This window comes from Gymnoscopelus microlampas, assembly GCF_963454915.1.
Source record: "Gymnoscopelus microlampas genome assembly, chromosome: 16".
In the NCBI taxonomy this organism is placed as follows: Eukaryota; Metazoa; Chordata; class Actinopteri; order Myctophiformes; family Myctophidae; genus Gymnoscopelus; species Gymnoscopelus microlampas.
In genome coordinates, this window is record NC_139953.1 from 29,864,486 (window position 1) to 30,008,664 (window position 144,179).

The 144,179-nt window shown below is 42.9% G+C and overlaps 3 protein-coding genes and 1 long non-coding RNA gene across 6 annotated transcripts; 2 read left to right on the top strand and 2 right to left on the bottom strand.

Moving 5' to 3' along the window:
* Positions 1-15,008: 15,008 nt before the first annotated feature.
* Positions 15,009-15,449, bottom strand: LOC311062607. The gene is made up of 3 exons (XR_014602517.1): positions 15,396-15,449; positions 15,137-15,184; positions 15,009-15,048 (listed from the first exon to the last, which is right to left on the bottom strand). It is a non-coding gene; the product is annotated as an uncharacterized lncRNA (long non-coding RNA).
* A 58,273-nt stretch (positions 15,450-73,722) lies between these two features.
* On the top strand, positions 73,723-112,648 carry dcbld1 (discoidin, CUB and LCCL domain containing 1). Of its 2 annotated transcripts, XM_084082447.1 has the most exons (16): positions 73,723-73,929; positions 82,715-82,933; positions 86,397-86,537; positions 87,158-87,209; positions 87,830-87,902; positions 93,384-93,517; positions 97,832-97,872; positions 101,352-101,591; positions 104,950-105,062; positions 105,583-105,730; positions 106,204-106,305; positions 107,747-107,848; positions 107,965-108,049; positions 108,176-108,222; positions 108,608-108,727; positions 109,023-112,648. In XM_084082447.1, exons 1-16 carry the CDS (start codon positions 73,857-73,859, stop codon positions 109,607-109,609), a joined length of 2,277 nt encoding a protein of 758 aa, XP_083938573.1. In that variant the 5' UTR covers positions 73,723-73,856; the 3' UTR covers positions 109,610-112,648. The 2 variants fall into 2 exon arrangements, with proteins under 2 accessions (XP_083938573.1, XP_083938574.1); XM_084082448.1 differs by lacking the exon at positions 107,747-107,848.
* Positions 112,649-121,570: 8,922 nt separating this feature from the next.
* gopc (golgi-associated PDZ and coiled-coil motif containing) lies at positions 121,571-137,337 on the bottom strand. Of its 2 annotated transcripts, XM_084082435.1 has the most exons (9): positions 136,664-137,337; positions 133,050-133,217; positions 131,836-131,859; positions 130,778-130,953; positions 129,759-129,924; positions 128,605-128,700; positions 127,680-127,844; positions 126,766-126,940; positions 121,571-125,629 (listed from the first exon to the last, which is right to left on the bottom strand). In XM_084082435.1, the coding sequence occupies exons 1-9, from the start codon at positions 136,952-136,954 to the stop codon at positions 125,511-125,513; spliced, it is 1,380 nt and encodes a 459-aa protein (XP_083938561.1). In that variant the 5' UTR covers positions 136,955-137,337; the 3' UTR covers positions 121,571-125,510. The 2 variants fall into 2 exon arrangements, with proteins under 2 accessions (XP_083938561.1, XP_083938562.1); XM_084082436.1 differs by lacking the exon at positions 131,836-131,859.
* A 1,389-nt stretch (positions 137,338-138,726) lies between these two features.
* On the top strand, positions 138,727-141,510 carry LOC311062938 (nephrocan-like; the record flags this gene model as incomplete). The annotated part of the gene is made up of 5 exons (XM_084082157.1): positions 138,727-138,730; positions 139,434-139,503; positions 139,691-139,781; positions 139,886-140,610; positions 141,072-141,510. 5 exons carry the CDS (start codon positions 138,727-138,729, stop codon positions 141,508-141,510), a joined length of 1,329 nt encoding a protein of 442 aa, XP_083938283.1.
* Positions 141,511-144,179: the final 2,669 nt, after the last annotated feature.

Below are 144,179 nucleotides of genomic sequence, written 5' to 3' on the forward strand. Positions count from 1 at the left end.
ATGTACTTGAGTAAAAGTACAAAAGTATTGGTATCAAAACATACTTAAAGCAGTGGTTCTCAAACTTTTTCATGTCAAGGACCCCCAAATTAACACTTTTTAGCCCACGGACCCCCATTTGAAAATATATGCCAGGGACACCTATAAGAGAAGATTTTTACAGCTCTAGCAGTGATTCTCAACCATTTTAATTTCAAGGACCCCCAGTTTGACATGCATTAGCCTACGGACCCCCATTTAATGGCATTTCTATCTCTGTTACCCCGATTCATATTGTAAAATCAATGTTAATTTAACTCTGAGAGCGTACAAATGGAACCAAATGGGCGCGGGTCCATTTGGTTCCATTTGAAGGCTCTCAGAGTTAGAGACCCATAAAGGTCCACTTTGTTTCATTCTTGCCCCTCATATTTACAAGAATGGACGGTTGAAGCACTTTTAGCTGCTTACACTTTATCAGACTTTCACATAGAACGTAGCATAACATTAACCGTCTGCCTCAGTCAGCCTGGCTGCTCTGGTGTGTGTTCCCCTCAACCGAGTCCGTGTGGAAACACATAACAACTATTGTAACACACTTGGTCCCTCACTATCAATCATTTAGCTGGGGACCCCCTGGAACTCCCTCAAGGACCCCTGGGGGTCCCCGGACCCCACTTTGAGAACCAATGACTTAAAGTATGAAAAGAAGAATGTACTCATTATGCAGAATGTCTCGTTTCACAAGTTTTCAATTGTATAAAATGTATAAAAATCTTTGGAAAATAGCCGAAATGTATATACTGTAGGGTTGAAGTGGGTAATCAAAATCTATCTAAGTAACTAGTAACTAAAGTTTTCAAATAAATGTAGTTGAGTAAAAGTATAATATGTTCCTCTGAGATGTAATGGAGTAGAAGTACAAGTACTGAAAATTGGAAATTGTCACGGTCCGCTCCTCGGGCCGTGGACTTTCATGTTATTATTTAGACTGCCATTGCCCTTATATGGTCGTGGACACTTTAGGCCTGTTCTATAGGCCTGTCACGGTCCGCTCCTCAGGCCGCGCACTCTGACTTTATTATTTAGACCTTCCTGCCCTTATAAGGTCTTGGACTTATTAGGCCTTTGTTCTGTTCTGCATGTAGTCTTGTTATTCTGTTACTCTGTTGTTGTTGCCCTGCTGATGTGCTGTACCTTATTTTGTAGTATTGTTTCCTGTTGTGCCTAGTTACTGTTACCTGTCTTGTCTCACCTCCCTGTTGATTAGTCATGTTCTCCTCCTGTGTCCTCTTAGTCCCTCAGCCAATCCCAGTGTTGATTGTCTGTTCAGTTCACCTGTGTCTTATTATTTCCCTGTCTATTTAAGCCCTGTGTTTGCACCTTGTCCTTGCTTGTTCATTGTATTATGTTGCGTGCTGTTACATCCTGAGTTCAGTCCCTTTCCTGTATTAATACCTTTTGAGTTATTAAACCCGTTAAACCGACCAGTTCTGCCTCTGTCTCTCCTGCACTTGGGTCCTACAATCCCGCCCTGACTCAGACCGTGACAGAATGAACAAGCCATTTGGACCCAGCGGAGAGAGGTTTTTTCAGTTGTTAGTATCATGCCAATCTGAAGCCAGCCGAGTAGACCAACTGCCATGGCAGACAATCCATGGTCTGCCTCTGCTTCTCTTCGATCCTGCACCTCTGTTGACCCTGCGTTCCCTGAGCCAGCCTTTGTTGAGACGACTTCATTGGTTTGTTGGGTCTCCTTTGGTAATAGTCAGGGGGAACCGGGCGAGGGGGCGTCTTCGTCATCATGGCTTCCCACACCGCCAGCTGCCGAGCTTCCAGGAGCCACCGCTTCCCAGCTCGCCGCTGCCCAGCATCCAGGAGCCTCCGCTGCCCAGCAACCAGGAGCCTCCGCTGCTCAGCACTCCGCTGCCCAGCATCCAGGAGCCTCCGCTGCCCAGCATCCAGGAGCCTCCGCTGCCCAGCTTTCCGCTGCCCAGCATTCCGTCGTGGTCCTCCGGTTCTTCGCCTGCTGTCCGGGCCTCCCCATCCGCTGTCGGCTGGACCCCGGCGGCTGTCCTGGCCTCGAACCGTTCTTCTCCGTCCCTGCCTGCTTGTGCCCTCTGCGCCGGTGTGCGCAGAGCCCTGGCAGTGTCCCGTCCCTACCCGGCTCCTCGCCTGCCGTCCGGGCCTCCCCGGCCGCCTTCCGGCTGGTTCCCGGCGGCCGTCCTGCCTCGAGCTCCTCTTCTCTACCCCGGTTCCTCGCCTGCCATCCGGATTTCCCCTGCCGCTGTCCGCCCGGACCCGGGTGGCCGTCCCGGCCTCGACCCTCGCCTCTTCTTCCTGCCCTGCCTGCGCCCTCTGCACCGAAGCCCTCAGCGCAGAGCCCTGGCAGCGCTTCCCCCCCCCCTGCCTGCGCCCTCTGCACCGAAGCCCTCAGCGCAGAGCCCTGGCAGCGCTCCCGACCCCCCCCCCCCCTGCCTGCGCCCTCTGCACCGAAGCCCTCAGCGCAGAGCCCTGGCAGCGCCCCCCCCCCCCCCTCTGCCGCTTGCGCCGGTGTGCGCTAGAGCCCTGGCGGTGGTCCTGCCCCCCCCGTTCCTGTCCTGGGACGCCTGGAAGTCGTCCCGTGGAGGGGAGGTACTGTCACGGTCCGCTCCTCGGGCCGTGGACTTTCATGTTATTATTTAGACTGCCATTGCCCTTATATGGTCATGGACACTTTAGGCCTGTTCTATAGGCCTGTCACGGTCCGCTCCTCAGGCCGCGCACTCTGACTTTATTATTTAGACCTTCCTGCCCTTATAAGGTCTTGGACTTATTAGGCCTTTGTTCTGTTCTGCATGTAGTCTTGTTATTCTGTTACTCTGTTGTTGTTGCCCTGCTGATGTGCTGTACCTTATTTTGTAGTATTGTTTCCTGTTGTGCCTAGTTACTGTTACCTGTCTTGTCTCACCTCCCTGTTGATTAGTCATGTTCTCCTCCTGTGTCCTCTTAGTCCCTCAGCCAATCCCAGTGTTGATTGTCTGTTCAGTTCACCTGTGTCTTATTATTTCCCTGTCTATTTAAGCCCTGTGTTTGCACCTTGTCCTTGCTTGTTCATTGTATTATGTTGCGTGCTGTTACATCCTGAGTTCAGTCCCTTTCCTGTATTAATACCTTTTGAGTTATTAAACCCGTTAAACCGACCAGTTCTGCCTCTGTCTCTCCTGCACTTGGGTCCTACAATCCCGCCCTGACTCAGACCGTGACAGGAAATACTCCAGTAAAGTAAAAAATACCTCAAAATTCTACTTAAAGGTGTAGTGAAATGAAAAATATGTTTTTCACACTTTTAGAGCATATCCGTGGTCATCATATGGGCATACCTAACAATAGATGCCAAAAAAAATGAAAAAAAATCATTTTTGTGTATTTTTACATCTAAAGTCCCTAAAAAGCCAATCTTAATTACTTCCTGTAAACGAAAACGTGCTGCGTGATGACATAACTCGACCTTCGTGAATATAAATGAATCTTGATTACATGCACCTGTTTGATTCCCATAGCTGCACGTTCTTAAAACACAGCTGATTTTAATTACAGAGATACTCCGTTTTGAATCTCATTGAAGATGAGTGTATTACTCATTTTAAACTTCATCTGCACACTAAAATATGTATCTGAAAACATTATAGGTTAGAAATAAGCCAGGTAGTAGCAAACGCGCTTCACTGGCCGTCTCTCTCTCACTTGTAAACAAACACTAGCCGTGTTGCCCACGGCTGAAGTGATTGAGATCCAACGTCCCATAGCCTGAAGGGATGGGACCTTCTGATTGGTTTAGAGTCGTTGAGCCGACGTTTCGGGCTGAACCTTCAAAATAAAATGCCCGAAAATGTCACTTCAGTGCGTCTTTAAGTACAGTACTTTAGTAAATGTACTTAGTTACTTTACACCACTGAAGACCGGAAACGCATCTGTTTCATTTTCAAACTTCTTTGGCTATTCAAAAAATAACAGATCTACTAGAGCTTGTAGATATGCTATTTTTTTTTGAAAAATCATCAAAATGTGTGGAAATCTTAGAATATATATATTTGTAAGTGAACATTTGTACAATGTTTTGTTCCAGGGACCGCCCCAAAAGCAAAGATTTGAGTTATAAATGTTCACCTTTATTTTTTCCAGATAGATTAGATTGTGTCCAGGTAGCTCAGTCGGTAGAGCTCTCGGTTCGATCCCGGGCACCCTCAACTCAGCGCATGAGTAGCACGTCTTGGGTGCGATAAGTTGTGCGGTAAGTACTGGGAGCTGAGGTTACACGGCTGATGCCGACAATAAGCCACCTACCGACCTACTTACATTAACATACATGAATATAGCCATATAATATCAAACAGGGGTTTATCACTGCAATTTCAATTCATGTATTTTAGTTCTCATCCTTATTTATTAGAATCTAGAGCAATAAATGAATGGTATGCCATTTGGTAATGTTCCATTACTTTTTAAACGTATACAGTGAATACTAAACTGATGCTTAACTTAAAAAAATATATATATCGCGAATCAAATCACAAACTCGGTCAGAAAAATCACAATTAGATTTTTTCTAAAATCGTTCAGCCCTACTATACACTAGTGATGGGTGGGTCAGGTTTTCTTTCATAACCCGCCCGCCTGCCCAACCCGCCCAGCAAAAAATATATAAATCAACAACCAGGCCACTCCTGCAAAAACAAAAGTAGCCTACCGACCGGCTTTTCAATACGAGAGAGAGAGAGAGAGAGAGAGAGAGAGAGAGAGAGAGAGAGAGAGAGAGAGAGAGAGAGAGAGAGAGAGAGAGAGAGAGAGAGAGAGAGAGAGAGAGAGAGAGAGAGAGAGAGAGAGAGAGAGAGAGAGACTTTGGCTATTCAAAAATAGCAGAATGTTTACGATTTTTATTTAAATTGTGAACATTTGTGCAAACCTTGGAATATATATATTTTTTAAGACAACATTTTTAACTAATTTAACTAATATTTGCCTCTGGGGGTCCCTGGAACAAAATATTTGAGATGGGGCTCCACGTCCAAATACATATCATTTTGGGGGACCTTGACATGAAAAGGTTTGAGAACCACTGATCTAACATTTTTTCATGTCAAATGAAATCAGGGAATCATGGGTGGCATATCTTGGGGTGGGGGGGGGGGTGGCATATCAACAATTGGGAAAGGAAAAACATACTCTGGTGAGACAACATGAAACATAAATTACAACCTAGAAGGAAACAGATATCACGTTATATTACAACCTAGAAGCAAACAGATATCACGTTATATTACAACCTAGAAGCAAACAGATATCATGTTATATTACAACATAGAAGCAAACAGATATCAGATAGATACCTGTGTGTTCCAGAATGACCCACAATGTTGCAATCTGGTCCGTGCTGATGGAACTTCCTCTCTCTCCCAGATGTCTCAAAATAGAGGGTATAGCGATCCAAAGCTTGTCTCATCATCAGCTCTCAGTGCTTCTGCCGGAATGTTGTGCTGCAGCTGCAGCCTTCCCATTTCTCAGTAGTTTAAAGGCCTTGTGGAGCTCCTCCTTGGAAGGGACATCACAGGCTATCTGCAGGTCACTTTAAGCTGGCTGGATGTCCGCTGGATTGAGTGGAGCTGGTCTGTTCAACAGCTCATCAAAATGCTCCACCCATTTAAGTCTCTGTCCTTTTGCATCTGGAATTTTCTTCCCTTCTTTATCCTTCACTGGTCTCTCAGGTTTACTGAACTTTCCAGACAGCTTCGTAATAGTGTCATACATACTTCATGTTCCCATGCTGTGCTGCTCCCACTGCCAGAGCCATCCAGAGCCTCTATATAGCTCATCTTATCTGCCCTTATACTTCTCCTGACTGTTCTGTTTGCTTCCGAGTACTCTACTTAGGCTTTTGCTTTTCCGGCCTGTGTGTGACTGTTGTTCCTAGCTGCCTTCCTCTGTTTCCTCTCCTCTAGCCTTTTCAGGGTCTCTGCTGTCATCCATTCCTTGTGGCTATACTTTGTCACAGCCCCTGTAGCCTGGCCTACCAGGGCCTGTGTTGTGTCTTGTGTACTCTTGTCTGTGTCCGTCACAGGGCCTGTAGGTTGGGGAATTGGGGTGCAATCAGGTGCATTGGGAACAGTGATCAGGTGCTCCCAATGCACCTGATTGCACCCCACTTCCCCAACCTACAGGCCCTGTGGGGGACATAGACAAGAGTACACAAGACACAACACACAACACAGGCCCTGCATGGTAGGCCAGGCTACAGGGGCTGTGACAAAGCATAGCCACAAGGAATGGATGACAGCAGAGACCCTGAAAAGGCTAGAGGAGAGGAATCAGAGGAAGGCAGCTAGGAATAACAGTCACACACGGGCCAAAAAAGCAAAAGCCCAAGTAGAGTACTCGGAAGCATACAGAGCAGTCAGGAGAAGTATAAGGGCAGATAAGAGGAGCTATATAGAGGCGCTGGATGGCTCTGGCAGTGGGAGCAGCACAGCATGGGAACATGAAGACCCTGTATGACATATTAGGAAGCTATCTGTGTCCAAGGTGTCCACTGGATGCCATTTCTTTTGAGATGTAGTTGTCTTCATGACCTAGTCAATGGCCAGCAGGAACAGAACACGTGACAATAGGCAGCCTTGCCTAACTCCTGTCCTCACATGGAGGCCATTGGCGAGTTGCTGTCCGTGTACCACCTTGCAGGTCATTCCTTCATAGGAGTTCCTGATGATGTCTGTGATCTTCTCAGGTACCCCTACTGAGTGCCTCAGTAGTTTTCAGATGGTCTGCATATCCACACTGCCAAACGCCTTTTCATATAAAATTAAATATATAATAAAATTGACATAGGTGAGTTCCACTCCAACGACTGTTCCAGAATGACCCACAACGTTGCAATCTGGTCTGTGCAGGATCTATTCTTAAGGAAACCAGCTTGATGGCCTTGAGGTGTGGGTCAACAGCATCTTTCAACCCAAATAAAAGCAATCTGTTGAAGGTCTTCCCTGCTATAGACAGCAGTGTTATTTCCCTGTAGTTGAAACAGGAAAATAGATCTCTCCACCTTCTCTAGTGCTTCACCTTCTTGTGTGATGGGGTAACGCTGTCTGTGTTTATTTCGAGGACCTTGCTCTTTCCTCTGTGAATGGTGAGGCCAAGGCGTGTTGAGATGGCTGAGACTATGTTTGTCTTCTCCTGCATTTGATGTTGGGTGTGGGAAATAAGGGCCAGGTCATCAGCGAAGTCATGGTCATCTAACTGTGTTCCCTTCTTTATCCTTCACTGGTCTCTCAGGTTTACTGAACTTTCCAGACAGCTTAATAGTGTCATACATACTTCATGTTCCCATGCTTTGCTGCTCCCACTGCCAGAGCCATCCAGAGCCTCTATGTAGCTCCTCTTATCTGCCCTTATACTTCTCCTGACTGTTCTGTTTGCTTCCGAGTACTCTACTTGGGCTTTTGCTTTTCCGGCCCGTGTGTGACTGTTGTTCCTAGCTGCCTTCCTCTGTTTCCTCTCCTCTAGCCTTTTCAGGGTCTCTGCTATCATCCATTCCTTGTGGCTATACTTTGTCACAGCCCCTGTAGCCTGGCCTACCAGGGCCTGTGTTGTGTCTTGTGTACTCTTGTCTGTGTCCGTCACAGGGCCTGTAGGTTGGGGAATTGGGGTGCAATCAGGTGCATTGGGAACAGTGGCCAGGTGCTCCCAATGCACCTGATTGCACCCCAATTCCCCAACCTACAGGCCCTGTGGGGGACACAGACAAGAGTACACAAGACACAACACACAACACAGGCCCTGCATGGTAGGCCAGGCTACAGGGGCTGTGACAAAGCATAGCCACAAGGAATGGATGACAGCAGAGACCCTGAAAAGGATAGAGGAGAGGAAACAGAGGAAGGCAGCTAGGAATAACAGTCACACACGGGCCAGAAAAGCAAAAGCCCAAGTAGAGTACTCGGAAGCAAACAGAACAGTCAGGAGAAGTATAAGGGCAGATAAGAGGAGCTATATAGAGGCGCTGGATGGCTCTGGCAGTGGGAGCAACACAACATGGGAACATGAAGACCCTGTGTGACACTATTAAGAAGCTATCTGTGTCCAAGGTGTCCACTGGATGCCATTTCTTTTGAGATGTCTTCATGACCCAGTCAATGGCCAGCAGGAACAGAAAACGTGACAATAGGCAGCCTTGCCTCACTCCTGTCCTCACATGGAGGGCATTGGCGAGTTGCTGCCCCTGTACCACCCTGCAGGTCATCCCTTCATAGCAGTTCCTGATGATGTCAGTGATCTTCTCAGGCACCCCTACTGAGTGTCTCAGTAGTTTTCAGATGGTCTGCCTATCCACACTGTCAAACGCCTTTTCATATAAAATTAAATATAATAAAATTGACATAGGTGAGTTCCACTCCAACGACTGTTCCAGAATGACACACAACGTTGCAATCTGGTCTGTGCAGGATCTATTCTTAAGGAAACCAGCTTGATGGCCTTGAGGTGTGGGTCAACAGCATCTTTCAACCCAAATAAAAGCAATCTGTTGAAGGTCTTCCCTGGTATAGACAGCAGTGTTATTCCCCTGTAGTTGAAATAGGAAGCTAGATCTCCTTTCTTTGGGAGCTTGATGAGGCAACCCTCCTTCCACTCTGATGGAACTTCCTCTCTCTCCCAGATGTCTCAAAATAGAGGGTATAGCGTTCCAAAGCTTGTCTCATCATCAGCTCTCAGTGCTTCTGCCGGAATGTTGTCTGGCCCTGCAGCCTTCCCATTTCTCAGTGGTTTAATGGCCTTGTGGAGCTCCTCCTTGGAAGGGACATCACAGGCAATCTGCAGGTCACTTTAAGCTGGCTGGATGTCCGCTGGATTCTTTCTTTCTTTTTCCTTTATTTATTCAGGGAAACCCATTGAGAGCAAGCTCTCTTTTTCAAGGACGCCCTGATAACAAACATTTGAATCACATTACAATGTCACAACTAATTTAACAATAAAGCAAAAAAGAAAAGAAGAAGCATAAAACAACATTAAAATAATCGCAAAAGGCGGTGAATCAGACAATACAGTGAGGACATGGATAACAACACAGAGATTTAAAAATCAGATGCAAATAAACAGTTTTACATGAAACAGGTGCAGTCACTATGTAGTGTGTCCTCAAGAAGCACCCTGAATATCTCTATTGAGACCAATCGCACCAGTTTCAGAGTGGAGTGGAGCTGGTCTGTTCAAGTGGAGTGGAGCTGGTCTGTTGATTGAGTGGAGCTGGTCTGTTCAACAGCTCCTCAAAATGCATCTAAGTCTCTGTCCTTCCGCATCTGGAATTTTGAGAATTGGGGTGCACCTGATTGCACCTGGCGGGTGACCAGGAGATGGTGGTACGAAGCAACATCTGCTCCTCTTCTGACGGGCACATCTTGAAGAGATCTTCTGAACCTTTTTCCAATGCACACATGGTCGATTAGTTTAGGTGTCATCAGGTCTGGTGATACCCAGGTTGCCTTGTGTATCCTTCTGTGATGGAGGAAACTCCCGCCGATGACAAGGTTGCTTGTGGCACACAGGTTGATGAATCCCATTTTCATTAATTTCCCCCGAGCTTGCAGCTCCATTATCTCCTCATAACCCCGGTTGTCGCTGCCGATCTTTTCTTTGAAGTCGCCCATGGTGATGATTATGTTTCGCCTTGGCCTGGATGATTGACAGCAGTCTGTGGTAGAACTCCTCATTGACATCCTCATTGCTCTCATTTGTTGGGGCATAGCACTGGATGTAGTTGTCATCATGTGGTGTGTCTTGGGCAATTAAACCTGGTGGTGCCCACCCCTCTCCAGGTTGGAGGCAGTTTAACGTCGTACCCAGGACGTAATCATGGACCCAGTCACTCATCATCACACTTCCGAAAAAAGGCAATCTCCAACTGTGCCAAAACTACCGTACCATCAGTCTTATTAGCCATCCCAGCAAAGTTCTACTGAAAATAATACTAAATAGGTTAAAACCTCAAGCTGAACTGATAGCTGAAGAACAGGCTGGATTTAGGGCAGGGCGGAGCACCACAGAACAAATATTCAACTTAAGAATCCTCCCGAGCCTATGGAATGGAAATCCACGCTGAAAAAAAAAATGATGACCAACAACAACAATGGCATCTGCTCAGACATCAAAGTCAATGGACAGGCACTGGACACGGTGTCTAGCTTCAAATACCTCGGAGCAATCCTGTCCGATGAAGGATCCAAACGGGAAGTCCTTGCCAGAATTGCCCAAACAACATTGTTACATTACAGTCATTTAGCAGACACTTTTATCCAAAGCGACTTACAATAAGTGCATTCAACAGGTAGGCAAGAAACTACTAATCAACAGAAGTCTTCAGTGCATTCTCTTCTAAAACAAGCAACTAAGAGTATACCTAGCGCTAAGGTAAACGTGCAATATATCAGCTACCTACTTTCTTAAACGGATGAGACAAATAGGAAAATCAAATGAGCAAGAGCTAAAACAAATAAGTGTATCGAATAAACAAGATCCAATAAAACAATAGAACAAGAGCTCGTACAACTAGTTAGCAACAAGTAGGCAAGGCGAAGATAATCTCTCATTGGCTTCAGCACCTGGTCCATACGACCACACTGGAACAGTGTTCGGACGTTTCAGGTGCCTACTCTGGTGTTGGCCTTGGTGTTGAAGATCGGGGTCAAGAAAGATAGAAAAGAAAAATGCTCATTAGATTGTTCATAAAATAATAGGATCATAAGTAGCACATTCTGATTTTGGATTGTATAGTTACCTTGCCATGATGTAACTCCAACGGTGGGAGAGCAATCAAAAATAGTTGCTCCATTGGTTAGAAACACACAAACACAAAATAACAGCCACAACACTACCAACATAGTCATACTACAACCTGAAAAGAACTACTTTGTAGATTCAACCTGTAAACAATAACTACACCAACCAACATAGTCATAGATTCAACGTTGGCGTTCCGATTCCACAACCTGACAAAAAAAGGCTGCATAGCAACATCTTTAACCACATCAGCACACATACGACACAATTACACATACGCCACCAGCAGCGTCCAACAGCATACGCCACATCCAACAAACTGCAGCATGAGCTGCAGCATCCAGCAAAGGTAAAGGAAAAATGTTTGCTACTTTGAGGTGTCTTCAGAGGAAACGCCCGGCGGACGGATGTCTTTGGCGGAGACCACCAGTGGAGACCGCCGTGAGGTGACCAGAATACTGATCACTCAGCGATCAACCACAGTGGAGGTCCACCGAAGACCAGGGTCAACAGCGCGGACGAATCCCCCCCATGCGGGCGAATCCATGGATAGAGCGAGATCTCCATCTCAGCACAGTCTGTGTCTCCACTCTGAGAAAGAAAGAAACAAAGAAACAAATATTAATTCAAGTGACCGAGAGCCAGATATACGTGTAGTGTATACACAGCCTAATGCAGGTGTCTTCAACGTTTTCAGGCCAAGGACCCCCTAGCTGAGAGAGAGATGAAGCAGGGACCCCCTCTATATCGTATAAAATTGTGTTTCAGATTCAACATTTTTTGTTTACGTGGTCTGCTCTTTTTTCCCTCTACAATTATACCTCTTTGCCAAAAATAGCCGATCTACAAGCTTGTGCGAGCTTGTAGATCTGCTATTTTTGGCCAAAGTTCTCCTCAGAAAAGGGATCCTAGGGTTCAAGTGTTGTGAGCTTGTAGATCTGCTGACATTTGTTCAGTCAAACTGAACAAATGTCAAACTAAAAAGCAAAATTCAAATATGATTATGTTGGGGGGGTCCCCCGTTCAAATATTATTTTGGGGGTCCCCAGTTCAAATGTTATTATTTGGGGGGGTCCCCAGTTCAAATATGATTATTTGGGGGGGTCCCCAGTTCAAATGTGATTATTTGGGGGGTCCCCAGTTCAAATGTGATTATTTGGGGGGTCCCCAGTTCAAATATGATTATTTTGGGGGGTCCCCAGTTCAAATATGATTTTGGGGGGTCCCCAGTTCAAATATGATTATTTTGGGGGGGTCCCAAATAACAGAACATAATAACATTATATTAAACTATTATCATAGGTATCCCACTGAGCATTTTTCGGTCTAATAGACGCATAAAACACGTCTAAATGGCCCCTATACGGCTAGGCTAAAACAGGTTTATAATTGGTCTACTGGTGAAAGTTTTTTAGCGGTATAGGTTTAGCCTAGCCGTTTAAAAGACGTCTATTCAACGTCTATATATATACCTCTAGACGTCTAAATAACAGCTAATATACGTCTAAAGCTATATTTAGACGTTTGTTAAACGTTTATTTTTATATCAAATGTATACCCCATAGACGTTATTTAGACGTCATTTAAACGTCTATTTAATTATAAGGATATGAATACTTATAATTAAATCCAGACGTTTAAATAAGATCTAAACTTAATAGCATTAGATAGACTACCTTTACAAGACATATATTCATTTAAAAGCCTCAATATTTAATGCAGATCCAGCTTCTCTATTTAAAAAAAAACAAATTTAACCTGTTATCCTTACCTTGATAAATGTGGTAATGTAGTCCCAGGATGTTCTGACAATGTATTTACATTGTTATCTTTATGGATATTTTAAACAGCTTTGAGTGTAACACTAATGTCATTTGTACTGTACAACAGGATATAAATAAATGTATTTATGTTAAGATTTGACTATCCCTCAACTACATTTCAATCACAACATGTTTCAACAATTTTTCAAAATTGAACTTTTTTATTCCTTAACTTATTTTTATACTCATATTGAGTGAAACAATGGAGGTGCAGGTAAGAGTCAAGAACCAAACCAAATATAACAATTTGTTGAACTTTACTATACTTTGCTATAGACAAGCACACACACATATATATTTAACTATCATACACATGATCCCTCCCCACACACTCAGTTTATTACACACACTCTGCATCTGCGTAAATAGCAGGCAAGCAGCAGCCAGCTTCCCAAATGCACTTTGCCCAAAACTGTGAAAACATGCTGTGCTCTGAAATTGAATTAGAACTGCCTTAAGTTTTAGATAGGATTTAGAAACACGGCGGTATGTGCGTCTTCTGGGAGCTAAAGCAAACATAACTTGTAAGTTAATGCCTTTGAACACTGCATCCAGGGACAAATCAAAGGCATTCTTCTTCTCACCATACCAATACTCATGAAATATATCTCCACATTCCACTTTGAAAGGTTAGGCCTACAGTATATCTTTGTCCTGAAAGAGGTATTTTTAGAGCCTGTTAAAAATCCTTGTGATATTATCACTATCAATCCTCACAGGTTGATCAATTCTTGAAAGTGGCCAAAGAGCACAGAGATTGTGAAACAAAGCAAAAACTGCATTTCAAAGCAGTGACCTGGCTTAAAAATCTTGAAAATGATTGACCAGGAGAATAAAAGTGTGACAGCAACATTATGAAATGGCTTGCAGCAACAAAGAAACACACAAGGCTAGGAACATGCATGCATGCATGCATGACACACACACACACACACACACACACACACACACACACACACACACACACACACACACACACACACACACACACACACACACACACACACACACGCAGGATTATGGTGGTATGGTGCAGACTTCAAATTTTCAAGGGGTGAGTAATCGATAGTCATTTTGGGGTCCTTGGGGTCCTTGTCCTTGGCCTCTTGTACCCCCCCCCCCCCGCCACTTCGAGCTGGCGCCTGCTTGAAGTGGTCGGCTATTGAGGCGCTGACCTGGGCCTCCGTTGTCTCTGCAAAATTCTGCCGAACAGCTTCTGCAATCAAAACAATGACAAATATCTACTCTCAGACTTGACAGTAGCCATTACAGAGATTGCCACATATAGTCCAGACAAATTGTCATTTGTTAATGTATGTCATCATGTCAGTCACACATTTATAACATGAAGAAGCATCAACAAAGAACTAGCACAGACAATTGTTCTATTTACCCTGGATGAGGGAAAAGAAGTTTGTACTCTTTGAACGCCCTCTTTTTTTGCTGCCCACCACCGGACATATTGTATTTCCGCATCAGGCCATTGGTGAAAAGTCTGAAACAGATTTTTTTTAAAGCAGATACATTCTCAACAGCATGCGCTAGCAGCTTGTAATGAAGACAATGTATATGGAACAGCAATAATACACTGACTACCACATTGGAACCCCCCCCCCACATTATATTTCTTTTTCTACAGTGTCATGTTATTAAACTTCAATTTGTATTCATACCTGTCCAGGATCTTTCTTGTACATGCCCTCACGTCGTACCCCCCAATGTGGGACAGCTTTGAAATCTGTATGATATTACAAATTATCAACATTGATGTAATCGTTTTGAATTCAAATTATTTAAAGCATATCCTTTTTTGTATTTACCATTGAACGTCGGAATCGTTGCTTCTCCAGCTCCTTAGACATGAGGTTGAACTCCTCCTCGTCGTCTATTGGCAACGCTCCACCCTCATCATCACTTTCTCCCCGATTGTTGAGTGTCCTCAATTCATCGAGGATCTCCAACAGCGTCTCCACAACGACCTTCTGAAACTCTGAGTAAAAAAACAAAATATTAACCTAAACACTTGCCTTAACAGATATGACCACTTTATTTCAAATTATTTTAAAACCTTAAAATACTTCCATTCTTACTTTTCTCGGGCATAGGGTAGTCGTACACCTTCTTCTTTGCTGTTAAATTATAGAATGAAACAATAAATGTTGTATTAAAGGTTGAGAGTCTGGTGTGGCTGGCTATGTGATGCTGCTTTACTTTTGGCTTGTCAATACATAAAATTAATTGTAATCCTGGGACTTTTTGGCCCTCTACTTCCAACACGCTTTCCTGATGGTGAAAGACAAGCCAATTACATTTCATACTTGCGACATCACTATTTAAGATTACTGCTATAGTCAATCTGTACATTGTGGGGTCTGGCCATTTCTGAAGACTGACGGTCTATTTGGTGGGCTAGGAGTCTCTGTTGAGAGAGGGCTAGGAGTCTCTGTTGGGGGAGGGGGTAAAGGAAGTAACTCATCTTACAAAGTCACCAGTTACACTGTATATCACTGTGAAACTAAATACTTTTTTACCTTGTTGAGTCCTTTGCCTTGGACTCCTTCGACTTGGAGTGCGATGCCCTGTTGAGGGCAAAACAAATCAAATTGCACATCTTAATCACACCATCGTCATCACTGTTACAGCAAATACAAATCTATCTTTGATAGTCCTGTTTCTTTGATTGAAACTATAGCCACGGTCCACTGGGGTGGAAAACAATTAAATTATACATCCAAATTAAATCTTTGCTATGCCATCTCAAAATCTGTCAGCCTTGCCATCTACACTTACAGTTTGATCTCTGTGAGAGAACATCCCTGGCTAGTCTAGTAAGCCGGATGTTGCTGTCATCTGCAAAAAAAAAAATGTTTTAATGTTACAGCTTTCACATACAGATCTATTATATAATCAAATAAAATGTAAAACATTTTTCTCTGTACTGCGAATATCATCTGTTGATGACGAAAACTTCAGTCGCCGACTGCACAATCACCCTTGTGATCACCTCTGTACTCAGAACACCTACCTTGTGGGGTTCCAGCTCTTCCACCTCCACGTTTAACTATTAATTTAGCAATTACATTTCTTATTAACAGTCACCATTGTGATCTCTGCTATAATCAATAGAATTTACCTTGTGGGGTCCTGGCTCGAGTCAGTACTGGACTGCGTCTAACTGTTGTGGGGGGGGGGGGCATACAGTAGTATTGAATAAAATACACTGTATTAGTTCAATGGATTTAGATCCATGTTGTGTTTCTAACCCATGCAGTCAGTCAGTCAGTCAGTCAGTCTGCCCTGCACAGTCTGATAGAAAGCACAAAGCCTTAATAACAGAAACAGTCTGCCTCATCCAGGCAGTTGGCCAGTAGTCACTTTGAGTGGCAGTTGGGACAAACGCAGTCAGTGGGGCAAACGCAGTCCGCACCAAAAAGATTTACGATTCTGTCCCTATCGGTACATAACTCGGACGGCGCTGATTCGACTAGCAGCCCATCGGCTGGTCGTCGCGGGCACTCGCGCCTGGAGGCGCTCGGGCGCGACGCCTCAGCCTCAAGGTCTGCTGAGTCGGCGCGCCTCCGTCATGGTCCAAAACTATACTTTATCGGCTTTATAGTTATAAATTATAGAGTAAATACATCTTTAAATGGAATTAAGAAATAGTTTTAATCCGAGGGTATGCGGTTACCCTAACTCAGAGATTAGACGACTCTACCCTGCACAGTCTGAGAGAAATCACAAAACCTTAATAACAGAAATAGTCTAGGTAAGCTTAATTAATTGCAAAACATGACACCCCTTATTCAAAACAGATGGCGAATGCATTCTTCTCTTTATAGTAGTAGGGGCTGTTAGTGACACGATACTTCACTTTGTGATACAAGCGCCAAATTTTCCACAAAGTTTCTTCTGGACCTACTTGTTCACAAAAGCCTGTTAGCCACCCAAAAAAAAACAATATGGCTTCCATTTTCCAAAATGGCTGCCGGCGAAAGACATGCTATGTGGTTTTTGACCTGGATTGTGATTGGATAATCCAATTTTGATTATTTTGGCATCAGAACATAGTTTTGACTCCCCCCCACCCCCTCCCCACGTTAGCCATGCAAAAAATATATATATGACTGCCATTTTCCAAAATGGCTGCCGGCGAAAGACATTTTATGTGTTTTTTTTACCTGTATTGTGATTGGATAATCCAAATGTTTTCTGAGGGTGTACTGTAAAAAGGTTGCGCAGAATGCGCACCATTGAGCTAAGGGACTAACGGGACACAGGTGGAGAAATAAAACTAATCACAAGGTAATGAGACAAGACAGGAAACGTTACAACAAAATAAAACGAACACAACAGTAAAGTAAAAACTAAGTAACCACTTAAAACAGAACAAACAAACACATTACAAAACAGTACTGTACTGTTATTGTACAGCACTGTACTTTACTCTACTGTACTGTTTTGCTATTGTACAGCACAGTACTATACTGTTTTGCTATTGTACAGCACAGCACAGTGCTGTACTGTATTGTTATTGAACAGCACTGTACTGTACTGTATTGTATTGTTGTTGGTTACCAGTTCACGATTTAGTGAAGAATCTAGGCCCTGAAAAATCCATTGGCATCCTTTCTTTCACACTTTCACTGGATGTGATGTCGTGTCAACCTTTCGTGGGAAAAGGCAAAAAGACAGAAACCCGGTAAGTGTGGCCTGAAGTGTCTCATGTCTTCCAGAAGCTCAGTCAATACCCACCAGTAACAGTGCATGACAAGAACAGCACTGGTGATGGGGTTGATGATGCAATATTTTACCTGTTTGCATGGAAGCAGAGGTCCTATGATGCCATTCCACCTACAAGGGCATCTCTTGCACATCATGTGAAGCATGCCACTTATCAAGTTGCCCCTGTCTGAAGCCAGGTAACTGTATGTCAAATGTCATACAGAGAGCCCTGCCAGCTGGGGATGGCGAGCAGAAGATGACATTTGGCAAGTAGCGTGGATAACACTCTACAATTGCCCAGATTTGTGAACAACTGACAAAAGCCGGTGCAAGACTGAACGTCGTGGTAGATGCAAGTGCTACCGCTTTGGCGTTCAGTGCACACAGCTGAGTGCCTGCAAATGTGACGATTAGAACAATTTGTGATCCAGACACTGGGGGGGGGGGGACTCATATGTTGATACCAAAATAATCAAAATCCAATCACAATCCAGGTCAAAATACACATAAAATGTCTTTCCCCAGCAGCCATTTTGGAAAGTGGCAGCCATATTGTTTTTTTTTTGCGTGGCTAACGGGGGGAGGGGGCGGGGGGCAGTCAAAACTATATTCTGATGCCAAAATAATCAAAATTGGATAATCCAATCACAATCCAGGTCAAAATACACATAAAATGCCTTTTGCCTGAAGCCATTTTGGAAAATGGCAGCCATATTGTTTTTTTTTGCGTGGCTAACGGGCTTTTCTGCCAAAGTAGGTCCTAGGCATTGTTCATGCTAAATTTGGCGCTTGTATCACAAAGTGAACTATTGTAACATAAAAATGGACTTAGCGGCCCGCACTATAGGGCCTATACACAGGTAATAAAATTACCTGTGAGACCTTTATGAATTGAACCTCACAGTCAGCAATCAGTCAGTCAGTCAGTCAGTGTTGCCTGGTTTCAGACGAATCTGCCATTGCAAAAATAAATGATCTACGCAGTGATATTAGTTCTGGCCATGCCAGGCTAAGTGAGTGAGTCTGTTAGTTAGTTAATGAATTAGTGAGTTAGTCAGTATGTTTGTTAGTTAGTGAGTTAGTCAGTATGTTTATTAGTTAGTTAGTAAGTCTGTTTGTTAATTAGTAAATTAGTTAGTTAGTCAATATGTTAGTAAGTTTGTCAGTTTGTTAGTTAGTAAATTAGTTAGTTAGTCAATATGTTAGTAAGTTTGTCAGTTTGTTAGTTAGTTTTGGGAACAACATTAGTACCTCTAAAGCAGTGTTTCCAAAACTGGGGTTTGGGACAGTGGTGTGTTCTAAGTTTTTTCGGAGGGTATACGATACGATGCGCGTGGTCGTGGTATACTCGCACGTTTTCAATTAAATGGTTATTAGACTGTATGCGCTTTTCCCCCAAAAAAACTGGACTGTATACGGCATATACAACGTGTAACGGTAGAACACACTACTGGTTTGGGACCCCCAGGGGGTCCCCAGATGATTAGCTTAATGGGCAACATTGTTTACTCACTCAGTAAACAAACCAACATACAGTATAAGCGCATACAGGGTATCTGCACATTTATAATGTTACAATTTAATGACTTTAAAGACCTTCTTAAAACCAAATTGATAAATATTACGTAAGAAAGAGGCAAACATTGTGAAAATAGTCGATCTACAAGCTCACAACGCCTCACACTGAGAGGCGTTGTGAGCTTGTAGATCGGCTATTTTCACAATGTTTATCCATGGAACCGAGTCAAACTAAATGTAATGCCTACATCTCCAAGTCCAAGTGCTGGTCAGGGTGGGGGGTCCCCAGTTCAGATGTGATTATTTTGGGGGGTACCTGTAAATGACTACACTTACAAATACACTTTTAACCTAAATGTAACCATCAGGACACCTCAGGGACTTGAACCCCGTCCTAGTGAACCAGGAGTGCCATACCAGTGTCTTTTACCTCTTTGACTCATTTAAAGGCAGTGGCGGGAACATTACTCAATTTCTTTACTTAAGTAAAAGTATCAATACTGCAATGTAGAAGTACTCTGTTGAAAGTAAAAGTCCGGAATTCAAAATGTACTAAAGTGCCAAAAGTAGAAAGTACTCATTATGCAGATCCCATTTCACAAAGTTTTCGAATGTATAAAATGCATAAAAATCTTTTTTGAAAATAGCAGATCTACAAGCTCACAATGCGTCGCATCGCGACGTCCATATACATTATTATCACAATATACTAAAGGTCATTTGTACAACGTTTTTCCGATGTACGGCACTCAGCTTTTGGAAGCGAGTTTAAATCAGTGGTTCTGGGACTTTTTCGTGCCAAGGATCCCCAAATTGATACATATATATATATATATATATATATATTTGGCCACTGACCCCCCCCCCCCCCCCCCATCTGAAAATGTTTTTAAAATCTAAAATCAAAATGACACAGATCCTTTCCCGGTTTTAATGGGTTAAATGGCCTGTCTTGGTTTAAAGCCCACTCACCACGACAAGGTGCAGGCCGAGAGTGGGGACACCCCCACCTCCCCCCTCTGTGGGGGGGGGGGGTGGGGATTGGGGGGTTGGGGGTGGGATTGCAAACAGACGTACACGGACGCCACATACATTACAAACAGACGTATTACATATATTACAATATATTACAAACAGAAGTAAATATATATTACATATATTACAATATAATACAAACAGAAGTAAATATATATTACATATATTACAATATAATACAAACAGAAGTAAATACATATTACATATTACAATATATTACAAACATAAGTGAGAATCAGGCTTCTTCTTCTTTCGTTTATCATCATTAGATGTCCAGCTCAATAACGTGCAGCCACGCCCTCATCTCGGGTCCCACATCAAAGCGGCCGGCCTACGATGGTGGTCTGTACAGGACACAGAGGTGATTATGTGATCGGCAGATCGGCAGGGTTCTGGATACAGGGTTGCAGGCTCTGGATACATTTCAGACTTAGACGGACGTCACATTTATTACAAACAGACGTAAACAGATATTACATATATTACAATATATTACAAACAGAAGTAAATAGATATTACATATATTACAATATATAACGAACAAAAATAAATCATTATTACACTTATTACAATATATTACAAGGAGAAGTGAGACTCAGGCTTCTTCTTCTTTCGTTTATCATCATTAGATGTCCAGCTCAAGGTCGTGCAGCCACGCCCTCATCTCGGGTCCCACATCAAAGAGGCCGGCCTCCGATTGTGGTCTGTACAGGACTAAGAGGTGATTATGTGATCGGCAGATCGGCAGGGTTCTGGATACAGGGCTGCAGGCTCTGGATACAAAGTTATGGATACAGGGTTCTGGATACGGGGCTGCAGAGGACATTGCAGAGAACAATCAGTCATCCATCCCGTCTGTCGAAGTGTCCTATCCATCCATCCACCCCGTCGGTCGAAGTGTCCTATCCATCCATCCCGTCTGTCGAAGTGTCCTATCCATCCATCCATCCTCCGTCGGTCTAAGTGTCCTATCCATCCATCCATCCCCTCTGTCGAAGTGTCCTATCCATCCATCCATCCCGTCTGTCGAAGTGTCCTGTCCATCCATCCATCCCGTCTGTCGAAGTGTCCTATCCATCCATCCACCCCGTCGGTCGAAGTGTCCTATCCATCCATCCCGTCTGTCGAAGTGTCCTATCCATCCTCCGTCGGTCGAAGTGTCCTATCCATCCATCCACCCCGTCGGTCGAAGTGTCCTATCCATCCATCCACCCCGTCGGTCGAAGTGTCCTATCCATCCATCCCGTCGGTCGAAGTGTCCTATCCATCCATCCCGTCGGTCGAAGTGTCCTATCCATCCATCCCGTCTGTCGAAGTGTCCTATCCATCCATCCCGTCTGTCGAAGTGTCCTATCCATCCATCCACCCCGCCTGTCGAAGTGTCCTATCCATCCATCCCGTCTGTCGAAGTGTCCTATCCATCCATCCACCCCGTTGGTCGAAGTGTCCTATCCATCCATCCACCCCGTCTGTCGAAGTGTCCTATCCATCCATCCATCCCGTCTGTCGAAGTGTCCTATCCATCCATCCACCCCGTCGGTCGAAGTGTCCTATCCATCAATCCATCCCGTCGGTCGAAGTGTCCTATCCGTCCATCCACCCCGTTTGTCGAAGTGTCCTATCCATCCATCCATCCCGTCTGTCGAAGTGTCCTATCCATCCATCCACCCCGTCGGTCGAAGTGTCCTATCCATCAATCCATCCCGTCGGTCGAAGTGTCCTATCCATCCATCCATCCCGTCTGTCGAAGTGTCCTATCCATCCATCCACCCCGTCTGTCGAAGTGTCCTATCCATCCATCCATCCCGTCTGTCGAAGTGTCCTATCCATCCATCCATCCTGTCTGTCGAAGTGTCCTATCCATCCCGTTTGTCGAAGTGTCCTATCCATCCATCCATCCCGTCTGTCGAAGTGTCCTATCCATCCATCCATCCCGTCGGTCGAAGTGTCCTATCCATCCATCCATCCCGTTTGTCGAAGTGTCCTATCCATCCATCCATCCCGTCGGTCGAAATGTCCTATCCATCCATCCACCCCGTCGGTCGAAGTGTCCTATCCATCCATCCATCCCGTCGGTCGAAGTGTCCTATCCATCAATCCTGTCTGTCGAAGTGTCCTATCCATCCCGTTTGTCGAAGTGTCCTATCCATCCATCCATCCCGTCTGTCGAAGTGTCCTATCCATCCATCCATCCCGTCTGTCGAAGTGTCCTATCCATCCATCCTGTCTGTCGAAGTGTCCTATCCATCCCGTTTGTCGAAGTGTCCTATCCATCCATCCATCCCGTCTGTCGAAGTGTCCTATCCATCCATCCATCCCGTCGGTCGAAGTGTCCTATCCATCCATCCATCCCGTTTGTCGAAGTGTCCTATCCATCCATCCATCCCGTCGGTCGAAGTGTCCTATCCATCCATCCATCCCGTCGGTCGAAGTGTCCTATCCATCCATCCATCCCGTTTGTCGAAGTGTCCTATCCATCCATCCATCCCGTCGGTCGAAGTGTCCTATCCATCCATCCACCCCGTCGGTCGAAGTGTCCTATCCATCCATCCATCCCGTCGGTCGAAGTGTCCTATCCATCAATCCTGTCTGTCGAAGTGTCCTATCCATCCCGTTTGTCGAAGTGTCCTATCCATCCATCCATCCCGTCTGTCGAAGTGTCCTATCCATCCATCCATCCCGTCTGTCGAAATGTCCTATCCATCCATCCTGTCTGTCGAAGTGTCCTATCCATCCCGTTTGTCGAAGTGTCCTATCCATCCATCCATCCCGTCTGTCGAAGTGTCCTATCCATCCATCCATCCCGTCGGTCGAAGTGTCCTATCCATCCATCCATCCCGTTTGTCGAAGTGTCCTATCCATCCATCCATCCCGTCGGTCGAAGTGTCCTATCCATCAATCCTGTCTGTCGAAGTGTCCTATCCATCCCGTTTGTCGAAGTGTCCTATCCATCCATCCATCCCGTCTGTCGAAGTGTCCTATCCATCCATCCATCCCGTCTGTCGAAGTGTCCTATCCATCCATCCTGTCTGTCGAAGTGTCCTATCCATCCCGTTTGTCGAAGTGTCCTATCCATCCATCCATCCCGTCTGTCGAAGTGTCCTATCCATCCATCCATCCCGTCGGTCGAAGTGTCCTATCCATCCATCCATCCCGTTTGTCGAAGTGTCCTATCCATCCATCCATCCCGTCGGTCGAAGTGTCCTATCCATCCATCCACCCCGTCTGTCGAAGTGTCCTATCCATCCATCCACCCCGTGGGTCGAAGTGTCCTATCCATCCATCCACCCCGTCTGCCGAAGTGTCCTATCCATCCATCCATCCCATCTGTCGAAGTGTCCTATCCATCCATCCTGTCTGTCGAAGTGTCCTATCCATCCATCCCGTCTGTCGAAGTGTCCTATCCATCCATCCATCCCGTCGGTCGAAGTGTCCTATCCATCCATCCCGTCGGTCGAAGTGTCCTATCCATCCATCCACCCCGTCTGTCGAAGTGTCCTATCCATCCATCCACCCCGTCTGTCGAAGTGTCCTATCCATCCATCTACCCCGTCTGTCGAAGTGTCCTATCCATCCATCCACCCCGTCTGTCGAAGTGTCCTATCCATCCATCCATCCCGTCGGTCGAAGTGTCCTATCCATCCATCCATCCCGTCTATGTAAGTGTCCTATCCATCCATCCCGTCGGTCGAAGTGTCCTATCCATCCATCCCGTCGGTCGAAGTGTCCTATCCATCCATCCATCCCATCTATGTAAGTGTCCTATCCATCCATCCATCCCGTCGGTCGAAGTGTCCTATCCATCCATCCATCCCGTCTATGTAAGTGTCCTATCCATCCATCCATCCCGTCGGTCGAAGTGTCTTATCCATCCATCCACCCCGTCGGTCGAAGTGTCCTATCCATCCATCCATCCCGTCGGTCGAAGTGTCCTATCCATCCATCCATCCCGTCGGTCGAAGTATCCTATCCATCCATCCTTCCCGTCGGTCGAAGTGTCCTATCCATCCATCCACCCCGTCTGTCGAAGTGTCCTATCCATCCATCCATCCCGTCGGTCGAAGTGTCCTATCCATCCATCCATCCCGTCGGTCGAAGTGTCCTATCCATCCATCCATCCCGTCGGTCGAAGTGTCCTATCCATCCATCCATCCCGTCGGTCGAAGTGTCCTATCCATCCAACCACCCCGTCTGTCCAAGTGTCCTATCCATCCATCCACCCCGTCTGTCGAAGTGTCCTATCCATCCATCCACCACGTCGGTCGAAGTGTCCTATCCATCCATCCCGTCTGTCGAAGTGTCCTATCCATCCATCCCGTCTGTCGAAGTGTCCTATCCATCCATCCCGTCTGTCGAAGTGTCCTATCCATCCATCCATCCCGTCTGTCGAAGTGTCCTATACATGCATCCATCCCGTCGGTCGAAGTGTCCTATCCATCCATCCCGTCGGTCGAAGTGTCCTATCCATCCATCCACCCCGTCTGTCGAAGTGTCCTATCCATCCATCCACCCCGTCGGTCGAAGTGTCCTATCCATCCATCCATCCCGTCTATGTAAGTGTCCTATCCATCCATCCCGTCGGTCGAAGTGTCCTATCCATCCATCCATCCCGTCGGTCGAAGTGTCCTATCCATCCATCCATCCCGTCGGTCGAAGTGTCTTATCTATCCATCCATCCCGTCGGTCGAAGTGTCCTATCCATCCATCCACCCCGTCTGTCGAAGTGTCCTATCCATCCATCCAACCCGTCTGTCGAAGTGTCCTATCCATCCATCCACCCCGTCTGTCGAAGTGTCCTATCCATCCATCCACCCCGTCTGTCGAAGTGTCCTATCCATCCATCCATCCCGTCGGTCGAAGTGTCCTATCCATCCATCCACCCCGTCGGTCGAAGTGTCCTATCCATCCATCCACCCCGTCGGTCGATAGTGTCCTATCCATCCCGTCTGTCGAAGTGTCCTATCCATCCATCCACCCCGTCTGTCGAAGTACCCTATCCATCCATCCATCCCGTCTGTCGAAGTGTCTTATCCATCCATCCACCCCGTCTGTCGAAGTGTCCTATCCATCCATCCATCCCGTCTGTCGAAGTGTCCCATCCATCCCGTCTGTCGAAGTGTGCTATCCATCCATCCATCCCGTCTGTCGAAGTGTCTTACCCATCCATCCACCCCGTCTGTCGAAGTGTCTTACCCATCCATCCACCCCGTCTGTCGAAGTGTCCTATCCATCCATCCACCCCGTCTGTCGAAGTGTCCTATCCATCCATCCATCCCGTCGGTCGAAGTGTCTTATCCATCCATCCACCCCGTCTGTCGAAGTGTCCTATCCATCCATCCACCCCGTCTGTCGAAGTGTCCTATCCATCCATCCATCCCGTCTGTCGAAGTGTCTTATCCATCCATCCACCCCGTCTGTCGAAGTGTCCTATCCATCCATCCACCACGTCTGTCGAAGTGTCCTATCATCCATCCACCCCGTCGGTCGAAGTGTCCTATCCATCCATCCATCCCGTCGGTCGAAGTGTCCTATCCATCCATCCATCCCGTCGTTCGAAGTGTCCTATCCATCCATCCCGTCGGTCGAAGTGTCCTATCCATCCATCCATCCCGTCGGTCGAAGTGTCCTATCCATCCATCCCGTCTGTCGAAGTGTCCTATCCATCCAACCCGTCGGTCGAAGTGTCCTATCCATCCATCCACCCCGTCTGTAGAAATGTCCTATCCATCCATCCATCCCGTCTGTCGAAGTGTCCTATACATCCATCCACCCCGTCTGTCGAAGTGTCTTATCCATCCATCCACCACGTCTGTCGAAGTGTCCTATCATCCATCCACCCCGTCTGTCGAAGTGTCTTATCCATCCATCCATCCCGTCGGTCGAAGTGTCCTATCCATCCATCCACCCCGTCGGTCGAAGTGTCCTATCCATCCATCCATCCCGTCGGTCGAAGTGTCCTATCCATCCATCCATCCCGTCTGTCGAAGTGTCCTATCCATCCATCCATCCCGTTGGTCGAAGTGTCCTATCCATCCATCCACCCCGTCGGTCGAAGTGTCCTATCCATCCATCCACCCCGTCGGTCGAAGTGTCCTATCCATCCCGTCTGTCGAAGTGTCCTATCCATCCATCCACCCCGTCTGTCGAAGTGTCCTATCCATCCATCCATCCCGTCTGTCGAATTGTCTTATCCATCCATCCACCCCGTCTGTCGAAGTGTCCTATCCATCCATCCATCCCGTCTGTCGAAGTGTCTTACCCATCCATCCACCCCGTCTGTCGAAGTGTCTTACCCATCCATCCACCCCGTCTGTCGAAGTGTCCTATCCATCCATCCACCCCGTCTGTCGAAGTGTCCTATCCATCCATCCATCCCGTCTGTCGAAGTGTCTTATCCATCCATCCACCCCGTCTGTCGAAGTGTCCTATCCATCCATCCACCCCGTCTGTCGAAGTGTCCTATCATCCATCCACCCCGTCTGTCGAAGTGTCCTGTCCATCCATCCATCCCGTCGGTCGAAGTGTCCTATACATCCATCCAACCCGTCGGTCGAAGTGTCCTATCCATCCATCCACCCTGTCGGTCGAAGTGTCCTATCCATCCATCCATCCCGTCGGTCGAAGTGTCCTATCCATCCATCCATCCCGTCTGTCGAAGTGTCCTATCCATCCATCGTTGGTCGAAGTGTCCTATCCACCATCCATCCATCCCGTCTGTCGAAGTGTCCTATCCATCCATCCCGTTGGTCGAAGTGTCCTATCCGTCCATCCACCCCGTCGGTCGAAGTGTCCTATCCATCCATCCACCCCGTCTGTCGAAGTGTCCTATCCATCCATCCATCCCGTCGGTCGAAGTGTCTTATCTATCCATCCATCCCGTCGGTCGAAGTGTCCTATCCATCCATCCACCCCGTCTGTCGAAGTGTCCTATCCATCCATCCAACCCGTCTGTCGAAGTGTCCTATCCATCCACCCCGTCTGTCGAAGTGTCCTATCCATCCATCCACCCCGTCTGTCGAAGTGTCCTATCCATCCATCCACCCCGTCGGTCGAAGTGTCCTATCCATCCATCCACCCCGTCGGTCGAAGTGTCCTATCCATCCATCCCGTCGGTCGAAGTGTCCTATCCATCCATCCACCCCGTCGGTCGAAGTGTCCTATCCATCCATCCACCTCGTCGGTCGAAGTGTCCTATCCATCCATCCACCCCGTCGGTCGAAGTGTCCTATCCATCCATCCACCCCGTCGGTCGAAGTGTCCTATCCATCCATCCACCCCGTCTGTCGAAGTGTCCTATCCATCCATCCACCCCGTCTGTCGAAGTGTCCTATCCATCCATCCATCCCGTCTGTCGAAGTGTCCTATCCATCCATCCATCCCGTCTGTCGAAGTGTCCTATCCATCCATCCATCCCGTCGGTCGAACTGTCCTATCCATCCATCCATCCCGTCGGTCGAAGTGTCCTATCCATCCATCCACCCCGTCGGTCGAAGTGTCCTATCCATCCATCCACCCCGTCTGTCGAAGTGTCCTATCCATCCATCCACCACGTCTGTCGAAATGTCCTATCCATCCATCCATCCCGTCTGTCGAAATGTCCTATCCATCCATCCACCCCGTCTGTCGAAGTGTCCTATCCATCCATCCACCCCGTCTGTCGAAGTGTCCTATCATCCATCCACCCCGTCTGTCGAAGTGTCCCATCCATCCATCCATCCCGTCGGTCGAAGTGTCCTATCCATCCATCCACCCCGTCGGTCGAAGTGTCCTATCCATCCATCCACCCCGTCTGTCGAAGTGTCCTATCCATCCATCCACCACGTCTGTCGAAATGTCCTATCCATCCATCCATCCCGTCTGTCGAAATGTCCTATCCATCCATACACCCCGTCTGTCGAAGTGTCCTATCCATCCATCCACCCCGTCTGTCGAAGTGTCCTATCATCCATCCACCCCGTCTGTCGAAGTGTCCCATCCATCCATCCATCCCGTCGGTCGAAGTGTCCTATACATCCATCCATCCCGTCGGTCGAAGTGTCCTATCCATCCATCCATCCCGTCGGTCGAAGTGTCCTATCCATCCATCCATCCCGTCGGTCGAAGTGTCCTATCCATCCATCCATCCCGTCTGTCGAAGTGTCCTATCCATCCATCGTTGGTCGAAGTGTCCTATCCACCATCCATCCATCCCATCTGTCGAAGTGTCCTATCCATCCATCCCGTTGGTCGAAGTGTCCTATCCGTCCATCCACCCCGTCGGTCGAAGTGTCCTATCCATCCATCCACCCCGTCTGTCGAAGTGTCCTATCCATCCATCCATCCCGTCGGTCGAAGTGTCTTATCTATCCATCCATCCCGTCGGTCGAAGTGTCCTATCCATCCATCCACCCCGTCTGTCGAAGTGTCCTATCCATCCATCCAACCCGTCTGTCGAAGTGTCCTATCCATCCATCCACCCCGTCTGTCGAAGTGTCCTATCCATCCATCCACCCCGTCTGTCGAAGTGTCCTATCCATCCATCCATCCCGTCGGTCGAAGTGTCCTATCCATCCATCCACCCCGTTGGTCGAAGTGTCCTATCCATCCATCCACCCCGTCGGTCGATAGTGTCCTATCCATCCCGTCTGTCGAAGTGTCTTATCCATCCATCCACCCCGTCGGTCGAAGTGTCCTATCCATCCATCCATCCCGTCTGTCGAAGTGTCTTATCCATCCATCCACCCCGTCTGTCGAAGTGTCCTATCCATCCATCCATCCCGTCTGTCGAAGTGTCCCATCCATCCCGTCTGTCGAAGTGTGCTATCCATCCATCCATCCCGTCTGTCGAAGTGTCTTACCCATCCATCCACCCCGTCTGTCGAAGTGTCCTATCCATCCATCCATCCCGTCTGTCGAAGTGTCTTATCCATCCATCCACCCCGTCTGTCGAAGTGTCCTATCCATCCATCCACCCCGTCTGTCGAAGTGTCCTATCCATCCATCCACCCCGTCTGTCGAAGTGTCCTATCCATCCATCCATCCCGTCTGTCGAAGTGTCCTATCCATCCATCCATCCCGTCTGTCGAAGTGTCCTATCCATCCATCCATCCCGTCGGTCGAAGTGTCCTATCCATCCATCCATCCCGTCGGTCGAAGTGTCCTATCCATCCATCCACCCCGTCGGTCGAAGTGTCCTATCCATCCATCCACCCCGTCTGTCGAAGTGTCCTTTCCATCCATCCACCACGTCTGTCGAAATGTCCTATCCATCCATCCATCCCGTCTGTCGAAGTGTCCTATCCATCCATCCACCCCGTCTGTCGAAGTGTCCTATCCATCCATCCACCCCGTCTGTTGAAGTGTCCTATCATCCATCCACCCCGTCTGTCGAAGTGTCCCATCCATCCATCCATCCCGTCGGTCGAAGTGTCCTATACATCCATCCATCCCGTCGGTCGAAGTGTCCTATCCATCCATCCATCCCGTCGGTCGAAGTGTCCTATCCATCCATCCATCCCGTCGGTCGAAGTGTCCTATCCATCCATCCATCCCGTCTGTCGAAGTGTCCTATCCATCCATCGTTGGTCGAAGTGTCCTATCCACCATCCATCCATCCCATCTGTCGAAGTGTCCTATCCATCCATCCCGTTGGTCGAAGTGTCCTATCCGTCCATCCACCCCGTCGGTCGAAGTGTCCTATCCATCCATCCACCCCGTCTGTCGAAGTGTCCTATCCATCCATCCATCCCGTCGGTCGAAGTGTCTTATCTATCCATCCATCCCGTCGGTCGAAGTGTCCTATCCATCCATCCACCCTGTCTGTCGAAGTGTCCTATCCATCCATCCAACCCGTCTGTCGAAGTGTCCTATCCATCCATCCACCCCGTCTGTTGAAGTGTCCTATCCATCCATCCACCCCGTCTGTCGAAGTGTCCTATCCATCCATCCATCCCGTCGGTCGAAATGTCCTATCCATCCATCCACCCCGTCGGTCGAAGTGTCCTATCCATCCATCCACCCCGTCGGTCGATAGTGTCCTATCCATCCCGTCTGTCGAAGTGTCCTATCCATCCATCCACCCCGTCGGTCGAAGTGTCCTATCCATCCATCCATCCCGTCTGTCGAAGTGTCTTATCCATCCATCCACCCCGTCTGTCGAAGTGTCCTATCCATCCCGTCTGTCGAAGTGTCCCATCCATCCCGTCTGTCGAAGTGTGCTATCCATCCATCCATCCCGTCTGTCGAAGTGTCTTACCCATCCATCCACCCCGTCTGTCGAAGTGTCTTACCCATCCATCCACCCCGTCTGTCGAAGTGTCCTATCCGTCCATCCACCCCGTCTGTCGAAGTGTCCTATCCATCCATCCATCCCGTCTGTCGAAGTGTCTTATCCATCCATCCACCCGGTCTGTCGAAGTGTCCTATCCATCCATCCACCCCGTCTGTCGAAGTGTCCTATCCATCCATCCATCCCGTCTGTCGAAGTGTCTTATCCATCCATCCACCCCGTCTGTCGAAGTGTCCTATCCATCCATCCACCACGTCTGTCGAAGTGTCCTATCATCCATCCACCCCGTCGGTCGAAGTGTCCTATCCATCCATCCATCCCGTCGGTCAAAGTGTCCTATCCATCCATCCATCCCGTCGGTCGAAGTGTCCTATCCATCCATCCCGTCGGTCGAAGTGTCCTATCCATCCATCCATCCCGTCGGTCGAAGTGTCCTATCCATCCATCCCGTCGGTCGAAGTGTGCTATCCATCCATCCATCCCGTCTGTCGAAGTGTCTTACCCATCCATCCACCCCGTCTGTCGAAGTGTCCTATCCATCCATCCATCCCGTCTGTCGAAGTGTCTTATCCATCCATCCACCCCGTCTGTCGAAGTGTCCTATCCATCCATCCACCCCGTCTGTCGAAGTGTCCTATCCATCCATCCACCCCGTCTGTCGAAGTGTCCTATCCATCCATCCATCCCGTCTGTCGAAGTGTCCTATCCATCCATCCATCCCGTCTGTCGAAGTGTCCTATCCATCCATCCATCCCGTCGGTCGAAGTGTCCTATCCATCCATCCATCCCGTCGGTCGAAGTGTCCTATCCATCCATCCACCCCGTCGGTCGAAGTGTCCTATCCATCCATCCACCCCGTCTGTCGAAGTGTCCTATCCATCCATCCACCACGTCTGTCGAAATGTCCTATCCATCCATCCATCCCGTCTGTCGAAGTGTCCTATCCATCCATCCACCCCGTCTGTCGAAGTGTCCTATCCATCCATCCACCCCGTCTGTTGAAGTGTCCTATCATCCATCCACCCCGTCTGTCGAAGTGTCCCATCCATCCATCCATCCCGTCGGTCGAAGTGTCCTATACATCCATCCATCCCGTCGGTCGAAGTGTCCTATCCATCCATCCATCCCGTCGGTCGAAGTGTCCTATCCATCCATCCATCCCGTCGGTCGAAGTGTCCTATCCATCCATCCATCCCGTCTGTCGAAGTGTCCTATCCATCCATCGTTGGTCGAAGTGTCCTATCCACCATCCATCCATCCCGTCGGTCGAAGTGTCCTATCCATCCATCCATCCCGTCGGTCGAAGTGTCCTATCCATCCATCCATCCCGTCGGTCGAAGTGTCCTATCCATCCATCCATCCCGTCTGTCGAAGTGTCCTATCCATCCATCGTTGGTCGAAGTGTCCTATCCACCATCCATCCATCCCATCTGTCGAAGTGTCCTATCCATCCATCCCGTTGGTCGAAGTGTCCTATCCGTCCATCCACCCCGTCGGTCGAAGTGTCCTATCCATCCATCCACCCCGTCTGTCGAAGTGTCCTATCCATCCATCCATCCCGTCGGTCGAAGTGTCTTATCTATCCATCCATCCCGTCGGTCGAAGTGTCCTATCCATCCATCCACCCCGTCTGTCGAAGTGTCCTATCCATCCATCCAACCCGTCTGTCGAAGTGTCCTATCCATCCATCCACCCCGTCTGTCGAAGTGTCCTATCCATCCATCCACCCCGTCTGTCGAAGTGTCCTATCCATCCATCCATCCCGTCGGTCGAAGTGTCCTATCCATCCATCCACCCCGTCGGTCGAAGTGTCCTATCCATCCATCCACCCCGTCGGTCGATAGTGTCCTATCCATCCCGTCTGTCGAAGTGTCTTATCCATCCATCCACCCCGTCGGTCGAAGTGTCCTATCCATCCATCCATCCCGTCTGTCGAAGTGTCTTATCCATCCATCCACCCCGTCTGTCGAAGTGTCCTATCCATCCATCCATCCCGTCTGTCGAAGTGTCCCATCCATCCCGTCTGTCGAAGTGTGCTATCCATCCATCCATCCCGTCTGTCGAAGTGTCTTACCCATCCATCCACCCCGTCTGTCGAAGTGTCCTATCCATCCATCCATCCCGTCTGTCGAAGTGTCTTATCCATCCATCCACCCCGTCTGTCGAAGTGTCCTATCCATCCATCCACCCCGTCTGTCGAAGTGTCCTATCCATCCATCCACCCCGTCTGTCGAAGTGTCCTATCCATCCATCCATCCCGTCTGTCGAAGTGTCCTATCCATCCATCCATCCCGTCTGTCGAAGTGTCCTATCCATCCATCCATCACGTCGGTCGAAGTGTCCTATCCATCCATCCATCCCGTCGGTCGAAGTGTCCTATCCATCCATCCACCCCGTCGGTCGAAGTGTCCTATCCATCCATCCACCCCGTCTGTCGAAGTGTCCTTTCCATCCATCCACCACGTCTGTCGAAATGTCCTATCCATCCATCCATCCCGTCTGTCGAAGTGTCCTATCCATCCATCCACCCCGTCTGTCGAAGTGTCCTATCCATCCATCCACCCCGTCTGTTGAAGTGTCCTATCATCCATCCACCCCGTCTGTCGAAGTGTCCCATCCATCCATCCATCCCGTCGGTCGAAGTGTCCTATACATCCATCCATCCCGTCGGTCGAAGTGTCCTATCCATCCATCCATCCCGTCGGTCGAAGTGTCCTATCCATCCATCCATCCCGTCGGTCGAAGTGTCCTATCCATCCATCCATCCCGTCTGTCGAAGTGTCCTATCCATCCATCGTTGGTCGAAGTGTCCTATCCACCATCCATCCATCCCATCTGTCGAAGTGTCCTATCCATCCATCCCGTTGGTCGAAGTGTCCTATCCGTCCATCCACCCCGTCGGTCGAAGTGTCCTATCCATCCATCCACCCCGTCTGTCGAAGTGTCCTATCCATCCATCCATCCCGTCGGTCGAAGTGTCTTATCTATCCATCCATCCCGTCGGTCGAAGTGTCCTATCCATCCATCCACCCTGTCTGTCGAAGTGTCCTATCCATCCATCCAACCCGTCTGTCGAAGTGTCCTATCCATCCATCCACCCCGTCTGTTGAAGTGTCCTATCCATCCATCCACCCCGTCTGTCGAAGTGTCCTATCCATCCATCCATCCCGTCGGTCGAAATGTCCTATCCATCCATCCACCCCGTCGGTCGAAGTGTCCTATCCATCCATCCACCCCGTCGGTCGATAGTGTCCTATCCATCCCGTCTGTCGAAGTGTCCTATCCATCCATCCACCCCGTCGGTCGAAGTGTCCTATCCATCCATCCATCCCGTCTGTCGAAGTGTCTTATCCATCCATCCACCCCGTCTGTCGAAGTGTCCTATCCATCCCGTCTGTCGAAGTGTCCCATCCATCCCGTCTGTCGAAGTGTGCTATCCATCCATCCATCCCGTCTGTCGAAGTGTCTTACCCATCCATCCACCCCGTCTGTCGAAGTGTCTTACCCATCCATCCACCCCGTCTGTCGAAGTGTCCTATCCATCCATCCACCCCGTCTGTCGAAGTGTCCTATCCATCCATCCATCCCGTCTGTCGAAGTGTCTTATCCATCCATCCACCCGGTCTGTCGAAGTGTCCTATCCATCCATCCACCCCGTCTGTCGAAGTGTCCTATCCATCCATCCATCCCGTCTGTCGAAGTGTCTTATCCATCCATCCACCCCGTCTGTCGAAGTGTCCTATCCATCCATCCACCACGTCTGTCGAAGTGTCCTATCATCCATCCACCCCGTCGGTCGAAGTGTCCTATCCATCCATCCATCCCGTCGGTCGAAGTGTCCTATCCATCCATCCATCCCGTCGGTCGAAGTGTCCTATCCATCCATCCCGTCGGTCGAAGTGTCCTATCCATCCATCCATCCCGTCGGTCGAAGTGTCCTATCCATCCATCCCGTCGGTCGAAGTGTGCTATCCATCCATCCATCCCGTCTGTCGAAGTGTCTTACCCATCCATCCACCCCGTCTGTCGAAGTGTCCTATCCATCCATCCATCCCGTCTGTCGAAGTGTCTTATCCATCCATCCACCCCGTCTGTCGAAGTGTCCTATCCATCCATCCACCCCGTCTGTCGAAGTGTCCTATCCATCCATCCACCCCGTCTGTCGAAGTGTCCTATCCATCCATCCATCCCGTCTGTCGAAGTGTCCTATCCATCCATCCATCCCGTCTGTCGAAGTGTCCTATCCATCCATCCATCCCGTCGGTCGAAGTGTCCTATCCATCCATCCATCCCGTCGGTCGAAGTGTCCTATCCATCCATCCACCCCGTCGGTCGAAGTGTCCTATCCATCCATCCACCCCGTCTGTCGAAGTGTCCTATCCATCCATCCACCACGTCTGTCGAAATGTCCTATCCATCCATCCATCCCGTCTGTCGAAGTGTCCTATCCATCCATCCACCCCGTCTGTCGAAGTGTCCTATCCATCCATCCACCCCGTCTGTTGAAGTGTCCTATCATCCATCCACCCCGTCTGTCGAAGTGTCCCATCCATCCATCCATCCCGTCGGTCGAAGTGTCCTATACATCCATCCATCCCGTCGGTCGAAGTGTCCTATCCATCCATCCATCCCGTCGGTCGAAGTGTCCTATCCATCCATCCATCCCGTCGGTCGAAGTGTCCTATCCATCCATCCATCCCGTCTGTCGAAGTGTCCTATCCATCCATCGTTGGTCGAAGTGTCCTATCCACCATCCATCCATCCCATCTGTCGAAGTGTCCTATCCATCCATCCCGTTGGTCGAAGTGTCCTATCCGTCCATCCACCCCGTCGGTCGAAGTGTCCTATCCATCCATCCACCCCGTCTGTCGAAGTGTCCTATCCATCCATCCATCCCGTCGGTCGAAGTGTCTTATCTATCCATCCATCCCGTCGGTCGAAGTGTCCTATCCATCCATCCACCCTGTCTGTCGAAGTGTCCTATCCATCCATCCAACCCGTCTGTCGAAGTGTCCTATCCATCCATCCACCCCGTCTGTTGAAGTGTCCTATCCATCCATCCACCCCGTCTGTCGAAGTGTCCTATCCATCCATCCATCCCGTCGGTCGAAATGTCCTATCCATCCATCCACCCCGTCGGTCGAAGTGTCCTATCCATCCATCCACCCCGTCGGTCGATAGTGTCCTATCCATCCCGTCTGTCGAAGTGTCCTATCCATCCATCCACCCCGTCGGTCGAAGTGTCCTATCCATCCATCCATCCCGTCTGTCGAAGTGTCTTATCCATCCATCCACCCCGTCTGTCGAAGTGTCCTATCCATCCCGTCTGTCGAAGTGTCCCATCCATCCCGTCTGTCGAAGTGTGCTATCCATCCATCCATCCCGTCTGTCGAAGTGTCTTACCCATCCATCCACCCCGTCTGTCGAAGTGTCTTACCCATCCATCCACCCCGTCTGTCGAAGTGTCCTATCCATCCATCCACCCCGTCTGTCGAAGTGTCCTATCCATCCATCCATCCCGTCTGTCGAAGTGTCTTATCCATCCATCCACCCCGTCTGTCGAAGTGTCCTATCCATCCATCCACCCCGTCTGTCGAAGTGTCCTATCCATCCATCCATCCCGTCTGTCGAAGTGTCTTATCCATCCATCCACCCCGTCTGTCGAAGTGTCCTATCCATCCATCCACCACGTCTGTCGAAGTGTCCTATCATCCATCCACCCCGTCGGTCGAAGTGTCCTATCCATCCATCCATCCCGTCGGTCGAAGTGTCCTATCCATCCATCCATCCCGTCGGTCGAAGTGTCCTATCCATCCATCCCGTCGGTCGAAGTGTCCTATCCATCCATCCATCCCGTCGGTCGAAGTGTCCTATCCATCCATCCCGTCGGTCGAAGTGTCCTATCCATCCATCCCGTCGGTCGAAGTGTCCTATCCATCCATCCACCCCGTCTGTCGAAGTGTCCTATCCATCCATCCACCCTGTCTGTCGAAGTGTCCTATCCATCCATCCACCCCGTCTGTCGAAGTGTCCTATCCATCCATCCACCACGTCTGTCGAAGTGTCCTATCCATCCAACTACCCCGTCTGTCGAAGTGTCCTATTCATCCATCCCGCTTGTCGAAGTGTCCTATCCATCCATCCATCCCGTCGGTCGAAGTGTCCTATCCATCCATCCATCCCGTCTGTCGAAGTGTCCTATCCATCCATCCATCCCGTCGGTCGAAGTGTCCTATCCATCCATCCATCCCGTCGGTCGAAGTGTCCTATCCATCCATCCATCCCGTCTGTCGAAGTGTCCTATCCATCCATCGTTGGTCGAAGTGTCCTATCCGTCCATCCATCCATCCCGTCTGTCGAAGTGTCCTATCCATCCATCCCGTCTGTCGAAGTGTCCTATCCATCCATCCCGTCGGTCGAAGTGTCCTATCCATCCATCCACCCCGTCGGTCGAAGTGTCCTATCCATCCATCCACCCCGTCTGTCGAAGTGTCCTATCCATCCATCCACCACGTCTGTCGAAGTGTCCTATCCATCCATCCACCACGTCTGTCGAAGTGTCCTATCAACCATCCACCCCGTCTGTCGAAGTGTTCTATCTATCCATCCATCCATCCCGTCTGTCGAAGATTCCTATCCATCCATCCATCCCGTCTGTCGAAGTGTCCTATCCATCCATCCATCCCGTCTGTCGAAGTGTCCTATCCATCCATCCATCCCGTCTGTCGAAGTGTCCTATCCATCCATCCCGTCTGTCGAAGTGTCCTATCCATCCATCCATCCCGTCGGTCGAAGTGTCCTATCCATCCATCCCGTCGGTCGAAGTGTCCCATCCATCCATCCACCCCGTCGGTCGAAGTATCCTATCCATCCATCCGTGGAACGTGAGAACCATGTATGAGACATTACAAGTGGCAGCAATGATGAGGAACTACCAGTTGGTTCATGTAGAAAGTGAACTTTCCCAACACTGGCTACACTTGGTTGGTACAGATGATAAGATTATGACTATGGCATAAGTGGCATTCATCTTTATGGGTCAGTATTTATATTGTATTTGTTATTAGTGTCTTATGTCCTCTGAAACAATGTGGTTTATAGTGAGAACTTGTTTATATACTTTTAAACTGAAGATGATGGTCAATGTTGATGATAATTTTGGGGAAATTACAATAGTATATTGTGTTGTTATCAACTATTAATTAATTTCCCAGTCCCCACTGCGCTGGAGGAGTGACACATGCTTAATTGATTTGACTAATTCATTATTGGAAGCAGTTGTATTCCAGAATATTTGGGGACGATCCTCCACTCTGTGTCAGGAAATGTATTCCTACTGCTGTAGATCTGCCATGCTGCATTATCATGCATAGTACATAATTACCTCAGTTATCAAACTGCAAGATTTTTGAATGAAGAAAACATTTGAATTCAGATCATAGTTTTACTGCAAAACATGGTGTTATTCTGTGAAATGTTTTGAAAAGGAAATCCCACAGCCTTCAGGTCTATGTCAGCTTGTCAGCTTCTTGAAGTGCGTGTGGTACTTTATTTCCCTGTGTTTAACTTAAGGCAGAATTGCAGTCTTATGTGGTTGCTGTGCATCTGCCTCCAGGCACCACTTTATGTCGGGGAGGAGGGGGTGAATTTGCACTAGCAATTAAATGAAAAATAAATATGAACCATTTAACCGTTGGTATTATCTGGTTACAAATGTCTTAACAGTTACCGGTTAAACGGTTAACCATGAACATTTGGTTATTTTCTTTTGTTTTCATAGGCCTGTGGGTGTGGCCCCCGACCTCAATTCATTTAACAATTTTGGGCCCCTGTCTAATCTAGTTGAATGCCCCTGGCCTAGTATGTCGAGGCGATAATCTCTCATCGTCTTCAGCACCTGGTACAATCTGGGTCAAGAAAGAAAGAAAAATGCTCATTAGATTGTTCATAAAATAATATGATCATAAGTACCACATTCTGATTTTGGATTGTATAGTTACCTTGCCATGATGTAACTCCAAATGTGGGCGAGCAATCAAAAATAGTTGTTCCATTGGGTAGAATTTTTTCATTCAAAATGCGCATCTCGTTGTTGATCAAGATCACCATATTGATGAAATACATCAACATGGTGATCTTGATCTTGTTCTTCTTCGGGCAAGAAATTAAACTTTTAAATGAAAAACGTAGATCGTCTTGATTAAAATGTAGCAGCGTCATGTGATTAGTGTGAACGGAACGAAATGACCAGGTCCAGGCCTGGATTTACAGAGGCTTATGTCTAAAAATATATTGAATCTAAATTCTCTCTCTCACACACACACACACAAAATAACAGCCACAACACTACCAACATAGTCGTACTACAACCTGAAAGAAACGTGTTAGGGTTACACTAGCAACATAGTCGTACTACACCCTGAAAAAAACTACCTTGTAGATTCAACCTGAAAACAATAAATACATATACAATTGTCGATTCCACAACCTGGAAAAAAAAGCAGCAGAGCAACATCTTTAACCACATCAGCACACATACGACTCAATCAGCATCCAACATGCATACGCCACAAGCACCATCCAACAGACTGCAGCATGAAGCAACTGCAGCATCCAGCAAAGGAAATGGAAACATTAGTTCCTAAAATTAGGTCCTACTATGAGGTGTCTTCAGAGGAAACCCCCGCCGGGCCGATGTCTTTGGCGGAGACCACCAGTGGAGACCACCGTATGGCGACAGAAATCTGATCGCTCAGCAATCGAGCCACAGTGGAGGTTCACCAAAGACCAGGGTCAACCGCACGGAGGAATCCCCCCCCAGGCAGACAAATCCATGGATAGAGAGATCTCCATCTCTAAAGGGCATCCTCGGGTTGAGCCTTCCAGGGGTGTCTCCCGCCATCTCCTTGAGAACCTCAGTCTTCTGGGCACTCTGAGAGAGAGAGAGAGAGAGAGAGAGAGAGAGAAAGAAAGAAAGAAAGAAGTTTGCTTTAAAAAATATTATATTCAAAGATTTTCACAAATATTCATGATTTTTCTAAAATAGCAGATCTACAAGCTCATAGTGCGGCACTCGGTGCCGTGCTATGAGCTTGTATATCTGCTATTTTTGAATAGCCAAAGTATAAAAGGTTAAAGTGGTTACAAACAAAATTATTGTGATTCTATATTAACACATTTTGCTGGGGACCCCCTGGAACCCCCCGCACTTTGAGAACCACGCTCTACAGCCCTTTCCCAATCAACACCCTACCAGCTCTGCAGAGGAGAGACACGTGACCCACACATCATTTAACTTCCTCACAGGGTCAACAGCCTCATTAAACACATTTAAAACCCTTTTAGTCCTTGTGTGTTGCTTTAAAAATGTCATTATGCACACAGAGGAAACATTGCAACACAATTGATCTGTCACTTCCAAACCAGCTGGTGATGTCAATCAGTCATTTGACTCAGCTGTGTGTGTGTGTGTGTGTGTGTGTGTGTGTGTGTGTGTGTGTGTGTGTGTGTGTGTGTGTGTGTGTGTGTGTGTGTGTCTGTCTGTGTGTCTGTGGGGGGTGTTGGTATCAAAATGTACTTTAAAACCCATTAAGACCTGGAACGCACTGAGTGCCGCGCTATGAGCTTGTAGATCTGCTATTTTTGAAAAATAGCAGATCTAAGAAACAAGAGATGCCGGAGAGGACAATCACACTGTGCAGTTTCAATATCTAGCCAAATTGAAGGCTGGTCACCCTTTAACCAGGCCGCTACAAACCGCAATAGGCTCTATGCACAGCAGCCATATTGGGAATGAATTGGGCCCCTTCCGTACTTCCTTCACAGGTGTTACCAATGATACTAATGAAGGCTCTGTTCCATTCTGGTCAGGGTGCTGGTATTGTGCATGTTGGCTCACTAGAAACACTCCATTTTGGTTCCATTTTGGTTCCCAAATGGCCCCTTGTGTGTAACTCTGAGAGTGTAAAAATGTAACCAATTGGTTACATTTGTACACTCTCAGAGTTATGGGGGTCCTTGAAAATAAGACAACCACTGTGCCACACTAAATGGAACAGAGCCTTAATTAGTATTATTGGCAACACCTGTGAAGGAAGTAAGGAAAGGGCCGAATTCATTCCCAATATGGCTGCTGTGCATAGAGCCTATTGTGCAGCTGCCTGATACCACTTTATAAGATCTAGTCCACCCTCAGGGCCAGACAGAACTTGTAATTTTGATAATTTTAACCGCGGCACTCGGTGCCGCGCTATGAGCTTGTAGATCTGCTGTTTTTGAATAGCCAAAGAAATCTCAAAATGACACAGATGTGTTCCCGGATTGAATGGGTTAACTCGACTATTATGTTATCAACACAATGACTCTTAATCATAAAGGAATTTCCAAACAGATCCCACTATATGTCACACACAGGCCCAGTTCATTCACACATTATAAAAAGACAAAACATGATACAAATATGAACATCCCTCCTCCTCCTCTACAGCAGTGGTTCTCAAACTTTTTCATGTCAAGGACCCCCAAAATGATATGTATTTGGCCACGGACCCCCATCTCAAAATATTTTGTTCCAGGGACCCCCAGAAGCAAAGATTTGAGTTACAAATGTTTGCTTTAAAAAATATTATATTCAAAGATTTGCACAAATATTCACGATTTTTCTAAAATAGCCAAAGTATAAAAGGTTAAAGTGGTTACAAATAAAATGATTGTGATTCTATATCAACACATTTTGCTGGGGACCCCCTGGAACCCCCCCAAGGACCCCTGGGGGTCCCCGGACCCCACTTTGAGAACCAACGCTCTACAGCCCTTTCCCAATCAACAGGATTACCCTACCAGCTCTGCAGAGGAGAGACACGTGACCCACACATCATTTAACTTCCTCACAGGGTCAACAGCCTCAATAAACATATTTAAAACCCTTTTAGTCCTTGTGTGTTGCTTTAAAAATGTAATTATGCACACAGAGGAAACATTGCAACACAATTTATCTGTCATTTCCAAACCAGCTGGTGATGTCAATCAGTCATTTGACTCAGCTGTGTGTGTGTGTGCGTGTGTGCGTGCGTGCGTGCGTGCGTGTGTGACACACACCACAAGGTGTTGGCATCAAAATGCACTTTAAAACCCTTTAAAACCTGGAAGACATTTGTAGAATAAATGTCTTCTAAATCCTAACAGTTTTTTGAAAAATCTATGTTTCTATATCAGTGGTTCTCAAGGACCCGCAAGATTATATGTATTTGGCCGCGGACCCCCATCTCAAAACGTGTTGTTCCAGGGACCCCCCAGAAGCAAAGATTTGACTTTTCGCTTTTCAAAAAAATACATAATCATTCAAAGATTTGACAAATTTTCACAATTTATTTTTCAAAAATAGCAGATCTGCAAGGTCATAGCGCAGCACTCGGTGCCACGCTATCTATGACCTTGTACATCTGCTGTTTTTGAATAGCCAAAGAAATCTTAAAATGACACAGTTGTGTTCCCGGATTGAATGGGTTAACTCAACTATTATGTTATCTACACAATGACTCTTAATCATAAAGGAATTTCCAAACAGATCCCACTATATGTCACACACAGGCCCAGTTCATTCACAAATTATAAAAAGACAAAACATGATACAAATATGAACATCCCTCCTCCTCCTCTACAGCAGTGGTTCTCAAACTTTTTCATGTCAAGGACACCCAAAATGATATGTATTTGGCCGCGGACCCCCATCTCAAAATATTTTGTTCCAGGGACCCCCAGAACTAAGCAAAGATTTGAGTTATAAATGTTTGCTTTAAAAAATATTGTATTCAAAGATTTGCACAAATATTCACGATTTTTCTAAAATAGCCAAAGTATAAAAGGTTAAAGTGGTTACAAATAAAATTATTGTGATTCTATATCAACACATTTTGCTGGGGACCCCCTGGAACCCCCCCAAGGACCCCTGGGGGTCCCCGGACCCCACTTTGAGAACCAACGCTCTACAGCCCTTTCCCGATCAACAGGATTACCCTACCAGCTCTGCAGAGGAGAGACACGTGACCCACACATCATTTAAAGGGTCTACACCATGAATTTTAACTTTTTCTTCATTTTTGTGTGTTTTTGGTCTCCCCCACCTCTCTTCTGTTCCAACAAATACCCGACTTCGAGCATGCAGGCTTTCATAGGCTATCTGTGGTTTTTATGTAAATTGGTCTGAAAACAGTCCGTCAGATTTGTTCCCCCACCCTACGTCACGTCTGGGAACAATTCCTCCCGTTTTTCAGTTCTAACCAAAAAAAAAAATCAAAAAAAAAAATCAAAATGTTTTTTTTTCATTTTTATTTTTTTTAAAACATTTTCTTATTTTTTTTTTTTACTTTTTCCACACAGAACCAGGACATAACATGCATACAAACTGGCTCAATAGCGCCCCGTGCCAAACAGGACAATGTGGTATTGCAGGTGAAAGTGCTTTATAAGCCAGAGAGAAGTTAGTTGGAATGAGTATATCTGAGGCTTGATTTAGGCTCAAACCTTTTGAAAAACGTTTGAGGGACATAAACAATATGATATCAAATATTATTATTATTTTTTAAATTCATGGTGTAGCTCCTTTAACTTCCTCACAGGGTCAACAGCCTCAATAAACATATTTAAAACCCTTTTAGTCCTTGTGTGTTGCTTTAACAAGGGAACCAGGAGACCTGGTACTGCCAGACCCCTAGTGGTTGAGATCTGGATGGCTTCGCATGACGTGTGTGCAGAGGAAAAGAGGGACAGACCGACCGACAAAGCCTCATGTAGGGCGACCCCCTGGGTCTGGCAAAAATGTCATTATGCACACAGAGGAAACATTGCAACACAATTGATCTGTCACTTCCAAACCAGCTGGTGATGTCAATTAGTCATTTGACTCAGCTGTCTGTGTGTGTGTGTGTGTGTGTGTGTGTGTGTGTGTGTGTGTGTGTGTGTGTGTGTGTGTGTGTGTGTGTGTGTGTGTGTGTGTGTGTGTCACACCACAAGGTGTTGCCATCAAAATGCACTTTAAAACCCTTTAAAACCTGGAACGCATCTGTACCATTTTTAGATTTGAGCTAAAAAGCTTTATTTTACACTTTGGCTATTCAAAAATAGCAGATCTACAAGCTCATAGCGCGGCACTGAGTGCTGCGCTATGAGCTTGTATATCTGCTATTTTTGAAAAATCGTGAAAATGTGTGCAAATCTTTGAATATATATATTTTTTAAAGCGAACATTTTTAACTCAAATCTTTGCTTCTGGGACCCCCTGGAACAAAATATTTTGAGATGGGGGTCCGTGGCCAAATACATATATTATATGTATTTGGCCACGGACCCCCATCTCAAAATCTTTAATTTTGGGGGTCCTTGGCATGAAACAGATTGAGCACCACTGATATAGAAACATACATTTTTCAGAATATTATAGAATAGGGATTTAGGAGACATGTAGAATCGGCTTCAGGTCTTAATGGGTCCCAAAAGTAGAAGTACTCATTATGCACAATGTCCTGTTTCACAAGTTTTCAAATGGATACAAATCTTTTGAAAATAGCAGATCTACAAGCTCACTATGTGTCGCATCACGACGCATTGTGAGCTTGTAGATCTGCCATTTTCAAATGGCCGAAATGGCTGAAGTGTTTAATATATGTTTAGTAATAATCAAAATCTACAAAGTAACTAGTAACTTAAGTTTGCAAATAGTAGTGGAGTAAAAGTACAATAGTTGTCTCTTAGATGTAGTGGAGTAAAGTAAAAGTACTGCAAATTGGAAATATTCTATATATATATATATATATATATATATATATATATATATATATATATATATATATATATATATATATATAAGTAAAGAAAAAAAGAAAAACTCACAGAGAAATCTCAGGTAGCTTCACCAGATAACCTCTGTGTAGTCATTAGAGCTGGATGTTCTGGTAGGATGTTCTACTGTGAGAACCTCAGTCTTCTGGGCATTTAGGACACAAGAACGACCTCAGCACAGTCTGTGTCTCCACTCTGAGAAACAAAGAAAGAGAGAAAGAAAGACAGAAAGAAAGTAAGAAAGAAAGAAAGAGAGAAAGAAAGAAAGACAGAAAGAAAGAAAGAAAGAAAGAAAGAAAGAAAGAAAGAAAGAAAGAATTAATTCAAGTGAGCGAGAGCCAGTCACAACATACACAGCCTAGTGTATTGGTTCTCAAAGTGGGGTCCGGCGACCCCAGGGGTCCTTGAGGGAGTTCCAGGGGGTCCCCAGCTAAATGATAGATTAGGAACAAATGGACCTTTATGGGTCTGTAACTCTGAGAGTGTACAAATGTAACCAAATGGACCCTTATGGGTCTGTAACTCTGAGAGGTAAATTTGTACACTCTCAGAGTTACATTAACATAGATTTTACAGTAGTGGGGTCCCAGAGATAGAAATGGCATTAAATGGGGGTCCGTAGCCTAATGCATGTCAAACTGGGGGTCCTTGAGATTAAAATGGTTGAGAATCACTGCTCACCTGTTTGTCTGGATGGAGAATTCATTCACTTGTGTTTTAAACAGCCTGCTCTTCACCAGCCTAATAAACACTGATATCTTTACCCATAACCATGTCCATGTGGACTAATGTTACTTTAGGAGTTGTTAAAGTTCACTTTTAAACTGTCTTTTTACTGCCAAACAATTAAACGTCGTGTTTGCTGCTTTGAGAGAGAGCGCGAGTGAGCGAGGCGGCAAATACCTGCTGTCCCTTTGATCTCTCACCGCAAAGCGGCCGGGCTGCTACTGTATGAGCAGATCTACAAGCTCACAATGCCTTGCACCGCGAGGCATTGTGAGTTTGTAGATCTGCTATTTTCAAATGGCCAAAATATATATATAGGGCTTAAGTGGTTACTGTAGGTTTTGTAATAATAATCAAAATCTACAAAGTAACTAGTAACTAAAGTTTTCAAACAATTGTAGTGGAGTAAAAGTACAATATTTATTTCTGGGATGTAGTGGAGTAGAAGTAAACGTACTGCAAATTGGAAATACTCGAGTAAAGTAAAAAAATATATATATATCTCAAAATTGTACTTAAAGTAGCCTACAGTACTTGAGTACATGTACTCGGTTACTTTCCAGCACTGACTAGGCCTGTCATGAAATGAATACCAAGGACCTCAATGGAAAAAACAAGGCCTTTTAGACAAAGTATTATAAATGTAATTGTGATGTTTTACATTGTTTTGCCTAATAAAACACAGCTCAATAAAACACATATTATATATTCACTTCACACATCCTACTAGTTGCAATTGTGAAATTACTCGCAATTCCATCAAAAAAAACCTCACCTGCTTGGAGATAATTGTCTTGTTTTAGCGTTTTAACAGCTTGTTCCACATCCCTGGTTAACATTGTTAACTCTACTCGACGTCCGTGTGGAATAATGTTACATTATGAGTGGTTTAGTTAACTTTTTAACACTCTTTTTTACGTCCAAACATTTAAACAGAGCTGCGTCACAAACGCTCGTTCGTATTTGCCGCTCTGTGTGTGTGTGTGTGGGGGTGAGGCGGGGCTAAACGCTGCTGGCGCTCTGGCTTTGATCTCACCCGCAAAGCCACCTGCGATGGGCGTGGGCGGTGACGTAACGAAGAGTGGACACTGAGCAGATCTACAAGCTCACAATGCGTTGCGTGGCAACGCATTGTGAGCTTGTAGATCTGCTATTTTCAAATGGCGGCAATGTTTATAGGGCTGAAGTGGTTAATGTATCTTTAGTGATAATAATCAAAATCTACAAAGTAGGCCTAACTAGTATAAAGTTTTCAAATAATTGTGGTGGAGTAAAATTATGATATTTGCCTCTGAGATGTAATGGATGAGAAGTAAAAGTACTGAAAATTGCAAATACTCCAGTAAAGTAAAAAATTACCTAAATATTTTTGACATATCAAATATTTTACTGAGAATAAAGGGTGAAAATGTGAATTACATTAATAAATATGATTGACAGATTCATATGGTAGAATAATTAAATTAATACCATTATGGTAGAAGGGTGCAATTTCAGACAATTAAGGCACAGAGGAGATAGCTGCCTAAAATAAAATAAAATATTATTCAAAGACTGTCTCACACAGACTGACATTAATAATAATAATAATAATGAATTGCATTTTTATAGCGCTTTTCCAAGTCACTCAAAGCGCTTTACAATGGTTCATTCATTCATACAGGTGGGGGACATTGTACTTATATTCACAGGTTGACTGTTAATTCTGCACAATCACCATTGATACACAAATCAGTGTTTTTAAAATAACGTTTAATTGTATGCAGTGTGCAGTCACGTCGAGTTTATTTTGATTTAGGCTGTCCTCGACCGCAAATAGTGCGAACTGCCGTTATAGAAATATATTTTAAAGGACTATTTGCATTACTGGCCTATCACCATTAATGCAAACTGCCATTATTTAAGCGATAATAGTGAGATATTATCACTTCTAAACATACTGTTAGCGTCCTAATAAAACCCTTTTTCAAAAACATGTCTAAAAAATAAAATAAATGTCATGGTTTAAAACTGGTCTAAATGTAGACGTTTATATATGGTTTTGATTTAAACGTCTAAATCTTGGCTAAATTTAAACTATACTGTATAATGATCAATGGCTATTCAAATTGTTTTTGTCCAATAATTGGTCATCAGTTATGCAACTTACAGTTGTTTTTTTAATCGATATTTATGGAATAATGCTTTAAATTCAGTCGGCTAAATTCGGTCTACATTATAGACCGATTCTAGACCAGCTAATTTAGGTCTTTAAAAAAACGGACGTCTAATATTCGACTATGGCTCACTGGGATACCATTGTAAACTAATTGTACGATTATTGGATTATTATTACACACTAGGTCATTATATATCATATATTATACATTATCTATAGCTTACAACATAACATGCACACGACACTTTTGTACACTTATGTCCCAACACAGAAGACCAAGCCCTGATAGACTGTAAACTGTGGGCTCAGACCTGTGTCCACAAAGTCAGTAACACACAACAGTGGGTTCATTTTAGTTACATTTCTTAATCCTTCCTTGAGTCCAAGTCCTGTACCCTTTTACAATGAGACTGTGGATGAGTGTGGGTAAGCGGTCCAACTAAGGTGGGACTCAGGGTGGTTGGACGCCCCTGCCATGCACAGCCCCCAGTGAACATGCCTCACAAAGTTCACTGGTAAGTTTATTCCATTATAGTTCATGATCACAATTTAGGAGGAGCCCCTCTGGTGGTCAAAATAAATCATTACACATCTCTCCAATTGGAACAGTTTTTGGGAAGTGATAGATAGGCCAGTGCACAAGAGCATTTAATTTGCCTTTTTAAACCTCTCCCATCAATAACAATACCTAACCCTAACCTCAGTAAAACTATGCCTAAACCTAACCTTATCCCTAACCATAACCTCAGTAAAACTATGACTACACCTAACCTTAACCCTAACCCTAACCTCAGTAAAACTATGACTAAACCTAACCAGAAGAAAGTATTTTCAGATGGGGTTCTGCGGCCAAATACATGCATAGCAAAATATGTTTTTTCAACAAACAAAAAGATATATGTATTCAAAGATTTGCACACATTTTCACGATTTTTCAAAAACATTGCAGATAGCGTGGCACTCTGTGCTGCGCTATGAGCTTGTAGACCTGCTATTTTTGAATAGCCAAAGAAATGTAAAAATGACACAGATGCGTTCCCGGTCTTAATGTGTTAACTGCAAAAGACCCTGTGAGGGTACATTTTTACGCGCATGCATATCAAACTGGGGGTCCTTGAATTTAAGAAAAGGTTATAAACCCACTGGTCTATAGCATTGGTTCTCAAAGTGGGGTCCGGGGACCCCCAGGGGTCCTTGAGGGAGTTCCAGGGGGTACCCAGCTAAATGAAGGATAGTTAGGAACCAAATGGACCCTTATGGGTCTGTAACTCTGAGTGTACAAATGGAACCAAATGGACCCCTAAGGGTCCATTTGGTTCCATGTGTACACTCTACAAGTTAAATTGTAGTATATTGTACAAGTGTCAAACATAGTTGGAAGGTCCAGACAAGTACAAGTTCCTTAAGTTGGTTTATTGTATAAAACAGCACAGAGGTACAGGAGGCCTTGCTGCTACATGTGGTCGGTGGAAGGGGTCGTAGCAAGGGCTCTGGGGCTATTGTCCTGTCTGAGGTACTTATAGGCTGGTTGTCCAAGTATGTGTATGTATGTGCTCTCACTGTCCACATGTGTAGGTGGTCAGATGTCCGTGCGTGATGGAGATGCGCATACATGCGTGAGTGAGTGAGTGTGTGTCTGTGTGTGTGTGTATTAGACAAACGTGCATGGATGGAGATAGCCGTATTTGTCCCTATAAGGCATCGGAGTGAGACATGTGTCGTGCATGTATGTGCACTTAATGTACTTTGTCCTTTGTCTCTTTAATGAGTGACTGGGTGTGTGTGTGTGTCCTAATTTATATAAGATGCTATGTGTCTGTGTGTGTGTGTGTGTGTGTGTGTGTGTGTGTGTGTGTGTGTGTGTGCATGTTTAGGGAATGTGTGTGTGTGTGTGTGTGTGTGTGTGTGTGTGTGTGTGTGTGTGTGTGTGTGTGTGTGTGTGTGTGTGTGTGTGTGTGTGTGTGTGTGTGTGTGCGCGTGGGTGTGTGTGTGTGTGTGTGTGTGTATGTATCTGTGTTGAGATACGTGCGTGTATTGTGTGTGTGTGTATGGGTGTGTTTGTGTATGTGTACTTATCTGTGTGACTATGTTTGTATGTGTGTGATTTTACAATATAATTTGGGATCCCGGAGATAGAAATGCTGTTAAATGGGGGTCCGTAGCCTAATGCATGTCAAACTGGGGGGTCCTTGAAATTAAAATGGTTGAGAATCACTTCTAGAGCCGTAAAGATCTTCTCACTGGCATATCTTTTCAAATGGGGGTCTGCGGGCCAATAAGTGTCAATTTGGGGGTCCTTGACATGAAAAGGTTTAATAACCACTGGTCTATAGAGCACCGAAGTCTGACGTAATTTACTCATCCTACCTTGGTTGCGGTTTATTTCCCCCATTCAGAATTCCCATAGACTTGTTTAATATCGCGTCAAATAAGAACTGTGTTCCAAAAATAAACAAATGACCCTGGCGGTTTTACTCTTATGGATATGAAGCATCAACTGACGGTGAGAAAACACTAATGTTACTGCGGCCAAATTAGTTACATTTTCACCAGAAACAGACTGTATCAAACGAGTGACTGACTATCATAAACGATACAGAGCCACCTCCCTGACAATATCGCCGAGACAGTTTGTTTATTTTTTAAGTACAATTCTTATATGAGACGATTCTAAGATGGCCCAATGTTATTCTCCATAGAGAAATTACTTTACGAACCTGTGGATGAACGAGTGACGTCAGGACTTCTGTACTCTATAGAGTCAGACTATGTTGGACTTGGACTTGGGACTAACCTCTGAGCGGCACAGGGACCATGCTTCGTAGCGCCATCGGTAGCAGGGTTTGACGGGACAGGGTTTCTGCACTGCTCCGTCTGGGAGGGACACGGCCTGCCGTCCCCCTGAGGGGCCTGGAACCACCAACCTCCGGCGCCACAGCTTGCCTGGAGGACAGAGAGACATGAAGACACAACGTGGAGACAATGTGGTGGACAGTAACGGATAAAAGTAATGTAATGTAAGGTAAATGTACTTGAGTGTGTGTGTGTGTGTGTGTGTGTGTGTGTGTGTGTGTGTAAACTAATTGTACGATTATTGGATTATTATTACATACTAGGTCATTATATATCATATATTATCTATAGCTTACAACATAACGTGCACACAACACTTTTGTACACTTATGGCCCAACACAGAAGACCAAGCCCTGATAGACCGTAAACTGTGGGCTCAGACCTGTGTCCACAAAGTCAGTAACACACAACAGTGGACAGTGGGCTAAATGATGGATAGTTAGGAACCAAATGGACCCTTATAGTTCTGTAACTCTGAGTGTACAAATGGAACCAAATGGACCCATAAGGGTCCATTTGGTTCCATTTGTACACTCTCAGAGTTAAATCAACATTGATTTTACAATATAAATTGGGATCCTCGAGATAGAAATGCTGTTAAATGGGGGTCCGTAGCCTATAATGCATGTCAAACTGGGGGGTCCTTGAAATTCAAATGATTGAGAATCACTTCTAGAGCCCTAAAGATCTTCTCTTATGGGGGTCCCTGGCATATCTAAGCTAGTTTCCTCCAACTCCTCACCAAGGTTAAGGCCTATCTCCCCCGACAACAACTAGAAATAGCCATTCATGCCTTCATTTCCTCACGACTCGATTATTGCAATTCCCTCTACACGCTTAGAGCAGGTGTAGAGGGAATTGCAATAATCGAGTTGTGAGTCAGGCGCCTACAGCTGGTCCAAAATGCCGCGGCTCGCCTTCTCACTGGCACAAAAAGACGTGAGCACATCAGTCCTGTCCTGGCCTCACTTCACTGTCTCCCTGTCAATTTTAGAATTCATTTCAAGGTCCTTTTATTTGCTTTTAAATCTCAAAATGGGCTTGCTCCACTATACCTCACTGAGCTCATAGATCCATACACTCCAGCCAGGGCCCTAAGGTCTGCTGATCAGTCCCTACTGATCGTCCCAAAGACCAAGAAAAGGACCAGGGGTGGCCACGCTTTTGCTGCTGCCGCCCCCACGCTTTGGAACGACCTCCCTCTCCCCATCCGTTCTGCCCAGTCCATTGGGGTTTTCAGATCCCTCCTAAAAACCCACCTATTGTCTTTGGCTTTTAATTGTCCTTGATCTGCTGCTATTGTGTTCTAATAATGCACTGTATTTGTCTGTGCGCCAATGGGCGCTTATTGATGCGTTGATGCTTTGTTTGTCTTAACCATGTACAGCACTTTGGTCAGCTTCTGTTGTTTTAAATGTGCTTTATAAATAAAGTTTACCATAAGGGTCCATTTGGGCCTGCCGTCCCCCTGAGGGGCCTGGAACCACCAACCTCCGGCGCCACACAGCTTGTATGGAGGACAGAGAGACATGAAGACACACCGTGGAGACAATGAGAGACTGATCAGTACTGTGGTGGACAGTAATGGATAAAAGCGTCTGCTAAATGACTGTAATGTAATGTAAATGTACTCGTGCGTGTGTGTGTGCGTGCGTGCGTGCGTGCGTGCGTGCCATAGATTCAACATCTGTGTTCCGATTCCACAACCTGAAAAAAAAGCTGCATAGCAACATCTTTGACCACATCAGCACACATACGACACAATCACACATACGCCACCAGCAGCGTCCAACAGCATACGCCACATCCAACAAACTGCAGCATGAGCTGCAGCATCCAGCAAAGATAAAGGATTTTTTTTTCCTACTTTGAGGTGTCTTCAGAGGAAACCCCCGGCGGACGGAGGTCTTTGGCGGAGACCACCAGTGGAGACCGCCGTGCGGTGACCAGAAATCTGATCACTCAGCGATCAACCACAGTGGAGGTCCACCGAAGACCAGGGTCAACAGCAGCGGAGGAATCCCCCCCATGCGGACGAATCCATGGATAGAGCGAGATCTCCATCTCTAAAGGGCATCCTCGGGTTGAGCCTTCCAGCGCCGTGAGAACCTCAGTCTTCTGGGCATTTAGGGTACAAGAACAATCTCAGCACATTCTGTGTCTCCACTCTGAGAAAAAAAGAAACAAAGAAACAAATATTAATTCAAGTGACCGAGAGCCAAATATACGTGTAGTGCAGTGGTTCTCAAACTTTTTCATGTCAAGGACCCCCCAAATTGACACTTATTTAGCCTGCGAACCCCCATTTGAAAAGACATGTCAAGGACCCCCATAAGAGAAGATTTGTACAGCTCTAGCAGCGATTTTCAACCATTTCAAGGACCCCCAGTTTGATATGCATTAGGGCTACGTACGTACCCCATTTAATGGCATTTCTATCTCTGGGACCCCAATTTATATTGTAAAATCAATGTTAATATAACTCTGAGAGTGTACAAATGGAACCAAATGGACCTGTTAGGGTCCATTTGGTTCCATTTGTACACTCTCAGAGTTACAGACCCACCCATAAGGGTCCCTTTGGTTCCTACCTATCATTTAGCTGGGGACCCCCTGGAACTCCCTCAAGGACCCCTGGGGGTCCCCGGACCCCACTTTGAGAACTAATGGTGTAGTGTATCCTGTCACAACATACACAGCCTAGCGTATCAAATCAAACTTTATTTATAGAGCACATTTAAGCTATTGTGCAGGGGAATTTAGATTCATCATAAAATATATTTTTTAAATATTCTTAAACATTTGTATTTCTGTACATGTTTCCATTGCATTACAAAATACAATGATAATGCATAGATTGAGCATTGAGTTATTGAGTAGTAGAACAATGGTTCCCAAACTGGGGGTCAGGACCCGCAGGGGGGGACCCCCCCCAAATTATTTTATGGGGTCCCCAGATGATAAGCTTAATGTGCAACATTATGTTCTCACTCAACGGTAAACAAACCAACATACAGTATAAGTGTATACAGCAGGGGTCTTCAACGTTTTCAGCCCAAGGACCCCCTAGCTGAGAGAGAGATGAAGCAGGGACCCCCTAGCAAAGAAAGAGATGATGCTATTTTTGGCTAAAGTTCTCCTCAGAAAAGGGATGCTAAGGTTCAAGTGGATAAGGTAAAAAAAAAAACATCACACAAAGATTTGGCGGACCCCCTGCAGTAACTCCCCCCCTAGGGGTCCCGGACCCCCTGTTGAAGAGCCCTGGTATACAGGGTATCTGCACATTTATAAAGTAACAATTTAACGACTTTTAAGACCTTTTTAATACCTCTGAAATGACAAATAAAAATAAACTAATAATAATTACTGCGTCCAAAGTAACCAAATATACTATATTGTGATACATTGGCCAAATTGTCAAATATTACCTAATAAAGGCAAACATTTTGTAAATAGCCGATCTACAAGCTCACAACACCTCGCACTGCGAGGCGTTGTGAGCTTGTAGATCGGCTACTTTCATAATATTTATCTGTGGAACCGAGTCAAACTGAACAAATGTCAAACTAAAAAGCAAAATTCAAATATGATTATGTTGGGGGGTCCCCAGTTCAAATATGATTGTTTTGGGGGGGTCCCCAGTTCAAATATTATTTTGGGGGTCCCCAGTTCAAATGTGATTATTTGGGGGGTCTCCAGTTCAATGTGATTATTTGGGGGGTCCCCAGTTCAAATATGATTATTTTGGGGGCGTCCCCAGTTCAAATATGATTATTTTGGGGGGGGTCCCAAATAACATAACATAATAACATTATATTATACTATTATCATAGGTATACCATTGTAAACTAATTGTGCGATTATTGGATTATTATTACATACTAGGTCATTATATATCATATATTATACATTATCTATAGCTTACAACATAACATGCACACGACACTTTTGTACACTTATGGCCCAACACAGAAGACCAAGCCCTGATAGACTGTAAACTGTGGGCTCAGACCTGTGTCCACAAAGTCAGTAACACACAACAGTGGGTTCATTTTAGTTACATTTCTTAATCCTTGAGTCCAAGTCCTGTACCCTTTTACAATGAGACTGTGGATGAGTGTGGGTAAGCGGTCCAACTAAGGTGGGACTCAGGGTGGTTGGACGCCCCTGCCATGCACAGCCCCCAGTGAACATGCCTCACAAAGTTCACTGGTAAGTTTATTCCATTATAGTTCATGATCACAATTTAGGAGGAGCCCCTCTGGTGGTCAAAATAAATCATTACACATCTCTCCAATTGGAACAGTTTTTGGGAAGTGATAGATAGGCCAGTGCACAAGAGCATTTAATTTGCCTTTTTAAACCTCTCCCATCAATAACAATACCTAACCCTAACCTCAGTAAAACTATGCCTAAACCTAACCTTATCCCTAACCATAACCTCAGTAAAACTATGACTACACCTAACCTTAACCCTAACCCTAACCTCAGTAAAACTATGACTAAACCTAACCAGAAGAAAGTATTTTCAGATGGGGTTCTGCGGCAAAATACATGCATAGCAAAATATGTTTTTTCAACAAACAAAAAGATATATGTATTCAAAGATTTGCACACATTTTCACGATTTTTCAAAAACATTGCAGATAGCGTGGCACTCTGTGCTGCGCTATGAGCTTGTAGACCTGCTATTTTGAATAGCCAAAGAAATGTAAAAATTACACAGATGCGTTCCCGGTCTTAATGTGTTAACTGCAAAACACCCTGTGAGGGTACATTTTTACGCTCATGCATATCAAACTGGGGGTCCTTGAATTTAAAAAAAGGTTATAAACCCACTGGTCTATAGCATTGGTTCTCAAAGTGGGGTCCGGGGACCCCCAGGGGTCCTTGAGGGAGTTCCAGGGCGGTCCCCAGCTAAATGATGGATAGTTAGGAACCAAATGGACCCTTATGGGTCTATAACTCTCAGAGTTAAATCAACATTGATTTTACAATATAATTTGGGATCCCGGAGTACTATACTTAAGTACAATTCTGAGGCGATGAGACGCGTTGTGAGCTTGTAGACCTGCTATTTTCAAACATTTTAGTTCTTTTACTTTTGGTACTTTAAGTACATTTTGATACCAATACTATACATTGTCTTCATTACAAGCTGCTAGAGCATGCTGTTGAGAATTTATCTGCATTTTTGTCTCCGCCAGGCCGAAGGCATGGCGAGAGAGTATGTTTTACCCTCCGTCCGTCCGTCCGTCCGTGTGTGCGTGCGTGCGTGTGTCCTGTCTGTGTGTTACCAGCTAATCTCCGGCACCGTTGACCCGGTCGCTGCGAAACTGTGCACACCCACTCCCTGGATGCCAATTCAGAACCTCTGCCCCACATTTTTCACATGGGCCATTTATAGCGCCACCAGGAGGCCGATTTGTGCAAAACCTCTTTTTCCCCATTACTCCTACAGTTTTCAACCAAACGTCATGCAAATCGGTACACAGTATCTCTATAGTCATGTGATCAACCCTGATCTGTCCGATTTCCCATATTCCATCCTCATTGGCTAAGGTTGGCTTCCAAAGTTTCCAGGATTGGTCCGTTTTGAACAAACTGCCTCAAATCATGAACGCAGCTTGCCATTTCCATAAACTTGCACACACACATTCTCACAAGGCCGAGGAAGAAATGCCACTTGACATGTTTCAAATCAGCCTCATGGTGGCGCTATAACACGCCGATTTGCATTTTTAACTATAACTGCACCGATCTGCGTGAAACTTTGCACGCACACTCCCTAGAGACCAAGGAAAAACATCTGCACTGCATTTTTCACATCTGCCATTTACAGCGCCACCAGGAGGCCGACTTATGTACAATACATTTTTGGATATTATTCATTCAGATTCTGTCCAAAAATCACGCATATTGGTACACAGTATCTCCATAGTCATGTGATTCTGATGGATCTGTCCGATATTTCATATTCCATCCTATTTGGCTTACAGTGGCTTCCAAAGTTTGCAGGATTGGTCAGTTTTAAACAAAATGCCTCAAAACATGAATGCAATGTGCAATTTCCGTGAAAGTTTGTATGCAGATTCCCACTAGGCCGAGGAAGAAATGCCCCCCTTTTCACATTCACATTGGCCTTTATAGCGCCACCAGCAGGTCTAATTTAGCAAAACACATTTTTGGAACAAAATGCCTCAACTCATGAATGCAGTGTCCCATTGAAAGGCCTAAGAAGAAATGCCGCCCTTTTCACATTGGCCTATTATAGCGCCACCAGGAGGCCACAATAACCTACCTGACCTGGCGGAGACCTGTGCTCCGAGGAGCACTTTTTCTAGTTTTTTATCTGTTTCAGACTTTTCACCAATGGCCTGATGCGGAAATATAATATGTCCGGTGGTGGGCAGCAAAACAAGAGGGCGTTCATACATTAACAAAAGATATTTGTCACTGTCTTGCAGAAGCTGTTCGGGAGAATTTCGCAGAGGCAACAGAGGCCCAGGTCAGCGCATCAATGGCCGACCACTTCAAGCAGGCTCCAGCTCAAAGTGGTGGCCGGGGGGGGGGGGTACAAGAGGCCAAGGACAAGGACCCGAAAATGACTTTATCAATTACTCACCCCATGGAAACTTGAAGTCATTGATTATTATTTTTGTCTCATTCATAAGCCAATAATTTGATGAGCATTCAATATACCAGAGCTGTTTCGCCAATACACAAGCAGCAAGTTTGACCATTATTAATATTATGTATCAGTCACTCTATCTACCTGATTTGTATGTAAATACACAGAGACAGAGCCTCACCTCGGCAGAAGGAGCCCACGTTGTCCACGCTCTGGCGACACACGCTGCACTGACGTTTCTTCTTGAACGTCTTCTCCTTGAAGACGTGAGGCTCCCCCTTCCCCGCCTGCAACGCACAAACACACACACAAATGTACACTGTTACACTACAGTACATGATGAGAAGTGCTGAATAAGTCTGTTGTGGCCAAGAATCCATGTTGGACCTGTTTCCAAGAGTTTGACTTGGCAAATGTACAATCTGTGCTGACATCACTCTCATGGTTTCTACACAGCATCTTAGTTTTTCTTTGACAAGGTGACAAAAAAACGCATGATGTGGACTGACCTAATCTCCTCTCATCAAAAGAGGAATAGAACAAAAAGGGAAAGAAAGGCTGTACAGAAACATAAGGAGAAGTATGCTATTATTATTGTCCTGTGACAGCAGCTCTATGTCTGAGGTGGAACAAGGTGTGCGTGCGCGCTCTTTCTACCTGCCTGCTGTACCTCTGTTCTGGTTGTGTAACTGTCTTCTAGTACTAATCCTTGTGGTTCCCGTCCAGACCACCATAATCCTGCATATTTGTGTGTGTGTGTGTGTGTGTGTGTGTGTGTGTGTGTATGTGTGTGTGTGTGTGTGTGTGTGTGTGTGTGTGTGTGTGTGTGTGTGTGTGTGTGTGTGTGTGTGTGTACTGTGTACGTGTGGCGTGTGTATAATAAACTGAGTGTGTGTGTGGGGAGGGATCAGAATGTGTATGATAGTCAAATATACATGTGTCTGTGCTTGTCTATAGCAAAGTGTACCCACAAGTATAGTAGAGTTCAACAAATTGTTATATCTTGGTTTGGTTCTTGACTCTTACCTGCACCTCTCCATTGTTTCACTCAATATGAGGTGAAAAATAAGTTAAGGAATAAAAAAAGTTAAATTTTGAATAATTGTTGAAACATGTATTGTGATTGAAATATAGTTGAGGGATAGTTCTGTTCAAAGTAGATCAATTTTAACAAAAATACATTTATTTATATCCTGTTGTACAGTATAAATAATTATGACATTAGTGTTACACTCAAAGCTATTTAAAATATCCAGAAAGATAACAAACATAATGTAAATAAATTGTCAGAACATCCTGGGACTACATTACCACATTTATCAAGGTAAGCATAACAGCCTAAATTTGGTCCCTTTAGTATATTTTTTAAAATAGAGAAGCTGGATCTGCATTAAATATTGAGGCTGTTAAATGAATATATGTCTTGTAAAGGTAGTAAAGTTTTTTTTTTTTAAAGGTTATAAACCCACTGGTCTATAGCATTGGTTCTCAAAGTGGGGTCGGGGGACAGTTAGGAACCAAATGGACCCTTATGGTTCTGTAACTCTGAGAGTGTACAAATGGAACCAAATGGACCCTTATGGGTCACTCCAGTAAAGTTAAAACAAAAAACTCAAAATTGTACTTAAAGTACAGTACTTGAGTACATGTACTCGGTTATTTTTTACAGTACTGACTATAGGCCTCAATAAAATAAAACACATATATCCACTTCACATCAAACAATGCTTCATACTGAATAGTTGTTGCTTTTTACCAAGTAACATAAACGTGAAAATGACATGCTACGTCATCAATTCCTTTAATGTATAAGCACTTATTAGCTAAACTAACAACAAACACCTGTAGAAAACTCACCTTTTTGGAGACAATTCTCTTGTTTTTGTAGCTTGCTTCACCTTCAATAACACTGATAACCTATACTCATATATAATATTACAGTATGAGTTGTTTAGTTCACTATAATAGTCTTTTTACAAACTTTAACAAACAATTCGTCCCGCTGTTCTCCCTGCTGCCGGTCGCTCGTGCGAAGTGCGTAAAGAGAGAGAGTGACGTCACCCTTTGATCTTACCGAAAAGCGCGCGGTCCGATGTGGGCGTTTCTATCCCGGGTCTCAGTAGCAGGGGGCGGGGTTTTTTACTTATATATTTATAATATTATATATATATTTTTTGCTCCAGCAAAAACATTTAGTGTTCAGTCAAAAAAGCAGTGGTGGAAAAAGTACTCACATTTTCTACTTAAATAAAAGTACCAATACTGCAATATAAAAATACTCTGTTAAGTAAAAGTCCAGAATTAAAAATTTACTTCAGTAAAAGTACAAAAGTATTGGCATCAAAATGTACTTAAAGTACCAAAAGTAAAAGTACTAAATATTTGAAAATAGCCTAGGTATAAAATAGGGCTAAAGTGGTTCATGTATGTTTCATTATATCATAGTTTATATAGTAACTAAAGTTTTCAAATAAATGTAGTGGAGTAAAAGTACAATATTTGTATACGAGATGTAGTGGAGTAGAAGTAAAAGTACTGGTTTCTAAAATATTCCTAATTTTTAAAAATGTCTTCCAAGATTTTTTTGGAAATGGGCTTGTTCTCATAAACCTGGTTGCTTGTTTCTCTCACAAAACATGGCAACGCACGCTGTGTCACACCCGGAAGCAGTAGTAAATATTGACATCTCAGAGCTCAGAGTTCAAATCACTTTGATAAGTGATTATTTATTACATCATCACTAACCTCGCATCACCAGTCTTTCCACCTGCAGGTTCTCAAGCTATATACGATTTGAATTACTGTTTGGTGTAATCTGTGTCATGGGAGCTGTACTGACCAGCATTAACATGGTGAAGCCTGCTGTTTGCTTTGAGGAGGAGAAGTTCTGTCAAAGTGTGAAGAACCCTGGTTGTCTCAGCTATGATGGTGACAGCTTTGATCATCCAGACAGACAGACAGACAGACAGACAGACAGACAGACAGACAGACAGACATCTCCACTCTATGTGAACAGGAGTTCAGACACACACATACATGACTTTGAAGTGAAGAAGCTCATGTCAGGTAAAATATGTTTCAATGTTATGGGTTTACAGCAGGGGTCTTCAACGTGTTCAGGCCAAGGACCCCTTGGCTGAGAGCGAGATAAAGCAGGGATTTCATAGGCAGCTTCATAGACTTGTTTCACAGCACTATCATGTTGGATTCATGTTGATGTGTATTTCCAGACATTTAACCATGCACTTAAACAATACTTAGTAAACCCGACCTTTCACTCTGTACTTAGCCTGCTCTTTTCCCCCTAAACCACTTTGCCAAAAATAGCAGATCTACAAGCTTGTAGATCTGCTATTTTTGGCTAAAGTTCTCCTCAGAATAGGGATGCTTGGTTGAAGTGGTTAATGTAAAAATCACACAAAGATTTGGCGGACCCCCTGTAGTAACTCTGAGGACCCCCTAGGGGTCCCGGACCCCCTGTTGAAGACCTCTGGTTTACAGTTTTAAAAAAATACAATATTTAGAGCACAGTAATGTTATTTTGATAGATATAAGAAGAGTGTGCACTAAGAAAGAGTAGGCACTAATGAAGTGGGCACCTCAAATTTGCTATTTTGTCCAAAATGTAAAAAAATAAGTAAAGTGTACATATTTGAACATGCACGGTACATCACAATCACACTTAACTGTACCCTTGAACTTCTTGTTTATGCCCAAAATGATTGGAAATACAGGTTTTGTAGCAATTTAGCAATTGTAGAAATATTAGACCTTAATGGTCAAATGTTCATTCATGTTCACTAATCATTTATAGCTTACATTGCTTAAGACCCTTTTCCAAATCTCTCTCTCTCTCTCTCTCTCTCTCTCTCTCTCTCTCTCTCTCTCTCTCTCTCTCTCTCTCTCTTTACATTTTCGACCAAATAGACAATTTTACATCGAGGTGCCCACTTTTCCTGTTACCATTTTGATATACAAGGTGTGGTGTATAATAAGGTCGTCTACTTTCATTCCTCTGCAGAAGCCTTCCATCCTGATGAGGTTCCCGGCAACTTTGTCCGCTCTGTGAAAAACTGCGTTTTCTCCAGATCCATGCCAACCTCTGAAAGGGCCACTGAGACTGGCAGCAATCTCTAAGGTGAGTTTATAACATTGTCACATTTTGAGACTATAAGGCAACCTTTATGTAATAATGTTGTGAAGTAACATAAAAAAAAGCTAAAGTATATTAATTCATATTTCTTTGGTACATCACGGGTGTAAAGAGCATTTTAACCATAGCCTGCCTGTGGTATTATATAAGCAGATTTAAGCAACAGTGCTGTCAAAGCTTTGATTGATTTGATTGAATACTTTATTAGTCAGAAATGTAAACAGTTAGTGGTACAGTAAGACATTAAGGCTAAAAGGATAACACAAAAAAAGTCCTGGGGACTGACTTGTTTCCATTGTGGTCCTATGTAGTCAATTCATCAACATACTGTATGTAGCATAACAAATTAACACAATAATACTGTGACAATGACAATACATGTCATCAACAAATACAGTACAAAACACTACACTACAAAAAGGAAAAACGGTGGCAGTGAATGACACTTCCTTTCGATTTACCTCCCCTTGTGGTCTCCTGATAGATGTTTTTCAGGACAATTTTGAAAGAAACCAGTGTTACACATCCTTTAATGGATGGTGTCAGGGCAGTCCACCTTTTGGTGGCAGAGCAGTAGAATGAGAATTATCTGTGCTGTCCGAGCTCACTGTCAGATGGCTCCTTGTGTCTCCATAGGATGTCATTGAGAACATCTTAGATCTGGAGGTGTCTTCAACGCAGTCTGATGATTTCCTTTATTACGCCAGTGGTGGCGGACTGCTGCCTGGATCAGACCCACTGGCACACAGATATATGGGGGCCATCAGGTACACTGTGTTTAGGTATTGATGTTGCCCTGGCCTAGAATGGCTGTGATATTGTGATTGTGATAGATACACAGCCATAGATCACCCCCATGCCCTCGCGGGTAGCAGACTCATTGTGGCGGCATAAAACGCTGTGGCGCCCCGTGTGTACTCACCCAATAATTCATTTCTGTGACTTATTTGGAGTCAGATATTGTCCTCTAGTACTTTAATTCATATCCATTTGAAAGTTCTGAAGGAAAACGTGTGATTAGTGAAATGTCTTCACTTTTCACTAACAACGTTCTGACTACTTTATCATTTAATTTCTCATTTTCAGTTTGACCAGTTAAATGTCTTGAGTTACCTGAAATGCAACTCAAATACAGATCCATACTTTATACTGGAGAGATCTCTAGAATACCAAACCAAATACAACCACCCCAATAGCATAAGTTATATTGTCAACCTCAGTTGTGCATCAATTTTTTGCAAGGTCGATTGAAGGCAACGAAACACCACTACAAATTGATACCTGTGTGTGTGTGTGTGTGTGTGTGTGTGTGTGTGTGTGTGTGTGTGTGTGTGTGTGTGTGTGTGTGTGTGTGTGTGTGTGTGTGTGTGTGTGTGTGTGTGTGTGTGTGTGAGAAAGTGCATTTGGCTTCTTGACTGTTTGGATAAAGACACATCTAAGCCCTGTTTCAAAAAAAGTTCACAGCACCTCACAATGTCGATGGCCAAAATGGGGATGCCAGGCAATGTCAAGACAGTCCACTATAATAATCAAACAATTTAGTGCCCACAAGTTATTACCTCAACGGTCGTGGTCTTTCCTTTAATCTTCTTGTTTTCACCGTCATTCCTCCCATAGATGTAGGAGACAGTTCAGTCAAGACTCCTGGACCACAGGCCCATCACCCAAGGAGAGATTCGCTACTTTGTGAGGGAGTTTGAGGTAAACCACGTTGAGCAAGTCACAGATGCACTGTCGGAGCTGGAGAACACCCACAACACTGACATATGCTCTGTTATTGAGATGTTAAATAGGTTTTCACTGTAACACACATCCTTGGGAAGCCACAGTGTATCTGATGAAAGCTAGTCTAATCTGTGTTCGTAATGATAATGATAATGATCTTAATTTATATAGTACCTTTCATACATGGAATGCAGCTCAAAGTGCTTTACACAAAAAAGGAAGATCATAAAAAAATAAGTAATAAACAAGTACATAAAGAGGAAAGCATAAAGAAACAAATCAAATGTTTATTTTTATTTTTTTAAGAACAGAAAGAAGAAACGCTGTTTCCTGTAATGAAGGGGAAAAAATAACAGTGGTGTGAGCTATTAACTTCTATCATAGCAAGATATAGATTATATAGATTAAGATTTATATAGTGCCTTTCTCCAAAGCGCTTAAAAAATAATGTGTATTACATTTCCCCCATTCACACACATATTAACACACAGACGGCAGCGGAAACCATGCAAGGCACCAATCTGCTCATGAGGAGCAGTAGGAGGTTCTTAGGGACACTTTGACAGTAACCCGGGGGATCAAACAGGGAACCTTCCGATTCCCAAGTGGCCGATCTAGCTCCAGATCAAGGGGGGGGGGGCACCCCCCTAGCCCCTAACTGTCACATGATGGCCTACATGTGATATTTTTTATATGACTTAGCACAGGGGTCTTCAACGTTTTCAGGCCAAGGATCCCCTAGCTGAGAGAGAGATGAAGCAGGGACCCCCTACTCTATATTGTATAAAATTGTGTTTCAGATTACTTTTTTTTTTTAACTTAGTCTGCTATTTTTTCCCTCTACACCTATAGCCTCTTTGCCAAAAATAGCCAATCTACAAGCTCTCATTAGCCGAAGATCTGATATTTTCGGCTAATGTTCCCCTCAGAAAAGGAATTCTAGGGTTCAAGTGGTTAATGTAAAAAAAAAAAATACTATCACACAAAGATTTGGCGGACCCCCTATAGTAGCTCTGAGGACCCCCTAGGGGTCCCGGACCCCCTGTTGAAGACCCCTGACTTAGCAGAACTGTAAAAATAGGTTTGTGTGGTACAAGTTCATACATTTCTTACCGTGTGTTTTTATAGATCGTCAATTATAATAATAAGTGAATATAATTGACCTAAATCAGCAGTACCATCCCAACAAAAACGTCAGTTTAAAATGTACATGAGAGAATGAACAGATCATGTCCCTTTGGTTGTTCTAAAGGAGAAGAGGAGGCCACAGGGGAGAGCAGACTTCTGGAGAACCTCCAGAAGATGGTGGTGGAAACAAATGAAAATGCACTGCCCAAATGTACCGACGCCATGCAGGAGCACTTGTGTGATGTCATAACGCGCTGTAAGTCCCCGCCCACCCTCGCTCTCACTAGGGCAGGGGTCTTCAACAGGGGGTCCGGGATCCATAGGGGGTCCTCAGAGCTACTATAGGGGGTCCGCCAAATCTTTGTGTGATAGGATTTAGTTTTTTTACATTAACCACTTGAACCCTAGAATTCCTTTTCTGAGGGGAACATTAGCCGAAAATAGCAGATCTATAAGCTCTCAACGCCTCGCGCTGCGAGGCGTTGAGAGCTTGCAGATCGGCTATTTTTGGCAAAGATGCTATAGGTGTAGAGGGAAAAAAGAGCAGACTGTTAAAAAAAAAAAGTTAATCTGAAACACAATTTTATACAATATAGAGTAAGGGCTCCCTGCTTCATATCTCTCTCAGCTAGGGGGTCCTTGGCCTGAAAACGTTGAAGACCCCTGCACTAGGGGCTTGTCTTGTTTGTCTACTTAGACAGTTAAAACAATGTCAGATGTAGGTGTAGTTCTTTGGAATAACTACAATTCCATTATACCAACAAGTCAGTTTAAGACTGAGGAAAAAGAGAGAGAGAGAGAAATGCAATGACATCATTCAATGACATTGATATATTGATCGAATAAGGCATTGAATAATATGCTGTTTAAAAAAATGTTTTACTTATTGCCCTTTAGCCATTTTAGAGTTCTCTGGCATTGAATTGCTTTGTAGCATGGAAGGAATGTGATTCACCCAAACTTGGCTCTTCTAAAGATATTTTGACTGGGAGTAAAACCTGTCTTGTCTTATGTAATTATTTATGTCTGGTTGTTAATTTGGTCACACAGTGGAGGCTGCAAATCACATGGCACAGAGAGTCCAGCAGAGGGAGCTAGATGCACACCAGGTAATATAACTGGCTCCATATAGACAATTGACTTACATTTATAGTAGCTTAATGCACCTACAGTATAATGCAGTCCATAATGTGAAAATCATTAGAATCCTGATTATATATATTTTTTGCATAGCAAACAGTTACATTATATGATACTGCTGATGAAATGTAGTCAGATACACAGATGTACAAACTACACAGAACCTTTCTCACTTGCTTTCTGTGACCATCTATGACTCCACCTGCCAGGATAACTAAACTTGTTTGGACTCTCTAATCATTAGAGAGTCATTTCGGCCATTTGAAAATAGCCGACCTACAAGCTCACAAAACATGTGAAATGGCATTCTGCATAATGAGTACTTTTACTTTTGTACTTAGTGCATTTTGATATCAATACTTTTGTATTTTTACTCAAGTAAATTTTGAATTCAGGACTTTTACTTGTAACAGAGTATTTCTACATTGCAGTATTGATACTTTTAGGCTACTTAAGTAACAAATGTGAGTACTTAGAAATAGAAATAGAGATACAAAAACTAGCAAACCCGCCCTAAAAACTAACTAAAACTAACTGAATTAGAAAAGAAATAATGTCAAAACTAACTAAAACTAACTGAATTAGAAAAATAATTGTCAAAACTAACTAAAACCAAACTACAATGAAAAATCCAAAACTATTACAACCTTGCAACAGACTGAAAAACAATGACGTATAACTGAATGTGCATGAGCACGCATGCGTGTCTGCTTGCCCACATCAAGTCACTTTTTGACCAATGCGGCAGGGGTCTTCAACAGGGGGTCCGGGACCCCTAGTCTAAAAGTTTTGTTTTCAATTTGGCTCTTGTATTTTGCACAATATCCTAGTTAGTTGTATTTGTGAAATAGCCTTATTTAGGCTATATAATTATTAATAAATAATTGGCAATGGGGGGGACCCCTCTTTCTCTTTTTTCTTCTTAGAATTGCTAAATACAACGCACAAGAACTTAGTATCGATAAAATTGATGATTTGCATAGCAAAACGATTCGATACGATTATTTGCATTGCAAAACGATTCGACACGATACAAAGTCAAACGATACGATATTTTGCTGTTTGCATATCGATATAGTAGATTGTTGAAAATTAAAATCGATTTTTCGATGCAGTTACTATATCGTTACACCTCTAGTTCAAGTGGTTAACTTTTATCTGATCAGATTGAAGTCACATACGGAAATGTTTGTGTTGCTGATGGGTACGGTACAAACAGTAATGATCAGGACCAGGGGGTATAGCGTTAAAATTAACTTGTTAGTTTTGCAATTAGAGTACCGGTACTCGGTTACTTAGTTACCTTTTCTAAAATAATGGCGTAACTTAGTTACATTTAAGGCATAATTTGGTGCCACAAAGGAAAAGGAAAATCCATCCGACACATTTGCGATGTTTCCTGATCAATGAACAAGCTCATCTCTGTCAACGCCACAGTAGCCTCGGAAACCCATGCCTTTTTTTTTGTTTCAAAAGAAAAAAAGCCTGGGAGAACCTTGCAGGAACGCTGGTCTTAGGACCTTGTTATCTCCTAACCAATCAGAGTGCTCCAAACCCAGGCGCTGGAATCCAGCGCCTGGGTTTGGCTCCGCCCTTCAAGACCATCGATTGGGCTCGTTCTTTCAGTCTAACGCCACAGAGACTTGCTGAGGATTGACCAGAATGTTGCTGCACCACAAATTAACAAACAGCCGGTGAACTTAAAAATCACTCATCAGTGTTCTATTCATTGTAAGTTGAGCAGTAAAGTTACCCATGCACTATACTACGTAGTTCTTTCAATACTATCTTCGTCTAAATCAGGCATAGGATCAGAATGTCGCTGTGCCAACTATAAACAGTGAGTGTACTTATCAGTGTTCCTTTCATTGCAAGTATGCCGTAAAGTCACCCAAGACACCAATGCACCAGATAGTTCTCTCCGTGCTATCCAAGTGCAAGCCGTCGAAGGTCGGCTCCGCCTGTTGACTCTGCTGTTGATTTTCTTCTCTATTCTGTCCTCGTCTTTTTTTTTTGCAAAGCATTCATGTCTGAATAATGTCACTGTCGGGCAGAAACCTTTTTTTCTTTCTTTTTTTCTTCATAAATGAATGCCCTATTTTATATATTGTTGTATGATAGTGTCACGCAAAAGTAGTACAACAGGCACTCTACAAGATCTTTGAAAATGTTTTCCTTTAACAACATGTCCAAAAAACAAGAGCTTGTGAGTAAATAATAACCACAGGACCACAGGTTCTATTTTCCAATTTCCTGAAAAGTTATGGTTTTGATACAAGGTTTCCACGTGACGACAACATGTAGGAAGGTAGGTCTTAACTAACACCCATTAAGACCTGAGGCTGGTTCTACAGTCTTCTGAAAACAGTTTTCTAAAAAACATATGTTTCGATTAATTGAGGAGCCTACAAAGGACCCCAATGGAAACAAGCCATAGTGCTTTCATGTGTTTAAAATCCTCTTAACAGACAGTATTGAACTGTACTTCCCTGTGCTTGTCTTTGCAAACTGTTAATAAAGTATTCAATCAATCAATGCTATATCAGTGGTGCTCAAAAGTTTTTCATGTCAAATTATATATATTTGGTCACCCCATCTCAAAACTGTTTGCTTAAAAGAAATATATATATATTCAAAGCAAAGTTTTTCCAAATATTTCAAAAATAATAGAGCGTCACTTCATGCCGCGCTATGAGCTTGTATATCTGCTATTTTTGGGAAATTGTGACACACACACAGACACACACACACACACACACACACACACACACACACACACACACACACACACACACACACACACACACACACACACACACACACACACACACACACACACACACACACTTGATGCTTCCTAGGATTGAATTAAAGGCTCCAGCATTAAGTGTGTGAGACCTAAATTCATATTAACGTTTGATATCTTTGTCACTGCAACCTTGACATGCTTCTCAGGTGTGCTTTTATTTTGTCAACCTGACACTCAATGTTTTCTCCAGGATTTTCAGCAAAGTTATTGAGCATAGAGAGTAAAGGGAGGGGCCAGGTATACTCCTGGGGGACCCCAGTGAAATGACATTCGATAGCAAAACAAACATATTTGGAACATATATAGAACATATTTACTGAAATCTATTTATTAATATACATTGACCCACTGCTTACAGATGGTGTTGTATTAGCCTCAGTGCCAAAGTTTGCAGCCTGGTTGCTGTTTTTTTCCCCCATAGCTATCTCTAAAGCCTGATTTATATTTAATTGTGTGCCAGTGTCTCACACTCAAGATAGCAGATCTACAAGCACGCAACCAAGTATAAATCAGGGGTGTAGTTCTGTCAGAGGTGAACTGGACCAGAGGTGGCCAGGCCTGTGGATTCTCAGTAGCATGCCCATGGTCCCACTGCGGCCTGTTTCGCAGGTCTGTCTTCAGCTATATCAAACAATAAAAACAATGAAACCAATCAGTAAGACGGCCCCTCCCGTCTTACTTTTATTGTATGTATGTTTTAATATCCCAGTAAACAAACAAGGATGTGTTACAAAGCGCTGGGACGGTAATGGAGGCAGCAACAATTAGTTTCTCTGAGAACCTAATTGTTACTGCCTCGTCGATTGTAGTTCGCAGCTAATATTTGTTCCATATTGACAGTGGAGGACAACGTTTTTCCTCCACTGTCAATATGGAACAAATATTTATTAGGAACTACATACAGTAGACCACATAAGACTACATTATGTGTACTTAGTAAGGTGCTGCAGCAGGAAATAGATCCGTATCTGAAATTGGTCAGCATGATTAACCTCTATTTTATACAACCTGACTGGCCATCCTTTGCCATGTGTTGGGTGCCACAGTAGAATATTTTCTATAAAACTATCCTTGGCAAACTGCCCATAACCATGTACATAAAGTTTTAGTTTTTGTTCTTGCAAGGTAGTCACAATTCAGCAGGCATGGAACAAGTTGTCCATGTGGCATTTCTGCCAGACTGCCAGTCAGTCTCATCATGATTTGTGTGCATGGGGATCTCATCTTAAACAAGCTCAGTGCTTAATGAGTCTGTTTAGTAGACCTTGTATTGTGAATTTGTACTTCCATGTACTGATGTTCTCAAGTCTTACTAAATGAAGTACATCAATCAATCAGTTTGTATGTAATTGCATGTGGCAGAGAAATATTCAACGTCTTGAGATACCGAAACCTTTATTAGCCTACAGACAGACTGATGTTTTCTTGCTGACATTTGCAGTTCAGATTCCATGACAGGTCACCTACTGAACTGAGCTCTCTTGGCCCGATTTAGTCGTTCCTCAAAAAAACTCTTCTGGAGTTCGTGCTTCTGCATCAGCCTCAGCCACCATCTTTCTTTCAGCCTGGAAAAGGGACAAGAGGACAGAACAACAGAAGCAAGGGAAGAAGAGAGGAACAAGTATACAGAGGGAAGGTAGAGAAGGTAGGTGGGAAGGGAAGAAGAGTGAGGAATAACAGTTTATTGTCTAGTCGCACAATACAGTTTTGTGTCATTCCACACAACCACACTCCCTCTCAATCTGTAAAGACTGATAGAATGAGAGAAAACTCCACTTTCCTCTAGCACTCCCTTTAGGCCAAATTTCCACTTATTTGTCATTTAAAAGGCACTTGGTAGGTTTTTAATGTTGGTACTATTTTTGATTCCATGTGGTTCAGTGTAATGAGCAGCATGGCCTCTAGGGGGCACTAACAGGACTCTTAGTCAGTTCTAAGACTTCATGAGGGCTCTTGTTGTAGCCTGTAGGTAGGCATCTTTGCAGCTTCATTGAGAGAAGTGGCATAATGTGACCTTTTCTGATTATATTTCAGTGCTGATAAAGAGCTGGCCCACACAGTATATTATGTTACTTGGATTGATAACTTCCTCTTCTGTGTACAGTATTATGTTAAATGTATTTCTATGGATTATGCAGTCAGGACACTAACATGGCAAGGCACGAGGGTGTCCCTATGCCTATGGTCAAAAGTGAATGCTCTATGGGTCATAGGCCAAAACATCAAGTGAGCTGGTATAGCACCACTACCACGTTGATGGTTTGTGGTTTGAGAGATTAGCTCCGCACACAGAGACAGACAGACAGACAGTCAGGGGCCAAAACATAATCTTTGTCCCTGGCCTTTGGCCTGGCAGAGATAACTACATGACATAGATATACAAATATAGATTGGTCACAAGTGTCCCACTTCTATGTTCATAGTCACCTACTTATGGGGGACCTGATAATAGCTATGGAAACCATAATAATATAATATGTGTCTGTTCAATTTATTTCTATGGATTATGCAGTCAAGACACAAACAGGGCAACCACCAGGGTGTCCCTTCTTTGTCTTTGTTTGGCAGTCATGCCTATGTTTGCCACACACAGCTTGGTAACTTTATGAGCCCACAAAACACCAACGCGTTTACAGCCCTACGGTGGCTTTGTTAATGCCTTGTCCAGCCTTGTCAGTCATCACATAGTAGCCTGTGAATGTTGATTTGAGCCGGCGAGTTATGTGTTTAATGCCGGAGATCATCTGATATCTGTGGGATACAATGACATAATGCTAGAGATGAAGAGGGGTTGGAGAAGAGGATGAGAGGGGTGAGAGCAGGTTAACCACTTAAACCTTTTAAGGTTACTTTCATAACCGCAGTTCACTGATGATATTTTATACGATACAACGTGTTATGAGGTTTATAGATTGAGGTTTATAGATAGATGATGATGATGATGATGATTATTATTATTACGGGGCCAGGCTTCCAGCATGGACCTGTTTTGATATTGGCATTATTCCATTTCTTCTTCTTCTTCTGCCGTTTTTGCCAGTTCTGGCTGAACCGTGCATACGCTTTTTACGAAACTCGGCCATATGATAGATGGTCATGAAAAACTATCAAGAAATAAATCTCACAATCTTTCGTCAAAAGGTGGCGCTATAGCACTCAATTGAAAATGCCAACTTTGAACAGGTACAACCCCTGCCCTGTTTGACCTACAGCCATGAAACTTCAATACACATATGCGTCTACTCATGATGAACAACTTTCACACTCTGACTTTTGACCTCTGACCTTTAGATCTACCACCATTTTGAATTACATGAAAAGCTGTTAAAATCTATCTCCTCCTGGGATTTTTGTAGCCTGGTAAACCCCCCTCCCTCTGGAAATCTCATTTGCATTTGATTTCAGGAAGGAGGTCTGGGATCGCTCAGGGAGTAAAGCTGCCCGAACCGCTGCGTGTTCTAACCAATCAGCGGCTGCTAGGGGCGGGACCATCCAATCACCTGCCAAGTAGCTTGAAAAAATGAAAATGCCGTCTGTCATCGATTCTGCTTCAGGAGTCTCAGATGGAAGTAGGCTGTGAAACAAAATGTGTGTTGCAAGCTTCTTCCATTTGACAGAGTCAGGTTAGGATTTTTGAGCAATCTGCACGAAACTTTTTACACATGAACTTTGGACCTATGCTGACAAAACGGTGCGAGCGGATTTTTTCTAAGTGAAAAAATGAAGCTTTAATGAGCCAATGAATATTGCAGTTTTATGACAATTATTCATCTGCCCCTAACACATACATGCAGACTCACATTTCTTTGAAAATTTGCAGTAATGTACAGGGTCATTCCAAATATCACTGAAACCAATCTTACTCCAATTGGTCAAAGGGGGGTGCTATAGCAATTTTTTGAAAATGTAAACTTTAAACAGGCAAAAGTCATGCCTCGTTTGGCCGACAGCCATTAAACCTGCTTACACATGTGCCTTGACTCATGAGGAACACATGTATCACTTTTACCAGTAAGCTCCGCCCTTAGATTGTCCGCAATTTTGAGCAGTTTGAAAAACACTTAAACCCAGGATTTTTCAGCTATTTGCGTGAAATGGTATCATCTGTATGACCTCCGTTTTCACTAGATCAGGTCTGTTGGTCCAATGGCTTCCCGCTTAAGTGAATGTCTCACAACATCAAGGTAGCCGATTCAAGCCTCACTTGGTGCAGACTTAATTTAAAGTGCGTTGCAAACAACAAGACTGTATCAATGAACACATATGCAATTGATAAAGATAACATGAAATGCTTATTTGAGAGGTTATGTTTTTGCAATGAATGACATACTTCATTCTGAAAATAGCCGATCTACAATCTCAAAACTTTTCAGATAGCAACGTGTTTCTGAGCTTGTAGATCGGCTGCTTTCACTGGTTCAGTTTTATCTTCAACAGACAACCTCAGCCTGGACAAAGCTATAGCACTATAGGTAGTGTTGCAGCATGTCAATCCGAAGGTTGAGGGTTCGATTCCTGTTAATGGCAATAGGTTGAGATGTCCAATCAATCCAACCTGCTTCCATCTCTCTTCAATCTATTCCCCCCCTCTCTCTCTCTCTCTCTCTCTCTCTCGGTAAGAGGTGGCATTGCAAAAAACATGACCTTAAGCTCAGTCTTCAATGGCTTATTGTGCATATTACTTATAGTTTTGTCTCTCTTTTAATGTATGATATACTTCATTTTGAAAATAGCCGATCTACAACCTCACAACTTTTCAGATAGCAACGTTTTGTGAGCTTGTAGATCGGCTACTTTCACTAGTTTTCGTTCTGAGGAGACACAAAAATGCCTTTATTGGTAAATGGTTTGTGAACCAGTGATCTAGAGTCTTTCGGGACACAGAGGCCTGGTTCAAAATGAACGGAAATACTTATAAATATCAACAGACACTATCAGGGAGGCCATATATCTAGCTCAATGAGAAGAAAGGCAGTCTTGGAGTCCGTAGGTTGCTGGTTCGATCCCTGTCCACGACTATGTATTGAGGTGATCATAATTTGGCATTATTCGGATAACACATAGTGTGTCTTGAGGATAGGCTTAGGCGTTGTTTTACTGAGGTTAGGGTTAGTGAGGGTTTAAAATCCTCATGTTAACTGCATGGTCTTCTTTCTCTCAAGTTCAGTATTCTATGTTTCAATGGCTTATTGTGCATATTACTTATCATTGCTTCTTTCTTTTTTCTCTCTTCATTACCTGGCCCCGTATTATCGCTGCTTGCAGCTATATTATTTAATTGTTGTCAACCCATAATGCTATAATTTCATTTCATTTTGAGAATAATCAAAAAATAATAAGTTATTAAGATGTATTCTAATCTTGAGATTGATTGATTGATTGGTTGTTTGATTGTTTGTTTGTTTGATTGATTGATCGATCTAACCTATACGGTGTAAGTAGTCGTTTCATCGCTTGGTGGCGCCTCCACATCAAACATGGAAAAAAATCTGCACCAAGTCAGTCAGCTGTCCATAATAAACCGGAATTTGTACAATTCTGCCTTCAAAATAAAGTTGCTAAATTTGCCAAAAACAATGATATTCATATTAAATGTAAAACAGGTCAAGGTAATGAAAACGAACACAATGGTTAAATTGCAATTATACTCCCCCCCCCCTTTTCCTTTTTTATCCCGCAAATTACTAAAACCTTGGGTTTTATTTTGAAGCTGTGAGGGTTCCAGCTCTGTGTTTTTAGTGTGGTTTATTTGACAGTGGTGTGAGCCGCCGGAGCCCAGCCAGTGTTGCCATGTCTGCTTCTTTTTCTGTAAAGTTGCTTGTAAATATTGGTAGTGTAGTTGCGGGTTGTTTTTTTGTGCTTAAGTTGTTCCTAAAGTGTAGTTGCTTATGTTGGGCTTGTTTCCTAATGTTGTTTAAACCAGTGGTTCTCGAACATTTTCTTGTCAAGTACCCCCAAATGAATAAATATGTTGTGTCATTGATGATTGATTGAATACTTTATTTAGCAGTTTGCAAAAAAAGCACAGAAAGACGTACAGTTATATTTACAAAGGGATGCTAAAAAGGATTAAACCCAAGAAAGCACTTGGAAACTGGCTTGTTTACATTGGGGTCCTGAAGACCCCAATGGAAAGAGACCCCCAGATTTTGTGGATTTGAAATATTCCAAAATGTTCACTTTTCTCCCGATTTTTGCTGTTGTTGAAAATGTCAGATCTATAAGCTCGACAACGCGAACTTGCATCGGCTATTTTCAATGTATATACGGTGCATAGGTTTAAAAGTGCTCATGGCCTAGTAGTGCACTTAATTGTCGCTTCTTTTGGGCTTGTTTTCCTAGACCTGGTTGCTTATTTGTCTCGCACAATCTGGCAACATTGAGCTCAGCCTAGCCTCCTACAGCGTGTGGATGAGTAGGATCAGGGAAGTTGTAGCAGCGGGTTTGATCAGTTCTAAAAGAAAATGATCCCGGGGAAAATATAACGGCTACTAATGTTTCCACGTTGGCGGCTTCGCGACGAAACACTCGATCTATACATGAACCGAGATGTCGGGAAACGAAAAACTTCATGGATTCTTTGTTCTTTTATGGATACTTTATACGCACGGTGAAACATCAGGTAAGTGTACAACCAACCGCTGTGATTGAGGTGGTAGCCACCAGTTTCCAACGCAACCGCACTGGTGGAAAAAGTACTCACATTTTTTACTTAAGTAAAAGTATCAATACTGCAATGTAGAAATACTCTGTTACAAGTAAAAGTTTGGAATTCAAAAACTTTAGTAAAAGTACAATAAATGTTGGTATAAAAATGTACTTAAAGATCAACGATAGAAACTTAGAAAGTACTGATCATGTAGAATTTCACAAGTGTTTCAAAATGTATAAAAATCTGTTGAAAATAGCAGATCTACAAGCTCGCTTTGAGCTTGTAGGTCGACTATTTTTAAATATCCAAAGTATATAGGGATGAATTGGTTAATGTATGTTTTGTAATAATAAATATCTACAAAGTTTTAAAATAATTGTAGTGGAGTAAAAGTAGAATGTTTGCCTCTGAGATGTAGTGGAGTAGTAAAAGAAGTAAAAGTACTGAAAATTCTTCAAATTTGTACTTAAGTTCAATAATTGAGTACATCGTTACTTTACACCACTGCATTGTTGCAATGAAGTTATTTGCCCTTTTGATTTCCAATGAGATGTGGCATAATGCAGTGTTTTCTTTTAGCTGTAGATGTAGTAGTAGATGCAGTGGTCACCAAACAACGGGGGTCCTCCTGACTGTGATTACTTTCGTCTACTCTAGTATCTCAACAACCAGACCTAATTAAACATTAAATCATTCTCTGCACAAGAAGACGTGTTGTTCTACAAGTGTGGCACCTTTGTACCAAAGGTGGGTGGCAACATAGATAGATAGTATCACCTGTAGGCTCTGCTTCAATGCGTTGTTCAGATCAGATGTAAACCAGATGACTTGTGGCTAGAGTTGAGTTTTACACATGTCAACAGAACAGCACACAATGCAACAAATGACATTTAACTCAACTCTACTGTAACTACTAAATGTAGTTATAGTTACACATTGATAAATTATCCTAGGATTTTACTGTGTAGAAACACAATATATTGGCCTCATGGCAGCTTTGTAATCCAAAGTGTCATCGTTCAGTCAGAAAGAAGAGTAGTTGGGACATGACATTGTATTTGGCTGGAGGTGATGCTGAGGCTTCTAAGGTTATATGAAGGCCCCAAGGAGCCTACATTATGGCTGATGTGTTGTGTTTTTGAGTAAACCCACAGTGCTCCTTGGCTGAATGTGCTGCTTGAATTGTATCCTCAGTTGACTGGATAATAGCTGCACACACCACCAGACCTGACTGTTGTGGTGGTCATATGCTGATTGCTGTTGAGTGGAGAGGGTGGGTAGAATGAAAGCATGGCCACTTGGCAAGGGGCAACATGCTGGATGATGTGATTGTGAATGTCTGTGTGACCATCAGTTACTGTTGACATAGTTGAGTGAAAAGTTGAGTGAGTTAAACAAAATGATTCAAGAGGGTTTTGTCAGGCAGGCACTCATACAGGCTTGCATGAGCAGCAAAAGTGGCATGTTCCACAAGACTGTGCTAACAACAATACAAAATGACAACAATGTAATGATTGTGAATGATTGAGTATTGATAAAAAAAACAGGAAAGGACAACACTTGGGATATTACAATATCCTAAATCCCAGATGATCTCTAGTCTCGTATCACAATATTGGTTTAATATTGCTATATTATGGTTGGTCACGTTTTATTGGGTTAAGCCAGCTTGTTGATAAAACTCTTCTGGACACGCGTTTGGAAATACGGCTGGACATTGGACAATATACAGAATTCTTTGATATTAGGCGGCCTATGTATTTGAATGAACAATCCTTTATAGGCTATATGACTATTCCCAGTTGAGTTCATTATATATATATTTTTGTTAATCCGAATTCAGATTTCATTAAGTAAAGACACATTTAAAAGGTAGGTGCAGGTTAAAATGTACGGAAATTTGAGAGAAAGTGGCAAATCGTGACATAGAGATAGAATATCAACATTTCATCCATAAATATAATTATCACACTTCTCAAGTCCAAAGGACCAGCACTAGCCAGAAATAAAATAACAGAGAATGCTAGTGTGGGTCTGCCTGGTAGAGCTGTGTCTTTTCCTCTGGTTTTTTGTCAAGGGACTGTTGCCACGTAGGAAAACAGGTTATTTGATTCTTCTGGGGTTTAAACAGCCATAACTCCAGTTCCCAGCATGCTAAATGCAAGGCAAGGCTTAATGTTGGGTAATAAAACAAATGAATAGAAATGTCACCTCTGAGAGCTTCTGTCTGCATCATTCTTTTATTTATTTTTTCATATTTATATGTATGTCCGTTTCCCACTTTTGTCTCCAAAGTGAGCATCTATTCTGCTCCCCCATAACAGGTACTGTGAAGCTGTGTTTAGGTTTCAGTGTGATTATAAACCAGTCCATCCTGTTTAAAAGGGGGTTTAATTGTTGCATAAATACACTCACTGCTGTGGATGGTGTGGATGTGGGTGATAGGGTGGGACTTAGGAGACAGACGGAGTGTGGGAGAGAGTTATTAGTCCAAACAAACCATTTCCTTCCATTGCTCGTGTGAGCCCACATCAATGAGTCCCAACTCAGGGCTTTGTCAGTTCCAGTCTACCAGGTTGTAAATTCATCTGGTGTACCAGGTATACATTACAGTGAACAAACAGCAGTAGAGGCCGACTGTAGATGCTGTCAAGTTACACTACTATGTCACTGTGGTTGGGTACTACTGTAACTTGATAGAAGAATAATGCAACATCATGGATTGGAACTCCTGTCTCTTCTAGCTCTTTTTCCCTGTGTTGCCCAAAGATACAGATCTCACATCTACCTTAAAAAATAACTGGGTGATGTGGACAAAATTAAATGTCATAAAATAAAATACCTCAACATTGAAATTGTGATGATATAAGCCTTTTTTCCCCCAAAAATCTCAAAAATATCCAATTTACAAGTAAAAGCTCACAACATGCCGCACAGTATAAAATAGGGCTTAAAGTCATTAAAACCAGGAAAACACTTATGCCATATCGCAATATTACAATATCCCAAATCCCAGAAGATATCTAGTCTCCTATCATGATTATGTCTGCTATGTAACTTGTCCCAACAAAACAAGCCTCCACCACATCCAAATGTTCCATGCATTTTTACACACATCAGGCAAAAAACATCCAGCAAGCAAGAGACGTTGATTAGTGTTTGATTTACGAAGCTATTCCCCTTGACAAAGAGGCTTTTCATTGGCCTTGTTTGGCCAGTTCACTCTCTGTCAAATTGACTGAAGCCCAACCAATATTTCCTGCTTTAGTGTTGGTGAGGTCATCAGTCTCACACCTGCCCAAAGGTGGGTCCTTAACTTCCTATTTACATTATTCTGTCTGACTGTTCACATCTGGGCCCTGTTCAACTTGGACTTATTTTACCTATTCACAAGCTCACATGTTGCATTTTGAACACTTTTGTAATGATGATGTCATAGGATATCACAATATTATGATAAAATTATGAAAAATCCAAGATGATACCTAGTCTTATATCACGATATTGATAAAATATCAATATATTTCCTAGCCCATCATTGAGAAGTCCTGTTCTATTTTATACTGTATATTTATCTGGCATGGAAAACACATGGAGACTTCTGAGGTTTTTGAATCTTTAGGCCGCTGAGGCTGGTGGACAAAGAAGTTGATTCCCTGTCCCGCCCTGCCCTGCCCTGTTGTGTGTCTGTCTGTCTGGTAGTGATGAGCGGGCCGACCCGTAACCCGCGGGACCCGCGGCGCGGGTGGGTCGAGTCAGGATTTCAGAGACAATTATGCGGGCTCCGGGTGAGCGGGTCAGCCGCTCTCACACGCAAAAAAAAAAAAAAATCACATGCTCTTCTTTTGTCTTTATTCTTAATAAGAATAAGAATAATACGAATAAAACAGTTTGAATACACTTGGGGTGTATACTTGAAGATTATTTTCCTTCATGATTTTACCGATTTCTTTTTTTACTGCGGGGCGGGTTGAGCCATAGATTTATATATGGGTTCGCGGGGCGGGTTGAGGCGGGTTGGGTTCCGTGACGGGGCGGGGCGGGTCATGAAAAAACCCGACCCGCACATCACTACTGTCTGGTGAGGTGCGATGGAGAGCGAACAGCCTTTTTCCATGCAGTTGAAGCACAAGGGGGCGAGGGGGCGGGGCTGGCGTGCTATGTTAGTGCAGTGAGTGGCAGTTGGGGCAAACGCAGTCCCCACAACATCATTTACGATTCTGTGCCTAGCGGTACATAACTCGGACGGCGCTTAGTCGACTAGCAGACCATCGGCCGGTCGGCGCGGGCACTCGCGCCTGGAGGCGCTCGGGTGCGCCTCCTCGGCCTCAAGGTCTGCTGAGTCGGCGCGCCTCCGTCATGGTCCAAAACTATACTTTATCGGTGAAAAAAAGTAGTCCGCGGTTGTTTGAAAAAGCATTGTCCCAAGCGGGAGTTGAACCTAGACTCCCAATGGTAATGGATTGGTAGTCCAATGATTATCGAGGTGCGCCACTGAGGCCAGTGCTGAGATCGGGTATTCGGGCTGTATTAGAATGTGACGTCCTAACTCTTCTAATGTAGAGGAAAGAAGTCTGCGCCCGCCCATCCCAACTACATGGAATAAGGCTGTTCGCGCGATGGCCATAGTGTGCTCTGTGCACTTGCTTGTTTACATGTGTGGAGATGCTCATCTGTTGTTTTCATGTACCTTTCTTCTGAGTCAATCATGCCTGCTTGCACAATATCGCTTTGGATAAGACTCGAGCATAAGTTAAAGTGGTGGTAACTTACATAACCACTTTCACCCTGGCGTCCCTATTTTGGGCATGTCATATAGGCAAAACTAGTGTTCATTTTATCCCAAAAATGGCAGATGTACAGTCACAACTCGTCACATAGGGCTACTTTTGGAATTGTGTGAATACAGGGTTTACTGTAAGTGGTTAAATGCAACTAAACAACAAAACAACATTCTGTAGTTTTGTGCCTGTAGGTAGCCCTTCCTGATGCCATCTTGTTAGGAGACTTAACACGTATTTTCCATGGGGTGTAATTTTCCTGGATCTCTGTATTATTCATGTAGCTGTTCTGTACTGTAGTACACATTTTTCATCTTGTTTGCATCGTAGGCCATACATTCAGTTCTACCTCCTCAATCAAGTAGGTGTGTAAATTGGATGAAGGATCCATCCATAATTCCATATGCCTAATTGGGTCTCAAAAATGTTCATGTCAAGGACTGACAAAATTATTTGTCCCCCATTTGAAAATATCTTTTGCCCAGGGGCCCACATAAAAAAAGATTTGTCAGTGTTTGCCAAAATCATTAGACAATAGTAGATCTACAAACGTGTTGCATCGTAACACATTCATGAGCTTGTAGATCGGTTGTTTTCAAATAGCCGAAAAAAGAAGAAGAAATGGAGCATACGTTTTTAAAGTTAATTTTGCTGGGAGCCCCCTGGAACCCCCTCAAGCACCCCTGGAAATATCTGAGTAAGCACTGAAAACAAGTAGCCTATTATTATTTTAATTGTGGTGAAAATGTGGATAATTTGGTGGTGAATGTTGCAAACAGGGACATTTGAGTGTTTTAGAGACGTTAGGCCTGACTTCACTATAACCTTGGGAGACCGCATCATGTGTCTTCACTGTCTTGCAATGGATAACGCTGAATTGAATAGTTCGCATAGATAGGTTATTTGGCTGCTTGGTTTTGTGTGGCTAGCTGCTGGTGGTTGGTCAGGTCCAGTGAGTGATGGACTGAAGCAACAAGCTGATAACAGCTGGAGGTGTGACATGTGTCAGTGAATAATAGAGTTATAGGACGTTAGTAGCGTCTAGGAAGTGGACGGGTCTCTCTGTAAAGGCCTTGGAATCCAGCCTGTGATCACAGCTGCTATGAGAGCCTGCTAGTGCTGCTGACACACGCACACGCACACACAACTTTGTGATGTCACAGTTGTCAAAGCTACGCTATGGAAAACATGGCATTAAGTGCTGACTATTGAACACACACACACACACACACACACACACACACACACACACACACACACACACACACACACACACACACACACACACACACACACACACACACACACACACACACACACACACACACTACTGGTGTAGACGCCACACCCAGGTGAGGGCTTAACCTGGGTGTAATGGAAGGCTGTAGTTATCGCAGAGGGCTGCTGTGTATGGGAGCCAGCCACTTGTCAAGGACATGCTAGGAATGCTAACATTAGATTGTCTACGTAACACAGTGTGAGTTGGAATTTATTTCCTGTCTGATGCCAAGTTCTCCCCACACACCCCTTCAAATTTGTGCCCTGTGCGACTCTTGATTGGGTGAAATCTTTTATGTACTTGGCAGTTATCTTGTTGTGGGAGAGTTGTTCACTACCTCCCAATTAAGTTGCAGAGTGGCAGGGCATTTAAGGTTAGCCATGTTACAGTAGTACTTTCTTAACTTTATTAGCTTGTAGATCAGTTATTTTCAAATATTCGACCCAGAATAGGGACGCTAGGGTTCATGTGTTTAATGAAGGATGCATTTAACTTGAACATTTATTGCACATTTCTGACTAGTTTCTTTTTTTTATGAACCCAAAGAAGCAGGCAGGTCTCTCGTTGTAGCGCATTTAGAGTAGAGTAGATTTAGCTAGTGGCCTGTGGTGTCAGAAGATGCTAGCTCACCTACTGTGTACAGGTTCTAACTGATGTCATTCACCGTGGTTTTCACTGGGCCCCGAGGGGCTCTGCATATGAAACACATTTTGCACTAGTCGGCTGGAACCCGCCTGGACATGTTGTCTTCCCACAGAAATGTCCAATATGCTCTCAGTGCTGCTTCTCACATCTGTTTAGATCTGGGCATTGTGGGAAACGTATGCCTATCTGTTTTCCAGGAACTAAGCCGTGAACGATATGAAAACAATATTGACTAAAGACAGTCATTTTTTTCCATCGTATCCTTTAATCATGTAAGGGGAAACTTCAGAAAGCCTAATGGCAATAAAGAAGACATTGTTGAATTAATTGAGTCCTAAAGAGAGGAAACGTGCACATTTACCTAAGTCTTATCTTGTGCCATTACTGGGATCTTTTTGTTTTTGTTTTTTCTAGGCTCAGTGAAGAAGCCCTATGGAATATTCGCTAGACCAGTGCAAATGTATGATAGCAATTATCCATAGATTTGCTATTTGTGTTATAATTGGAACCTACTCAACCTAGTGTGGGCACTAGGTTGGGGGGTGCCTTTTTAATCTATTCTGCTCTGAGGAAGGCTGCGGCCGAAACGCGTTAGCGTTCTCGCAATAAAGTGTGGGCACTAGGTTGGGGGGTGCCTTTTTAATCTAATCTGCTCTGAGGAAGGCTGCGGCCGAAACGCGTTAGTGTTCTCGCAATAAAATGAGAAACATCTGAGCCACTGTCTTGCAGTATTTATTTTGGAGTGGCGCTTTTTCCACTCCAAACACTATATACTTTGTTGACCGTGGTCCCCCAGGGGTCTATAGTAGGCCCCCTAATTTTCCCCTGATTGTGATTTGTGAGCTTGTAGATCTGCTATTTGCGCTGAATATTCGCCCCCAGAATAATTAATAGATATTTGCATATGCACAGTTGTAAAGCATGCTAGCAGCTGGATACATGGAAGCTGGTGAGCCTTACTCAAGGGCATCTCAGCAGTATTGGGTGTTGAGTGAAGTGGCTATTTTTTTCGTACTTTATTTATAGATTTTTCTGAACAAAACGTATACATGCACACACACACACACACACACACACACACACACACACACACACACACACACACACAAGACGACACACAAGACGGGGACAAGACGGGACGAGACGGTAAAGTGGCTTTTACTGAAATGGAATTGAAGGCCTTGTCGGATTTGATCAGTGTCTTTCTTGAAAGTGAATTATAGCCATTGGTCACTGGCAGGCATTTGGCATGCAACGCTTTGTGCTCAAATCACGGAAGAATTCAATGGGAAACAATGGAATACCACTCGTTTCAGGAGTTGCTCCAATGGCTTGGAATAATCAAATCGGTAGTAGTCATTGAAGCCAAACCAAACTCTAATTTGGGATGTCACACTCACACAAGCAGCAAATAGACAGAAGGAAACAAAGTATACATGTTAAGAACAGAGGGAAGTTAGCCTTTTGTCTCAATTCTTGCTATGAGAAAGCTGGCTTAACTATCCGAAGATATATTATGGATAAAACCGTCTTTGAATTTTAACCATTGAAGCATACACTTTTCAGACTTTGTACACCTGCTGTATATCATTCTGTACCCAGTTTGAGATTTCAGTTTCGCTAGCTATGTTCCTGGCTGTTTACTCTCAGGGGATGAATAGAATTAGATCTCATCTGATGCAATGAATCTCCTATTGTTTTAGTTTTGTTTAGTTTTAGGGCTGCAATTAGCGATTATTCTATAAAAAATGATCAATATTTGAGCATTTTCATATCAAAATGTTCAATTAATCCAATAATAAAGAAGCTATAATTATCTCAATTGATAAGTCTGATTAACCGCTTAAGCTCGGGCAATAATACAGAAAATTGCCAATCTACTAGCTCACAGCTTGATTCACAGCAATTTTTGTTATTTTTGTTACATTTTACTTTTGAAAAAAATAACACATTCCTCCCAAAAATCCATTATCTTTATTAAAATGTATTATTTTTCATAATCTGTTTGATTAACTGTTGCACCCCTATTTTCTTTTCCTGCCTCCTGTAGGTGATGGCTGTGGCCACGCAGTGCTGGGTCCAGAGAGTGGGGTCCTGTCTTCTAAAAACTACCCCCGCACCTACCCCAACCACACCTGGTGTCAGTGGCGCATCCAAGTGCCTGTGGGCAGGCGAGTGGCACTGAAGTTTGGTGATCTGGATGTGGAGGCACAGAGCTGCCAGTACAGCTACGTCAGGATCCAGAAGGGAGGATACGGAGGAGAGCAAGGTGAGGGAGAGAGAGAGAGAGATAGATGGAGACCAATTTTTTTCTTAATACACTGCGTACTTTGAGTACACCTACACAATCCTCACTCAAATTCACACCAGCAGGCCTGGGCCGCAGCGTGGCGGTCCAGGCACCCCAGGCTGCAATGCCAGCCTGACAGCATGTCGCGGGTTCGACTCCCGACGACCTTTGCTGCGTGTCACCCCCCATCTCTCTCCCCATTTCCTGTCAGCCTACTTTCCCTATCCCTCTCTAATAAAGGCATAAAAAGCCCCAAAAGGAAATCTAATTTATTTTAAAAATAATTCACACCAGCAGTGGTAGCAAATTTTCCACTAAATGGGTGTGTACAAAACGTCTGAAACACCCACGTCACCTTTGTGTGAACGCCTACTCCACGCCTATTTCAGACGACAGCGCGCTTCTGGTTGCCTGCTGCTCTGTCTCGCCACACTGTGGCAGTGAAAAAGTCTCAAAAACCTGTCTCAACTTTGCTGCTCTGCTCAGTGCTTTTTGTTGGCGCTGCCTCCTACCGCAGTGGCGAAATGGGGAGAATTCGATATTCTCAGAATGTGATAGCTGAATACCGGTGCTGCTGGTGTGAATTCACCAGCAGCACCACCAATACTTAATTAGAGCAGAGGATTAGGCTGTGTTTAGGCTTAGCTCTGTTGTGGGAGATTTTATGCAATTCCAGTGTGCCATGAGCAAACAAAATCAATGGGGATTTAAATTTATGCCATGTGTTGTCTAAATGAAGACCTTGTCACCATTATGTTTTTCAACTCAAAGCAGAAGGATGTTTTTTTTTGGAAACAGAAACGATGCATAACAAAAGTGTGCGTAATGCAACACACAGAAGAAGAGGTACACAGGTATGCATCTGGTCAGAAGAATGGGGTTAAAGTTGTCAGGCAAGGTACATTTTGAGCTCAAGAGGGTGTTGTAATACTAGCTTTTCATTTGCTGTTATAATATACTGTACTTTTGGTCTGCCCCTCAAAATAGTCACACTGGACTGAAGTACGGGCTGGGGGTGGACAAGGGGTTAACCACAGTAATGGTCGGATGTGAACCCTGATTCTGGACCTCTCTCGCTCTGCTCTGAGGAGGAATGAGTGGCTTTGGTGGTCTCACAGTGTCTGACGAAGCAACTCTCTGCCCACCCAGTTGCTGGCCACAAGCAATGTTTCAACCTCAAGTTCAACATGTAGATTCTGCCTTTTATGTTAGGACTTGACCATGTCCTCAGAATCTCTCAACACCCCACCTCCTGAGGATTCATGTTATGTTCATTGAAAGTAAAATGAGCTTTTTGTGTTTTTTGGAAAACCTTTAAAGGTATTTATTGTTTTTAGACGGTACAGTCAGTGGAGAGAGACAGGAAAGCGCGGGCAGAGAAAGAAGCTGACATGCAACACAGGGCATGAGCCAAATTTGAATCCAGGATGTCGTGATTATGTGGTAGGCATTAATGGAGAGAGTTCTATAGGCGGATTACATAAATAACACCTGAGCAACTGCTGCCCCTGTCTTTATGGTTCTACAGCAGGGGTCCCCAACCTTTTTTGCACCAAGGACCACTTTCATGTAGTCGATATTATCACGGACCACTGGGGGGTTGGGGTTATGCCGCACTTTCCCTCGAATGTTCTTACCTAATGTGAGAAGCGTAAAGCTGCCCTATTACCACACAGTGACTAGACATGAGTCAGGACCATGCAGGTTCTTAACTACAAACACATCTGCGGTGGAACCCTAACACTAATCTCATAGTCATAGTATGTGATCTGGGTATTGGGTACCTCGCATTTTCTATCCAGTGAATCACATCCACTTCCCCATATTTAACTTCTTAACTCACTTCAAATGAACTGTTAAAAAAAGCTTGAGGTCCTTTTCCTATACTCGCACTTCTCTTGCAATACAATCATTCAAGGAACTTAATGTTTGCATATACAGTATATATGATTTCATTTTATTTAGAATAGCCAATTATTATTTTCTCCCAATATAGTCTTGCCACTGCTGTTGTACCTCCATGGTGGTTCAATAAAGTATATTAGCCTTAAAGTAACACTACCATTTTTTAATAGTATCTCTATAGTCTACATTATCTCTATATACAGTATTTGTGGTAGGCCTAATGTTCCATGACGAGCAGCCATTAAACTGAGCAGTATTCTGCGTCTCTGAAATACCCCCAAATTGTCACTGGGGTAAAGTTTTGAAAACCACAACCCTGACATCCTGGTTTTTAGCCGCTGTCTTCGGTGGTCGTGACATTGACCTTGTTCCCCGTGCTTGTGGCATAATAGCACTCTTGACCTTGTTCCCTGTGCTTGTGGCATAATGGCACTCTTGACATCAGAAAATATTGGCCAAGGATGTGCCAGGCCTTTGCTTCCCTTCTATGCATCATGGGAATTTTAAGAACTCACAGAGAAGTAGGCTGAAAAAGCCAGAAAGGAGAATTTAAGTATTATTGTTTCAACAATAACCTATAATAATAATCATCATCAGCAATGAACTAAAATGCACATTAATACTCTTCTCTTTAAGGCTATCACACTTTCTACTCTTAAATGGGACCAAACCTGATGGTGAGCAACAATGTGAGGAAACTAGAAAGATCCAACAAACTGCATTTGCAAGCCCTCTTTCCTATTGTCTGGACATGGAAATGTGATACATGTCCTCTTGTCAGGCCGAGGCTTTGACGCAGGTCAAAGCTTTTCTCTCCTCTAATGCTTTTGTCTTGTCCTCACTGATTATTATTTACAGTCAGGTTTCACTGCAGGAAAGGGATCCTTTTTCTTACACACACACACACACACACACACACACACACACACACACACACACACACACACACACACACACACACACACACACACACACACACACACACACACACACACACACACACACACACACACACACACACACACACACACAGTGTAGTGTGGCAGGTGATGTGTGAAGTAGCAGTTCTGCCCGAGGGGGAGACAGAAGAGGAAGGGTGTTTGGGGGGAGGGGGCTTTGTAGAAGGTCTCCCAGGGACAGATCAAGCTTGTTTAGCTCTCTCAGTGAGGTCTAATCCACTGGTTCTCAAAGTGGGGTCCGGGGACCCCCATGTGTCCTTCAGGGGGTTCCAAGTGGTCCCCATCAAAATCACTTTAACCACTTTAACCCTGTTTTATACTTAGGATATTAGAAAATAGCTGATCTACAAGCTAACATGTCGTATCTCGGCTGTTTTCGAAGCATTTTGAAAATCCTGAAGAATTGTGACTAACTTTTTTTACACAAATCTTCTCTCTTCTCTTGTCCCTGGCACGAGGGACAATACTATTATGAAATGCCCAGAACAGGGACGACAATGTGTAATCAAGAGTCTTCTCATATTCAATAAAGCAAGTGTTTGTCATTGTCCTTGACGGTGGTTTATCTTGGGTTCCAGGGTTTGAAACGTTCTGTGGCAGCCGGAAGCCCCCCATAGATCTGCACATAGACACCAACCAGCTCATCGTCCAGTTCCGCAGCGGGACGCACATATCTGGAAGAGGCTTTCTGCTCTCCTACTCAACGGTCCAAAACCGAGGTGTGTGTCTGTCGGAGACTAATGACCCCCCCCTGCCTCTTGTTTGACTACTGTGCTGTATGTGTTCAATGATAGCCCAGGTGATGTTTCAGCACATCATTTGGAGGATATTTTGTGCGATGTTCCAGAAATTCTTAACCCTGTATACAGTGACTGGCGTAGAAATTTAAGCAGTAGAATCTATAATGTTGATCAAAATTGTCATCAGGTCCATCCTTTTCAAAGAAACTCACAAAAACACAATCCTGAATCTGTTATAATTGAATTTCAATATATTCAACTTGATGTAAGGGCCACACAATTTTCCACAGTAAAAGACCAAATTTAAATCTCAAAGTTTTTATGTTTTAACAATAGTGGTCACTGTTCACCCTGTTCACTCTTGTATTCATCAGTTGAAACTAGAGCAGTGGTCCTTTGCACACATTGTGTGTGTGTGTGTGTGTGTGTGTGTGTGTGTGTGTGTGTGTGTGTGTGTGTGTGTATCAGAGGGAGTGAAGGAAGCAGGGTAGTTATCCTGTTGTTGTGGCTGGTGTCCTGTTGTTGTGATGTGGTCATTTCTGTCTGTCACGTATGGCAGCCAGACTATTTTTAACCCCTATTGTCTCTTCTTCCCACAGATCTCCTCACATGTCTGGACAAAGGGGCCCACTTCTCAGCACCAAAGTATAGGTGAGATACTTGTTGAAGTTCTCGACACACGCAACAGTTGATCAACCTTCCTCAAAATCAGGGGAGATGGGCTCAAAACCCTGTGTCTGCACTGCCAAGTGAAATACATGGACATTGCCCAGGCTAAAGTGCTACAGGATCATGTGTTTTTATTTGTAGGCCATCCCCGGAAGTTACCTCCGTCATGGATTCCTAATGTGGATTTTCAATGGAGTTGAGGAGTGTTGGATACATTAAGAAAAATTATCTGTGTATCATACAAAGGCTCTTGATTTTCATGTTATTCAACAAGATAATCTCCACAAATCAACTTACAATAAAACATTTTTTTAAATGCAGCGGCTTCAAAGTTCACGATATGACTGGGTGTAATTTATGTAGAACAAAACATGAAAATGTCTTAAAATTACAATTTTTAAAAAACTTTTACAACATTTCCCCAAAATATTGAAAGCTCACTATGCATTGTAGATCTGAGATTTTGCTTACCATTGCACAACAAAGTACACAGGCTTAAGTGGTTTACCATTTAGCAGCTGTACTATGTCATGATAGTCATGACAGGATGGGGCTTCCCTCTCAGCTCCTCTCTGCTCTACTATTGTTGTCTCCAACAACAGGAAGTACTGTCCAGCAGGATGCCGTGGAGTGGCAGGGGACGTGTCCGGGGACATTTCTCAGGGATACCGTCATGTAAGTTTGCAATTTCACTTAATCTTAATTCAACCTTTTATTACCAATCCACTGTAGCACAACATAACAGACAATGCAGTACAATGTACAATGGGAGCACGTTATTAGGTCATGAAATAGTCTGGAGCAATGAATTCATATTCTGAAACAAAACAGGGTTCCACCTAAGCCCTATATACTTCTTCGTACGACATTTAGCAAAAAGAGATAAAACATATCCCCACCATAAAAATGAATGACCAGAGGGGGGATTTCAAAAGCAGAAGCTTGGATTCCCTCTCCACCCTGCCCCGCAAATTGCACCATGTGTATACAGTGATGTAGAAAAGCTTAGAGTTTTACATTAGACATAGCTTAATGTTTATCAATATTGTCATCAGGTCCATCATTTTCATCAGTTGTTGAGGAAAAATACTGGGAAAAAAATCAACTTGATTTAACAGCCACACAATCTTCCATTGTAAGTTAGTTTTAATTAAACAAAGGTCAAAATTTGAATCTCAAAGTATGACGTTTTAACAATAGTGGTCACTGTTTAACACTGTGCACTCTTGCATTCAACACTGGTACTTTGCACTGGGAGCCATGAAGTCAGGAGTCATTTCTAGACCTGGGGTTCCCAAACCTTTCAGCTTGTGACCTAAAAGATACATTTGGTGTCTCCCCTGGACCCAAATTTACAAAAATACATTATGAATTAACCACTTAATCCCTATTTCAATAGTAGTGAGTATATTTGATCCACAAGCTCACAAGTTGCGTGCTTGTAGATGTGCTATTTTCACAAAAGTGTAAAAAAAAACAAAAAACGTAATTTCTTAAAGTTGTTCTTTTTTTCCTTTGGGAGATTTCTTTTGTTTTTGGTGGAAAATAATTTGTAGGAAAGGTAAAAAAAAGACCCTGTATATTTACTCGTGACCCTGCAGTATATTTAACACTGCTTTAGACCCTCTCTTGGGTCCCAACCCACTGGTTTGGGAATGTGATCTAAAGCATGCTTTCTGTCTTGCTGTCACCCTGTCAAAGGATATGGTGTTATGCTTTGAAGGGACTGGTCACTTTACTACAGCCTTAGGGTGATAAAAGTGGCATTTTTCCACATCGGATACTTTCCTGTTAAGTAATCTAGGATAAGGCTGCACATTTTGGTACGTGGAAGTGGCTGAGCTAAGTAATCCATTTATGTAATAAGGCAATTTACTACATATCTCACATTTTACTAGATTACATCATGGCACACTTGAAGACATTGTTGTGTGCGTGCATGCAGGCAGCCACCAGATTGCCACTTTTGATTGCCACTGTAAAGCACTTTGTAACCATGTTTTGAAAAGCGCTTTATATATAAAGTTTATTTATTGTTGTTATAACTACCTCTTTTTGATTTTTTGATTATTATTATTGATTATTAATTATTGTTTGATGAGCATACACATTTTCTCCCCAGATGATCAGAATGTATCTTACCTTTTAGTTTTTTGTAACAATTATTGAATCATTATCCGTTTCATTATTAACCACTTGAGCCCTATATACTATTCTTGATCAATAAACAAATAGCCAAAATGGCAGATCTACAAGCTCAAAACGTGTCACATTGCAATGCGTTGAGAGCTTGTCGATCTGCTATTTTCTGTAAGCTGCATGCATGTAATGACATGCCTAAAATAGGGATCAATGCCAGGTTGAAAGTGGTTGAATTATTAACATAACTATGCTTGTATTATTCTAATTAGCTGTTTATAATAAGACGTAAAAGCAATGGTGGCTTTCACTGGATTATCACGCCAGCTTTGGAAAACCGCGAAGTGATCTTGTGCCCCAAAAGGTTGCCCACCAAAAGGATAAATGTGTTCTGGTATAGAAAACATTGAGGTCTTGTGGATAGGAAAGTGGGTAGACCACAGATCATTTTTGTTCTATCAAAGCAAGTCATATTTTGGTTAGGACACACACTCTTCACTGATTTGTTGACACTTGGGATGTGATGGATGCTCTACTGTATTGAAGTTATTGATACCAGGCTGAGAACGCTCTTTGGTAACACAACAAAGGATATGAGAATGCAATGTGTATGAGTCACATAAAAGCCCCTCTGGTATTATTGCAAAGTATATTCATGATTTTTTTGTCAATAGCCCCAGAGAGAGAGTCCATTGGATGTAGCCAGTAGCCACATATGGCTATAGAGCTGTGATCTTGGCCTATATTGATCTTCCAGCTTGGCTATTGATTAGCCACTAGCTTGGCTGTTGCCCATAGGCTTTAGATATTATACATATGGACTTTGGCTAGCTGGGTCGGTCATTGTCCAGGCATGTTGGCCATTATACACCAGCTAGCAGTCCAGGCTTTGATGAAGGGCTATTGTACTGTCTAGCTGGTCCAGGCTTTAGGGACTGACCCAGATTACTGCTAGACCAACAGAAGGTGTTAATCAGCCCACTGCACTCAATCAATAGCATATGGTGTTTGCAGTTAGACTTAACGTTCAACTCATTTCAACCCACTTTACAGAGCAAATACAAAAACACTTTACTGGTATTCCTGGTGCAGTACAAACACATGCAGTGCGGACAATGCAATCAGTGAAACAAGAATACATATTGCAACTGTAGATAACTGTTGGCAAATAGATAGTAGTAGTATACTATGTGTAGAAGTAATCAGGAAATGGGTATTGTGGAATAAAACCATTGTTTAAAGTAACTAGTACATAATGATTGAATCATTACAGTATACAAATGTATCAGTACAAGTAGTAAGTGTGACAATTGTGAATTGAAACGCTGTCACAGTTTAGACGGCTGTTCTGTCTGAATTGGTGAGTAAAGCTACATGCTAAAATAGCATTCTTGTCATATTGAAGCCCTTAACATTACTTATTAATAATTTCTCATTTCACATTACTCAATATAAATTTGACTTAGTCCTAGGCTGGGCGATAATGGACAAAATCAAATGTCACAATATCTTTGGGTAAATACCTCGATATTGTGTCGCATTGTGAGCTTGTAGTGAAATGCCCATAACGGATGTTCACAAAAATAAAATGTTTTGAAAATAAAATCATTCTTAAGTGATTAAAACCAGGAAAAGACTTCACGATATTATGATATCCAAAATCCCAGATATCTCGTCTATATCCCATATCGATATAATAGTGTAGGTCCAGCCAATGGCGTTTGCCATGATCAGGAAATATGGAATCACACACTCAAGCATTCCGGTGTAAAAGGCACTGGTCTACCAACCAGACAACCAGTCATTAAACTTCTGTATATTCATGTCTGCCAGTCAGTGGATAAATGATCAAGTTAATGAGACAGTTAAATTTGACCCCAAGCCAGCTGTCGGTCCAGATAAAACGGGAGGTCAGCATGTTAAATCTGACCCGGGTACAGCTGCTGCCCTAGATAAGGCACAGGGGGGCCGTTTACAGACATTGCATGAAAATGTAAGCCCAACTGTTAGCAATGATAACTCTTTTATTAGGCTGGTCTGAGGCCTGGGGCCGCGGGGGCCTCTGTCTGTGGCTTCCGTTAATGAGTCTAGTGCACTGTTTCCCAAACAATGAGTCGGGACCCTATTTTGGGTCACGGATCCATTTTTATGGGTCGCAAGTAAATAGCCCCCTTTTTTGTTTCCTGCAATAAAAAAAAAAGTCAAAGAAATTCTAATGAATTTCATACATTTACAAGCAAATCTAAGAAATTACGTAAGTGTAAAAAACGTAAAGAAGAAGTGAAAATAGCTGATCTAGAGCGTGTAGTGTAGATCGTCTATTTTCACTATTTTTGGTGGAAGATATCAAATTTCTCTTTTGGGTATCGAGCTAAAAAGGTTTTGGAACCACTAGGTCTAGTGCACTGGTTTTCACTTCCTAGAAACCTCCTCCATGTCTTCAGACTCTTCACCTCCTCGGCATCATATTCATAACTGTCCTGCCTGCTTCATGTGGATGTTTGTTCTGATCTAGCTAGCACAGCAAGACCCTGAGTGTTTATTTAAAAAATATTATGCAATTATTTACAGTTATTTTTTGCATCAGAAATTAAGTTAGAATTGGTTGAACACTAAGCTACTGTAATTTTTCCTCTCTTGAACCTCTCTCTGTCCTTATCAACCCCCTTCCTCACTCATTTTCTCCCCCTGCTTGCAATCGAATTTTATGTGGTGGATAATTATTTCGTGACCTGTGAAATATTGAGGTCTAGACCGTGCATCACACATTAAACCTAATCCTTCCCTAAGAGTAATTTCACCAGATTCCACCTACCATTAAAATGCATCCCCTGGGGGCGACCCCGATAGCCACATGGTTATGGCGCATACCACATGGGCTGTAATACCTGACAGCGAGTCCCTTGCTTGATACCCAGCCGGCTGGAACATTTGCTGCATGTCCCTCCTGTACTCTATTTCTGTGTTTCCTGTCTCTATACACTGTACAAAAATACTCAAAAAAGCATTCCCCAGTTCACACACTGAGATTTCTCTGTCCTACAGTAGGTGAAATGAAAATAACCTGTGCCAGTCACTTCACTTCACTTCCGGTCCTATAATGAAACAAGCTTGCGATAGTTAACCATTTAAGCCCTATATACAGTTGTACAACGAATAGCAACTATTTTGGAAAATGTGTAAACATTTATGACTATAACGACACGCCCAAATAGGGTCATCATGTCTCACCAGCAATCTGCAGATGTGTGAAGAAGACATGCAAGGCATACAGAAAATGTCTCCTCAAACAAAGAATGCTAAAACAATAGCAGTTGGGTCAATAAAATGTTTCTCAAACTTGATTGTCCACATGTGGAAATCATTGATCCTAGTTCAGTATACACCAGACAAGACACAATAAATACACAATCAACCACCACAGCATTTGTGTTGTAGGCTCACACAAGAACATGCTAAAAGTGCAATATCTGTTGGAGGAGCGTTGGTAAAATTCCAGGTCAAGGCTTAAAACAGGTAAGGGCATATGGCATAAAAGACCTCTTGGCTTTTTAATACCCGTCCCAAAGTATTCCCTCCCCTACCTGCTGCAGACACTGAAGGCTCTTTATTTGGCCTACAGGGTGGGCCTAGACTCATTTTCCGGGAGATAGTTAGTGCAAAGATCCCATGTTCCCCAACTAAGCACTGCCTTCCTTCACAGCACACCAGCAAGACAGAATGTCTGGCATTCTTTCTTGACATTGTAATTATAGTCATTGTTGGCCTGGATGAATGAGATCGCAGTGTGGCTTTTTCCACGCAAAAGTGTACCCTATTCAGAGTCAAATTTGAATACTTCAAATAAGCTCAAATGGGGTTGTGGATGTTTAGCACCTGTCGTGAGTGTTCGCCTTGTGTATATTCCTATCCGTCTGTTCCACCCAAGACACTTTTGTCTTTTCTGTTTGCACATTAAAATGGCCTCTACCTCCATCTGTCCTCACCTTCGTCTCTATCTCTCTGTCTGTCTTGCAGACCTCTGTGCTGTGCAAGGCAGCGGTCCATGCTGGGGTGATTCAGGACGAGACAGGCGGATGGGTGTCTGTGGAGACACACAAAGGCCAGAGCCACTACCCCGCCACCAAAGCCAACGGTGTCCAGTCCAAAGAGTGAGTACCGCCAAGTCAACACACTCATCACAAAGCTTGCACCATGATATGTCTTTTATAAATTGACAAAAGTTAGACATGTAACTCACACAGGAAAATTCAAATTAAGTATAACCTAGAATAAAAATATATACGGTCACTAGTTTGACATTATAATCGAATAAATAACCCAAATAAATGATATTCTGGTGGACCCATAGGCAGGATCAAGATGAAAGGGTAAGCAACAAAGACATTGAGCTGGGACAAATCTTTCACTGACATTGCCACGTGTGCATTTAAAATAAGAATATTTGATTTACTTTTATACTGGATTTTTCATTTTGGAGCACAAGATCCAATCCTTTTGTGAGCTTAAAGAAGGGAAAAGGGGAAGGCTCTTCAATGAGAACAATAGGACCTTTATATACAAGCAATGAATTTCATACATGGGCCTTGGGTTGAATTGCAGACATCATCTATCATGCCCTGTTGGTTTTGTTATGCGTCTCAGGGTCATGGTCAACTGACCCTCTGACCACGTCTGTCCCCAAAGTCCTGCTGGGTTTACAACACAGCAATGCTAACTAGGGTGAACATTCCACCACAGGCCTGTCTGGCCCTTTGCTGTAATTACCACGATTTATAACTAAGACAGCCATTAGGTTGGCAAAGGAATCAATGGCTGTAGCTCTTCCTTTTTTATTGACTCTGTACTGTACAGTATGTGATACTGTGCACAATGCACATGTGCAGGTGGTCACTTGTGTAATGAAGGCAGTTGCATGTCAACGTACCAGAGACGTAATTGGTTTCAAACCTCAAAGAGCATCACTCAAACTGTCTCTGCAGTTCAATGGGGGAGGTCTTTTTTAAGCTTATTAGTATTTATATATGCAAATGTAAGCTAATAAGTGATGGATATCAAACCATGGCCTTAGATGTCATGGAAGGTCATATGACAAATCACTCTGACTTGTACAGTTGTGACTGTGGTTTTTGGAAAAAAAAGTCTGGAGTCATCATGATATGTCGTTCCCCACATAACCTTGATTTCAATCCTTTCCATTTCATTTCTTTTGGTGCCGCCTGAAGGGGAAAAGGTTTATTCCACAAGAACCCAAAGACCACCAACCAATTACTGTCATGCTCACTTGCACTGTCACATGGGAGTGTCTGGTCTCCACTGGTAACCCCCTGGGCACAAAGATGTTGCTCATTAATCAGCCATTAATCAGTTACCCTCATTAATCTGGCCCTCTATAAGTGAGTTCATGTCAGCTGCTGTTGTCTATGCAAGGAGAATGCCTCTTCATTGTTTCATTGCATTAACCTCAATGAACTTGGCGTTATTAATCTCAGAGCTGTCAGTGCTGCTGCATTTAGCGATACAGCATTAAGATAATCGCATCAACGCGAGACTTCCTCTCTTATAAATGCATTTCACATGTGGGAGCTGTGTCTAGAGAGGTTTTTTTTCCTCCATAAATTATACGTTTTACAGCTGCTGCCATCATCTAACAAAAGGATGATATTTTCAAGACTAACCACGTGTCACTTTTAATTTACACAGCAAAACATCTGTCTGTGCCCAGTAATACATTTAACTGTCAAAAATATTGTCTGAAAATGTATGATGTATCCAAACCTGGGTATATTATAATATCTAACAATCATCATCATCATAACCTTTATTTAAAATGTACAACTGAGGGGCAGGCCCTCATTTACAAAGTTGCCGAGGAATCATACAATTACAATACAAAGAGATTGTCTCTCAAATTTCCAAAGAGATCCAGCCCCAAGATGATGAATCACAAATGACATACTACATTCAAATTGTAATTTGTAAAAACTTTGCTGCTGTGTCATTGTCTTGTGTGTCTGTCCAGCGTTACATTAGACTCACCTCTATCTCCATGTTGCCCTGTGCTGAAGGCTGTGTCAGAACACGATGTTTTAACTGTAACCACCCAGACGGTATGTGTGAAATGCTGGCAACGTTGGAGCCTGTTGTGTCGGGACAAGTTGGGCTTGTCTTTGAGATTTTCTTTTCTGCTGGCTGCTTTTCCCTGTCTGGCTGCCTTTCCCTCAGTCTAGCAGGAACACTGGTATGCAGACAACTGTCATACCAGTCTTAAAATCAGGAGTGAAATATTCACTTTAACCAACCATGTTTGCCTATTGTTGCCAAACCCTCATCTATTTTGACATGCCCAGAATAGGGATGCTAGGGGTTGAGAGTAGAATGAAATAGAAATAGTTGGAATTTTAACTGGCTCACCAGGGTCAGTATAGATCAAATTGTTGCTGTCAAGTGGGAACCTTATTTGTCCCAAAATGTTACTTTTTAGGATTCAAATTCAAAAGTAGCAAAAATAGCAGATCTACATGCTCAAAACGCATCGCACCGTGACCTGTTTTGAGCTTGTAGATCTGCTATTCTTGCTACTTTTGTGTCACACTGTTGTATGACGAAGTAGGGCATTAATTTACCTTGTAATAATAAGACACAAGGTTACTGCCCGACAGCAACCATATATAATATAAATACAACAACCCCCCCCCCCCAAAAAAAACAAACAAGGACAACATAACACCATAGATTACGTTATATAATGTTCTTTATGGTTGAATGTTTTGCCTGGTATGTATAGAATTCGAGGAACACTCGGAGTGGGTGGAGGCTCGTTCTGTTTGGACAAGTTGGACCGCTGACTTCCTCATTGAGAAGCTATGGGTTCTGATTGGTCTCATCCATCTCCATCTGGAAGAGAGAATATTCCTAAGCGTTACTTGATAAGGTGTCAGCTGGTACAGTGAAGAGTGAGGGGAAAAAGGGAGTGAGAGGGAATGACTTGACAACACCTGTCATTATCTGATTTGAAAGAAACCCAGGATGTGTGTCTTCAGGATTAGGCGTGCGTCTTTGTGGTTCAAATGAGTTTTACAAAACTTTTACAAAAAAAGATTTCACCTCATAAAGGCTTTTAGATCCTCCTGCCTCTGTAATCATCACATCAAAAATAAAATCTCCACATTGGATTGGCTGTTGGAAGAGTTCAACGGCATCAAATCCAGGAAAGGCTTTAAGGAAATGCAAAAGGGTAGTTGCGGGTTTGATGATGTAAAAGTTACTATTCAACCTTGTGGTGCTGTTTTAATTAACCGTTTAAATCCTATATACTTAGTTGACCGTGGTCCCCCAGGGGTATATACTTGGTCCCCTCATTTTTAACTACAAATAACACAGTTTTCCTCTGGCCGATGACGGCAGAGTGTGGAAGACCTCTCTACCTATGCACCAACATGTACCCATGGTGGGCTCAGCATTGAATGCTTCTAGAGCCTTTCTCTGGTATCTCCCTTTCACCATTTCTGTCTAAATACAAAAGAAGAACTTATGCACTTCAAATCTTGTTTAAAGTGGTTTATATAAATGGGCACGTTTGTGACGCCGAATGTTCACCGACCAACATTCATAGTTCACCCACAAGATAATTTGTATAACCTTGTTTGTATAAGTTTGGAAACTTAACTTCGCTCTTGTTTTTAGCGACCTGCTAGCACACACCTGGCCAGTCACAGGGGTGTGACTCGCACCTGAACATGGGTCCTGCAACTTTGACTGTCTGTGGTACCGTTGTGCAAATCTTGCCTGTAAATCTCTGGAAGAAAGCCTATGGTTCCTCAGTGAAGAAAGGGTGAAGAACTGGTCTTCTTAGGGTGTTGTCTCTCTGGGATGGTCTGTCTGTGACTTCACCAGTCTCACTGAACTTGGAAATGGGTTATGGTACCAGGGCTGATACCAAATAATGCTGCCACTCTGCGTAAAGGAACATCAGCTTCCACTTGCCCTATTGCACGGGCCTTATCCTGAAGGGACAAACGTGGCATCTTTTTGCAAGGAGTTTATGATTCATACTCACTTGCCACATGCCAGCCTACTGGTTCTGAAACCCTGTCTCAGTGTATTGGACGTTCTTCTTAACAACCAAGGCAAAGAATAGAAGATCTACAAGCTCACAACACGTCACAACTTGTGAGCTTGTAGATCGCCTATTTTAGCTATTTGATGTAGTATATAGGGTATAAGTGGTTAAAAAAATGGGTTTGATTGATTTATTCCCAGAAGGGAGAGTAAGAGGCGTGTTGAAAAAGAAAGGACATAGAGAAAGAGAAAAGGGGGGATGCTTCTTCCTTTGTGACTACGACGGGTGTTCACTGTGCAGTGGCCACACTTCCATTTATCATTGCCATGGCGATTGTTTCAGTCAGTGCTCTAGCCTTGATGGATAACATGCCTCTCACCTATTTGTCTCCTTCCTCTTTCAGCGGCTCTTTGTCAGACAGCCTCTTCACGTTCATCTCCAACGGTAAGAATGGATTTGTCTTCCTTGGACACTGTGTGAATGATGTGCTATGTTCCAGCGATGATATTTGTCGCCCCCGAATAATCTCATCTATAGGCCAATTGTTTTTAATACAAAATAAATGTATTTTTTATTTTCACATGTGATTCACACGTCATGGGAACTTTCAGACACATTATATAACAAAATGTCTCCATCAAGATAAAATAAAGTCATGTGTTTACAAAAATGTAGCAATACAAGGCATGTAATAACGGTCGAACAAAAAAAAATGGGTTGAGCAAGATCTCTAAACTTGAGTGAGTGTATACTTACCCAGATTAGCTGTCATCTTAGAAAAAGCACTTATTAAACAAGCCTAGTGTGGTTGTCAGGTAATGTTACAGACAGGTGTGGAAAGGGAAGTACTTGCAGTGTAAATTAACCCATTAAGACCTGAGGCCGATTCTACAAATGTCTTCTAAATCCTAACGGTTTTCTGAAAAACGTATGTTGCTATATCAGTGGTGACAACGTATGTTGCTATATCAGTGGTGCTCAAACATTTTCATGTCAAGGACCCCCAAAATTATATGTATTTGGCCGCCGACCCACCCAACTCAAAATATTTTGTCCCAAGAACCCCCAGAAGCAAAGATTTGAGTTAAAAAATGTTCGCTTTAAAAAATATATATATTCAAAAATGTGCGCACATTTTCCAGATTTTTCAAAATATAGCAGATCTGCAAGCTCATAGTGCGGCACGAGGTGGCACTCTATGAGCTTCTATATCTGCTATTTTAGAATAGCCAAATGTGCTTTGAGAACGAATGTGCTATAGCTAAAATCTAAAATGACAGACGCTTTCCCGGTTTGAATGGGTTTAGTGAAGTTTTGGGAAAATGGAAGGTGTGGCACTATTATCTATTTCTAGCATCATGGGAACGTCTTTATCTCCTGTTTTGTTTTCATATGGTCATTTGAGTGTAAGAGGCCCTTTAGCGCATTACCTGTAGAGACTAGCTCTGGCAAATAGACAAATGAGTGTGCTCACACTCGCACACAGACGCGTACACACACACACACAAAAAATTACAATCTGGATTGTACTGTGCTTGTGTACACACACACACACACACACACACACACACTTTTTTTGTGAGGACCTTCCATTTGGCTGCATTAATCCCTATATTCTAACCATAATCAGATCTATAAACTTTAGTTTATACTACATGCCTAACCTGAACCCTTACCTTACCTAACCTAAGCCCAATTGTAACCCTAATCCTAAACCCTAACCATACACTGGCCTGTTGAGATGTACACACTGCTTTACATGCGTGCACACACATAGATACTGTGTTTTTATGACATACACATGTACACACACTACAGCAATGGTTCCCAAACGTTTTGGCTTGAGACCTGGGACTCTCCCCGGGACTAAACTAGTGAAAATAGCACATCTAAAAGCACATTCAAAACATTTGAATTTGTTTTTAATTCCTGAACATTTTGGGGGGAATTCTTTTTTAAATCTTTTGAAATAATAATAAAAAACGAAATGTAGGAAACGAAAAATAAAGGGATATTTACTCGCGACCCATAAAAATGGGTTTGCGACTCAAGAGCAGTGTTTGGGAAACAGTATGTCTCAGAAGCACTCCCCTCCATGTTGGGTGAGAGATGGGAGATGTTGAGACACATTACTATCTGTGTGCCAGACATGATTTCATCAGTACTGCTTCTAATAGCCTCGGGCACCCATGCGTCTTTTGTTTTGGTTTCTTCTACCAACTCTGACAATCACATCCATTTCTTGTGTGGAACTTTAAGTGTATCTGGTACACAAACTTCGAAATGTGAATATAAAAAAGAAAAACACATCTTTTAATTACTTTTTCTCGCTCGCTCGCATCGCTGGCAGTGAGGATGGGGTGTTAGACTTTGAGATAATGTTGTGTTATCTCAAAGTTGATATGTTGGCCTGAGAGTTGCACTTGAGGGCCTCACCCTCTGGGGAGGATGAATGTGCTACGATGACTTCATTACAGGCCATTACGCGTGTTGGCGTCATTCGCGTCACATTGCATGATCCGCGTGTATTTGCATTGACTTTGCATGTAATCGTGGCACATGGTGGTTCTGGAGAACCACTGAACCGACCCTCTTCACAATCGAAACTGCACTCCCTTGTGTGTCGGCAATACACATGACAAATGTGAAGACAATTGGTTGGACCATTCTCGAGATACACCAAGGACAGTCATACTTATACACTTCATTCACAGAGATTTGTGGAATTTATAGTTGGGTAATATGCCATTGGAAAGTACATGATTTTGAGACATGCTGTTGGAATATACTGTTTTGGACCAGTGTGCTAAAAATCTATGAAAATATGATAGATAGAATATTCCCTCAACAGTTTGCAGTTCTACAAAGGATTAGATGTGATTCTGTCCAGGCTACCGAAGACAACACAGGCATAACAACAAACCGCCAGTGAGAATCAGTTGTAATTACTGCATTCTGCTTATATTTCCAATGTGAAAGGAAGACTCCTCAGCACAGTATAATGCCCGCAACACTCCAGATTAAACTGGGTGTCTGGGGTGTGGTAAATAAAACTATGTGAAAAGGACATTTATTGAGTGCTGTCTGTTTTCTCCGTTTCATAATAATACGCAAGTAGAAATGTTTGTCTAGAGTTCCCCAAAGGTACATTTCAAAGCAGAAGAAGATGCAACAAATACACTGAATCCCACAAGCTAACAACCATAACATTCATTGAAAGGAAAGGAAAGGTTCCAAAAATATGGGGGGCTATGTGGAAACAGACATGTGCCTGGTTTGTGCTGCAGCTGCATGTGAATTTGGTTCTGCTGACGAGCGCTTGAATGTTTTAAGGCTTCACCCCACTTCCTGCGTATTGTTGAGTCAACGCTTGCTGTAATTGGCCACGGCCTGACTCCCACACCTTCTTCTGTTATGTTCATCACATACAAACGTGAAGGACGGCCTTTAGAAAGACAATGGCTTTAGTCTTTGCCATTAAGAGGTTGTGTGTGACGACCAGAAAACAAAACAAAGAAGCACTTTGATGGTACTACCATACCATGTCTTATGTTTTCTCTTGTAACAAATTGTCGCTGTCGGTGGAAACCTTGTACTGAATGTCCAAAACCGTACATTTTTAGGAAAAAACATTTCAAACATTTATTTTAAATGTCCACAGTAAAATGTATTAAAACATTAACATAAAATAACAGATCTGCAAACAAACCACATGTTGTGAGTATTTCGATTAGATCTTTTGGCGACACTGTTATATGACGTATGAAGTATAAAATAGGGCATTCATTTATGAAAAAACATAAAAAGATGATATGGAGATATGGGGTTGTGCCCGGCAGAGACGAAATATAAAGACAGAATGGCAAAAGATTGTCTGAGAAAGAAACTTCAACAACATTTCTATCCTGTCTCCATTCATCCAGAGTGTAAGAAGGGGTCAGCTCTGAGGCCTGTAGCCATCAATGCCAGCACCTGGCAGCAGCTCTCCATCTGGCCGGCCAACAACACCTCAAGCAGCAGGTCCCAGATGCAGACGGCAGACAGGGTGGCTGGTTCGGTCGGTGAGGCTGAGAGGGGAGCGTCGGCTGTGCTCTGGGTGGCAAAGCAAAACGACGCACTGCCTTGGCTTCAGCTGGACCTCGGCGAGAAGAAGAGAGTCACTGGTAAATACCACACGACCCTGCTGCAAACCACTAAGCCTATTTTATATTTTGTTGTACGATGGCGTCACACATAAATAGCCGATCTACATGCTCACAGCACGTCGAGATGCAATGGCATTGTGAGTATGTACAGTATATCCGCTATTTCCTTTAAAAAAAAAAATGTTTTTAGAGTGTGCTCATCTTTGTACTTTCTCCCTCATGTAGAAAGAGATGGGGCAGAAAGCAGGGAAAGATGAGGCATAGACTGGCTCATGGGCAGGAAAGGAGAGTGTTGGTGAGAATGTTAAGAGCACGTGTAGGCCTGCGAGATGCTGTGAACTAGTACGTTTCCTACCAGATGTTTTTGCCGAGTTGAGTTCGTGGCGGCGTTGAATTGGCACGTGTCCCCACCATCTTCCTGCTCCAGTTCACCCACTAACGAGGCTTTCTTTGCACAGCATTCTGGCGTCAGAGGAAAGACTCACGTTTAGCTTCCTCCTCTCCAGCGGTAATTAAGAACAGGTGGTCAGAGTTTAAGCATTTCATACACCCCCCCAATCTATCTTTCTTTCTCTGTCTTCTTTCTCCCCTTTAAGTTACTAAAGAATGCCTTGAGTGGATTACAGACCATTCCTGTCAATTCCTGGCCTGAGAGTCGGGTCACACGTTCAGTTTACTATTTGGCCAAATCAAACGTTTCTATACCACATGACACACGGCTGCAATAAAAACTGGGAAAAACAAAACATGCAATATGTGCATTACATGCTAAGCAAAGACGGTGCACGTTTGTGTACAAATAAATGAAACATGATTGTATGCAAAATAATGTACAAATTACTTTTTTTTACAATTTTTACTCTAAGTTAAATTAATACTCTGAATGTTTTAACTCTGAGAGTAAAATCATTTCCCCTAGTTTTACTGTGTATTTAGTTACTGTAAAGCCTGATTTATACATATACAAGGACGCGATGCACATTGAAGTATAAATCAGGCCGAAGAATGATGAGAGGGAAAGAGCAGGGTCACAGACGCATGTGAAAGTTGAACAGAGTGGGGGTAATTATACTTGTAAAGATGCATTCCTTTCACACACACACATACACCCTCTACATACAGTAGGCAGCAGTATCCGCACAGCTTAAAATCGACAGAATGCTTCTCTGTGTTGCATTTTGGTCAAACAAGAGAGGGCCTCACAAAGACCTTTCTAAATATAAGCCTGAATCCAGAATGATGGTTTAGATGTTTTGAGCTTGCGTGTGCGTGCGTGCACGTGGTCACCGCTTCCTCGGTTGCTTTAATTGATTGTCTACAGGGACATGTAATGGACAATGAAGGGTTTTGTCCTCCAGTTGGGGAAGTTCACAGTCACAGAGTAACATCACTTTGAGTGGAATGTGCGTTGTTGTGACTGAAGACAGCCCTGCTCGGCCTTGTGTGACAGAAAGGGGTTATAAAACGAGCCCTTTCTTTCCTTTATAGGACCACTATGGAAATAAGCTCTCTTGCATTTTGTGTTATCGTTTTGACTGTGAACAATTGAATATTTGTACAGACAGTATGTTTCTGTCAATAAAAAAAAAAGTAAATCAATCAATCCTGGACGGCGATTTGGCTGAGTCCATGTCCTACAAGTGACAATATTCATTTATCTTTTTTACATGAATCCTTGCAATACATAATACATGTTTTATACAAGCTATATGGCACAAGACGTTTGTATACAGTGCCATATACAGTACAGTAGATTTATTGAACCAGACTCCATGCCTTATAATCATAATATTGTTTAAATGCTCTTCTTTGAACATCATTACACCATCTGTCTGGGTAAGAGCCTTTAGTCAAGTTAAAATGCACTCATTTTACATGCAGAGAAATTCAATAAAACTATTGCAAATTTCCATAGGAATTAAATTGTATAAGGCAGTTCCAGGGGGGTCCACAGTTATATGATTGATAGTTCTGTAGGTCTGTAACTCTGAGAGTTATGGAGGTCCATGACCTAATGCATACCAAACTGGGAATCCTTGAAATTAAAAGGGTTGAGAATCACTGATATTAGGCTTTGGGACTAGGAATGACCCTGGGTTAGGGTAAAGAGGTCGGAATCCACACACACAGTGCTAAGGCAAGTAATCCCAGACATGGTTTCTGTGCTTTGAGGCCGAAATTCATTTTCAAACATGACCAAAATGTTGACATAATGACTGGTGTAAATCGTCTACACATAATTCCATATAATGTGACGTGATGACACGTTACCGGTTTGACTCCATGGTGATTAGTCTACTTTTTGCTGACTTTATGACTCCCTTCACCCAGCTCTCAACATTCCTGTAGAGTGTGCTTCATCTTAACCAGAGGACAAAGACAATTGAAATTGTACCACTACCTGCTGCTTTTAGTTCCCTGTGCTATTACTGGCATGTCACCCTTAAGGCATTTATTTACGTTTTTCGTTGCCACCATGGCAAAAATGCTTGATCAAGGTGGGACGATGTTGGGTCTCAAGTTCAAGTTTATTATGTCCCAAACTGGGCAATTTATGTTAAAGCAGATAGTAAGAAACTCAGAGTACACACAGTAAACTAGGGATGTTCGATATTATCGGCCTCCCGATATTATCGGCCGATATTAGCATAAAAATCGATATCGGAAAATATCGGTATCGGTTTTTGAAAAAAAAACAACAACATTTAAAAAAAAATAATAATAATAATAAGTTACAGGAGTTCTTACTGTATGGTGTGTGTGTGATATGAAATTTTGAGCTTACCCTAATCACAGTAATTCCTGCACATATCGGTATCGGTTGATATTGGTATCGGTAATTAAGAGTTGGACAATATCGGTATATCGGTTATCGGTAAAAAAGCCAATATCGGACAACCCTACAGTAAACATACATACACAAGACACACATAGACATAATCACAAGATCCAGATAATCTCTGCTCTATTATGTAAAGTGTATTGAGACAACTTGAATTGAATTACACACTTTTCACTGAAACATATTGATGTGATTGATTATCGACTTGCGTGACTGAGAACTAAGCAGTTCATTACAGAGGCTGAATCTGACAAGCGTGTCTGTCATTATTATGCATTATAAAAGAACAGATCTCAATGTTCAACAAATTAAAAAGCAGATAAATTGAAACCTACTGTAGAGCAGCGGTTTCCAAGAGGTGTGCCATGAGACAAGTCCAGGTGTGTCTTCGGATTTTTGGGAACACATTATTAATAATAATAATAATAATAAATGTATTTCCTCATTCCTTACGGGTATTTGTCACTGTATATTTGCACATATGAATCTTTATACTGTATCTGGCTGAGCCTTTTGTATTAAACTTCTTCGCAGGTATCATCACCATGGGGTCGTCATGGATGAAGACACATTATTACATCAAAACTTACAGGATTGAGTTGAAAGAGAAGAATCGCTGGAGAGTTTGGGCTCAAAACAACATCACGGTGAGCTCACTGCTCAATCCTGCGATGTTAGAATGTCTGTTGTTTGCCAGGTCAATTCCAATTGTAAAAGCGCTGCAGGGACAACATATACTGTATGTCAATTCCAATTAAAAAAGCGCTGTACTATCATTAAATGCAGCTTTCTCAATTACACATTGTCACTGTTGGGGAGAAATACATTTTTTAAATGTTTTAACTTTTTCCATAAGTGGCATAAGTTTTTCATATGGCAGTGTTGCGCAAAAGTAGTGAACTGTCCATAAAATCAACGGTTTTGGACATTAATGCAGTTCTTTTCAATTTAAAAGCACTAATTAATTGAGTAACAATTTTGAACAATTATTCTTTTTACATTTTCATCAACTTTTAACGTTTTAGTTTGCCATAGCAACGTTCAAAAACAGTACCAGCGTAGCAAATAGATGTATATTGCAGTCATATATAGTATATCATCAAGCTTTCTATGTCTCGTCTCTCTCTCACGCTCTCTCTCTCTCTCTCTCTCTCTTACCAACTTAAGGACTTTGAAGGAAACCAGGACAGTCTCCACCAAACAAGGAACAACTTCTATCCGTCTATCGTGGCACGATACCTCCGCCTCATCCCTCTCTCCTGGGACCAGCACATTGCCATGAGGGTGGAGGTACTGGGTTGTACCTATGTCAGAGGTAACTCAACATTTAGTCACTCACAGTCAGTGGTGGCCAGACTACACAGGAGTTTACACATTTGTAGTATCTGGTGGCATCTGACATTTTCATTCCACATTTCTCACATGTATTATGCATTTCCCATGAATCATGTATGGCAAGTGAATGTGTTTAGTTCACAACACGTTGCATTGCACACACGTTGTGAGCTTGTAGATCAGCTATTTTGGAAGAATGTGTGAAAAAAAGAAAAGACATATGGCCATGTTGAAAGCAGTTTTAAAGCGTGTGACCCTACTGTAACTTTTTTGTCTTTTAACCAACACTTATCTACAGTATCTGCCTATCTATGAAACCACCTACAGTGTGAGGGAACTAATTTAATCTAATTTGATCATTGATACATTGTTTTGATTCCTCAACTTTGTTGGACTAATGGACTTGGAAGTAATTCCTGTGACCTCATGGCATTGCCTCTCTTTTCCCATCAGCCAACTTGTCAACTCAGGTGATGGTAGAGACGCAGCCAACCAAATCTAAGCCTACGTTAGCTGACGTGGACACTCAACCCGGGCCCTTACATGTAGACATAGGTACGTGTGTGTCTATTCCTGTGCAATTACATACAGTACAAGCTTCAAAATTATGTCAGCGATCCAAATTGTGCAACAGCGTCCTGAAAGCCGAGACAGAAAACATGTGTTTGTTGTACAATTGAGCTCCAGCGACATCCAAGTGAGAGCAGTACAGATGTTGGTCGTTCTACTCTAGCTGGTTTAATCAGCTGTATTTGAATGCCTCCAGTTTTGGTCAAGTTTCCTCCTTCTGTGGTTCAAATCAACAGTTCATGTGGTTCTTTATGGTTTTAAAGTTTTTGCTTCATAGAAACATCAAGTTATCTTTTTTTATTGACTTTCTGCCTATGTTTCGGTCCCTAGACCTTGATCAAGATGGTATGTGATTCCCAGCACCACAAAAAGTAAATACAGTGGTGTGTGTCATTCAGCCTAATACTGAACAAGTTACTGCATAATAGAGCCTGGAAAACCTACTCCAAACCTGAATCACACTGAAAACAAAGCCTGTGAAAAGGATGGGAACATCCACCCATTTAATAAGTGTGTTCTAAAATGGAAAGCTTGTTCTCTGTTCACGAAGACATTCTGGCTGAAAGTGGTCCGAGAAGAAAGGGATCGTTAGCTTGATTTTTTTACATGGACCAAAATGCCTTGCAACAGTAGTCTCCATGTCCCTTTCCAGTTTAGTGTAAAAAGCTGCAATCCATAACTTTTGTTTGGGAATAAAGTTTTAACACAGCGGTTCTCAACTTGTGAATATTTAGGATATTGCAAGTGGGCACCCAAATAATTGTCAAAAAAATATTATTTAAAACCTTGAAAATGTTGTTTTCATTGTAATACAGATAAATAAGAACTTGAAGTATACTATGTTAGTTCCATTGATCCAAGCCGAAACACAATCGATTGATTGATCATTAAAATAAACATGTTCTGAAAATGCACGCAACCAACTGCCGTGTGAAGTGGCCAGTTGGGTGGGCTGCGAAGGTTGGGATTTTCAAGTGGGTCCTGATCCATAAAAGGTTGAGAACCACTGTTTGATAGAGTATGTTAACAAAATATAACTAACACAACAGTGGTGTTTGGACTTTTTTTATTGAGATATTTAAATCCTGTGGACAGGTAGGACCGCTACTGATTGACATTTAGAGGTATTGCATGAAATTCTCACCTTCCAAAACATTACAGTTCAAAAGTAGACATTTCGGCACTTGCTATGGAATGCAGCTTTAACATTAAGAATAAAGTTTATGTTTTTGTGAAGTAAAGGAGTTTGAAGGCACTTTTTAAACTCACATTACTTCTGTTGAGCGTCATTAATATGGAGAACCGCTAGACAATATGGTCTCTATGAAACCACCAAATGTGGGAGTATAAGTGGCGCGGGGGTGTCTAAACTTTGTTGAACTTCATGTCACCCTCCACCCTACCCTACCCTACCCTCTGTCATCAGTCAACATGTCATCTCACCAGACGTTAGGAACTCAGCCAACCAAACCCAAGCCTCTGGTACCTGGCCAGGACACTCAACCAGTGCCCTTCCATGTAGACATAGGTATGTGTGTGTGTGTGTGTGTGTGTGTGTGTGTGTGTGTGTGTGTGTGTGTGCGCACGTTTGTGCGTAAGTGCATGTGTGTGCAATAGCAAGCGTCTCTCTTGTGTTTGTTACAGTGAAACTAGCCATCATCATCGTTCCCACGTTGCTGTCAGTGGTTCTGCTGTTGACTGGAATCTGCCTCTTTAAAATGCTCCACAAGTAAGTACACACACACACACACACACACACACACACACACACACACACACACACACACACACACACACAATACACATAACCCTCTGATCTGATTTATTAACTCTTTATTTCATTTCTCCGCCTTAGGAAACAGAACAAGGATCATTCTTATGGTTCTTCTGAGGAGAAAACAGGTTGGAGAGAGATCTTTACTTAAAAAAATGAAATAATAATAATTGTATCGACGAGTCACCCCATGGAGACTTGAATTCATGGATATATATATTTTTTTTTTTGTCGCATTCCTAAGCCGGATTTGATGATCAGTAGGCAGCGGTTCCGTTAGGAGATACAAAGGAGACTCTTTGTGTCTCCTACCGGAACCGCTGCCGGTCATAAAATTATTGGCTTAGGAATGCGACAAAAACATCTGACATGGCCATCTCCATGGGGTGACTGATCGATCATTTTGGGGGTGAACTATCCCTTTAACTACCTTTTAGGCATTTGTTTGGGGGGGGGGCATTTTGTTCCTAGGATAGGATAAAGCTGTTTCTTGTGTATTCTGTGTTGATCCAGGTTGCTGGAAACAGATCAAGCAACCATTTGCCAGGCACCAGTCAACAGAGTTCACCATCAGCTACAGCTCCGATAAAGAACCCATACACAAACTGGACATGGTTACCAGCACCATGGCAGGTTAGGACCAGTAAACACATGCACGCACACTACTTGCCAAGCCAGCATCAAGCCTGATTTATACTTCATCGTACAACGGTGTTGCACACCATAAATAGCAGGTGACAAGCTCACAACACGTGATGCAATGTGTTATTATGAACACGTAGACCGTTTATTTTTGTTGTGCGACACTGGAGTGCAACTAAGTATAAATCAGGCTTTAGTTCTCCATATATTATACACAGACATTGAAGATTACTCACTCAACTTAATGTTGCAGCTGTTGTTAATTGTCATCACTTCTGCTTTCCAGAGTATCAGCAGCCTCTGATGATAGGCATGGGAACCATGTCCCGGAAAGGTTCTACATTCCGTCCCATGGATACGGACGCAAATGACGGCACCGACCCAGCGACACACTATGACTACCTCCACACGGCCAACCAGTACGCCCTGCCTCTGACCAACCAGGAACCGGAGTACGCCACGCCCATCATAGAGCGCCACGCCTTCCGCAAGGACAACTTTATGCCCGATGCAGGAAGCTACAACGTGCCGGGGACGGTGGTCAGCAAGAGCCCCTCGTTCCGAGCCTCGGAGGGCGGATACAGGAAACCTGGGTTGGGAGGTTCCAGAGGTTACCAGACGCCCCAGGTGAAGAGGACGGACCGGTCAGGACAGAACTCGGCTGGGCTGTATGACTGTCCCAAGGTGTCTCCAAGCCACAACCAGGGTGAGAGGCTTGACTTCAGGCATGCAGACTACCAACAGCCCCAGGCCAAACCTTTGGTCATGGAGAGTTACTCCACGCCCAGGGACTGCGTCAGGAAAAGCCCAGTCTCGGACCCCGCCATGGGACTACACAGGCCAGATCCGGAGGGGGGCCATGGAGGAACCTGACTGGGGACTATCTTGGAAATTCTGAACCAAATCTCAGATACAATGCACATCTCAACATTCAACAGAATGGAGATTTGCGACAGACAGCCGATCATAAGGTGTTGAGATTCTTTCACTCAGAAAAAGTGGTCATTGACATCTGGGATCTAATCATCCAGTTGAGACAATCTTGACTCACCAGTGGAGTACTGCTATCTGGATGTTTTGAGTCATCAATACCTGAAGACCAAGACATCGGTGATCTATTTATCATACTGAAAGGACCATGGTGGAGGACCAAATCCAACTGTGATTGAGACATTGGCCTTTTTTGTTGCTTTGTTTCAAAGAATGCCTACATCTCAGAGGAGCTACAAATGAGTTGCAAAGGCTGATCTAGTTCCAACAAATTGTTAAATTATCAGTTTGGGATTGTTTGTGTGGAGTCTTTTTTTTGTATATTTTGCTAGCTGTGTTCAAGAGGAACTGTTGCCTTCATCTCAGACTTGGGTCCAACCTCATAAACTTAGTTTAAGACTGATCAGAAATACGTAGACTGGTCTGAAGTTCTCAAAATGGACCAGTCTAATGTAAAGGCAGTTGCTGCAATATATGTTCATTGCAAACAAAAACATTTTATTTTATGTTTTTGAGCCAGAAGAGTCAGCCACCCTTCATCCAGTTTACCGACAATTCAATGTGTTTCAGATGATGTAGCTTCTAGTAAATTATTTTTTAGTTAAAGGGTATCTTTAGATTTATATTGCATTGTCTGGATAAGATTTGGATGCAAGTCTTGGTCTGTCTTATGCGTGCCCCAGGAACTGTCGGCAGATTTTAAGGTTTTAATTGCAATACTGATAAATGTACTGTACTTTAAATCTACTTTTGTCTGTGAAGGATGGCTCGTAACTCAGTCACCTCGGTCTTTAGCCACACTGTGAGCATAGATGTCTACAATACTGTGACTGTCCCTTTACGTGGAATTAGCCATACAAAACCTAGGGCCAGGCTAAGCGCAAACTTGTAAAATACATGTACAAAACATGTCTAAAAGAATGGATGGAGAGGGGCTTCTTTCAAACATCAGGGAAGATCACTTGTCAAATGTAGAGAACCGCTGTTGTGTTGAAGTTGGTGTTTTGTGTTTTCTAGCAGGCTCCACTACTGTATTATTAGAGAGTCACCCAGTGAAGCCAGTTCAGGACAGACAGACAGACAGACAGACAGACAGACAGACAGTCAGACAGTGTGTGTGTGTGTGTGTGTGTGTGTGTGTGTGTGTGTGTGTGTGTGTGTGTGTGTGTGTGTGTGTGTGTGTGTGTGTGTGTGTGTGTGTGTGTGTGTGTGTGTGTGTGTGTGTGTGTCACAGTGAAAGGACTTGGTGTCCAAACAGTCACAATAAAGGCTTTGTCCTCTCCGGCTGCAGGTGGCTTTCATGCCCAAGCTTTCATTTTCTCTCTCTCTGAGCTGGAGTCAAATCACTTTTAATTCAGTCAGTTCAGAACATAGGAACCAATGATAACCATTATTTGTCTTATGATGAATAGTGAAAATAATATACCACACAAAATAACCGATCTATAAGCTGACATTTTTTACATTTTTTAAACTTAGGGAAAACATTTGGACATTTTCCCAAATAGGGATGCCAGGGTTAATGTTGTTAATTGAACCGAGCCCTAATTTTGATTACGGAGCCAAATGGAAAGGTTAGAAGAAGCAATGAGGAGCTACAGTAATTGTAACTAAATTAAATTCAAGTCTTCTCTGAAAAAGTGCTTTCTTGCATGATGATTGAAAATGTACCTCCTCCATCATTTTCAATGGTTTTCACTTGTGCAATTGGACACAAATCATTCACTTTGGACTGGACTAATGTCAATGACTACTACAAAGACAAGCTCCTGTTTAAACTGATCTGAACTTAAACTCCATTTGAAATGGTTACCTGTGTGAATTCTACACATATAGGCATATAGGCAGTACACGGTTTGATAAATATGTACAGTATCCAGAGAAAGGGTGACACTCAAAAGTTTACTTAATTGGTAATTTGCCACTTTCAGAGTTATGGAGGTTATTGAAATGAAAAGGTTTGTCATGGTTGTGTACTGTTTACTGCAAATTTGGCCTAGACAAGACATTCAATAAGTTTATAAAAACTAATACTGTAGCTTCAGCTTAACCTGATAACTCTAACTATCTTAATCAGCGTATGGTCGTAATTGGGATAAGCTTAATATTGGGATGGCCATTTTTACGAAGCCCAGATTAAATCCTCCTACAATTTTTTATTTTTTTTGGCCTGATGTCAAATTAGCTGCAGGCTGGATCGCACTTGATCACAACCTTTTCTGTAAAGCTTCTGCAAGTACGATAAACTCTGATGTTATGACTAACCTAAACCAAAAGGCTTTTACTGGACAATGTAATTACTGTCAAAATAACAACCACTTTTGTACAGCCGGTACCAAAAATTATACAGGGAACGAGGGAAGAGATCCGTGCAAAACCACGATCCCACCACACAAAATGACCTCTGCTCTTGACGGTGTGGCAGATTAACTCAGGATATCTTTCCATATCTTGTCATGAGTCCAACCTTACGCTTAATTTGTACCCCATTGTACAGTGGTGTCGCTCACGAGAAAATAACGAATCTACAAGCTCACAATGACAACATTGTACAATGAAGTATAAATCAGGGTTTAGTGAGGCATTGCTGCTTTATACTCAGGAGAGGAAGACTGGCTTTTGTTTCTGTGAAATATTCTTAAGGAGATTTGTTTTTAGTTTTGTTTGTGGGGGGGACAATTGGTGTATATTATGAGTCATATGTGATGTTAGAGGTTTGATTGTGTTATCAATTGTTTGAATGCAACTGCTTCACATAGCTCCCTGGAATTCAATCATTATTGTCTGCAGACTGCTGTGTGATTCTGGTGACTACCATGCAAAGTGTCGAGTCATGCGTGTCTGAGAGTGTGCGTGCGTGCACTGCTGTTGTGTCTAAACTGAGCCTGGAATAAAAGCTACTGCCAACAGCAGCTGACCACCTGCCTCGTCAGTGTCCTCTCTCTGTGTGTGTGTGTGTGTGTGTGTGAATGGATTTGAAAATGCATCTCAGCAGCTATGAAAGGTGGACGTCAACTGACCTCAACATTCCAGTCATACGTGGGCCACATTCCAAAACTGCCTCTGAAGTAACTTACACCTGATTTAGAATTTGTCATACGACAGTGTCGCTCACCAAAGATGGCTCATCTACAAGCTCACAACACGTTCATGCGATCATGGCGGTATGGTTACTTGTTACTTTGTAGATTTTGACCACTTCAGCCCTATATACATTTCGGCCATTTGAAAATAGCCGATCTACAAGCTCACAATGCGTCTATTTTCAAAAGATTTGTATACATTTGAAAACTTCTGCATAATGAGTACTTTCTACTTTTGGTACTTAAAGTACATTGTGATACCAATACATCTGTACTTTTACTCAGTACATTTTTAATTCTGGGCTTTTGTCTGCAGTATTGATACTTTTACTTAAGTAAATAAATGTGAGTACTTTTTCCACCATTACTAGACTAGTGTCAAGTCACATTGTGTGACGGGCTCTCCTCACTCTCCCTGCACCCATTGCAGTCCATCAGTTAACCTCCATCCACCTTCATTCCATGAGAACCCAGTCAATGAAAGTTTTCTTATTCAGTCTGTGTCCTGCATTTGAGTTCCCTGTTGATTGTAACATTAGCGGATTATACATGTGTGTTGTATAAGTAACTGTTCTTTTGGTAAGCAACCTTGAGACAAATGCTACTTGTTGGTATTATCTGTTAATGACATGTAATCACATTTTTACCTGATCTGCAAGTAGTAAAAAAAGGATTCAATGTAAGATATACATATGCCTGTTTAAGCAAAAGATTACACAATCAATTGATATTGTGTTTTTAAATCATGACTCCCATGTTATGAGTCCAATTATATTCCCTTATAAATCCATATGACTATTTTGTGACAATGATCATACAGATGGCATATTGTATATCAATATATTGTATCTTTGTTTTACAATAGTGACCAAACGTATTATTTAGCATCTAAACAATAAAAACATGAATACTGCCAATTAAATGACATACTTTTATTATAAAAGTCAGGCCATAAGAATAGTTTGGTTGGTTCCTCCTCCTTCTGGAAACTGCTGTATGATGGCATAGACTACACAGATGGTGGCAGGTGAGGTGCAGCACAAATGGATTAAGACAGCAACATATACATCCAGGATGGTGTGTGAAACAAGTCATGTCAACTGGTCTGGGTGCCTGAGGTAGGTTCCACTTAATTCTAGGGCTGTCTCTCCCTGCATCACTCTACAGCAGTGGTCATGCAGTAGGTTGACAGTGTCCAAACAAGCACCTGTTTTGAAAGAGATTAAAGGTCACCTAACAAGTCTGGGCTTGTGATCTAGACCACTTATCAACGTTGGGTCTGGGGATCACCAGGGTCCCAAATTGACCCTTAAAGGTTTGTACCTCAAAGCGTACAGTGTACAAATGGACCCATAAGGGTCCATTTGGTTCTGTTTGTACACTGTCGGAGTTAACGTGATTTTACGTTGTAGATTGGGGTCCTATAGAGCAGTGGTTCTCAAACCTTTTCATGTCAAGGACCCCCAAATTGATATGTATTTGGCCGCGGACCCCCATCTGAAAATGTTTTGTGCCAGGGACTCGCAGAAGAGAAGATTTGTGTAAAAAATAAATGAAAATTATTCAAAATCTTCAAAAATAGCAGATGTACAAACGTATAAGTGGTTAAAATGATTGTAACGCTAGAACGGGAACTGTATAAGCAAAAAGAGGGACACATCTGATACAAGTGGAGGCTTTCCCACATACCTTTGTAGAATTAGGAAGTCACATGCGGCAGCACCCACTCCCTTCTCTCTCTCTCTCTCACACACACACACACACACACACACACACACACACACACACACACACACACACACACACACACACACACACACACACACACACACACGGTCAGTTCGTGCACTGAGGAATGTGACAGTTTGGTGTCAGTGGGGGGCAGCAGCTGATTCTCATGACTGCCACCTCCCCCTTCCTCTCCTCCCCTGACCTCACGTGTGTGTTAGCATACAAGCCACCATGAATGAGTTGGATTGTAATAATTGTAATAAAGGGCAGGGCAACTGTTTGGGATTCGTGGAGATGCGCAGAGTTCAATGGCCCGGCGCTTCGTGTTGTTTCGGCTAAAGCCGTCGCCGTGCGGTGTCGGTGGTGTGCACGGTAAACGGTACGAAACTGTTTCACCTTCCGTTTTGTCCGTAATGTGGTGAGTGGAATAAATTATGTTGCGACGTGGAAACTGTGTAGTGAGCAATGATAGGTGGCCTACGCCACCCGTAAATTCTGCGCACACGCCGTGGCTACTGTGGTGGCGAGATGTGGTGTGTCGGTGTTGTGTTTAGTCGACAACAGAGCTGTGGGTATAGCGTCAGTGGCGGGGCGGAAGTCACTCCTCGATTATATAAGTAGATAGTATAAGACAGGGGTCTTCAACAGGGGGTCCGGGACCCCTAGGGGGTCCTCAGAGTTACTACAGGGGATCCGCCAAATCTTTGTGTGATATGATTTTTTTTACCTTAACCCCTTGAACCCTAGCATCCCTTTTCTGAGGTGAACTTTAGCCAAAAATAGCAGATCTGCAAACTGACATTGTAAACTTGTAGATCGTCTATTTTTGGCAAAGAGATAGGTGTAGAGGGAAAAAAGAACAGACCAAATAAACAAAGTTTAATCTGAAACACAATTTTATACAATATGTAGAGGGGGTCCCTGCTTCATCTCTGTCTCAGCTAAGGGGTCCTTGGCCTGAAAAGGTTGAAGACCCCTGGTATAAGAAATCAACTGTGTCATAAGAAATTAAGTCATACAATACTTTAGTTTAAACAAAATGCTATAGTCCTGTTGTTAAAAAAAAAGAAAGCTATTCAATGCCATAATACTTTGTTCTTGTCAGCCTAAATTGTTTACAGCACAGCTATCTATTTTTATATTTAATTCTTGTGACAATCCTGGTGGTTGTCAGGGTAACTGGTGTGGTTGTCATGGTTACTAACCATGTGTCATGTGTTTCAGAATGATTGGAGGGCGGAGTGTCATCAGTGGAGATCTGGCCCACCTGGATTGTCCTCTATAAACTAGGTGGCTGGACCTCACTCTTGTGCTCTCTCTCACCATGAAGCTCACTGGGGGCACTCCAGCCTTTTGGATTTTGGTTGTTGAAGGACAAGACCACTTTGGTAGAGGTTTGGGTTGTGTAGTTACCTTGACGTGACGTAACTCCAAAGGTGAACAAGAAATCTAAAATAATTGCTCCATTGAATAGAAATTGATCATTCAAAATATGCCTACATTGTACGGTAAAACAGCTCTCAAAGTCACGCTTTTAGCACATAAACGAACACAAACAAAGCGATTCAGTCAATATAGAACATCGCCAAACCCAATACTGTTTTCTTCTTTTTTTTAAATAAAAATGTCAACGTCCTGCTGATTTTACTATTTGAAGATCTGAATCCTGGTCTGCGGATCCATTCCGGGTTTTCTTTTTAATAAAAATGGCAAAATCAACAGGATGTTAGCCTTATTTCAAAAACAAACGGTACTGGGTTTGGTGATGTTTTATATTGTCTGAATCAACTTTATTTGCGTTCGTTTGTGCTAAAAGAGTGACTTTGAGAGCTGTTTCAGCATACAATGTAATTCAATGAGCATATTTTGAATTATCAATGGAGCAATTATTTTAGATTTCTTGCCCACCTTTGGAAAGGTAACTACACAACCCAAACGTCTACCAAAGTGGTCTTGCCCTGTAAGCACTGTTAACCCCCCCAGTATCCGTATTGTGGGTCTAGCTTTAGCAGAAAATAGCCGATTGACAAGCTCACTACGACACGTGAGCTTGTCGATCGGCTATTTTCAGCCAAAGCTTTCCCCACAATAACACAAAACTGAAAATTCACTAGTATTGAGCCCTGAGGGACACCGGTTACCCAAATGGGGTTAAGTTAGTTTTAATAAAATCATTTAAACCTTCTTTGTTTCCTCATTTTGTTACAAACTCAGCCGTTTGGTTGGTTGTTGCAATAAATACATTACATTTAAGTGGTTGGATTCAATTTACGTAATTTGTTATCCCTGAGTCACTAGAATACCTCAAAACGAAGTATGGAGCTCGGCCTATAATTGATCTTTGATTGATATGCAGCATGCCATGAGTGCAAAGTGGTATTTTCTCAAACTTAATTCAGCTAATCAAAGAGAATCTGTGGTCATAATACAGCTCTGTTTGAGGAACTATAGTTGAACACTTTACAGACATATTTTCTAATGTCCAGTCCAAAGTGAGAACAATGTAGCCTACTTGATTTAACACCAAAACTGCTATAGTTTTGATCATCTGAAACTAAGGAATTTATAAATGACAAAAAGGGTATGAATTTTTATGACATTACGAAACATCTCTCTGTTTCCTTTCAATGAAAGTGTAAATCTGGGTTCAGACTCAGCCAGAGTAAACGTTTTCTAACAGATGGTTTTAAACAACCTAAATCTCAGTCGTGTCATAATGAACCCTTTCCCTGATCATCAGAGGGTGTATCTAGTAGATTCAGTCATTCTGTCAGGGGTAGAGGTGTTTGCTGTGGATTTTCATCTTTTGACGTGTCACCTCTCGCTTTAACTTTAAATATGACCTCAAAATCCTATTTAATGTGAAAGTCCTGGTGGTGCAAGAGTAAAGCATAGTCTTCACAAGCGGATGGTTGTGGGTTTGAATCTTGGTCAGGGAAGATCTCAATTTTCGGTCTTTTTAAGGCGAGAACCATGGATGAAGCCTGCCTCCCTCCTCACGCCCTCTTTTAGCTCCGGTAGGAGAGGGAGGAGCATGGAGGGAGCCCACCTCCAGGGGGAGGAGCTTAATACATTTACATATTAAATAAAGACTTTTATTTTAGTGTTTTTTGTGATTTTATGGCCACTGTTTTTTTTCACATATGAGACATTTTTTTATTGTTTTTTTTTATCACCAGTTTGTATTGACCACAGCTCCATTGTTTTTTTGTTGTATTACCCTTTTAGTTTTTATTTAGTAGTTGTTTTGAGTGAGCTTTGAACCTCGAACCTTTAGTTTGTGAACCTTTGATTTAACTTTTAAGCCACGCTGGCATGGAAGGTACAATTGGGAACGTCATCCTTAACCCGCCTTTTAGAATTTAGAGTGGACAGTGAAAATGTTCTTCAGGAGCCTTGAACCCCAAACCTTCTACTTTCAGACCCTGTGTTTAACTCTTGAGCCACGCTGGCATGGAAAGTACAATTGGGAACGTCATCCTTAACCCGCCTTTTAGAATTTAGATGGACAGTGAAAATGTTCTTCAGGAGCCTTGAACCCCAAACCTTCTGCTTTCAGACCCTGTGTTTATCTCTTGAGCCACGCTGGCATGGAAGTTACAATTGGGAACGTCATTTTTCACCCGCCTTTTAGAGTTTAGATGGCCAGTGAAAATGTTCTTCAGGAGCTTTGAACCCCAAACCTTCTGCTTTCAGACCCTGTGTTTATCTCTTGAGCCACACAGGTATGGATACTACAAAAGAGAACATAATACTTAAACCACCTTTTAGAAGTTAGATGGACAGTGAAAATGTGCTCCAGGAGTTTCGAACCTTAAACCTTCGGTTTATAAACCCCAGAGTTATCTCTTGAGCCATGGTGGCATGAACCATGCAACTGAGAACATAATACTTAAACCACCTTTTCAGGATTGAGATGGACAATGAAAATGTTCTTTAGGAGCTTTGAACCTTAAACTCTTTAGTTCATAAACAGTGACACATCTCTTGAGCCACAGAGACATGAAACATTCAGATGAGAAGGAAATACTTATCCTTTTAGTATTTAGATGCACAGTGTATTTCTACATTGACTTCACCACTTAGTAAAGTTGCAACTTTACTTTTCCGCTTGCCTTGTTACCATCTACACCAAATCTTTTCACAAAGAATTGTCAATCTTCAAGCTCACAACACGTCGACACATTGTGCTCTGGAATTAGTAAATTCGTTTTTTCACCATTGGGTCACTACCGAAACGAAACCGAAACGAAAGTTAAATCCGAAAAAATCACTAAGTGTGGAGGCCAAAATCGTCCCCCTGAAAACATGTTAGGAGTACGTTTCAGGCAATTTAGAGTTGATTGGTAGTACTTTGTAGTGACACTTTTTTTGGTCCCTAACATTCATCGAGCTCTGGACTTAGTACATTTATTTTTTCACCATTGGGTCACTACCGAAACGAAACCGAAACGAAAGTTAAATCCGAAAAAATCACTGAAGTGTGGAGGCCAAAATCGTCCCCCCGAAAACCTGTTAGGAGTACGTTTCAGGCAATTTAGAGTTGATTGGTAGTACTTTGTAGTGACACTTTTTTTGGTCCCTAACATTCATCGAGCTCTGGACTTAGTACATTTATTTTTTCGTAAAAAGCGACAGCACGGTTCAGCCAGAACTGCGAAAAGTGGCAGAAGAAGAACTAAAATACTGCCAATAATAAAACAGGTCCAGAGCTGAGCTCTGGCCCCGTAATAAAACAGGTCCAGAGCTGAGCTCTGGCCCTGTAACAAGCAAAATATACCTACACCAGGGGTCTTCAACAGGGGGTCCGGGACCCCTAGGGGGTCCTCAGAGTTACTACAGGGGGTCCGCCAAAACTTTGTGTGCTATGATTATAACTTTTTTACATTAACCACTTGAACCCTCGCATCCCTTTTCTGAGGAGAACTTTAGCCAAAAATAGCAGATCTACAAGCTCACAAGTGAGCTTGTAGATCGGCTATTTTTGATTCTACAAGCTCACAACACGTTGACACGTTGTGCGCTTGTAAATCTGTTATTTTTGACGAATGTTCGCCCCCAGAATAGGCATGCTGGGCCTCACTTCTCCCACCACTGCTGAAGAGCATACAAGACAGTAGACAACTAAGAAACCCCAGTGGTGCAGTTAGAGCATACATGGGCAACTGGGGGCCCGGGGGCCACATGCGGCCCCCACCCTCACTTAATGCGGCCCGCAGGTTAATATCAGAATACTGATATATTATTGATTTCAGCTGTTACAATTCCAAACATGCAAACATGACCCGCTTTAATTACTTCAGTCTATATTAGTAGCTTGATGACTAGTATTAAAATTCTATTGAATGTGTATAGGGTTTATAGTGGCTAGTTGATGCTATATATATATACTAGAGTTTCGGGGGGCTATGCCCCCCTCAACCCCAGCCGCGCACGGGGCCCAGCGTGGGCGCGTGTATATTGGGGTACCGAAATCGCCGGAGTAAAAATGTCCAAAAGGAAAACATTTTTTTTTCATTTGCCAGCGTGCTATGGTGCTGTACTGTGGCCGTCGCTGTGTGTTTGTGTGTTTGGGGTGTGCATGGCACGTGAAGGACGGACATATTGTGATGGAGACATGAGTGAAGTGAAAGTAACGGCCTGGGTGGAACAAAGGAGGTACGTAAGAAGGGGGGGGGGGGTTGAAGCGAAGGAGCTGCGTGTGTGTTGTTGTGGAGGAGATGGGCAGAGTTCAATGGCGTCCGCTCGTGTTGTTTCGGCTCTGTTCGGCTCAAGCCGTCGCCGTTCGGTGTCGGTGGTGCGCACGCTAAACGGTGAGAAAGTGATTCACCTTCCGTTTTGTCCGAAATGTGGTGAGTGTAATAAATTATGTAGCGACGTGGAAACTGTGGAGTGAGCAATGATAGGTGCCCTACGCCACCCGTAAATTGTGAAAGGCGGCCGTGGCTACTGTGCTCGCGACATGTGCTGTGGTGCCGTTGTGTTTACTCGATTACAGAGCTGTGGCTATAGCGTCAGCGGCGCGCGGAAGTAACTTGTCGTTTATATAATTAGATATCAAGCAGATAGCCCTGTGATTACCTGTGATTACATCTTTAGCACACACTCCTATGTCATGGTGGCTCTTCAAAAATAGCAGATATACAAGCTCATAGCGTGGCACCGAGTGCCGCGCTATGAGCTTGTAGATCTGCTATTTTTGAATAGCCAAAGAAATCTAAAAATGACACAGAAACTTTCCCGGCTAAATGGGTTAAATGGCTTTTTAAAAGCCATTTAAGCTATAACTAGGCTAAGTTTGAACTTAGTGTGAGGTGGTGCAACTGGCCCCTGGGCCCACAACCTGGAAGGGGTTTGTGTGCATTTTCAGAGCATGTTTATTTTAATAATCGTGTTCTGGCTTAGATCAATAGAAGCTGACATAGTATGCTATTTATCGGTGTCACAATGAAAACAACATTTACAAGGTTTTATAGAAACGTTTTAGATTATGTTATATTATCATTAAAAGTGTTTTGCCAATTATGTCGGGGCCCACTTGCAATGTCCCCATGGCCCACAGGTTGAGAATGGCTGACCTAGATCAGCCATTGAAGCTGAGATTCTCCTTGTGAAACAGGTACAGTAAATGTTGCCTTTCTGCCACCTGGTGGTCAGTAGCAGACATTGATACACATTTATACAATAGAATGAACAGTGCCCTTTTAAATAGGCTTCATGTGTGTGTATTATTACACACATATGAAGCCTATTTAAAAGGGCACTGTTCATTTTTGTTTTATTCATCTGCTTTATTCGCTTCAGTCATTAAACGTTTAATCCTTTTAAAACATACACGTTAAGTGTAAACTTCCTATTAAATAACCCTTTATGCCTAATGTAAAGCACTGTGGATTGCCTTTTTTTATGAAATGTATGCAACATTTGCCTTGCCCATCTATCGCTGACCTTTAAGAAAGATATAGTTAAATACAATGTACATTTACCCCCCGGGTTAAAGAAAGGTCTGAAACAAATAAAAAATATTGGGCAAATAAACTGAACTTTATTCAAAGATTGAATCATTCCTATAACTTGTAGGCTATACAGTAACTACAGAGATATATAACACATTTATACCAAATCGTTCAAGAGTTCCGAAACACGTGACAAAAAAACAAACCGCGAAAAGTTATATAGTAACAAAAATAGGGGGGAAAAAACAACAAAGACAAACAGAAGAACATGAACAAGGCATGGGAAGGTAAACAATCTGGTGTACAAACTATCGAGCCATTGTTCCCGCGTGTTGGTGGAAGTTATTCTCGAGGATATGCATGACATGCAGTGCCAGTGGTGGTTGGACAACAGGCTTAAAGCTTAAGCTATCACCTCAATATGTAAACTCAACTACGCATGTCTTCGTTAAAAACATCACCCTGAAAAAAAAAAAGGAACAAAGGCTTAAGGGATAGCGTTGTGAGGCCACACACTTTTAAATGTACAGATTGTCATACAGTTTGAACATCCTGCCACATGTATGGATGAGTAAAGAGGCTATGTGAGCGAGCTTCAGCCTGATGACACACTATCCCACATTCAGTTTTAAGTCACACTAGGGCCTTCCTACATGTGACTCGCAGCCACAAGCGCACTGATGTGCAGTTTTGTGTCTATTCTTTTCTTTAGTGCATACAGGTGTGTGCGCACTGCAAATAAAGGGGGGGCACGAGCACTTTATTGCTTAAGTTCACCTCTGTTCTTATGAGGCCCTGAGAAAACAAAGATTTGACTTGGTTGAGATGAGAATTCTCACGCGTTTCGAACTGCCTATAAATTAAGATACAAAATTAAAACAAGCGTTTTTTTCTTTTTTCAGATTCTTTCCTGTTTGCATTTATGCATATGATTTGGTTTTAAACAGGCAACAATCCAGGCTGAGTATCCCAAGAGAAACTCAGCACTGAGAACATAATCTCTCCCTCTTCCAATACAAGCCGATGTTAACAGTGACGGTCTAAATGCTTTTGGACAACCTGCGAGGAAGAACTGTCAGTATTCACATTTCACTTGTCTGAATGTGTCAAAGGGCCATCAAGCAGTCACAGAAGAAAATGTTTTCCCGGTCTCAACCCATTTAGTGGGGAACAACAGTTTTCACTATCTTTGGGTATGGAGAGGTGAGGGAGCCAAAGCGAGGCAAGCAAAGTGCACAGGCTGCCAACTAGGAAACATTACATCAGCAGTAGAGAGAGGGACAAGCAAAGACCAAATCTAGAGAAACTATAGATACAAAAACAAATCAAAGATATGTTGTTTGAGAAAGGGGTAAAATAAATAAATACAGATATTGCACTGGTTTAATTTCTGGAAAACTGAGCATTTCTTAATACAGTGTGAGACAAGACAACAAGCGTTTGTAAAATTGTACATTGACATTTCTTAATCATCTTATGGGTGTGTAGAAGACAGAGATTCACTGTGACCATCACTATTTAATCATATCATATAACACAATTGTGTAGGGGCCGTCGTGTTTGGACACAGAATGGGGTCAAAGCTGTGTCAGTAAGCAATATAAATAATACTATTGATTCTATGGCACAATCGACAAATCTTGGTTTCATACAGCATGTAAGACTGACAAAAATATAAACACATATCAAACAACGGTCCATACAGATATCAGTAACGTTACCATGTGATGCTCTGCATTAACGGGGCATTTCACTCATAATTCACCTGAACGGAATGTTGACCCATTCCGTTCAGTATCACTGATTCTCTGAGAGATAATTGATCTAATTAACTATCTGTGAGGGTTCATTAGATATTTGGCATATTTGGTTGCTTGATTTAATTTCCCAAAAAAGCCAAACGTACATAAACATATGTTTTTATCAGTATACATCATTGACACAAACACTCCTTAGAATAAGTTGTCCTCCTGAATACATGACTGAGAGGACAAATTCAAACTACCATAAATCTCCTTTAGTCTAAAGACAAATGAGTCAATGCAACGCTGTGTTTGTCGATTTATATTTATGTTTGTGGGGGGGACGACGACGACGACGACACCCCTTTAAATATCAGAAAGAATTTGAGCAATTCTCCCATCACCCCAGTATATCTATGAATTCAGAACCATAGTCTACTCTACACAGTATACTGCATTTAACACTAAAGGTGGCGTGATCCACATGGGTGACCCATGTATGTGTGTATACTACACAGGCACAAATTCCAAACCACAATGTCCTGGGTCATGTCACCCTCTCCTTTAATGCTGTCTGCAGTGTCTCTTCACTGTACTCTCCTGTCCTTCAAAAGCAAAAAAAATACTTTAAAAGGACCCAGAACCCCAGAAATTGATATATACACTGCCTTTACAACCTTTACCAACAAAGCATGAAGGAGACTCTGGTTGGTCTCTAAAGGCTAAGTTTTACTTTGTTGAAAGATGCATTCTCAATTGAAAAAAGAGACATGTCCCATATTCAATCCTTGAGCATTGGACTACACCACTACCTGGTCACTCATTCTTATGTCTTTGTGTACGAGCTAAATGTCTTGGGTCTGAATGGAAGGGTGTTGTAGAACAAGATTGTCCCTCTATTTCTAAGCCGACTGTGCTAGAGACCAAAGCTAGACTTAACAAACTTGACTGCTTTTAAAACATTTTCTAAGGAGTACACATTCATAGAACATTCTCTCCATAATTAGAATTTCATGATTGTGGTGTATTTATAATGCATTACAATCACACATTAATAAAACCACATGAATCACAGACGTATTATGAGGACGGCTTTCTAAAACATGAGATGTAGCATATCATTAACTCAACGATTCTTGAATTATAAACACGCATTTATAAAATTTGATAAAGATGGTGTACTGTATAATTACTTGTGAATGACTTAACTGTTCTTATAATGAACGTGCTTACAGTGTATTAAAACTACGGTATATCGTACTATATGTCCTGTAGACATGTACTTAATATATGTTTTTTGTCAGGCCTGGAAAAAAGAATTTCCTGCCTCCACAAGTTTTCTCAGCTTTTATGTGCTGACATGAACACTAGAGTGGTCAGTATGGATAGCTGACTATTCATGAGCTCTGATAAATGTGGAAGAACTTAGGAAAGAGAAAGAAAGAAAGAAAGAAAAAGGCTCAGCAATAACAAACAGCTCTTTAAACAGAACATGGGGGTAAACCCACTTCTGTACTCGCTCAGACCGAGTTGATCGGTTCTGATATTAATACATTATTATTGGCATAGACATCAGTACATATTACCCCCATCGAGTATGATAGTCATCCTTAGGCATGTAAGGAAAGTGTAGTCTTTAGTGTATGGGAGGAAGCTGTCAGTAACTATACAAAGCAATAAACTAGTCTGAAAACAGAAAACTTAGACTCCAAGTCAACTCTGAAAGCCTCGTGATCCACAGCAATTCTGCTTTCTTCCTCCATAATAAAACTGCATGTTTCCCATTTCAATGGCAACTCCTTCCTCCTGCCCTTTACAAACTAATTCAGCTAGCCCGTGGATTCAGGTCACCCCTTGCAAGAATAATCTCAGATGTATGAAACAATGACAACAAAAACAAAAATAAAAACAGATCACACAACGCAGTTCAGTTGTTTTGAGCTCACAGCTCAACGCTAGCTTCTTTCTCTGTTTAACAGCGCCGCTTTCACTCAAACTGGTCGCTCTTTCGTTATGACTAATTCAGGCCCCAAACACATCCCCCATCAAACCCTGGCACCCTCTCCCAAAAAAACAACGGTCGATGACCCAAATCCTCCCGGAGGAGGGGAAATTATTTTAAACAGAGTGCCTCTTTCCACTTTCCTTGTAGACCAAGCTTTGATATCCAGGTATGGAGAAGGATTTTCCACCAACCGTCCTGTAGCCTCGTCTCTCCGCCCGCCTTCCCACATTCCAAAACCCCAGGGCCTGGAGTTCAACCTCCAAGCCTCTAGGATGAGCTGTCTGTGGACTCTGCAGCCTTGGAGGGGGTCTCCTCTGAGGGCGTCTCGCTGGAGATCCCCGTGTCACCGTTCTCCGGCCCTTCGCTCACGGACATCTTCTCCAAGGCTATAGTGGTGGACAGACAAGTGACGGAAAGAGAGACAGATTATTTTCAAGATAACTCCTACATAATGCCCAAATTCATTTTAAGTAAGGCAACCTAGAGGTATGCATAGTTGAGCCACATGGCTGTGTTCCAGCCCAAATTAGTTTAAGGCCTTTTTAGCAGCCTCTGTTGGACAGATTTGCAGTGACATACATAATATACACACACACATACCCTCATAGTTTTGCACTTGCATGGCTCAATTAAAAAATAATCTGTCAAGGGGTGAGCAGTTTCTAATGATTCAATGATCCATACTGAGACTCACAAAGAACATGCATCTTTGTTTTTCCTCTTTCACATGCTGAGTGACGAACAGTGTAATGGTGATTTTTTAACTGGGGGGATGCCATATTTTATGAAGTCACATGCACACGCGTTGGCACAGACACGCTCCGATCAGTATTGTGAAATATATATTTTTTGTTTGATGTTTGATATATTTTTGGGTGCATAGCCTAGTTATTTTTCCATGGAATGCCCTGATTTATAGAACCTAAGAAAGAAAGGTAGGATAATAGATTAGGCTATCCTGGCTATGGCTATGAAACGAGTTTGGTCTTTCACTTTATTGCCCTGGCTAGACCAATGCATTCTACTGAATGGAGAGCAGAGATGGGGGTTTGGTTGTGCATCTGATGGGGTGTGAAGTGCCTTTAACTACTGGCTATTGTTTTCCCAAGTAGCCTTCCAACAACTAGTCTACATGCTACGTTACTACTACAGCGGTATATGCCATCATATGTAGCAGTGTGACTAATATGGGAACGCAGTAACGTGGGCACGAGCATCACGTATTCTTGCTCAAAAGACTGGTGGTACATCTGGCGCATGAAGCGAGAACTACACCCCTGGTGACGAATGTTAAGGGAAAAAAAGGTTAACACACTGTGTAGTAATGACAATACAGTGTCATTAGTACACACAGTGTTACACTCTGGTGTAGTAATGACTACATAAGGGTCAGTACTGTTATAAACCTTAGCACTCGGAGTCCGTACCAGATAGTGAAGGTTATTCAATGCGTGCACGGTTAAGTAGCTCTAGATGAATGTGCGTGCTGAAAGCATAAAAATAATGTGTTATGTGGCGGTACCCTGCGAGGCTGCATCCGCGTGTCCGTTGTTGCTGCGTGCCGCTGCGCTGCTGTCCTCCAGCTCATCCAGATAGAGGCGGTAGCGATGGCCACTCTCGTCCTCGTACTCCACGTTCTCGTCATCGCTGTCCACCTCCGGGGCCACATACACCACCTCAAACTCGATCTCCCCTCTCTGGAGAGGGAGACATCCACATGCATGCACACACCCAATCAACAAGTGAGTGCCGTTTCTGCACCACAGTGCGATACTGTATATTTAGTGAAAGGTCTGTGGTAGGTCTACTGCAAAAGCCTGAGTGTTTATTTAACTTTGAGAGTGAAAACTTACGGGTATTAACACTCAGGATTTTGTTGTGTATGTTTCCTTGTACAAACAAACTGATTTGCACTCCAAGTAAACAACATGCCTTTGTTAACTGCTCCATTCACCACTTTAGTCTGATCACTTTCTGTATTCATTAGAGGTGTAATGGTTTATAAAATTCACTGTTGGTTAATTTTCGATACAGAAATAATACGAGAAATATCCTTGATTTTGCCTTATTGAACTTGGGAAAGCCTCAGTAGCTAATGTTATCTATTTATAGGAGTGGCTGAGATTGTCACTAAATGAGAATTGCTGGTCCACGGTGCGCCTTAATTTCATCCCACCATAGCGCCAGGTTAGCTCATTTCATCAGCTTGTTAGCTCAGTGACATCGTTGGGATTTTTTGGAATATTTTGGTTTTAACCAGAAACACTCCACGAGCCGAACCAAGCACCTTGTACCAAGCGCTTCAATATGAATGCATGTACCGTTAGAGCCCTAGTATTCATCCTAGTGTCGTTTAGTACCAACTTGATGATTTGCCCGTATAGAATTACAACCCATCATAACATTTCTAAAATCTCAAATGTCTCCATATCGTACCTGCTGTGAGAGTATGGTGACAGCCTCCTTGTGCTTGGCGTCTCGGAGGTTGATGCTGTTGACTGCCAGGATGGCGTCTCCCACATGGAGCCCGCCACAGCGCTCAGCAGGCTGGCCAGGGTGGATCTCTGAAATCAGGATGGGCACGCCGTGTTCCTTTCCACCCTGGGTGGAGACAATACACAGATAGTGGTGGTGCTTAACTTCACACCAGGACCCAAAGGTTTGTTTTTTTTTAAGACCAAGAACCTAGTGCACAAACGTTGTTCTTTGCAACCCCGTCAAATGTTCTCCTGACATACTTTTGAGTTAGGACCAGCCCATTACAGTGTGTTCTAAAACACTATAAGGAAATGTGTATGTGGAAGGTATAACTGCTTCTTTTATTGGACACATAATGATTGATAGATCACCGACCAGGCTCGAGAAATTGTGTGTCACACACACAATCCCACAATAAGAGACACATACAGTATATGTTGTTTCCCCAACATGTTTTCACAAAAATTATACAGAATCTGTCAGCCAACGTAGTGTAGATTGTATATATTATGTATATTAATACACATAATACATATTAGGTGGACCACAATGGAAACCACAATTGAAACAAGCTATGGCATTTTGTGCATAGTCCACGTTGTCGTTTTCCTAATTAATGACATTGTTGTGACCAATAAAGTATTCTACAATAACCTATCTGATAAACATGATGGTAAACCCCTGCCCACAATTGGTATCCAAATGACAAGGAATATCTAGTAGTTTCCAAATAGTATTTGATACAGCTCAAAGAAGATGACTCAAAGGTGTGACTAAACAGATGTCTCAAAAAGTCAAAGTCATGTTCTCAAGTCAAAGCAGTAGTAAATGCCCTCAAAGTAATAGTGCTGTGGTTGTGACTGAAGGCAGGTAGACTTTATACCGTTATGGAGATGCCCAAGCCCTCATGATCTTCTTTGCCCAGCACCACCTTCCTGATGGGGCCCACACCCTGGGTTTTCTTCAGGCAGTCTGGCTCCTGAAATCAGCCAAGATATATATTCATATATTTACATCTATGTCATTATATCAGTGGTCATGTATCTTGATTAACTTATGGTAATTACTTTGTGTACATGCACTAATTTCAATGGAACTTAATATCAGTAATCTGATTATTCACAGTAAAGAACCAATTGTATTGAAGCTGCTGACATCTGGAGCAGTGGTTCTCGAAGTGGGGTCCGGGGACCCCCAGGGGTCCTTAGCTCATTCACTGCCTGAAAAATGTCTGGCCACGTTTGCCCACTGCCAAGATTTTTCATTGAAAAAAAAGTACTCAGGAGCCGAGATACAGAATTTTTAAGTTTTAAGTTAACAAGGAAGTGGATGGGAGTCTAGAGATCTTCGAAAAATCATATCTCCTTGGTCTTTGGGTCAAATCAAAAAAAGAAAATGTAAAAATAAAAATGTGTTTTAGTCGTTCTAGGCAGGCATGGCTTATGGGACAAAAGTCGTTTTAGTCGTTCTAGTGAATGAGTTAAGGAGGTTTCAGGGGGTCCCAGGCAAAATGATTGATAGTTGGTGGTCCAAAAGAGTGTATAACTCTGAGTACAGATTTGTACACTAAATTTGGTCCTAAATCATATCCAACTGGTGATCAGTATAATTAAAAGGTTTAACTAATTCAATCCAGGAACGCATCTGTGTCATGTTAGATTTTAGCTATAACCATTATTCTATACTTTGGCTATTAAAAAATAGCAGATATACAAGCTCATAGTGTAGCACTGAGTGCTGCACTACGAGCTTGTAGTTCTGCAATTTTTAGAAAGATTTTGAAAATGTGTGCAAATCTTTGAATATATATTTTTAAAGGGAACATTGGTAACTCAAATCTTTGCTTCTGGGGGTTACCTGGAACTAAATATTTTGAGATGGGGGTTCGCGGCCAAATACATATAATTTTGGGGGTCCTTGACATGAAAAAGTTTGAGCACCACTGATTTAGAAGACATTAGTAGATGCTTTCCCGGATTGAATGGGTTAAGAACCACTGTTCTCGACTGCTAATTCTTCAGTCTTTCTGACACTCACATGTCCTAAAGGAGAGGGTAGAGGTTTCTTCGGATCGTTGCGGCCCCTGCAGGCTCGGATGACCGTCTTGTGCCGGTGGAGGTGGATCTCGGCCTCCAGTTGGTTCCACAGTTTATCATGGGCAGGCCCTTTCATGTCACGTCCCAACAGCTGGATTTGCTGTACCCTGAAAGAATAGCCAGCAGTCAATCAGGCACTAGATGTTAGTTGTGGTATGTGGTATGTTGGTTACTTGTTCATACATGCTATGTATGATATTTAGATAGCATATTGCTTAGACAGAGGCTAAGTTTGATGTTTACCTGGTATCCTAGTTACCTTGTACTTGTAGCACTTAGAAATATATCTATTTCAATCTATTTACTTGACCATTTCATTTACTGTGTAATTTGTTGACTATGCAAATTGGATAAGCGTCTGCTAAATGCCTAAATTGTACAAAGGATCTAAATGGCTCAATGGAAGAGCAGGGAGAGCAAATACATCCACCACAATTGTATATTGTATTAACATACTAGACTACCATACAGATTGGACAAAATAACATTTAATTCACAGAAAAGATTTACATAATAGAGCTTTAACTTACAAGCTGCATTTGATGTGTCCAATAACAGGACGACTTTCCTATATCTGAACATTCTGTCCATACTTCAAATACAGTAAAGAAGGGTGTTCTCTGCTAAGGGAGTAGGGATCCAAAGTCTCCCTTGACCATGAAGTGTGTGTATTAAATAACACAACGTTTTTTTAAACTACTAAACATACAGTATATACCTAGTTGACCTTCTACACCAAACGTCTTTGCTGAAAATAGCCGAGCTACGAGCTTGTGGATAGGCTATCCGCCCAGAATAGGGACACTAGGGTTCATATGGTTAACGTTGGTCTTTGATGGTCTTGCAAGTTAGTTTTGATTTGTTACCGTGTTACTTTGACTATCCATTATGAGTTATCTCAAACACTATTCTTCTTCAGGGAGTAATTGTAATTTTGAATTGTGTGTGAATCTCTGCTACCTGCCAGCCAGCTCCTTATCCAGGTATTTAGCAGCCAGTCTGGCCCCGTACACCTCGGCCTGCAGTACTGCGATGTGCCTGCGGAGGGCCTCGTTCTCCTTCTTGTTGAGCCGCACCTCCGCCTCCAGTTTCACTTCCCGAACCTTCTCCTTCTTACTGGCCTCCAGCTCCCGTTCCTAACAAGCACACACACACACGACTGAGTTAACTTTAGCTTTCCTGTATTATTTCGGAATGCTACAGCGACGGCTTAACCACTTAAGTCCAATTTTATACTTCGTTGTACTATGTGTCGCACGAAAATAGCAAAAGGTTTTCGATCTAAAAGCTAACAATGCATCACACTGCGATGTTTTTAGTCGGTTTTTCGGAGAAAAGAAATTCGCCTGCCGTCCCCAAATAGGGACACCAGATTTAAAGTGGTTAAAACCCCAAGTGTGGTTCTCAACCAGAGTGTGTGCGTGTGAGAGAATTGAGAAATACTAAAGGCTAATCACATTTTTGTCAAACGACCACGACCTCGTACAACATCATCAAGTATAAATGTCACTTAAAGTGAGTGAGAGAGACAGCAAGAGCAAGAATGATATGATAATAAGAGAGAGACAACGACAGGCAGAGAGAGAGGAACAAAGAGCAGCAAATCGTGTTGGAGATACGATGAGAGCTTGTCTGTTTTCATTAGCGCTACGGTCCACTGGCGCAGCAGCCTGGCTACAATGTTTCTCAATCCATGGGTCAGGACTCAAATGTTGCCCAATGCCCATGAGACATTGTGACAGGGTCACAGCTAAGGATCAGAAAGAGGGGATGTAAGGGAGAAAAAAAATGTAGGAGGTAGATGCTACAGACGGCAAATGAAAAGGGAAGTCTCTAACTAAATGGGTGAGGCTAGAAAAGTATATATTTGCTGGTACTTTGGGCAATCCTCAAAAGACACAATACGTAAATACGGCCGCAAACACACACACACACACACCAATGGGACACATAGTCACACAATGACATGTTTGAAACAAACAAACATTAAGCGATGGGACACAAACGCGCAAACTCACCATGTCCTCCACTGTTGGTACAGGCTTTGAGGGAGAGAGGAGAAAGGAGTCGAACATTAGAAGAATTCAAACCTCAGTAGGGGTGCAACAGTTAATGGAACTAATCGATTTAATTGATATGAAAAATAATAGATTTTGTATCCTTTGTATCCAGCTCACACACAGCATGTTGTGATTCGATCGGCTATTTTTGCTTGACACCTTTGTAGGACAAAGTATAAAAGACGATCGATTTCGTTTTTTAGAGAATTTTCATGTCAATTTGTGGATGTATTCAAAGAATTTACTTCTCCATTATTCAATTCATCGAAAAAGTAATCGACAGAATAATCGCTAACAAAATAATCGATAGTTGCAGCCCTGAGTTGGTGAGGTGATAATACAGAAATACTAGATATGGGGAAATAATAAATAATAAATAGTTGAATCAGAAGCAAGACGCTCATGCAGAGACTTAGAAACAGGGAAGGCTTGTCATTGTGTCTTTTTCCATCATTCTATACTTTCTCAAAGCACCGTCTGATGGTTTGATAGCTTATAGCAGTGTTTCAAAATAAAAAATGGGTTGAGACACATTTGTACAGGTCTCGAGTAAAAGTCTATTTTTCGCGTTTCCTAAAATGTTTCTAATGATTTTTTTTTATGATAATTGTTTGAATGTGAAGCTGAAAAAGCCTTTTGTGTTGGAACATTTTTTTTATAAAAATACTACACTCAAGCTGTTGTGTTGGGATATGGGCCAAATTTCCAATATGGTGCATCCCTAGTTTTGGAATTAAGAGACATTGCTTTTTCAAATTCAGTGTTTATATCCTTTTTCAGAAAGGACAAATGTTGAACTTTTATACAGATATTCGACATTGGTAAATATCGGTTATCGACCATAACAGCAATGTTGACATCGGTTATCGGTATCAGACTGTAAAATCGGTGCATGCCTACATTATATTAATCAAAATAAATCTATTAATAAAAAATAAATTAAAAAAAGGTTAAGAAATAGTGAAAATAGCAGATTTACAAGCTCACAACACCTCGTGTCGCGTTTTGAGTGTGTGTATCGTCTATTTTAAATATTAGAAAGGGCTTACGTGGATAATTAAGGTGTGTATTTTTGTACGTTTGGGTCCTGGGGAGACACCACATTTATCTTTTGGGTCTCAAGCTGAAAAAGTATGGCTTATAGGTTGTCCTTAGCATTCACGTTGACGTACCAGTCTGTCTTTGATGGATTCGGAGTCCTCATCCGTCTGGCCGTGCTTGGCATGGAGCTGCAGCTGAAGCGAGTGAAGCTGAAGGAGTTGGTCGTGGACCTCCCTCTCCACCACGGACCTCTCCGCCTGCACATCCGTCAGCTCCGACCGGAGGTCCACCAACTGGGCCTGGGGTGGACAGGTGATGAGCGAGAGCATTTACTGTGGTGTTATGTTGTTGTTCTTGTTACTCTGTTTACATGTTTGTACTGCAACTGCACCCTGACTGATTCCAGGTTTTCATGCAACTGTTAAAATATATGCCTTTAAACACTTCATTTCATGCTAAAATGATTTCATTGATTACTACAGCTAAGCATGAGACTTCAATTCAGACATGCATGCAGCCCATCACAATACGTAGTGTAGCCTGAAAAACAGGCTTGGTTTGTTGACTAAATGATCCTATGTCAGGAAACACATTGTTAACATGTGCTGGTAATGCCTCTAGGACGTTCTCTGCTCTCAGCCTCTCAAGAATAGTCAGAGATTCTCTTTTTACATTTGCTGAATAGTGATGGTCAGATAAGCATAACAGTGATATTATACAAAACAAACATTTGACACCAAGTCCTCAGGTAGGCTACCTGATACCCAGAGCACGTTTAACCAAAGCACTTCACAATGTGCATTAGATTCACCCATTCACACACACATACTGTATACACACCGACGGCAGAGCTAAACATGCGAGGCATCAACCTGCTCATCAGTGTCATTTAGGGGTGTGTCTTGCTCAAGGACATTTTGACAAGCAGCCAGCAGGAGCCGGGAATCGAACAGGGAACCTTCCAAGTCCGAAGTGGCCGCTCTACCTCCTGAGGCACCGGCCACTACAGTACATGGCACTTTTCATTAAAATGAAGATGATGGTCGGAACTTTAGAACCTTCAGCCAGGCATCGAAGCCTTAAGAAGAATTTGATCGTGGACAGCTTGATTAAAGTCCCATAAAAACAAAAGCGAGACATTAAATTGTACACAATTGTACCAAATATCAGTATAAAATGTAAATATCAATAGACCAAAACTGTGTAGTACACATATACAGTAGGTGGTATATTCTAAACTGTAGAGCAGGGGTTTTCAACCGATTGTGAACCAGGGACCACCACCCTGACTAAGAATCCACCTGGGGACCACTGTTGTGTTGGGTGGGGATGTGGACTAAGATTAGTGCTTTGGTAACATTTGCTATGTGTAGCAGAGTGGCTCACAACCTCAGCCTGATGACCTAAAAGTCTAATATCTCCCCTGGACTATAGGAACTCCCTTCAGTCAGCGGTTAAGATGTTGGCTTTCCACACGGGAGACCCGGATTAAAATCCTGGGCGTTACATATGCATCCCATGTCTATGCATCCCACTGTTTCTCAACCAATAGTCCACGGACTACTAGTGGTCCATGGCATAATTAGGCCTGCAGGTGGTCTATGGGAAAATGTTTTTAAATGTAAATACATAAATAAAATACCTTTGTTAAATGTATTACAATAATATTTAATAAGTCCATCAAATGTAAGGAAAAAAACATATATATATTTTTTTTTACAGATTTCTTTTATAACTTCTTCACAGACCAATTTGTAAATACAGCAGGCCTAATGCACAATCATCAAACCAGACAGGTTTAATGATTGCCAAAACCTGGCATCCAGCCGGGATGCACACATTAAACAAATAAGGAGCAAGTCTCTATTAAAACATTTGTTCAAACAGAAGCTAATGACTAGTTAAGAGTTAGAGAGACCACACAAATGGAACTCAGAGGTACTCTGTGCAAAGTCAGCTTTAGTAATGAGAGCACTTGCATTAGATGTTCAATGTTTTGGAGGTTAAATCAAGGCCAGTCGACATAATTACTGCATTAGCTGCCAATGTTTTCCTCCACTGTGCTCTTCTGTTTTGTGATGGGGGACAGAATGCAATATTGATTCACAAGAAATACTAAGAAGATGTCTTTAGAGACACTATAGTCTATTGTGCTCTTTTTCCTCTTTCTTTACAGAGTCAATCATTTTTAAACTATACTTTGTGGGCAGTAAGGACGCTTGAGCAAAGAATAAGCCGGACGGATCTGATCAATTATATATTTTGACGAGGGGAAACACTTTGTTTGTGTGTGTGTGTGTGTGTGTGTGTGTGTGTGTGTGTGTGTGTGTGTGTGTGTGTGTGTGTGTGTGTGTGTGTGTGTGTGTGTGTGTGTGTGTGTGTGTGTGTGTGGACAGGGGATTCTACATAAGTAGGCCTGACAGAATAGTGAATTTGATATCAAAAGATATCTCTTCCATTTTCCGGTCTACTGTGAAGCCGAGCATGTTTAACCCTGTGTAATGATGACCCTGTAACATTTCAGCTAACACCCCTGATATTATTGTTGTTAATGAAAACCATAGGGGTGTTCATTTGGCTGTACTTTTGAGTACAGCTTAGAGGAAGCCTTCCTAACCAAAGTGCTAAAATATCATCAGCTAGAGCTGACCATCTCACAGTTAGGCTACAGATGTAAACGTTTGTTTTTTTTAATCTTTGGTAGCCTTGGGCACAAGTTGGTTGTGAGGGGTCTTCAAATGGCCTGCCTCTCCTAAAGGAGGGACAAACAGTTAGCACGGTACTGCTCAGGAAGCCGCTAAATTTGGAGGAGGCGTTGTTTTTTTAATCCATGATCGATGTCTGCTGTGTTTGACAAGTATACCAAAATGATTGTATGTGACAATGTTCTGCTTATAGGCACTTTGTAACTGGCTGTTTTCCTATTGTCTGACTGCACTGACAGACACTCAGTGTTTATGTCCTTGGTACAAGGCATTCTTGTACTTCTGTTTATGTGGACATAGATAAATATTTCGTGTTCCATTGTGTGTGTGTGTGTGTGTGTGTGTGTGTGTGTGTGTGTGTGTGTGTGTGTGTGTGTGTGTGTGTGTGTTTACTTGATGTGTCTGTTAATTAAACCATCTAAACTTAACTTTCTCGCTGCACAGAAATACTTCCAAATCAATGACATCAACCTAGACTTGTCATTAGTTGGCATTTGGCAGGGAAAGCAAGGGTGGGTTATTGAAAAACCATCACTCAAGCTGTCATAAGATTCAGTCCAATATGTATTCATATAAAAGCAAAAACAAGAACCCACACGGGAAAATCATCAATCAATATAACCAAGTGTACAAATATAAGCAATTGTTATATTTGTACACTCTCAGAGTTAAATTCAAGTAAAGTAAAAGTATCAATACTACAATGCAGAAATACTCTGTTACAAGTAAAAGTCCGGTATTCAAAATTGACTTGAGTAAAAGTACAATTATTGGCATCAAAATGTACTTAAGGTACCAAAAGTAAAACTGCAAATCATGCAGAATGTCCTATTGTTGTGAGTTTTAAAATAATTGCAAGGGAGTAAAAAGTACAATATTTGTCTCTGAGATGTAGTGCAGTATAAGAACTGATCGAAGATTGAAAATAATCCAGTCCAGTAAACATTCCTCAAATGTATACTTTAAGTACAGTACATGTACTTATTCCTTCCACCACTGACACAAAGTATTTTACAACGCCAAACAGTAGTAGATCTTACCTCTAGTTTATGGTTGAGCTGAAAGATGGTCTGTGCTTTGTGACAGAGCTGGGCGAAACAGGAGCTCAGGCTGGTCATCTTCTGCCGCCCCTCGTACGTGATGTCGGCCTGGTCCGGGTCGATCTCGCCGAGCAGCAGGTCCACGTCCACGAACGCCTTGTCGAACTCCTTCTCCAGCACCTCCAGCCAGCGGAACATGGACATCCCAGTGCCGGGACTGGGGCCGACCAGGGACGTCGTGGTCTGGGCCGCCGCCGCCGATGGGGAGCCGCAACCGGCCGAGGCAGACATTTCTTCCAGCTATATGGGGAGTGGAGTGAGTTTTAGCCTATAGCTTCCCTGGCTAACTAACCTGAAATGTTTTCTCTTCTACGCACAGAATGGAAAACGACCAGAGCCGTGATCGAATCCAGTGCGACAACAAACTCTGATTGTCAGATCCTAGGAGCAGTTTAAGAGGGTCTGCTAGGATATGTGTGTATCTTGGTTCCCTTTACTGTAGTGTACTGTACACAAGCACTAATAATATCACACCAGGAAATCCGAAATCTGATACGGATCAACGGATGTGATGCATCCATCGACTACAAATGCCTGCCACACAACCAGAGAAAAAGCAATCGAACGTAGGAGCCAATGGATCAGTGCTGAGATTGGAGCACAGCCTGTTTTTGTTTGCATCTCCGCCAGGCTGGGACGACCAAAGGATTTCTCCCCTGTGTGAATCTGAATCTGTCTGTCACTTTGCACGAACACTCCCAGTCGCAGTTGGCCAATGAAGTACCTCCACCCAAAATCTTTCAAATCAAACTGTTATAGCGCCATCATGAGGCAGATTTTTGCAACGCATGTTTTTTGTTACTACTACATATTTTGTCCAAACCTCATGCAAACCAGCGAACTAGAGATAATGTGACATTATCGCTGGAGTAATGTGATCAAGATGTATCAGTCTGATGGTTCATATTCCATTCTGATTGGCTAAGATTTGCTTCCAATGTTTGTGGGAATGGCCGGTTTCGCACAAAATGCCACAAATTATGAACACGGCGCCTGATTGCTGCGAAAACCTTGCACGCACATTTCCAGGAAGATCTGCCACCCCAAATTTTTCAAATTAGCATGATAGTGGTGCTATTAAAGGCTGCGACACAGCCCTGGGTAGGCAACCTGGCCTGGCAGGGCTCCAAGCAGTGCACTTTTCTTTTCTTTTTTTGTCTGAAGGTTTCCTGTCAGTGTCACTCCAGTTCTTATCCTGTCACTCACCATGGTCAGCCATTCTTTTGTCTCATGGGAGGACACAGACCACAGTCTTTTAATTCCCTCTTTAGCTTTTTGTTGAAATCTAATTATTTTTACTACTTTTCTTAGGTGTTAAAAAAAAGCTCCTATGATTCCATGTTTTAACATATATTCTTAATCAAGGTTTTATGTTCTTGCATATTATTTGCCAAGTATTGGACCTCTTGTGAATAGACGACCGTAGTGCCTCTAATGTTAATGAGATCAGTAAATTAGGATTGACTACTATAATAATCAATGGACTTCATTGAGGTCTTAAGTTAGTCTGCCATGTCAGTCAACACACACAGGCTGGCCTTCTCAAAGAATTTCAAGTCAGACATGCAGCACTTTTAGAATTCAAACAGTGCTGAAAGGAAATTGCATTGGTTTCACAGAATGCTGGGTTGTAAATTGTGTATCAGGGAGTTTCTCACATCCACAAACAGGGTCGGTCCGTGGAGCCAGCTTGTGGTGCCAGCTAATTCTCTGTCCATGTCAAATGTTGTTTTTCTAACCCCAAGGCAAACATCTCAGCCATTGTTCCAAATGAAGCAAGGAGACCTCTACTCTCACCCTGGGTCATTCTGAGCCTTCTATTTATACTCCTGCCTCCCAAAAGCAGAGAACCTCTTCCGTCTTGAAGATACAGAGCAAGAGGACGTAAGACATTTTTCGATTCATTGGGGGTTGCAGTTTGTCTACAAGGCTGCACAATATTGGGTAGTCATGTTAGGGGTTGCTTTAGTCCTGCTTCTAAGTATCCTGTTTAATCCACATCCATGGGTCAGCACCAGTGTGTGCCCAAAGAAGTGTGTGTGTGACCACAGTGCAGCAGTCCAGTCCATGCAGTGTTTCAGGGTGCAAGTTATTCCATCGCAGATATCTAGAGACACAAAGATAATAAGGCTGGCTTATAACCACATCAAGGAAGTAAAGGTAAGTGACAATATTGAATGAATCACATCACCTAATGTCAAATGTATTAATACATTTATCATTTCTGTATAAAAGAACAATACTAGCTATTTAGTCATAATGATATTCATTGTGTGATAGATTTCGTTTACACTGTCCAAAAATGCAAGTTATCAAGTTCCTTTTATCTGTGGTTGTACTTTCCATAATTCCCATTGACTCATTATGTGGAAATGAGAACACTTCCCTTTGAGAATATGGAGTTCACTGTGTGTGTGTGTGTGTGTGTGTGTGTGTGTGTGTGTGTGTGTGTGTGTGTGTGTGTGTGTGTGTGTGTGTGTGTGTGTGTGTGTGTGTGTGTGTGTGTGTGTGTGTGTGTGTGTGTGTGTATATATATATATATTTAGGCCCAACATTTAACTTGTTTTAGTACTTTAGTGTTTCTAGTGTAAACATTGGCAAACAGAAATACTATATTATAGAGTTGCAAATGTAAATGCTGTTACTATAACTGAGTTACTACAGTATAAGTGCTAATATACAAGTGTGATTCAGGTTCAAGACTTGTCAGGACTGACAGTATTGGAGGAGGTGGTACTTTCCTCAGCTGGGGTGGAGGTGGTGGAGAACAATGCTTTCAGGTAGGGTCCAAGCACCACTCTGCTAGTTACAGAGATTACATTTAACATAGAATATAAACAATATTTAATATGAAAAGACTGATTAAATATATATTTTTTAAAATTACATAACACAAATGAAAAGAAAATGATCGTAATCATCTCCATTCAGAGATTGACTGGGGTTTGGCATTCTGACTGCTTTTAGGGCCCATAGAAGACTACGACACCTGGACCTCCAGAAGAATAAACTCCGTTTTGTTCCCCGGGGTCTCCCAACTAGCCTAGAAACACTCAAGGTAGAGAAAGGATAACTTTTCAACAAAGAAGAGATTTCTTTCAAATAAGTAAAACAAATATTGTGGCTACATACATATGTTATCAAATACATTTCTTTGTTTAGGTGGGTAACAACCTGATCCACACTCTTCAGGAGTCAACACTGGAAAACCTGAAGAAACTGCGTGAGCTAGACCTGCAGAGTAACCATATCACCACACTCCGAGCTAACGTCCTCTCAGGTCTAGTGAAGCTGGAACGCTTGTACCTGGACGGGAACCGCATAGAGACAGTCCAGGGGTCTATGAAGCTGGCCCAGCTTAAACTGTTGAGTACGGGAAGTAACAGAATCACATCTTTCCCTTCTGCTTTTTTCACACAACTCAAATCACTGAGTGCGCTGCGTCTGGCGGGGAACCTGCTGTCCAGGGTTCCCAACGACCTCCCGAGATCTCTGAAAGTCCTCAACCTGGACCGCAACCAGATTCGAGCTCTAAGGAGCCGGGAGATGGCACAGCTCTGGAACCTCACCTCTCTGTCAGCCGCCCACAACCGACTGGTGTCAGTGGACGGTGCTCTGCGTTTACCTTACCTGACTTCTCTGGACGTGCCTGGCAACCACCTCAAGGTGCTGCCCGGAAGACTTGGTCCTCGCCTAGAGAGGCTGGACTGTAAACAGAACGCCATCCAGGAGGTCTCCTTCCACCATGTATCTGGAATGAGGCAGTTGAGGCATCTGTTCCTGGAGAACAACACCATTAAGACCTTTGAGGCCAATGCACTGAAGAACAACGCACAACTCACCAATCTGGCCCTGGAGCAAAATCTGTTGTCTTCAATTCCAGATGGGTATTATATCTATATGTATATGTATATCTATAGAAAACGAGACGTGGGTGTATGTTTTGTCATCTAAATACAAACAGAGATGTAGCATTTGTTAAAACAGGTTCCTTAGCTCATCGGTTCCATTGCCATTGGTGATTTGATGCGCACAAAACATCAGTTATTCTTTCACACTTCAAAGAAACTATGCACATTTGTGTGTGTGTGTGTGTGTGTGTGTGTGTGTGTGTGTGTGTGTGTGTGTGTGTGTGTGTGTGTGTGTGTGTGTGTGTGTGTGTGTGTGTGTGTGTGTGTGTGTGTGTGTGTGTGTGTGTGTGTGTGTGTGTGTGTGCGGGGGGGGGTTTAACTCCCCAAACTTAAAACAATTACCAGGTGCTGGAAGGTTTGTTTGCTGAACAAACATGAACTTTACTGAGCTCTTGTACTCCATTCCTCTTTTTTGTGACACACTTCCTGCTTAACAGGCTCCCAGAAAGCCTGATCCGCTTAGACCTGAAGGCCAACCACATCTCAGTCATCCGGGAGGGGCCGATGCGTACACTGAGACGCCTGCAGGTGCTGAATCTCCGCAGGAACCACCTGACCACGCTCCCCCACACCCTGCCGGACTTCCTGCCCAGGCTCGGCACTCTCTACCTGGACGGCAACCCCTGGAACTGCACCTGCGAGCTCCAGAGGCTGAGCAGGTTGCTGGTAGCTCGCGGGGTGGAGATGCCTAGCGAGGAACTCTGCAGCGAGGAGCTGGTCAGGGTGCCGTCTGTCGGCGGCGGAAGAGATTGGAGGGCTTATCTGACGGAGGGCAGATGTGAGGAAGAGGAGGCAGAGGAGGATAGGGAGGGTATGAGGCGTGTGGAACAGGACACAGACCTTACGAACGACGAGGACTATTATGATTACGATTAAAGCATCAGAAACAAATGAATGCACTTCTAGTGTCAAAACTTTGCTGTGTAAAAGTTATGATACATTTGTAGCTCTGAGATGCCTATGGAATGTGTTGATAACGTAGAAGCAATCATTGATTATTCTAAGTCATTAAGTATGTGTAACGGTGCATTCACACGGGCAGATTAAAAGATACAAAGATACAAAAATACAGTGCATCTTTGTCGCTGTGTTGCTTTGTATCTGTGTTGCTCAACACGGTCGCTGACGTCATCAAACGCGCGGACATCGGAGCTACAGTTGTAGCTTTGTATCTTTGTATCTGGAGGTTGAACGCAGCTCAACTTGAATTTGTAGCTTTGTATCTTTGTCGCTAGAGCTACAGCTACAAACGTCGGATGTATCTTTGTATCTTCATGTCGCTGGTTTCCATTGAAAATGAATGGTAGCATGTATCTATTAATCTGCCCGTGTGAACACACCATGATCAGGCAGCCTTAGACACAGCGCTTTGTTGGCAATATACAGCGGCAGAAGGGAGACTTCCTTCGTATTGTCGCTGTTGGGCGGTAACATTGTCCAAAACCATTACTTTTCAGGAAATGGAAAAAATAACCCATTTTCCGTTGGATCACAAGCACTTGTTTATACTTTTCATTGGTTAAATGTTTATAAAACCCACAGACCCACTTTCACTTTCATTATAGGTGAAAAGTATCAACACTTCAAAAGTCAAAAATAGCAGATCTACAGGTTCACAACACGATCATATATGTCGACTGTTGTCATATTAGGTTAACATATTAGCTTTTACGTAAAGCTTGGCCTTGGTCAGTCCATGTCATACCTCCGCCCCCAAAAACAAAGGCATATCTCTTCATAAACAGCTTAGGAGATGCAGTCTTTTTGGTTGTCTGCTCCTTTACTCATGTTAAGCGTGTTTATTTGGTTCTCAAATGCATTTCTTTCCTTCATTTGACTGTATACTGTCTGTCATGTAAGATTGACTTTAGTCATGATAGGGCAGTCCTAGCTTAGTGGTGGGTAGAGAGGCCATATGGTAATCAGAAAGTTACTGGTTGACCTCCCCGCCTCGGCCGGTCTACAGTATGTGTCAAAGTGCCCCTGAAAACTGAATTTTCCACTGTGGGACAATAAGGTATCTAAACTTTATGATTGTATTTCATCCACCATCTTTCCATATTTTGAGGTTTTGAATCATGTTATGGCTCTAATTTTGGAAATGCAACAAATTGGGTTTCATGATTAAACTAGAAAAAGTGCTCCTCGGAGCACAGGTCTCCGCCAGGTCAGGAAGGTTATTGAGGGCCAGCAATGTTCGGAATTCGCCAAGCAGGATGGAATTTGAAAAATCGGACGCAACCTTGTTGATCACTTGACTATGGAAATAATGTGTACCGATTTGCATGATGTTTGGACCAAATTTGTAGTAGTAACATAAAATATCGTCAGAGGGGTTATGGCTTAATTTGTTAATTAAAGGGACTTTGAGTGGGCTACTTAGAAAAGCCCTAAAATAATGTCAGGTATTATTATTATTATTATTATCAATTCAACAGTCACATAACTGCATCTGCATCAGGCTGTACCAGGTGATACGCGTGGCATTTACTCTCTCTGCCATCACTTTGTTCTGTCTTCATTGTCCCGTGTCAATTGGGAAGAATTAATGCCTTGAAAACACAACGTTCACTTACCACGTCTAAAATGGCGTTGAGCGCCACATCCAGCCACACCACGGTGGGTTTTGTGTGGTCTAGAACGGGCCGTGTTGCCATGTACATTCTGTTTCCTTCTTTCATTCAGGTGTATTAAAATGTCAACGTAACTGCACACCTGTTTAATACCTGAAACACAAGAGTGAACACAACTATGAATGAAAAAAAAAGTCAAATATGTACCACACACAAAATATCCATTAGCTGTGGTCATTGAGAGGCCCCATTTTGTGGTTCCACATATAGAAAGCCCATTCATTCAGTCCATAGAGGTTTCCGAAAAATATGTATTTATATACATTATTTTAAGCCTGGAACCAAGCCATCCAGGCTCCTGGTGAATCATGACCATAAAACATTTGATTCTGTGTAAACACATATTTGAAAACCGCAAAAAAGGGTAGTTATTAAATATAGTATAGAATATAATAAAAAATGTAAATCATTTTTGAAACCTTCTAACAACACAAATCTAGTACGGGGCTCCCTGGCACAAAACATTTTCAGATGGGGGTTAGGGGACAAATACATAATTTTGGGGTCCATGACATGAAAATATTTGCGAACCACTGGTTAAAATAATTTAAATTTAAAATTGTGAAGCAAGCCCAAATGAGCAACTAAGCCCAAGAAACCACAACCCACACAACCAAATTTTACAAGCAAAAATAAGCCCAAAGTACGTTCTAAGCTGGTCCACCTGGCTCTCATTGGCTCTCATTGACTCTCATGACGTAGATGTTCGTACCTTCTTTTTATATACCTTGGTGTAATAGACGGGTTTCCGAGCGACGTCATCACAGAGCAGAATGCGCAATCTGCGCATGCCTGGGGGTAAGGCGCGTTCGAAAATACAGCCCTGAGCGGCAGTGAGCGCACTGGCCAATACAAACTAATAGGCGAGTGTGCTCCGGTGCGTAATTTCCAAACGCACCCATAGGCTTCCCC

What these genes read in the sequence shown, in the direction of transcription:
- dcbld1 (XM_084082447.1), top strand. Translation starts at nt 73,857, where the DNA reads ATGTCGGGAAACGAAAAACTTCATGGATTCTTTGTTCTTTTATGGATA. An exon ending in CGAGAAGAAGAGAGTCACTG is followed by an intron (nt 101,592 to 104,949) that starts GTAAATACCACA and finishes ACTTCTTCGCAG; the next exon opens with GTATCATCACCATGGGGTCG. An exon ending in TTCTTCTGAGGAGAAAACAG is followed by an intron (nt 108,223 to 108,607) that starts GTTGGAGAGAGA and finishes GTGTTGATCCAG; the next exon opens with GTTGCTGGAAACAGATCAAG.
- gopc (XM_084082435.1), bottom strand. Translation starts at nt 136,954, where the DNA reads ATGTCTGCCTCGGCCGGTTGCGGCTCCCCATCGGCGGCGGCGGCCCAG. An exon ending in TCACCATACTCTCACAGCAG is followed by an intron (nt 126,941 to 127,679) that starts GTACGATATGGA and finishes CTCCCTCTCCAG; the next exon opens with AGAGGGGAGATCGAGTTTGA. An exon ending in CGCGGATGCAGCCTCGCAGG is followed by an intron (nt 125,630 to 126,765) that starts GTACCGCCACAT and finishes CCACCACTATAG; the next exon opens with CCTTGGAGAAGATGTCCGTG.